Raw genomic sequence first — 121896 nt, 5'->3', positions numbered from 1 at the left:
TACAAATAAAACAAATACAAATAAATAAAAAGGACAATCTAGAATACACGTCTGCATTCCTTCCTAGTATCTTTATTTAATGTTTAAATTCATTTGACTAAAATGATTTTTGTTTTAATTGTTCTTGGCACTGGGGATTGAACCCAGGAGCACTTAACTACTGAAACACATCCCAGCCCTTTCTATTTTTTATTTTGGGACAGGGTCTCCCTAAGTGGCTCAGGGCCACTATAAGTTGCTGAGGCTGGTTTTGAACTTGTGATCCTCCTATCTCAGCCTCCCGAGTTGCTGGGATTACAGGCATGCATTACCCATGCCCAGCTTGAAATGATTTTTAGTAAGTACTTATTTAAATTTTTACTTATCTTATGTACCAACTACTTTTGAGTTCTGAAAGAGAAAAGAAAGGAAGAGGAAAGGTCTCTGAAAGCGGATACTATATATTTTCTCCCATCTTTCTGCTATGAAGTGGCATCCAAGTGGCCTCTCTCTGGCCCAGTTCCTCCCTCCAGCCACATGGAGCAGATCTCTAGTGAGAAGAGGATATAGGGAAGAGAGGCAGGAGAGGCTGACCTTTGTGTCTCACAAATTCAGTACACCGATGCAAGTTTGTGCACCAGAAGCCAGAAACACAGGCACAATCTTTTGGGCCTTAACTCTGCCTAACTATAGCAGGTGGCATATTTATTTTCCTGCTCAACAATTTCATTTTTAATGGCAACAACTTGCTCTTCTAATTGTTTCAGTTGATCAGCTTTTTCTTGTCTACTTAGATTCAAATCTTGGATCTTCTTCTCTAAATCTGAAAGAAGAAAATAAAATAAATGACATATGCCCATTTGGTAGATTCCTCCTAGATATCCATATTATACCAAACAGCGATTTGTGTGTGTCTCTCTTTTTTTAATTTTTTAAATTTGTTTTAATTAGTTACACATGACAGAACTATGACCTTGTTGTGTGTCTCTTCAAGATATTTTTAGTTTGTGCTTTGATCCAATGAATGAAACAATTCTTTCCATAGGTTTTCTCAAGGTTTTCATATATATCAGAAAAAATTGATCTTTTTATCTAAAAATTTTATACCTAAAAGCATTTTTTAAAAAAAAAAATGTAAGGCTGTAGCTGGTTAGAATTCATTAGAAACGAGGCCCTAAGCAACTTAGTGAGACCCTGTCTCAACAAATTTAAAAGGGCCAGGAATGTTACTCAGGGGTTAATTGAACTCCTGGGTTCAATCCCTGGTCAAAAAAAAAAAATCATTAGAAACAAAAAACATACATAACAACTTCCTTGATTAGATTTAGTGAAGTGCTGTATTTCCAAAGATTTGTTCTTATTACTTTAACTTTATTTAGAAACATATGTTCTTTGTTTTAGAGTTTTCTAATTTTCAGAAAACAAACTGACATTTTTATTTTTTCAGCCTTCTTCTCTGATGACACTGAAGTCCCTGAACTATAAAGCAAAGTGACTTGCTTGACCTCGCCCTTATTCTTCTACCAATTCATGGCTTTATGGGTTGATCCTTCTGTCCACCTGTCTATGGGTTGATCCTTCTGTCCACCTATCTATGCATTCATTTATTCATTCTTTATTCAATAAGTAATTCTAGTAAACTTTAATATGGAACCCACAGCAGTGAATAGAAGATCCGTAGAGAGAGACATTTAAAAGCCAGATGTGGCCTTTTGGAAAAGGTAGGTAGAAGAAGGAAAGAAAATGTCTCACGTTACTTCGTCAGACCACACCAGAATACTGGATTGGTTTGAGGTAATTTTCACATTGGCATGGGTGGAGAAGAAAGAGCCAGATTGCTGAAGATATTTGAAACTGTCCTCTCAACAAAAATTGAGTTAACTGGTGATGTTAACTCATATGGAGAAAAGGAGATTCAGGGCACGTTACTTAGCTCTTTGTAAGCACTTGAAAGCCCAGCTTAGGAAGCTAAGCAGGTATGTATTCTCTTGTCCCAAGGAAATAAAATGAAAACCAATGGGCGGAGCTCAATGAAGATGGACAGTCGAATTCTAACATTTTAGCAGTCACAACAATTCCAAGATTGAAGAGTTTCTTTGGAAGGTGATGAGAGACAGGAAACTTCCAAATAAAGGTCATTTGGAAAGAAAAGGGGATTCAATATTATATTTACACTAAAAGAAAAAAATAGACCCCTGTGTTTCTACCAGCTAAGTTAATAAGGTTGAGCTTATTATACCCCATCAGGTCTGTTCTCCATCCTGTTCTGTATCCTGGAAAGCTAACCTCCGTGGATGATGTCACCTGGCTCCCTTGAACTCTGGCTTTCATTCACACTTGGCCAGTGGAATGTGCTGGCAAGTGACCAAAGGGAGGGACAAGCCATTGGTATCCATCCCTGGCCAGTAGCCGGGTTCTGGCAGCTTTTCTGTCTCTCAGCTCCAGTGCTGGTAGGTATCTCTCCCTAACACCCAGTGTTTGCAGGGCTCTGGCAACACTCCTGCTTCCCCTGCCCCTTCAGGCCTAGGGATGCTAATGACTTCTCATTGCTGCTAGTCACTCACTCCTTCCACACCCTTGAAACTGAGCTGGCTTTACAAGTTGTTTGACCAGCAGAAATGAGATGATCTTGCAGGTTCTCAGGAACCTTGCATCTCCTGTTCTCACTCTCATGGGACCCTGAAACATCTGTGCAGTGAAGCAACCTGGGATTCAGACCAAGTGGAGAGAGCCCCTTACACATCTGCCATGCCTAGTCCCCAGCTGGCCCATCAGTGTACATCAAGTGTAGCTACTTGAGCAATCCAGTTGGGACCGGGAGAGGAACCTTCCTAGCAATCCGGCAAGGAGAGAGTTGTTGCTTTCAAGTCATCAAATTTTGGGGTGGTTTATTATACAGTGAATAGGTAACTGAGATGACGCTACTTGTAAATACATTATCCAGAACTGTGGCCAAATATGCTTTCTTTTTCTTGGGAAACCTTGACACAAAGTTTTGTGAGGGACCCTGGCTGTAGACTGGGGTCTATCACCACTCTTAAACCATTTCCTTCCTTCCTTCCTTCCTTCCTTCCTTCCTTCCTTCCTTCCTTCCTTCCTTCCTCCCTCCCTCCCTCCCTCCCTCCCTCCCTCCCTCCCTTTCTTCCTTCCTTCCTGGGATTTAACCCAGGGGCACTTAACTTCAGTCCTTTTTATTTTTTATTTTAAGTCCATCTCTCTAAGTTGCCAAGGCTGACCTCAAACTTGCGATCCTCCTGCCTCAGCCTCCCAAGCTGCTGAGATTACAGGTGTGAACCATGATGCCTAGCCACTCAACTTTGATGCTTCCAAAGGTTCTCTCTGGGATCCCATGGGTATATCTCCCTAATAGATGTTCTGCCCCTTCTCAAGCAGCAGAGTAGGGCAGATAGCCAAACCAATGTCTTATTTTTCTATCTTGTTGAGTGGTAAAAATAGCCTTAAATGAAAAGAGAAAATGAAGCACAATGTTTATTTTAGACTCTTGAGAAGTCTTCTAACCTAAGCTTCTCTTCCAATCCAATTGCATTAACTGTAAATTTCAGCTAATGTGGATAAGTGGAAACAATTTGGACTCTAACATAAAATACAGGACAGAAATAGTCATCCTATGTTTTTGTTCTAATAATAAGGACCAAGATCTGAGAATAATGGAAACTGGTTTTCATGGTACTGGGTATAGCATGTAAGGTAAAAAAAAATCTCTATGACTTTCTGAGTCTTTCCTAGGATTTCCTTTAAATATAATCTTTTTTTCTGGAAAGTGTTGGAAAAATGAAATAAAAATCACCCACAAGACCGCTTTTTAAGACAATTATATAAATTTAAAAACTAGTGGTTTCCTCCTTACCCCACTGTCTCCCCAGAGATAAGTAATGTTAAGAGTTTGGTGTGTCTTTTTCCTGACTTAGGCACAGACTCATGTTGCAGGTTTTTTTGTTTTGTTTTCTTTTTAATGTCATAGAGTGACGACACCAGTTGTTGTGAGGCCAAAGTCTCATTTTATAATAAAGAAGCCTATAAAACAAGGAGTCTTGTCTGGTTTAGTATTTTAAGAGTTATTCATATTATAAAAGAATCAGTTTTAAAGTTCTGGGAGACAATAAATATGACCACAAGTAAAACTATACAACTCATCACTTGGCAATTCTTGACTAGAGGTAGTTGAGGACATGACTGCCCAGAGAAGTCATGAACATCAGTCGAGGAAAAGAAGATTCTAATTTACTTTCTGATTGGCCTCTTTTATATTTACCATACTTTGTGTGCATCAGAGTTTTCATTTTAATCAAAATCCTTGTCCAAAAAAATGATTCCTTTTGGATTGCTGATCTATGCTGGATGACCTAGAGCACTAGAGTCATGAGAGGAAAAATCAGCCACTTGGGTTAGGGGGCTATCAACCTCGCCACTGTTAAAATTTGGGGCAGCTTAATTGTTTTGGAGAAGGTGTCTTATGCTTTGTTGAGCAACATCCCTGACCCCACAAGCAAAACTTTCTTCAGACATCTCACCGCTAGTTGAGAACACTGAGTTATAACCTTTCAAGGTGACCAAAGGGAATCTCAGTTTGTTCTGATTAGAGCAAGGCTGATGCCCAGCATCCACCCTTGTATGTAAATCCATGTGCAAAACTTGTTACTTTTCTATTCTAGAAACATAAGACCAATTCCTACTTCACCCTGCTTGGCAGATTTACATGTAGTTAAATTGGGTTAATGATAAATTGAAATTGGCATAAATTCTATGAGGAAGAATATTAGGATGTCATTGCTATACTGGTGGAGTGGGTACCAGATAGATACCTGTTATTCTTTTCATCTTGTCCTCTGTATCCCCAGCCAATTTCTCGGCGGCATCTTTTAGCTGTTTGACTCTTCCGATTGTTTCCTTTGTCAGTCCTGTAGCCCTCCTCTCATGTTGAAGAAGGGTGTACTGTTTTTTCAGCTCAAGAAACTCCTGTAACAGAGCCACACTCCCATCATAAAGCACCCATAAAGCATCTACATATGCAGGATTCTCCTAATGCCCTTCACACAAGGAATATCAAGGAAATCATAATCCAGTCAGTGTTCCAGAATCACCCTGATATTTCCATGGGGATTGTATTTGCATTTTTGCTTTTTTAGGTTGAAAAATATCCTTAGTGTCAATGAATTAAAAAGAAACTTCTTCGCTATGAAATATCATCAGTCATTATTGCATGTTAAGGCAACTGTGAGACACTATTTGTCCTATATTATTTTAAGGATGGAAAATACAGAAGTGATCTAATTGACAAGACTCCTCAACAAGACTCTTGTTCAGATGGTTGAACAGTTGAACATCTTCAAATGAAGAACAGAGTAATGAGGATTTAGAGGCAGTAAGGATACATTATTTGGTTCAATAAAGGTAACAGGAGGTAGCAAGGAGGTAGGAAAGGAAGAAATGTTAGTATGAAGAACTCTCCTGGAATTAGGATGAAAACCTTTGGGGTGAGAGTGTGGTTGACCATCTAGAAGGTTAAGCAGCTAAACAAAGACCAGAACCAGCCATGGAGTATTGACGTGGGATACAGGTGAGCAGGAAGCCCCTTTATCAACATCTGCTCTACAGAATATGTTCTCAGTTCCCAAGATGGTGGAAATTTTACTCAGCACATTAGGAATTAAAAGCAAAGGAAAAGCAATTTGTAAAAACACTAACATTTTTTCTTGGTTTAAGCAACTGTATTAATGCAACCAACCAAAGATTTCCTGCAAGAGAATGAGTTGATAGGTTCTTTCAGCAGCCTAAATTAATGGGCCACTCTCAGCAACCATCTAATTAACCCAAATCTAATGTTTGTAACTTGATCTGTTCTTTCTGGGGATGACTTTCATTTACTGTTTTCTTTCTCTTTCTTTTCGTTTTCTTTTTGTACTGGGAATTGAACTCAGGGGCCCTTAACCCCTGAATGACATAAACTGAGACTATGAAGGTTCAGGAACATTTTGATTTACAGACTATTTGATAAGACATCACCGAGAATACTCTTATGGGCAGGTAGGGAGAAAATACTCCAAGATTTGGTCAGGGGCTTCTGTCTTCTACAGGGAAAACCTTCCACTGCACAAGATCCTTTGTGCATCAGGATCCCTAAAAATGTGTACCACTGAGTATGGATGAGGACTAAAGGAAATGCTGAGAAATGGCACAAAAGTCTGGGATTAAAGGATTATCCTTCGAAAAGGCACTGTTTGTCTGCTTTTGGTGGTAGGGGTAGGACTAATGACCTTCTCAGCACCCCCAGCATGGCGACGGGCGGATTCAGCCTGAACTTTTGCCCTGCCCGCTTGTTCTTGGTTCCTTTGCCACTTGGTCCGCAGCAGGGAGAATCCATCCTCCTGCTCTGACAGCTGCTTTTCTAAGTCCAGCTGCTTATTCTTCATTTCCTTGGCTTGATTTTCAGCCTGTTGTTGATTTAAAGACCAGAAAGGACAAGTCTCTTTATTAAGCAAACAAGAAAACAAATTTTATTAACCCCTTAAAAAACATTAAATAGGCAGAAAGAAAAACAGAGCCTTCACCTCTTCTGTTGCATTTATTTTAGAAAAGTTACAATGAAACATTTTAGATGTACTAAGGAGTTGAAAAAAATATGAGAAATATCCATGGATCCACCAGTCGGTTTAGGAATAAATTCCTGACCTTGAGGCAGAGCCCACTGTCCTGCTCCTAGTCTACATCCTTTCTCCCCCAAAGGCACTCTCTAGCCTCAATCTAATCTTTGCCATTCTACCTATTCCCATAGACTTTATGTCACATCCTACGCAGTATTCCTAACAATATTTGTAATCTTTCTAAAATGTTTTAACCTTAGGCAAACATATCATATATTTCTGCAACTTGAGTATTTAAATTCAAAATTATGCTTTTGCAGGTTGTCTAAGTTCATTAATCTGTCTCTAGTTCATTCATCATTTTACCCATTTACTGCATCGTTTGAGGATATAAAAATATATCCAGCAAGTGCTGGTGGTCTACTTTTTTCCCCTTACAGACAACAGTGAACATTTTATACTTGTGTCCTATGTCAGTGACTGTATTTGTCACATCTAGAAGTCCTATTTATTTTTCAGAATCAATATTTGTTCACTGATCATACCCATGGCTTCTTTGGTTTTCTAAACACAACAAACCTTATTTTGTACTTTATATTCAGTAACAGTAACATTCACAGTAACTTGCATTCTGATTCTGTTATTTATTGTTTCAGATGACTCCTGTTTAAGGCAATTTGTTTCTTTATATGTTTGGGAAGAAATCCTGGAGGCTTGGCTTTAAGGTCATTCTTTCAAAGGGAATTTTTGTTTGCCACTGTCAGGCATGGGAAGGGGGGCATTATGAACTCAGGACCATTTATTTTTATTTGTTATTTTGATCTATACATGACAGTAGAGTGTATTTTGACATGTTATACATCATGGAATATAACTTCCTATTCTTGTGGTTGTACATGATGTGGAATTATATTGGTCATGTATTCATGTATGATCAGGACCATTTTTAATGACATTCCTAGCTTGGATAATGTGGATCTTAGTCCCAAACTCATATGAGAGCCAACCTGTGTGGTTACTCCTCTATTCAGAGGCAAGTTTCTTTATTGGCTGGTGTGTGTGTGTGTGTGTGTGTGTGTGTGTGTGTGTGTGGTAATTTAATATTTCACTAAGGGTTTTGTCTTTCTGTGTCTCTGCTCTATGCAGGGGTCTTGTTACCTCCTTGCATGAGCTTTGTTTTGTCTGTTATGCATGGCAATCATCAAACCCCAAAGCTATAACACACCAAGGATTGACAGATACTCTGAGCCTGCTGTCAGGTTAGTATTTGATTAGCTCTCTGCATTCATGCTTTCCTGTCATTTCTGGCCTCTGAGGATTCTCAGGGCTTTTTTATTTTTTTTCTTTCCTAATATAGCTGCTATACATTTAAAAATTTTAAGTATCCTATCTAACATTTTTAGTTCTTCTTCTTTTTTTTTTTTACTAGGAGGGCTCCTTAGGGTATTGGTCTACCATATTTTTAGTATGAAATCCCTTCCTGTGTCCTTGGGCATATGTGGGAGTTTTTTCTGGAGCTAGAATATACACACGTTTTCTGTAAAGGGTCAGATCGTAAATGTTTTACTCTTTGTGGTTCATAATATACTCTGTTGCAACTATTCAACTCTGAGCCCTTGTAGTGTAAAAGCAGCCATAGATAACATGGCCATGGCTGGATCGTACCAAAACCTATTCTAGAGCATGTGTCTAGAAGGGGAGAACCTAGGGACCTCCCTTTTTTGCTACCCTGTGTATGCAACTCCCTCCTATTTATTTTCTGGTGTGTTACTTCTGTTCTGTTGCTTTCTGATTCTCAAGATGCATGTAGTAGATCTACAAGATACAACTCAATATTGGAGACTGAGTCACTCTCAAGCCTGTGAGGAAGGGGATATGACAGAGGACGGAACCCTGCAGGCAGAGCCTTCTCACCATGGACTGGGTCCTGCTCTGTCTTCCACCTGCCAGGCTCACCATCACAGGGGGTAAACCATGGCCTACTCCCAACCAACTCTGGATGGAACACATTTATTTAGGTGAGATATCTGTTTGGTCTTGAACACTCTGATGGAAGATCATACTAGTTACAAAAATCTTGCAACACTTAACTCTTCCTTTCTTTGATTTGTGAGCTTTTACAAGTCTGTTCCTTTTCATGGGTTCTGGCCTCAAACCTACTGTTAATTATTCATGTGACCTGACACAATCACATAACCTCCCTGAGTCTTAGTTTCCTCAGTTACAAATTGGTGATAGCACTTGTCTCATTCCCCAGAATTGGTTACAACTAACTGAAATGATGTTGGAGGGCTCAGTAAAACATAAATTAAATGCATAATCATGTCAACATTAATGTAACAGTACTATATCAATGTAGAACTTTAGTTTAATGCTTAACCCCACTCAAATCTTCATCCATCTTTGTAATAATTCTATCAGATAGGTAAGGCAAGTGTGACGTTGCTTTACGTAAAAACTGTTTCCATCCTTATCATTTATTTCAAGTTAGTTTCAAAAAAGGTGGATAAATACCTGCAGTACATTCTTTTTTATTTTTGTTATCTTGGCAGCCAGCTGAGTAATAGTAGAGTTTGCCAGTCCTTGAGTGATTTGAGCTTGTTGCAACTTATTCAATGTTTTGTCAAGGTTTAACAAGACAGCTGCTGCTTTCCTAAGGTAAGATATTAGCATATCAGATTAGATAAATATGCAATTCTTGCTTTACTTCACCTTGAGAGTTCACTCAACTCAGTCAAAAACCTTTACTGAATTCTTTAGAAAGTGAATTTCAATTCCTCTTAAGCAAGGCAAAGTAATGAAGTCTTTATTTTGAGAAATAGGAATATTTAAATGCCAATAAAACACACACACACACACACACACACACACACACACACACACACACCCCTACACCTAGTAGAAACAGATTTCTTTGCACAAAGAAATACTATCAGTCAGTTCCAGCTCTCTGATTTCTCAATTGCAGGGACAGGACGCTGCCCTCTTAGGTCCTTGCTGGAGTGGGGCAGGCAAGTCAAGAGGCCCCACAGACAGCAAGAGAGGACCAAGGACCCTGCATTTCAGGCTGTGTTTATTCAGGGTTATTTAAGCTTTGCTGACATTCCAGCTACCCAGGGGCCCAGTCAGAGGTTAAAATCACAAGCATTCCAAGTGATACAGACTATTTTACAGAAAGGAGCTCACCTTTGTCAACATTCACCAGATACTGAGATCTACAGGCTCAAAACTACCTTGAACAGAATGTACTAAGTGACTGAAATATTTGAAAGAACTTTGGAGATGCATCCTTAGAAGTGTTTGTGCCCAAAGAACAATTATCCAAACTGCAAAATATCCCCTGCCCCATTCAACCATCCCTACTCCCAGTGGGAATTTCTTTTCCTTTCCAAACTTTGGGAATCCTCCCTCCTCCCAACATAAACTCCCCACCTGCATTATCTCACTTCTGTAACATACCCAGAGCACTGTCTACGTATATGTATATGTATATGTTTTTTTCCATATTCTTTTTTTATATTTTCAATGTACTACAACTTCAGACATTACTTAAGAAAGTAAAAAGGAGAAAAATTCCAGTAATTCTACCATCTTGAAAGATGCGGGCAGATTTGAGTATTTTGTCCTAGAATTTTTTTTTTTTTCTTTTCATGATTGAATTCCTCTTCCCTGTGCAATTCAGTTGCTTAATTTAAAAAGCATTACCATCACACTGACAAAATCTCTTCGTATTATTAAAAAAAATTTTAATCAACATCATTTTTAATAGCTATGTAATCATATCGTACTTACTTAAGCTTCCTGATTTTAAATATTAAAACCAGAAGGGGCCGGGCACTGTGGTGCATGCTTGTAATCCCAGCGGCTTAAGAAGCTGAAGCAGGAGGATCATGAGTTCAAATCTAGTCTCAGCAACTTAGTGAGGCCCTAAGCAACTTAGCAAAACCCTGTCTCTAAACAAAATATTAAAAGAGTTGGGAATGTGGCTCAGTGGTTAAACACCTCTGGGTTCAATCCCTGGTACCAAACAAACAAATTGGGAAGGAGTTGAACTTGCAGATGTGGAACCCTTCATTTGTTTAAGAGGGTGATGAGGCAGTGAAGGTAGTCCAGGTCTCAGCCCTGATGAGCATCCAAAATGGTGCTGGATGTTCACGTTACCATCCAACTGATGATGTGACCTGACCCACATCACTCCACGCTCATAAAAATATCTTTATGATGCCTTTTTGCTTGGCAAATTCAAAAGGAGGCGAGAGTTAGTTAATCCTGTAAACCATAGATTCCATTTTACTCCTGTATTATTCCTGGGGCATAATTTCCATTTCTTCCGTCCTCCACCATCATATATTTTTACTATAGTCTTTTTTTTTTTTAAATTGAGAATTCCAAAGTACTGCTTATTATAATAATCCTAAAATTACAAATGGACAAGAAGGGAAAAAGACACCATATTTCAATGACCTGTTAAAATATCAGCATTTAATTCATATATGGAATTTATTGGTATGCATGGGTATTAAGAGGCTTTGACCACTGGTAGGGTATTTAGAGTTTTAGCAAAACAGAAAGCAAGCATCCCTGCCCCCTGCCTCCCAAATGCCCAGCTTCCTGGGGCACCTCCAAAAAGAGCTTAGCCTTTTATCTGGACATGGATCTATCAGAGGGTAATTTCATTGCACTTTATAGCTCCCCGAGCAAACATTTTTTCAGATGACCTTTTAGCAGATGGTCTGTTAAAGCAAGATGAGAATATTAATACTGCACTTACTCAGCTGCTTTGGCCTTAACCAAAAGCTTTTGGGCTCCATGTGCTGCTTTTTTAAGTTTGTTCTTTTCTGTCCTGTAGTCCTCACCAAGTTGAATAAGTTTCTGTACTTTGTCAAATTCATGGGTTAGATTTTGTGATGTTATTGGTAGGTGGATGTCAAGCACACGATTTGCAACCTTCTCTATGTCTTCTGGAGGCACGTTTTCCTCTTAAATAAGAAGAAGGATTTTAGCTAATCATATTCCCTTAGCAAACTCTGTATCTACTACACAGAAACACAATGAACAAGTCAAATGCCCTGGCATTTGATAATGTGTCCCTAGAATACAGGGACTAGATTGCATATGTCCCATAGATGCTCTTCATCCTCAACCTTCTCTTGCCCCTGCAGAAATGCTGCTTCTGTATGCTGAATACTTGTTGAGTAAATGCGTGTCAGAAAAATGGAAAACTAAAGACTTGGAACACTGTGCATATGCTCCAAAATATCTTCCTAAGAATTCTTTATTGTAAGTGCAGATTTGAAAGCAGTACAAATGTTTAAATGCCTGCCATTAAAATTTAAACACAGTGAATAAGAGAGGGGTGAGGTATTGGGTATGAAGTCAACACAACTCAATTCTGGTCCTTCATAACCATAAGAAGGCTCAAATTTTTTGCCCATTTATACAATTGGACAGCTATTCCAGATGCTATTGTTCAAAATTCTGTTTTGGAAGGCAATGTGCCAATACAGAGTGAAGTACCATGTGAATAGCACATTGCAAAGAAACTTTTAAATACACCCATTCCTTGCTTGTCAGAAAAGTGAAACTGGTCTCCTTTAAGAACTGAAGTGGAAGATGGCAGGTAGGGTGTGATGTCACAAGCATTTGTCACTCTCCAGCTCCTGACTGAACATCCCATTACATACAAGGCACAATGCTGAGTCCTGCAGAGAAAACTAGAGATGGGTTAGACACAGGTCTTATCCTCAAGGCTTTATGGACAAGTGGGGATATAGATGTCCAGTGTATGCAAATATTGATCATAGAGCAGAAATGGTGACTATGAGTCGAAATGCTGTGGATTCAGAGGAAGGAGAAAATATTTCAGGAAAGACTTCTAACTGGGCCTTGGGGGATGCAGGTTAAACTAGTAGAGACTGTAGGGTGTGGGGAGAGTAGAGACATCCTACAAGTGACTTGCAGAAGCCAGAGCTCAGGGTGGTACAAGAAACAGTGATGTGTTGAAGGGCACCTAGGCTGGTTCCATAGCTTGGCTATTGTGAATTGAGTTGCTATAAACATTCATGTGGCTGCATCATTGTAGTATGCTGTTTTTAAGTCCTTTGGGTATAGATCAAGGAATGGGATAATTGGGTCAAATGGTGGTTCCATGCCAAGTTTTCTAAGGAATCTCCATGCTGTTTTCCAAAGTGGTTTCACCAATTTGCAGTCCCACCAGCAATGTATGAGTGAACTTTTCCCCCCACATCCTTGCCAACATTTCTCATTACTTGTATTCCTGATAATTGCCATTCTGATGAGACTAAGACGGAATCCCAGTACAGTTTTAATTTATATTTCTCTAATTGCTAGAGGTGTTGAGCCTTTTTTTCATGTACTTTTTGACCATTTATATTTCTTCTGTGAAGTGTATGTTCAGTTTCTTTGCTCATTTATTGATTGGGCAGCTCAATTCAACAATAGCCAAGCTACAGAACCAACCTTCAACAGATGAATGGATAAAGAAAATGTGGTACATATACACAATCAAAAGAAGAATGAAATTATGGCATTTGCTGGCAATCGGATAGAACTGGAGTCCATCATGCTAAGTGAAATAATCTAGTCCCCCCAAAAAACAAAGGCAGAATGTTCTCTCTGATATGTGGATGTTAACACACAACAAGAGAGGGTGAGGAGGGGAAGAATAAAGTCCATTGTAATAGACAAAGGAGAATGAAGGGAAGGAAGTGGGGAGGGGAATAGGAAGGATAGTAGAATTAGAGCTTTCCTATTCTTGTATTTGAATACATGACCAGGGTAACTCCACATCATGTACAACCACAAGAACAGGATCCTAATTAGGATAAGTTACACTCCATGTGTGTATAATATGTCAAAATACACTCTACTGTCATGTACATCTAAAAAGAGCAAATAAAATAAAATAAAATAAAATAAAAAGGAAACAGTATATGACAACCGGGCACAGAGATGAACACCTTATAATCCCACTGGCTTGGAGGCTGAGGCAGGAGGATTGCAAGTTCAAAGCCAGCCTCAGCAACTTAGTGAGGCCCTGAGCAACTCAGTGAGATCTTGTCTCAAAATAAAAACCAAAAGCTCAAAATGTGTCTCATGGTAAATTCTAGGATTTATTACTAAATTAATCTTATACAGAAAGCTATAATTTTTTGGCACAGAGTTGATATTTTGAGATTATTCTTATTAACAAATTTAGAACCAAGCAGTACATAATCTTTCTGATTTAGGAATGTCATTTCTGATTAATGTAATTTGAAGTTGGTTATAATGCTTGAGTATGAATATTTTTTAACAATTTTTTTTTTGGTTGTAGGTAGACACAATACCTTTATTTTGTTTATTTATTTGTGGTGTTGAGGGTTGAACCCAGGGCCTCACATGTGCTAGGTGAGTGCTCTACCACTGAGCCACAACCCCAGCCCCTGAGTGTGAATTTTTAAAAGAGGAAGAAACAAAAATTATTCTCATGTTGAAAACATATTACCTAACAAAAAGTTCTTCACTTTTTTGATTAAAAGATTCAGTTTTTCTTCCTCAAATTCACTTTGGTTTTTCATATTTGCCAGTTTCTCATTTAGCTGCAAGACATTGTTTTTGGAGACTTCTGCCAGTTTACTTATATTTTTGATCTGGAAAAAGAAAGTAAAACAATCATGAGGAATGTATGAAATACTAAGCATATTCTGTGATATTTAATTACTTAGCTGTCACTAAAAACTAAATAGAAGTCTAGATACTTAAACTATGAATTCATTTTAAAGGACTCTTTTAATTGGTGATTAGTATCTCTTTCATTATCATGTTTTCACAGTAGCATGAATTTGCCTTTTTATAACATTGTCAGTGATCAAAAATATTATTTGAAAACCTTATCAACCTAGCATTAATATATTTTCTTAATATCAATCTAAAATATGAGTTCTGTTTTAATGAGATGTTTTTGCATCTTCCAATACCGACAACTTGCACAGGACTCACCATCTCTCCCTGCCTGCAGTGGCCACCATGTTTAACAAGTTGAAAATGTTTTCTTTTATATAAGTTAAAATAGTTACTCTTCTAAACATTCCTCCACTTCAAGTAATGCACTTTCTCTGAAAGCTAACTAGAAAGCATTCCTTCTCCTAATAAATGAGCTTGACCTGAGAGTGGGCTACAAAGATAAATTCCAAACACTGTGTGCTTGGTGGAGGAATGATGGAGCCGATAGCAACCAGAAGTGCAAATTCTTAATTGTGATTTGAGAAAGGTCATGGGCTTTTTCTTAGGATTCCAACAAATTAGAGAGAGGGAGGAGAAAAGCAGAAAGCAATAGAACAATATTGCCAACAAGCTGAGCTTTAGTGAATAAATTAATTGTGACAGAAATAGGGCCAATTAGGATCAAACATAATTAGGGAGGAAATACCTTCCTTTATTTCTCTACAAAAGGAACCTCCCTAATTTGAGCCATATAGATTTTGTGAAAAAGCATTTATGTTTTGGTCATTAGCAAGTGATAAAACAAAAGAGAAGTATTTACATGATGAAATGTATGTATCTTAATTCTCTAGAATTTTCTTAACTTTAAAATAGGTTGCTATCTATTTGAATGGGTATGGATAGCAGTAAGATGAGGATTCCAGAAATAAATATTCTAGACAGGAAAGTACCAAGTGATACAGATGAAATCTCAGAGTAGATTAGTTGATACCACATTCAGAAAGAGATTGCTAAATTACTTCACTCTTAAAACATCTCTCTGTAATCCATCTTCTGTCACAATTGATTTCTGAGAATTCTCTCACAATAGAAAATAGTACCCCATTCTATCAATCTTTCTCACCCTTATCCAGCTTCCCATTTATTTGCTGATTAACCCAGACTCTGCCAATACAGACTTCAGTGTTTATCTTTTATCACTGATAGTCTAACACTATTATTAACTTAAGGATAAAATCAAGCCACAATCAAGGTTCAATTCAATGGTGTCTTTTTTTTTTTTTTTTTGAAGGAACAATATAATAGTTTAAAATTATATAAAACAATTCTATTTAACTACTGGGACTTAAGACCAGGATTTGCAGTTATGATTGCTGCTGTATTCCCAACTTCTAGATAAATGTCTGGCACATGTTATATTTGTATATAACAGTGAATATTTATGAAAACAATGGGGAACTATATAACAGTGAAAAACTAGGGCTGGGGATATGACTCAAGCGGTAGCGAGCTCGCCTGGCATGCGTTCGGCCTGGGTTCGATCCTCAGCACCACATACGAACAAAGATGTTGTGTCTGCTGAAAAACTAAGAAAATAAATATTAAAAAAATTCTCTCTCTCTCTCTTTCTCTCTCTCTCTCTTAAAAAAAAAGTGAAAAACTATGTAACAATACAAAACTGTGGCCATGTATATAGAATTGTTCATCATTTAGTACATGTAGGATATTCTCCAGCTTGGCTCATCAGATACTTGCTCCAGAACTTGGACTCTGTAGCAAGTGGACAAGGATGTCAGGGATGTGTATGTGTTTTTCTTGGCTGTTGTTCTCACCCAAATCCCAAGCTTGGCCCTTTATATTTCTCTTAATTCTGAGACCCAGAGGTCCTTACATGCATTTCTTTTTTTTTTTTTTTTTTTGTTTGGGAGTTGGCCTTTCTTGCTTGGGAATGAGAATGCTGATTAACCCAGTATTCAACCCATATTGATTTTAAAAATTCCAGTCCTTAAATTTTTTTTCTTCTTCATCAAAGATTCTATGTGCATAGTCAAAATACAAGTTGCATCATTGTTACTTTCAAAACCAAAGAATTCAGTGCATCCCGAAAAAAATCTAAAGGACTAGGGATGCAGCTCAATGGGGGACACTTGCATAGCATGTTTGAGAGCTTGGTTTTATCCCCAACATTAGAAAAGAAGAAAGAGGAAGAGGAGTTTATGACAATGACAATGGCAACAATGATAATGATGAGCGAGGTGCTTAAATATGATACTTATTATAAATACGAGCAGAAAAATAAACAGAGATGACCATAATAACTTTAAATTAACTTTATCATGTCTATCAACATAGGAAGGAGTTCAAAGCCTAAGGGTGTATTCCTATTAAAATATTTTCTAACATTAAACCAATATGGAAATTTGTGTACTTAGTAGAATTTTAAATAAACCTTTGAATTTTTGAAAAATTATTTTTTGCTTTGAGAGAGCTATAATTTTTAAAACTTTAAGGCTACATTTCTATGTAGTGTTTTCTATAAAAAAAAAAAAAAGTCCACACAAGTCTATGACCCACAGAAATACCCCTTGAGTTTTTTCTTTTCTCCTTTCTTTAACACACACACACACACACACACACACACACACACACACACACTCACACCTACTCTCAATATTCACACTTTAAAATCTACATTCATATCCATATCTATATTTTAATAATAGAATATCTATTGTTTCAGTCACTAGAACACCCAATATGTAGAATCTATCTTCTCTCACTTGGAAATTAGATGGCACTTCAAAAATTTTCGATTTTCTTTATTGCTACAACTTTAAAATCAAGCAAGAGAAGAGATTATTTACCTGATTCTTCAACCCTTGAGACTGGTTGCTCAAATTTTGAACCACAGATTCTGCATCCTGGGCTTTTTGGAGGGCACTGCTTGAGAGGGTCAGAGAGCCCTGACAGTTGGGACCACCACACCGCCTGTGTCCCTCAGAGTCCTTGCAGAGAGCTCCCCCACAGGGTGAGAGATCACATGACAAGTTCCCAGGTTCTCCACACACCTCACAGGAGAAATGATTTATGTTAAAAGACAACTTGTTAGCAGATTTTCTAACACAACTGAACTCTTTGAAGTAAGGCATTGCTTTATTCATGTGAATTTCTTCAACAGTTATTCAAGCTTGGTAAATGGGGGTGACCTATTGAATGTTTCCTAGGTAACTAGGTAACTGAATAACTACCTAAATTATTTCTCAGTATTGTGCCAATATGTCATTTTGTATTTATAGTTTAGGAAAAAATGGTTAGATTTTATGGTCTCCATGTTAATTTAATTGTTATTCTTTTAAAATGTGTATTATAGCCGGGCACAGTGGTGCATGTCTGTCATCCTAGCAGTTTGGGAGGGTGAGGTAAGAGGATTCCAAGTTTGAGGCCAGACTCAGAAAGTTAGCAAGATCCTGTCCTGAAAATAGAAATATAAAAAGGAGTGTGAATGTACCTCACTGGTAAATAGCCTCTCAGTTCAATCCCCAGTACCAAAAAATAAAATAAAATAGGTATTAACTTTTACTTACAAAAAGCAAGAGAGTAAATGCCCACAATCTGTATACCATTTCAGAAATAGTAAATAATATAAAACAATAAAGTCAAGCAATAATCTTTAATATGATTAAAAGTTAGTAAAAAATAAAAATTAAATATATTTATATATTTTGATAAAATATATATTACATATTATTTATATATTATATATTTGAATTACTCACACTTTTATTAACCTATATTTAAAAGTAAGTAAAAAATAAACTATAAATTAGGGAGGACTGGGGCTGTTGCTCAGTGATAAAGCACTTGCTTAACACATGTGAAGCACTGGGTTCGATCCTCAGCACCACATAAAAATAAACAAATAAAATAAAGGTATTGTATCCATCTACAACTAACAAATATTTTTTTTAAAATACAGGGAGATACAATTAAGAAGTTTGTATACCACACAGAATCCACCAACACTTTTACGTACCGTTATGAGTATTTACCTTCTCATTCAATATTTGGATATCTGGTATCTTATACTGCTTTAACTTTTCCATTGACAAGTTTTCTTTTGAGGTCAGTGTATCTAAAATGGTAAGCAAGCTGGTCCTGGTGTTTACAGAGTTATTTATGATGGAACTAGTTTCATTAGTTTTCTTTTCAGCAGATGATGATATGTGGTAATACTTCTTGATATTTTCTAAGGAATCTACATCAACACAAATTGAGGTAAGTTAAATTTTGTGAAAAATAAGTGCATCATCTCTCACTATGATCATTCTACAGTTTGGCTACTGTCTTGGTCGAAACTTTCACTACAAAATTTCAAGATCCTCTTGCTTGATTTTGCCTTTAATGGGGAAGAAGAGACATAGTATAATAGATCGGGACATGAGATACACAGCTTTGACATTAAAGTCCACTGGGATGGATTTGTCCTGGTTCCACTCTCTACTGTCTGCATACATCTTAGAGCAAATCAGTTAATCTCTTAGATTTTGTTTCTTTATTTGCAAATTCATAATACTTTGTGAGGACTGAGATAATACGAAAAATTCTGTAAAATATGTCACAAATATAAAGTGTTGACTACAAACACCTATATAAACTCTAATATGATAAAACAATGAAGTTTACTTGACTGTAAAGAGTAGGAGTTGACAAACTATTCAGCAAAAGCCAGAGAATTAATGTTTTAGCATTTGCTGGCCATGATGTTTTCGTCACAATTATTCAACTCTGACATTGTATGTGGAAAGCAACAACAGGTAAGGTTGTGTGTGCGGTTTTTTAAAAAATTTTTTTCAGTTGTAGTTGGACATATACCTTTATTTTATTTATTTTTATGTGGTGCTGAGGATCGAACCCAGGGCCTCCCACGTGCTAGGCGAGTGCTCTACCGCTGAGCCAGAACCCCAGCCCCTAAGGTTGTGTTTTAATGAAATTTTATTTGCAAAAAGAGCCCATCAGCAGGAATTGTCCTAGGGCTGCACTTCGCAGACCCCTGATGTTGAGGCTGGCGATGTTAGCTAAGGATAGCTAGTTGAGTGTTTTCTTCTCTTGTTCTTTCTTTCTTTACTGGGGATTGAATCCAGGGGTTCTTTACCGCTAATCTATATCCCCACCCCTTTTTAATTTTTTTAAAATATTTATTTTGTAGTTGTAATTGGACACAATACCTTTATTTCGTTTATTTATTTTTATGTGGTGCCAAGGATAGAACCCAGGGTCTCGCATGTGCGAGGCGAGCACTCTACTGTTGAGTCACAACCCCAGCCCCCTTTTTTGAATTTTTATTTTGAGAAAGGATCTTGCTAAGTTGCTTAGGGCCTCATTAAGTTGCTGAGGCTGACCTTGAACTTGCAATCCTCCTGCCTCAATCTCCCAAATTGCTGGGATTACAGGCACCTGGTTGCCAGTTGAGTGTTTTCTATATGCGTATGCTTTGATTTTTTTCCTCCTCAGTCTTCAGCAAACACAGTGAAGAACACATTAGTGTGATCATTATCATCTTACATGTGAGAAAATAGACGCTCTGGTGAGGTAAGTTATTTGCCAAGACCTCACTGGTAAGATAGCAAGCCAGGATTTGAACCCAGTGGTTTGACTGAGAGCCTGCATTCTTAACATTTTTATTTTCTGTATTTGTGATAAAACATGAATTCATGAATGTAATATGGTATATTTAATGGAAATTAACATACATTAGACTTTTAAACTATATCTCTACATTTTGGGAACTGGGGGCCAGGCTCCTGATCTTTACCTCCTACATAAGCATATCCAATCCTAAAACAACCACATCTTATCTTTTCAAGTTTTCTGGTTCTCACCATTGTCATGCTCTTAATATATCATGTTTCTCATTTATCATGAAAAAAAAATAAAAAACACGTTCCTATTTCTTGGAATGATTTTTAGCTTTTATTTATATGACAGATTTATCTCCGTCCTGTGACACTCTGTTCAATGGCCACCTACTCCCTGAAGCCTTTCCAAATAAGCCCAGGAAGAATTCTTTGCTACTCTGCTTCCAAAGCAGTTGCTAGTGTTAACATGATTGTTTCTATTCCTGTCTCCCTCAGCAGACAGGAATAACTCAAGGGCAGATACTTGGTGATTCATTGCCTTATTTCTACTGACCAGCATAGTGTGAAGAATACAGAAAAATCTGGGTAACTACTGTTGGATTGCAAATTTGAGAGGATTAGCAGAAACAGTCAAAGGCCATTTTCCTTCTTACCTTCAGTTCTTGCATTAAGAATGCTAGATTGCAAATTATTTCATATTAGGAATCAGTAAATTGTGTTGAGCATCATTAATAGATCTGTGGTAGAACTCTTTTCACTAAATCTAGGCATTCTTCAGGGAAATTAGGCATTTCTAATTGTATTTTTTGCCCCCTCTTTTGGGGTTGAAATTAGATAAAAAAACATGTATTTTCTCCCATTTCTTCTTAATTAGACAGGATAGGTAATTCAGTATTGCTTCCCTTGGTAGTAATAGGTTGTCCATCACCAAATACAATAGGGATGTCATCTTAAACAGGAGATGAACTAAACAAAGTTTTGTTTAGAGTTCCATTTATTCTGTAAGTTGATTTTGCTTTGGCACGGCTCACATTCAGTTTTAAGAACTATGCAATATGAATTCTAGTATGTTGCTTGACTAATTCCTACAAAGTTCTTTTGAGAAATGTTGTGTTTAGTTCTTTTTGCTGCATATTCCTTTGTATTTGTGGTTGCTGGAAATGCAGTAGTTTACACCCAGGAAGGCACAGAAACCTCTCTCTCATTTGCTTACAGCCATCTTAGAATTTTGAAGTTGCTAATTACTCAAGATACCTCATAGGGTTTAGCATTAGATTTCTTTGGGTTTTAGTATTTGTTTAGAATCAGATATTGTTACCTTTATTTGTTATTTTGAGCAAATGTTAACCAGGCTCTGTAATGTTTAAAAAGCTGACCTCTTCATATACAAACAAAACATTTAATGGGTGTGTTTGCATGTTCTAAAGTGTTCAGGCGCCATGGTTAAGTATGGGATGACTCACTAATGGAATGCACGATGGATTTCGTCAAACTTCATGCAGAAACAGTCAAAGACCATTTTCCTTCTTACCTTCAGTGCTTGCATTAAGAATGCTAGATTGCAAATCAATTTTCTCCTGAACGTTTTCAAGCAAGTGGTCTGTTTCATTCCTCATCCTTACTATGGTTTCTGTCAGATCTTGGAATTTGTACACCGTTTTCAATTGTTCATTTAGATGTGTGATTTGTTTTCTGTTGGAGAAATGAGGGTTAATGTGTTTACTGAGGGTAAGGTATTACGTGTGATATATTACTGAAAAAACATGCCACATAAATTGCTCTTATTATCTTGGGTGTACTCAATTAGAAGGGACCCCCTCCATAAACACAGTTTTTCCTTTGACTCTATAATTCTGTTTATGGTTCATTTGTTTTCTCTTAATTAAGCTTCCTGAAATATTTCATTTAAACTAATACCTCTATACCAATTCTGGCAGAATAAGGGTTTATAATCTTTCCATGTCAAGTATTTATGCTCTCTCTTTCTTTGCTTTGCATTTTAAAACATATATTTAGACATGGTTCATTTAAATCAATTTAAAAGAGCCCATCTACCTCTGGTTTACAACACATGATAACAAAGAACAAGTCACCCAGCCTAAAGTAAAAATCAGTTCTTAATTTAGAGTAAATCTATGTTCAACAAAGTTTGTTTCAGTGCTCCTTCTGTGCAGGGTCTTAACTTTAATTTTCATGAGTGACATGGTGAGCATGTTCTGGGTCTATTTTTTCGTATCATCTTCTCTTTGATCATGCATACCTTTGTAAAACCTCAATTTGCTGGGTCCAATATATACAGCTGGTTCAAGTAGATTATGAGTATATCCTTTGTGATGCAGAAACTGGATGAAAATCTTGGAGGGTACACTTAAGGGAACATGAATTATGGGACTAATTTATCTTGGCACAAGTACAGAACATTAGCTAATGCTTTCCTAGCTTTTTCTTCTCTTTCTTTTCTATAGACTTTTCCTTCAGGCTTCAGTTGTCATAACTATGATTCTTCAGGCTAATAGTGATAACAATAAAAATAATAATTACTGTTATTCCTTAAATACTATGTGCCAAACTCCATACTAAGTGTCCCATCTTGAGTAATTCTCTTAAGAATCCGATGAAACAAACACTTTCTCTTTTGTTCACGAAGAAGCTGTAGCTTGGAGAAGTTAAGTCACCTTCTGACGCTACACATATCTAGTGGATGCAAACCAGGGAGACTTGACTTCCCAGTACATGCTTTTGACACCCCAGGTTCTCTGTCTTCCTGCGCTCCTTTGATTTATAATTTATCCAGCAAATGTTCATTATGTAATTACACTTGGCTTAAAAAGACAACACAGGAGAAGGCAATCCCTGCCTGGGAGTCCCCTGGTGAGGCAATGGCAAAGGAGCACAATGAAGTGGGAGGATGGAATAGGAAACACAAGCCTTTCTCTAAGAAGACTGGTAGCCACCATCGTCTTCTTGTCACTGTAGGCATGGCCCGGGGACCCCCCTTCTGCTGTCTTCTCTCTGGCTCTACTTAGGGCTCTTGCAGTCTTTTTGTAGACTGGCTCATTCTGCTTTCTTGTTGGTACACTGACATTTTCCTGACATCTATAACCACAAACCACTGGTCTTGGCCTATGCTCATCATCAGGCATGTTTTCTTTGGGCCACTTAGTGCATTTTACAAGTGCTATTGGGTTAGCTTTAGAATGCTTTAAAATGCTTTAAAATGGGAACATGTCATGAAAATCTAAATGTCTGTGTCTCATAAAAAGCAGGGGGATTTGGTCATAGGGCCCAAATCTTGCAGGGCAAAAGTCATTAGAAGGTAGATATGTGTCTGTTCTCATTGGCCAGCTTGACTTGGCCATGTGATTTCCCTGGGCCCTATCACTATGTTTATGAGGTGGTGGCCCTTTCTCTGAACTATACAAGTAGGCTGTATCTCCTTCCTTGTGTAACTTTTAAGCAATTGTCTTATATATCTGAGATATTTGCATATCGATAATGAATGACCTTGGAGTTACATTTGAGTTACTTAGGACATAATACTCTATAGCTTCAACTATTTCTTAATTCAGGAACTTTTAATGGGGAGTAGAGACATTGTTTATATAACCTCACTTTTTGAGATTTCTTTGTAAACTATGAGCTTCTTTGAGGATAGTAACTATACCTAGTTCATCCAGGCTTTGCCCAGAGCAAGTTGGCCCACTCTGCCTCAAGAGTCGAGGTGCCCGTCCTAACTGTGCAACTCTGCCATTCCAGAGGGAGAGCAGCCACAGAGGGTACGTGAATACATGGGTTGGTTATGTTTCAGTGAACTTGATTCACAGAAGCAAGGGCTGGGTTGGATTTGACCTGTGGGCTGTAGTTTGCTGATTTCTGGCCCAGAGAAACCAATGTAATCTTGAGAAACGGTTGATAAATGGGGGAAAAAAAAGGAATCAACAATATGTAATAAAAAAACAATCTTGCATTTTGAAGGAATACCTTATTTGTTATAAGACTGCACACTAATGTATGGGCTTCTAAACAACTGAAAAATTTGGGGAAATTTAGCAAGTTTTCCATGAGTGCTTTGATAAAAAATAGTATTATTTGTATTAGAAACAACTATACTTCCAGTTAGTCTTTTCAGCTCTGCTGGGTTTGAACTTCCCAATTAATCTCCTTTCTCTGTGGGTGGAATCATGCCCCCAAGTGTGCTGGGCAAGCGCTCTACTACTGAACTACGTTCTCACCCCTCAATTAACCTCTTATTGACTGTCTTTTTGTTATAATCAATGGCATCTGGAAAAAATCACATACAATTCTAACAAGGCAAGAAAGACAGACCAGCAGGGTTACTGGCCTGGTTATTAACTGAACACTTATCTATTCCCTGATATCAATGAAGACAGAGGCAGGAGCTGAGGTAAGTCAGGAGCTGGGCTATCTTTCCCTCAAGCACAGAGCTTACCTAACAGAGTCATGATAATCCTTGACTTTTAAGAATTCCTCAGATGAGAGAACAGGATGTTTCAAAATCCTCTCTATTTCAGACATGTTCTCTCTGAGGCCTTTGAAGTCGACCTCACAGACCGGCAGGGTCTCTCTTTTATCTTCCATGTTAGCAGCCAGCCTAATTAACCCTTGCACTGCTTTGGAGAGGGAAGAAATGGCCTGGTCCCATTGATCAAAACACAAGTGACATCGAAGACAACTAGGGAATTCCTGACCATGACCCCGGGCACAGCGGTCACATCGCTGGCCGCTGACACCCTCCCGGCAGTGGCACATGCCTGTGTCTGGGTCACAGGTAGGCTTCTGGGTTCCTTCCATGTTGCAGTCACATGCTAAAAAGGAAGAGAAAAGAAGCAAAGAACGTCACTTGTTTTTTTGCTTATGACTAGCTCAAGAACACAGCTGTCTCTTCTTTCCTGAGAATCTTTCCAACGTATGTTTCTAAGGTGGCTATTTAAAAACTATACAATTTCAGAGATCTGTGCAATGGTCATGCCTCTGTATATACATGCCTCTGTATATTTCAATAGCAAATCAATTCATGGTTTCTATATGGAAAATTTGGGAAACTGTGTTATATATATTGTGTGTGTGCATATGTATGTTCTTTATCTGTTTGAGGGAGACGTGTGGATTTGATGGTGGGTAGCACTTTAGACCTGCTACTGAAGAAGTCCCAGGTGTGCTAGGTGTGCTGACCTACGATGTCTTCCATTACATAAGAGGAGCTATTTCATTCTCAAAAAGTGGGGGAATTAAATGCATATTATCTGAATTTTGAAAAATTATCTGATGCCCCATAGCATTTTGAGTAGGTTCCTGATCAAATCAGAGGATGGACATGTGGGAAGCTATTGCCATCATTGCAATCTCTCAAAGATTAGGGAATCACTGGTCCATGTCTTTCAACTAATTGCAAGAGACAAATGATTTAAAAGGCATTTGACAGTTTGAATATGAATAAGGCCAATTACAAATACAAACTGATTAACACCCTAACCTCCTCAACTAGATATTATCTAGCACATATTATCAGATTTGGTCCAGGGGCTTCAGCAGGAAGCCCTGGGGGTAGTGTTATATCACTTCCCCAGCTGGAAGGCAAGGTTCCCTGCTCATTACCTGGTCTCCTCAGGAGCTTTAGTGGAGTCTGTGGCCTGTGGGGAACTTTTGTAAAGTTTCTCTATTGCTTCACAATAAAAGGCGAAAGCATTTTTATGAAATAAGATTATTAGAATATTAGATGATTATGGAAAAAGAGGTCCTCTAAAACAAAATTTCCAAGAGTTAAGATTTCTCCCTGTTTTTTGTTTTTCTTTTCTTTTAGGGGTGATAGTGCTGGAGATTTTACCCAGGCCTCTGTATGCTCAGCAAGCACTCTACCACTGGGCTACACTGCCAGCTCCTCCTCCTGGTTTTGAAATAATCAATTCCGCTTAGAAAACTAAGTAAAGTGTAGCATGGAGAAAACTCACTGAGTACACATATTTGAAGGGGGCAAGGGAAGGATGGCAATATTTTTAGCCACAAAAGACCATTTATACAGAAATGGAGAGGAGGAAAGAGTCATCATGCTTGGCGATATAGGGGTGACCATGATGGTAAGACCATCACATTTGGCATTTCTTTGGATTGATCTCCTTTGGAAGCTGATTTTAACAGGAGATTAAAAAATCCTGTTGCCTAGAACCAACCCAGACTCTAAATGTGCACTACCGTGGCACCCACTAACTGAATGTGGCTATTTTAAATGAAATAAATAAAGAATTCTGATCCTCTGTTTCAGTACATGCTAGTTACCTGTAGCTGTAACTGGGCAGCATGGAGGTTGAACATTTCCCTCACTGCAGAAAGTTCTATTGGACACAGATGCTTGAAATGCTGCTATTTAGGACTCACATACATAATGAAGGCCACTGGAAGAAACTCCAAGAGGGTGGTGGTGTCACATTTTTTGTGACACCTAAAACACCCAGCAGGCGTTCTATGAATGTTTATTAACTAAGTAACTATGGGATAGACCCAGGGTCATGGGTCACTTTGAGGAAATATTTATCTCTCTGGCTTCCTATGCCTATCTCCCAGCCTCTCCCTCAGTCCACAGAGGTTAATTTCCCCCCAAACAATTGTAAACATCAGAAAATTGGCTATAAATCATGGTCCTAGAGGTCTGTTCCACTGTATTGAATTCAAGGAATTATTATTATTATTTAGTTGGGGTCTCACTATATTGCCCAGGATGGCTCCAAACTCCTGAATTCAGAGATCCTCCTGCTTCAGCTTCCCAAGTAGCTGGGACTAAAGGCATGCACTACCATGCCTGACACAATTTTGAGGGATTTGAATATAGGCTAGTTTTTAATACAGGCTAAAAGTTTTAGCACAGGAGAAAACTTTTTTGTAGGGCTACAAAGAGATTATTTTCTAAACTCAGATAAAACTTTGTGAATTTTCAAATGAAGTCCACATCTAAAATCAACAACCAAATGAAGGAACTTGAGACTCAGTGGGTTCATCATGTGCCCACGGCAGGGCCAGCTGAGTGTACTCACGTGCTTAAAGAGCTTCAGTACTTACGAAGGCATTGCCCGAATAGGTCACGATAATAATTTTCCTGGCACTCACTACAGCGTTTCCCACCATAGCCCAGTTTGCACAGACATTGGCCTGTAAGCTGTGAGAACAGTCACGGGTGAGGAAGGGACAAGCTTTGTGGTGTGAAATATAATGCATTTGCTCAGGGAACATTTTTCCCTCCAGTGACTTTGAACATACAGCTGTGCAAAAGCGGAGAAGGATGATTCCCACGGCCAGCAAGCACCCTGGATAATACTGAAACTCAGGAGCTAATGTGTTTTGGCCCTAGGCTTTTGGATATACCGCCTGTGTCCAGCTGTTCAGGGACAGGTGGCCCCAACTGGGGAAACATACACAGATGTAAATGAAAACAAAACACATATTGGGAAATGGGCCACATTCTTTCCCTCTACAGTTATGGGAGTTTCCCCCAGAAGAGAGAGACGGGGAGCCAAGCCAAAGACCTGGTCTAACATTCATCAATTAATTTGGCAAGTAATGTTTCCATTAAGGAATGTAGATTGTATTAACTGAGCTAGGGTTCTGTTAAAATAATAAAAAAAGAATTGTTTTGTACTTTATACTTAATCATTTAATGACTGTCGTTTAACTGTAGGGGAGAAGGCTAAACTTTCTTGAATCCTCCCAACTGGATTATTGACTAGTTGTTCTAAAAACTGAGGAGGTTAGAAGATAATAGGTGAAAAATACAAACATAAATCACTATTGTAGCAGTTCTACACTATGCTTGACCAAATCTGCTTAAACGTCAACTCTGTCAGAAGGCTTCCAGTAAATTAGCAGCTAGATTCATAAAGTGACTGGGTCTACCAAGCTTCTACTCATCTTTAGATTCCCATTAGCTTCTACTAAAAAAAAAAAAAAGGGAATGATGGGTAGCTTGCTGTCCTTGAGGCCTGTCGTACTGCTAGTTGGTCTGGATTGTTGGGCACTGATTTCTCTACTGATGCAAAATCTGCCTCCTTGTAACTGGTTCCTATTTTTATGAGTCCTGACTTGTGGAATTGTATAAAACAGGGAGCCTCCCTCTTTCTTAACAAAAGATGGCCATCTCAACTGGCCTTTGCATCTCTTCTCCAAGCTGACTGCCTCCAATTCCTTCAAACCTTCATCACAGACTATCATGGTTCTATCCCTTATTCTAGTTGCCTTTCTTTGGACATAACCTCTATGTTATGTTTAAAATATGATGCTGAGCAGAAAGACAAATCCTGACCACTCTCATTCATATGCATGTGGAAGCTTAAAAAGTTGATCTCATAGATGTAGAGAGTGAAATGGAGGAGGCTGGAAGGATAGAGAGAGGGGAGAATAGAGGAGGGCGGGTTGACAGGTGCAAAAATACAGTTAGGAGGATTAAGTTCTAGTCTCCTATGATATAACAGGGTGACTAGTTAATGATTTATTACATATTTCAAAATAGCTAAAAGAGAGGATTTTGTCCCAGTACAAAGAAGTGATAAGAATTGAGGTGATGGATGTGCCAAGCATCCTGATATGATCATTACACATTGTGAATATGTATCAAAATATCACACTCTACTCCATAAATGTGTATAGTTACTATGTGTTAATTAAAACTTTTTTTAAAAAATTACAAAAAAAATATGGTGCTCAGAAAAGACCACAATGCTCCTGGAGCTTCCTGACCAGCAGAGCAGATATGGAGCAATGATTGCCCTGAACTGGGCATGCTGTGACCCCGCTCTAGTTGGAACAGGCATCACCCCTTTGGCAGACCTGGCACGCTGCTGGCTCACTTGAAGCTTGAACTTGCAAGTGAAAATTTTCAGATATTTTTCACAGGAGCTGGTGCCAAGTTATTATCCTGTATTTGTGCAAGTGATTTTAAAAACCTAATTGCACAATTTTACTTCTACCCTGTTAACATTTCCTTTTGTTTCTAGCCTACACGACAGCCTGTTAGGTTGTGCTGTCTCCTGCACATTAGCTTACAGCTTTGCAGTATCTGCACATTTGAGAAACTTGTTACTCCAACTCTGCTAAACTGTTGATGAAAACATTGGACAACACGTTGGGATCTCTCTGTGGGAATGCACTAGGGGCCACCCCTGGCTGACACAGAGACATTTATCAGTAGTTGTTTGAACAGCTGGGAATCTAATTGTTCACATGTCTTCTCTATACTCCAATGAAAAGTGTTTCCTGATTGTAGAGAGTAACCTTCCACATGGGATCCATAGTGGACCAAACAACATAAAATACCCTTGCCATGAGGTGCTTTTTGGTTAAACCAATGTCATCTGACCTTCAGCTTCATAGGCTTCCTTTAGCCTCCATGGCTGTTGAGTAATGCTACAAAGATGCTTCCCAAAGGGTCTAAGAGGCATGTGGGACAGAGCAGTCATCCATGTTAGAAGTCCCTCATGAATCAGGAAGCCCAGCAGTCTGTGGCGTTCTACCAATTTATTCCATGGTTAGTGGCTACAGGTAAAAAGGGAACACAAAAAATGGGTGTGTTCACCTAGCATCCAGATCTTGAACTCTAACACTATCTCCAAAAAAGGAACCAGCACTCATTGGAGAAGGGACTGATTCTAGGACTGGGGCAAGAAATACATAAAGATGATCCTGAGACATTTTTTAGTGTAAAAAAATAAGGAAGTACTTTGAAAACCCCTACAATTTGGGCATATGTCAAGAGGACACAGGGGCCTAATGAATGAGCTTCCAATGGTTACAGTTGGAAAAATTTGAACAACAAAATAATGTTGGACCATAACCAATAGTGTAAGTATCCATGAATTCGTGGTGATATAAATAAATTGAATAAATGCATAAATGGGGGACAACAAAAATATCTCCAGTGCAGAAGAATTCCAACTATTCATGGAGATACTCTGCCCTCCAGGGGGTGGACATAATTCCTTGCTGCTTGAGTGTGGGTTGTGTGTGGCGACTTCCATCCAAGAGTACAATGTGCAAAGGAGGAAGAGAGTGACTTTAGAAGACAGAAACCTGACCAGTACTACCTCTGCCTGGTGCCCAAGATGCACATCAAGAGTGATAAATCATGTTGCTAACATGCACCCTTAATATGATGTGATGAGAAGGGGAACACTTTACCTCCCAGCTCTTCTCAAAACCCATAGCTCCAGTCTAACGAGGAAAACATTGGATTAAACTGAAGGACTTTCTAGAAAACACCCCTCAAAACTGTCAAGGTCATCAGCAATAAGGAAAGTCTGTGAAACTGTCACAGCCAGGACTAGCCTACAGAGACACAATGACTCACTATAGTGAGTTCTGGATGGGGTCTTGAAACAAAAAAAGATATTAGGTAAAAACTGAGGAAATCTGAATAAATAATGAAGTTCAGTTAATGATAATATATTGATCCTGGTTCATTAATTGTGGCAATTAGTGTTAACAGCAGGGAAAACTGGTGTGGGGTACATTGTCTCTGTACTACCATCAGAATCTCACAAATCTATTTTAAAATAAAAAAATTTACATTTTTTAAAAAGGAGAATGGTATGTCTGTGTGGGTTGGTGGGGGGAGGGTTGGAGAAAAGGAAGGAGAGAAGGGAAAACACATTCTATATGTAAGAACTACCTTCAAAAATGTACGTTAGACTTGACCTTTGAATAATAAATTGAACAGTGCAGCTGAAATTGGAGGTGAGCTATGCATACTAATTATGATTACTCTACCTTCTTAGATTAGTATTTTGATCCAATTAAACTCTGATCCCTATATTGTGAATTTATCTTTTTCTAAAATTTCTTACTATTGTTTTATCCTCTCCCATCTCTATTAATGTGAAAAATGGATTCATTAAGCCAACAAACAAGGCAAAACAAAAAACAAATTATGGTATTAACATTTTTTCATTAATAGATATTATAATAATTTTTAAAAATTCTGTGCCCCTTGTGTAATTGACTAAAAACCATAGTTAAGTAGTGTTAGCTGTATATTCTGTGGTGACGATTGGCTCCCAGTGGCCTATCTATCCTGGGCTCTTTAGAAGCACTCATGCTGGTCTGAACATAAAGAAGAAATCCTGCTTTACCAGACATAAAGAAACTGACAAGTCCTCAGAAATGACAGCTCCATTTTAAAAATGGAATTGTGTCTCTAGCACGGCAAACAAAACAAAACAAAACAACCCAACTAACCAACCAATCAACCAACAAACCAACATAACAACAGTGACAGCAACAACAACACTAACAAAAGGAACTGTGGATTCTGAAGCACCTGTTTATTTCCATCCTGATTAATAAGTAATTTCTGGTTAACAGCCTATTTCTTGGATCCTCCCTATGATTCCGAGAGGGAAGGTTGGTGTCTGGGCTTTGTTGTGCAAAAAGTCTGACTTCCCCAGTCACAGACAGGCCTAAGGAAAATGGAAGTGAGTAAGCTTAACTCCGAGATCCTCATACTCTTTTCCTGAGTCTTTTCATTCCTTAGTAAATAAATACCAACTCTGTGCCTATATAAGGTTATTATTCATGTCTAAAAACAGTAGCACACTTAGAAAATTTTCTTTACACATTTGGAAGGCACATTTCAGTCAATACAATTCTCACTTTTGAATGCACTAGGAAGTTTTAAAGTGTCTTGCCTGGTCACAGTGGCTGCTTTGAGAGGTCTGGTGGTCACAGTCACATGACTGACATCCCCTGCCAGGGACCAGATTCCAGTGTCCATCAGCACAATGGTCACAAGCCAGGCCTGTGACATTTGGTAGACAAGGACATGCACCAGTGATGGGGTCACAAAGGCAAACTTCCTCACCAGGGGGACACACAGTGGGACTGACTCCAGAAGGGTGGCAGAAGCATCCTGAGATAAGAAAGCTGTTGTTAGAAGTAAATTCAATAACACCGGCATTTAACAAACCATGGGAACAGCTTTTTAGACCTGGAAAAAACGACCTATATCGTTTTTTCCAAAGGAGTCAAAGAAAACCCTCATAATAGCATGGGATTTATTAGAGAATTTAAGCTGAACCCATTCAATTATTTTTGATCCCCCAAGTGCCAGTTTCACACATGTCAACCCACTGTGCTCTGGGAGGTCACAGTAAGGATGACTATAAGCCTCACTTTCCCCTTATGTCATTCGCCAAAGCCCTTTTTATTTAAATGATTTGGAAAAAAAAAAAGGATTACTAAATCAGTTTAGGTTAGTGGAAATCGTTAAAATATCCACTGTTATTTTAGTGAACGTTTTTCTTTCTTTTTTCACAGAATAAATCTTAGTCTTCCACAGAGATTCTCACATTTATACATTAAAGCCACTTGATGAGCTTCTTAAAATACAGATTCCTGGGCCTCACAGAGATTCTGATTCTGTGGGTCTGGCCTATAACCTAGGAATGTGCATTTGAGTCCCCCCACCTCACCCTAGCTCCAGGTGATTCTGGAACAGGTACCCTGTGGACTACACTTTAAGAAATGTGCTTTGAATCTACTAGGACAGGTGTTAAAGCAAGGGTCATAAAAGGCAAATGAACAACAGCAGTTTGAGACTGCATTTGAGAAAGCCTGTGGTGATGCTGCACTCATTTCTGTGGGTGTCAACTCAGTGAAACAGCCCTATCACCCAACTGGTGTTGGGTGCTGCTTTCACTTGCAGGGACTGGCCTAAATGAAGCAAGCACGGGAAAGCTGATGACACATTAATGAGCTGCCACTCAGCCACCGCATTCCTCCCAGACAGCTTTGCAGACTTACTTCTGCAGGTCTGATTGAGGGCTGATCCAAAGTGACCTGGTTTGCAGAGCTGGCAATTTGTACCGTGAGTGTTGTGCAGACATCGAAGGCACTCCCCTGTTACCCGGTTGCAGGACTCTGGATCAGTTACATCTATGTTGTTGTTGCAGGCACATGGCTGGCAAGGTGCTCCCGAAACACTTGGATTACCATAGAAACCAGGAGCGCATTCTCCACACTGAACACCTGAAGGCAGATGATAGGAAAAGGGAACGGGATGAGGCATAAGGGTTGGGTAATGGAGGGGGATTGATGTAAATAGAGAATTCTTGGACTCCTTTAGGTATAATGAGAAGTCACACCTTTGAGGGGTGTGAATAAGAAAAAGTATTGTAAATAAAATAAAATATTCATTTTAATGTATTATTCACTCAGAAAATTAAAAGATCATACAGAACTAAGAAATCTTTGGTGAAGAGTAGATTCTAGTCTTTATCAAGAACTAAGGAGTTGTGGGCACAGTACTTTTAATTCCTTATGTCACCAAAGTTACTCTTTGTGTGCCCCAGGACTGAAAATTCAGTGCAACAGTCCCTCTCCTCCTGGTGGCACCCCAACTTCCACCGAATATGAGAGGGGGGGTGTGGTTAAAATGAGGCAGCTCTGAAGGGAAAATGCAAAAAAAAAAAAAAAAAGTGACAGATTGGGAGGTGTGTTTAAGGTGAAGAAGGGCGAGGGCAGTTTTTGATATATGAGCGCTTTGGGGATTTCTCCCAAGCACCAAATACAGAGGCCATCTTTCTCTCCAACACTCTTTACCCTTCCAACCTCCAGGGAATTGCAGTTGTTTAGGTGCCCAAACGGTGGATCCACTCTCCACACTTTGGTTTATCCTTTTGGAAATGCTCTTAGCCTAAAGATGGCCTCAGTCCTTTAAAACAGATGCACCAAGCCAAACTGTGCTTGGAGAAGAAAGAAGAGGCAACAATTAACCAAGGCCATGTGTAACCTCAGATGTAACAAACAAGAGAAAAATCAGTCCTGTGATTTGTTATTTATAATGGTAATTATCCTTAAAGAAAATAATAATGCCATATTTTTTAAGTATAATTAAATCAAATAGACTTTTTAAGTTTTTTTTCTTGCTTGCATTATGTATTCACATTCATGATTAAACTCTTTAAAATAAGAATTTTGAAGGAGCAACAGATACAAATTTAGAATTAGGACTTATGCAGTATCTGCACAATGCCCAAATCAGTGCTCGAAGATATTGAAAAAAATTAGTTTTATCTGTTAAATAATAGTCAAATTGCTTGCTTGTAATTATACAAAGAAAACATTTGACTGATTAAATTTTATTATTTTATTATCTATTTGCTTATACAACATGTTTTATACATATATTGATGTTTTACATATATACAAAACATACATATGCTACTTAATCATATATATTTTACTAAGCATGTGATTATTATAATTTAAATAATTTGACTTGACCCCATTTAGTTAATTTTCTAAAACATTATTTTAAAGCAATTATAGCTTAGTGGAATGAGTTTTTACTTGTCATTGGTTTTTGAATCCTTCAAATTCATTGTTCAGCAAAGGAACAGCAACTCAATAAATTGTGCCTTCTTACCATTAACTGATCTTCTGCACCATTCATGTGTCCAAGGCGGACAAATTATGAACATTTAATCATTTTCAGATTGCAGCATGGGATGGAAGGAAAAATGATGAACTAGACTTCATACCTGTATAACCTTGAAGACAATTGCAGATTACATCTGTCATCCAAGGACTCTGATAACAGGAATGGGCAAAATACTGATTGCTTGAGGGAGCATCTGGACACAGGCAAGGACGACAAGACTGTCCTAAAGACGGATTTCCATAGTAACCATCGATGCACCTGTCAAAGCAATTTCCTTTTACCAAATGCTCCTGGGAAAAGGTCATGTGTTAGCAACTGTAGATTTGCTATGCTTTAGGACTATGCAACTCTCAAAACTCAATATTTTAAAAGATTTTTTTTTGTTTGGTTTATATTGAAAGTCCCACAGTATAGTCTTTAAACCCTTCATAACTTACATGTTGGAGTGGAGAAACATAAAAGCAGCATGCCAGGCAAGCGGGTTACAGATTTAGTCAGACATTTTCTGGGTTCATAAGATGACTCTGAAGGATGATGAAACCATTATCTCCACCCCTGGCATTTGTTCTACACTTAAATACTGTGGAGTATTTACTTGAAGGTCCTCCTTTATGAAATCAGAACAAAAATTTCAAAATCTAAAAATTAAAGTGCATGTGAATTCCATACCTTTCACAGTTTCTTCCGGTTGTGAAACCTCCACAATTGAAGCACGACCCTGTCTCTGAATCACAAAGTTCAGCAAACCCATTGCAATGGCAAGGACGGCAGTTGGGAAACCCAAAGTAGCCTGCCAGGCACTGATCACAACGGCGGCCAGTCACCTCTTTGTGGCAGGGGCACTGACCAGTTATTTGGTCACAGACCGTGTTCTTCGAACCCTGAGGATGGCAGTGACATGCTGGATAAAACAAAGAGAATCGTGTTGGGTGGTAGCAAGCATGATGTTGATGAAACAGTTAAAATTATGATTTTTTTTTTTTTTGCATTCGCTGTCCCAACCCAGGTGAATAGAATGAGTCTGTAAAGTGCTCAGAACAAAGCCTTGGCACATAATGAGCACCAGACAAATGTTTTTTAAATAACTGATTCATTCAATAAACAGTAGGTTTTGAACAGCTGGACCTTATGAACCCTTGTTTATATAGAAGAACCAAATAAGCAATATGTTTTCAATGACTTGTACTTCCAAATATTATCAGGGGTCAAAGTATAACTTTGATATTGTAAAAAATGTCAGAACCCTTCTTGGGATAGTCAGAGTTTTCTTTTTCTTAGACTAGGCCCAATGCTTTTCTGATAAATTACTGAATCTCTTGAGCCAGTCTTCCCTGTACAAAAATGTAAGGGCTGTTGGTTTGATAGTGTGTTACACAGAAGAAGTATTTGCTCCCTGTGTAAATCTCTTTGCATATCTTAAGCACTTCATAACATTTTTTTAAAAGAAAGAAAAAGTAATAATGGACCTGGGTAGGTACTGTTCACTAGGTAGGCAGCCACACCCAAGAAATGCCAAGGAAGAGGACCCCATCTTTGAATTATGTCTGAAAAGATATGTTCTCCTATTGGAAAGGAGAATGAACAGGTAGATAGCTATCTGTAGGTTTCATGGCGCCTAAGGTAGGTTTCAGTGGGGAACAATATTTTAATGGCTTAAATAGTGAACAGATGACTAAAAACCCTACATATGAAGCCAGAAAGCTGAATTATAACTGGCTGAAAGAACTGGGTGGCTCCTTCATGGTTTTTTTTTTTTTTTAATAGCTTTAACTTATTTATCTTTTATCTAGTGCTGAGTATCGAACCTAGTGCCTCACACGTGGTAGGCGAGCCACAACCCCAGCCCCATGGTGGCTCTTTCTTGACTTCCTGGTCTCATGGCTGTTCTAACTCTCCAACCACTGGGATTAAAGGGTATATCTTAACGCTGGGTTTGCCTAGCCAACTCCCTTCATGGTGTTCCCACTTTTACCGATTACTTCCCATTTAACACAGGATACAAAATTCCAGACACGCAAACCACATTTTATTCCTAACCGAACTCTACACTCAGTTGGTGCTGGTTGATCAGTGGATGAATGAAGTTTGGTAGGAAAAATTTCAGCCCATTTTATCTACATAAAGCCTCAATAACGCAGTCAAGTTCCCAATTTCCCTTCCTTTAAAATCCCCACATGCCTCTGCCTGCCTTTGAAATGCCAAGATTGTAACTAAGCATATTTCCCCTTGTATCTTTCTTCTACGTACAGTGACAGCCATGATGTCCCAAACCGTAGCTTCCAGTTGAGCACCTGTGGCAGCAGCGCCCAACCACATGAGGTTTACATTGGCACTGGCCTCCAAGTGGGCTGCAGCTGGATCCGACTGCACCCTGGGGGTGACACTTGCAGGCTGAAGAGAACAGAGGAACTTGGATAGAGCTGAAGGAGGTGGCAGATAAGGACCTTCCCCCTTGTGGGTCTAGTTCACTTTGTTTGGCACCTCTCTAGCCCTCAACTGCCTCAACTGTTAAATGGGGGCAATATAGAATCTACCTTATGGGACTGTGATACAGATCAAAGGCAATAATATCTGTGTAGTACTTAAAACTACATTTGGCATGTAGTAAATACTCAACAATAATATTATTATTATTATTATTTATTTTTGGTACCAGGGATTGAACCCAGGGGTGCTTAATCACTGAGCCACATCTCCAGCCCTTTTTAATTTTTATTTTGAGACAGGGTCTCGCCAAATTGCTTAGGGCCTTGCTAAGATGCTGAGGTTGGCTTTGAACTCGGAATCCTCCTACCTTGGCATCCTGAGCTGCTGGGATTACAGGCATGCACCATCATGCCCACTTTAAGTCTTTCATTAACTTGTTAAATAACATTTATTGAAGCCAGGGATGGTGGTGGCCTGTAATTCCAGCAGCTCCAGAGGCTGAGGCAGGAGAATTGCAAGAATTGCCTTAGCAGTTTAGCAAGACAAGACTATGAGCAACTCTGTCTCAAAATAAAAAATAAAAAAGGCTAGGGATATGGCTCCATGGTTAAGTGCTCCTGGGTTCAATCCCTGGTACAAAAAAAAAAGGGGCTTAAAAATTATTCTATCATAATTAGTGTTATTACTTCAATTTCCAATGCTCTATGTTGGTGCTGGAGTATATCTATGAATTTTCCCCCTATTTCACATATTTCACAAGATGGTGGGCACACTGAACCCATAGCCCTACACTATAAAAACAAACAACAAACAAACAAACAAACAAACAAAAACATTTGCTTAGAGCTCAGGAAGCCCGAGCTCTTACTCTATAGCACTATTTCTCAACCAGGGGATTATTTTGCCCCATAGGAGACATTTTTGGATTTCATGACTCAGGGAGGGTGATACTGGTATCAGGTGGGTAGGGATGTGGCTAAGCATCCTATTATGCACACACCCAATAAAGAATTATGCTGCTCAGAAGTTATATAGTGTGGAAGCTGAGAAACCCTCTACTATACCTAAGTGAATGGGCAAGCTGCATAAGATTTTTGAACCCTAATATCCTAATTTATTGAAGGTTTCAGGATGAAAGAACTTGGTTGGAGTTCCTTCCAGTCCTCAAATTGTGGGATTCCAAATGGGTGCTATAGGACCATTGCTCAAGCTGGCCAGCACTCCAAAGCTGCTACAGGGTTCCTGTTTTATATACTTACTATACTGGGAATTATGATTCTAACATATTGGCAGAATGCTCTGTACATCTGATGATTGAGTGACGGGTATTTTGGCTGTGGTTTGGAGTGGATACTAGAATACATGAATTCACTTATGTTCCAAAAGGCATTTGTACAGTTCTTAGTGCTTCAGTAGAGCCCATTAGACAGATACTCACCCACTGCCCCATTGTGTAGCTTGGCAGACATGCTGGCCACGAGCCTTTCACAAGCACCAGAGAGCACTTGAGGTCCCACTTCCGAGGCAATTTCAACACAGTTGTGCAGCTGATACTCATCCATGTCTTTCTTGCTGCAGAAATCCTCCCATGAATTGATTTGAGGAATGAGGCCAAGCTTTGGAAATAATGAGATTTTTTTTCAAACCCTCTGCTGTCCAAGATTCTCATGATATAAAATAATAGATCTCTGAGAATAATGGTTTAAAAGACTTAATAATCCAACTTGTCTAGGACTGAAGACTTTGTGATTTTTGATTATTTAAGAAATCTTTGACTAGGTATTTTCATTTATTGATTTATGGCAAAGAAATTAGATTGCCTTAATCTTTTTATTATCATCATCATGATGTTTTTTTTACTTGCTAATAAATTTGTCTTAGATATCAAAGACTTTTAACTAGGCTACTTGTGAATTAATTATGGCTGAGACAGTGCTTTTCATGTGGTAGAGTGTACTATAATTCCATAAAATTCTCCTCTTGGCTTTTTTTCAGTTACATGTTAACAGTGGTGTTCTACACACAACTTCTTGAAGATTCACAGTATAGAATAACAGAGTTACTAGAAGTCGTACAGGAAAGATACTTTTAAGATTCAGTGTTTACTATTATTTAATCAGTTGGTCCTATATCCAAATAAGACCTCTTATTAAAACCAGTGTTTCATAGATAAGATTTTGGGAATTGCTGGCATAGGCCATTTAGCTATCATGGGGACAAATGTATCAAAATAAGTTTATTTTCAAAGAGAACTCATCTGTAGTTTAATATCTATGTGAAGAAAGGCTATTATGTTACATGTTCTGAGAAAAGTTTGTTATGACCTAATACTATTTATCTTTTTAAATTCTTTGTTTTACCTAATACTATTTAAAATGTGTATTAATGGCTTTGGATGATAAAGTAGAGAGTATGTTGACCACATCAAGGTGGTCATTTTGAACACCTGGTGTTAAAAACAGTATTGAAAATAGGTTTTCATTCAGTGGGTCAAATTAGCCAGGACCGGGTGGCATAGATAGATCTCCCCTGGTTTCCTCTTTGCTTTGTTCTTACTGAAACCAGTTTCCACCGCCCTTTACTTCAACCTTCTCCAGCCTTTCCCCAGTTGCTGTTGGCCACACCTGTGGGTGGGCTCTCAACCCTGGACGTGTATCAGGGTGTCCTGCTCCTTGACTCGCTAGCCTGGTTCTTCTGCACTCTTGGAAGATGTGGTCCCCTCTTATTCTTCTTATTTTACAGAGAAAATAGACCCTGAATTCTCCTTCCTGCCTCCCAGACTCCAGCTTGGAATATCACCACCTTCCACGTCTCCAATTGCTGACAAAGGGAGAAGCGTTTTCTACGAGGAGATGTCCCATTGCCATCTCTGCCACCATTGGGAAACTCTGCCCATACTTTCTTGCTTCTGTCTCTTCCTTTCAGCTGACATTAAATGTGTCCACATCTCTCCCACCTGTACATCCACCTCCTTGATCTTAGTTATTCCTCCTACCACTGCCCCTGTCTCTGGCCCTTGATTCTTGGACAGACTTCATGAACAATGTTCTTGCCACCCCTCTGCTTTCTTTACCAGCTAATACAATGCCTCTCCTCACCCCTTAATACTGGGAATCCTCAGGGTTCTCTCATTAGCCCATTCTCACTCCATTCCGGCTTCCTTGGTGCCACCTCTAGGCTGTCGGCATTGGAATTTATGGCTCCTGCATCTGCCTCAATGAGACTCCACATGTGCAGATCTGCACTGATCCAATTGCCTATTGGTTGCCCCACAGCACCACAAACCAGACACCTGAAACCTGTTCTCCTTTCTGAGTCGGCTGTTGCTAAGTAATGCCACCCACCACATCTGCCAAGCTCTCAGTGGAGGGAACAAGGTCATTTTGACATCTGTTCCCTTTCTGTCAACAAACCCCACCACCACCTGTGTCCCACCCACATCACCTAAATCAAAAGCCTGCTCAGTTCCACCTCTTAAATGTATCTCGGATGCATTTGCTGTTCTCCATTCCCTTCCACTTCCCTAGCTGACGAGGGTGGCAGCCCAATAGATGTCCCAGTTTCCATTCCTGCCACCTCCCAACAACTTTCTGCATTCTAGTTGTTTTAGTAAGCTTCTCGTCACTGTGACCAAAAGACCTGACAAGAACAACTGAGAAGAGGAAAAGTTTTTCTTTTTTTGCTCACATTTTCAGAGGTCTAGTCCAAGGCCAGCAGACTCTAGCTCTGGGTGAGGCAGAACGTCATGGCAGAAGGGTGTGGCAGAGGAAAGCAGAACAGGATAGGGCAACCAGGGATCAGAGAGGGAGCTTCACTCACCAGGGATAAAATATAAACCCCAAAGGGACACCCGCAGTGACCTACTTCTTCCCCACACCCTGCTTGTCTATGGATACCTCCCAGTTAATCCAGTCAAATGAATTAATCCACCAAACAAGGCACAGCTCTCATGCAATCCAATCACTTCTCTTCTGAACATTCTTACATTGTCTTTACATGAACTTTTGGGAGAACTGCACATAAACTATAACCATAGTCACAGTGATCCTTTTAAATGTGCTTTGTTCAGATAATCCCCTCCTTATAAACTTTTCAGTGGCTTCCACTGCCTCTGGAAAAAAAATCTAAACTTACTTTCCTCATTCTGCTACCCCACTGCCCAGCCTGGCAGCCCAGTAATTCTCACTATGGGAGGCACCTCCCACTGGGGACATCTGGAAATTCAGAGTGGTTTTCATCATCACAGTGGTTGAGTAAGGTGTGTTAAGGGCATTTAGTGCATGGGGGTCATAAATACTAGACATTCTCATAAAATGGAAAATGATCTGATGTTATCTACAAGTTTTAAATGTTCCATTGAATACCCATGCATGCTCCCCACCAGGACCTGCTGCTCTGTCATAGGCCCCAAAGCAACAGAGCCAACCAACCAAAACTATGAGCCCTAATAAACCTTTTTTCTTTATAAGTTGCTTATCTCAGGTACTTGGTTATAATAATAGAAAGCTGTTCAAAACATCAGTAGGTTGGATTAAAGAATGTTGAGAACCATTTGATGAGTCATACTGAGCTTTTCAGGTCAGTAACCCACTATGACTCCAACGACCTCTCATATATTCTGTTGTTGTCTGCTTGTCTACATGTCCCTTTTATGGAGTGAGCCTCGGGTGGCAGGGATGGTATATGTCTTGTCCACACCTGTGTGTAACATCATGTCTAATTTATAGTAAGTGCTTCATAAAACTATGTTCCATAAACAAGTATATTTATATTTCTACTATTTTATATTTAAGTTGATAAAAAGGTAACTAAACATTTAAAAACAAAAACAGGTAGGAAGAGAGTCAGGAGACAGGTAGATGGTACAAGACTGGGGATAAGGGTAACTGTCCAGAGACTATTAATAGCTATCAGTCTGGAACAGTTTAGAGTTGGCTGTTCCTGAAACCAGGCTGATGGACCAGATGACAAGAGTCTCTGTCAGCTATAGGATTTTGTAATGCCATGACTCACTTCTTTTCCTAGAAACTTCAAAAGATTTTATGTTTACCAGTGTAGTCTGCTCCAGGATTTAAAAAGAAGAATGGCAGTTTTATATTCTAGAATGCCTAATATACTTCGGACTCCAAACACAGTTTTATGGAAGCACATATCATGTAATCCAAGCAACTGAAAACAAATCTCAACTGTCTTACTATGTCTGCCAGACAAAAGGCATTTGTGCTGAAGCGCACCCAGGGTAGAACAGAGGTTGCCTTTGGTCTTCTTGGTACGTACTCTGGTCTTAGATGCTGATGATAATCTAAGGGGAAGAATGAACTTTGAAATGACTCAGTCCCAACTGGTGTATTTTCCAGAGTAGCAAAATTGGTAATGTAGCATTAAGATGTTAATTTGTAATTATGAAATGTGTAATGTCTTTCTTCAGCTGGCCGTCCTGTCAGGGCCTATAGTGCACACTGAGGTGCCCAGTCTAGATCCTTTGGGGCTCGTGTATCTATCCTTCAGCTGCTATGGCATTGGCTCCTAAAGACCACAACAGTCTTCTTCAGAAAATAGGACTCAGCCATCTTGTCCTGGAATTTATGTACTCATTGGAAGGCAGGTGGTGGTGACACTGGTGAGCCTGTAGCCAATGACTTGGGCACATTTAGGAACACCACATTGCCTCTAGGGGGATTAAATTCTTTGGTGCAATTCAAATCTGAGGGACCAGATTGAAGCACCGTCAGTGGAGATCACATCCTTTCTTGGTTCCTTTCCCCAACCTCTCTTATTTCTCTTATTCCTCTTTTCCTGGGAACATGCCCTCAATAAATTACCTATATTCGAGACCCTGTCTCGGGGCATCTGAGACCCTGCTCTTAGGGAATAGTGTCTAAAACAGTAGTCCAGGGCCTTTTCTGAGATTTCTGATGGTTATCCAAGATGATGTTGCTGTCCTAATTTTTATTTATGTTTCAGGGTTTTTCATATATATAAGAGAATGATTGCTTGAAAATGATCAAATGGATATATTTTTAAATTAATTTCAAATTATCCATTTATATTCATCAAACATTACTGCAAAAATTTTATATACATGTTTGTCTTCTGTATCAAATTGAGATTTCTTTGAAGGCAAAACCTCATATTTTACACCCTAGGCCTAGCACAGTGCCTGGTGTGTATACGTTTATCGAAGAGATAATTTGGATGGATACATTTAATACAGCATCAAGTAATAACCTTTGGAATTTATAAAATTTAGAAATATTTAGAATATTGGTTTAAAATGAGGACTATCTTGGCTATTATAAACTCAAGTTTTATGATTATCACCATCATCATCATCATCATCTCCTTAGTAATCCCTGGATCCTTTATCTTTATTTGTTCTATCTGGGTTCCCAACTTTTAGCATTTTTTTGTCCCTGAATTAAACTTGTTAGATATGATTTTCTTCCTTTTGTAATTCATATGTTGGTTCATAAGCACAGTTCCATTAAAGCTCCTCAGCAGAGAAGATAAATTGTATGGGTAGGGAAAGCATGATAGTTTGAGTTTCCCATTCAAAACTTTGTTTCTACTTTCTATTTCATTTCTATTGAAATGTGGTAGAATCTCACCTCAACTATTACATAGCCCTCCAGATGTGGGTTTAGGCCACCTTGGTTAAGGTTGCCAGTATTACCCAGTTTAAATTGAATTTCAGAGAAATAACTGGTTTTGTCAGTTTTTTCCCCTGCCGTGACCAAAAGACCTGACAAGACAAGGAGGAAAAGTTTATTTGGGGCTCACATTTTTAGAGGTCTCTGTTTATACATGACCAACTCTATTCCTCAGGACCCAAGATAAGGCAGGATATCATGATGGAAGAGTATGATGGAGGAAAACAGCTCAGGACATGCCCACCAAGAAGAAGGGTGGGAGTGGGAGAGAGAGAGAGAGACAGAGATGGGTGGGGGACTCCCTTCACCACAGACAAAATATAAACCCAAGAACACCCCCCCAGGGGTCCACTCCTCCAACCACATCCTAACTACCTATCGTTGCCACCCAGTGAATCCTTATAAGGGGATTAATGAAACAATTAGTTTAAGACTCTCATAACTCAATTCTTTCACTTCTAAACTTTCTTGCATTGTCTCTCACATGAGTTTTTTGGGGACACCTCATATCTTAACCATAACAACAATGAATAATTTTTCATAAATGTCTTATGCAACATTTGAGGAGAATATTTATATGAAAACATATAAATATGAGGGACATATTTATATAAAAACGTAATTGTTCTTCTGAAATTCAAATTTAACTGAATATACTCTCCCTTCCATCCTTCCTTTCTTCCTTTCTTGGCTAAACCTTGCAGTCCTATATTTGGCTAAATAAGCCAAAAACTATGCCTGTTTGATGTTAATGATAGGTGAAACTTGTTTAATAAAATCCAAGATAAACATGCTCATACTGAATTCTATATAAGCAGATATGATAAAGTTCCAGGATTTAAACTTTAAATGTTTGATGGTTAAATATTTGAACTTTGAAGGCTTAATTTACATGACATAAATATATATTACACTAAATCAGGGGCCTAGAAACTACCTGTAAAGGGGTAACAGTGAACATATTTGGCTTTGTGAGCCAGAAGGTTTCTGTGCAACTCCTCAACTCTTTATTTGAAGTTTTAGTTTGAATCAACTACAGATAATACACAAACAAATGGGCATGAGTGTGTTCTAATAAAACTCAGTAGGGACATAGTTTCCAAGTAAAACGTGAAACTGAAAATTAATTGGAACATTCCTTCCAGAAAAGAATTTGGTAAATTATTTCAAGAACCATGAAAAGATAAAGTAGAAATCTATTTTAAAATTATAGATCATATATACATAGTCATGAAAAATCCACTTATGTGACCACAAGTAGGGTAATGGGTAAATTAAATAAATTTACTCAATGCCTGAACTCTGGCTAGTGGCCAGCCTGTGTGGGAAGGACGGAGCAGATAAGAGGTTTGGAAGGAACACCTATGGTTCAGCTCTATGGGAAAGATGCTGAGAGAGGTCACTCAGAGCATTATGCACGGTTCCTAAAACAGATAAGCTCCCGTTCCTAACTCCTTACATATCAGCTCTGTAGACACTGTGCCTCAGTTCTCCCATCTGTGAAATAATGACAGCACCCACCTCATAAGGGTGCTGTGAAGATTAAATAGCATAATTTGCAACACACTTCAAACCATTACTGGGACATACTGTTATAAATGGTTCACAATGGCTATTAGATGACTCTTGTAATTAAACAGAAACACTTATATTTTTTTCAAGAGACATATCATTGGTGAAAAGGTAGAATTATATTGGCCCTCAGCTGAGAAGAAAGCATCCATAAAGCTCTGAGATACTTACAGAATCAACCAGGATGTGAGAATGAGTGTGGGACTCCAAAGGTTGAAAAAAATAGACATCGATGGAATACTGTACATCTGGTTCTAAACAGATGGGTGTGGGAAGCAGCATGATTCTGGATTAAGAGAAACACAGCAAACTTCAGTGACAGAAATATCATTATATCACTTATGTGGCCACAGTATTTGGTAGCATCATTGCGCTTGAGCTGGAAGAGGGCTCCACCGTGGGCTAAAACAAGATCTAGGTCTATACCAGCACCGGTGGGCTGGCTGGACAGTACACGCACACTTAGATGCTCCATGGCCTCAAAATTAGTAGCTTTGCTAGGTACAGTGGTGCATGCCTGTAATCCCAGGCACTTGGGAGGCTAAGGCAAGAGGATAGCATGTTTGAAGCCAGGCTCAGCAACTTAGTGAGGCTTTAAGCAACTCAGTGAGACCCTGTCTCAAAATAAAAATTAGGAAAAAAGGGCTAGAGATGTGACTCAAGGATTAAATGCCCCTAGGTTTAATCCCTAGTACCAAAAAAAAAAAAAAAAAAAAAAAAAAATTAGTAGTTTTAACTTTGTAGATGCTCAGCTATGGAGAGTACTCAATTGAATATTCTATTCTTATTCTGACAGCATTTCACTTTCTCACATTTCAAAGCCATCTGGAGAGTGGAAAAGGAACATTCAAGTTTAGGGCCAGGATATCTATATGGGCTGGGATCCTGGTTTTGCTACACTAGAGATAAAAGTTGAAAAAGTCCTTTAAGTAATCTCAACTTCTCTCCATCAAATGAGGACATAATTTACCTCATACAGTTGTGGCTCAGAGGTAGAGCACTTGCCTAACATGGGTGAGGCCCTGGGTTTGATTCTCAACACCACATAAAAATAAATAAATGAATAAAATAAAGGTATTGTGTCTAACTACAGCTGAAAAATTAAATATTAAAATATTTATATTTTAATATAAGTACATAATAAGTGCTATGGTCTTTTCGATGCCCCTCTTCCCCCTTTTGGTATCTGGATATATATTATTGACATATGAATCAAATTCTAGGACAGGTCCCAAGCATACCTGGCAGTTGCTGATAAGATGAAAGACTGAGGCTCCTGCGGTAGAGTCTTGTGTGTGCAGTACTTGCTCTCCCCAGAAGGGTTAAACATGACCTGGATGGCCCAGTCATCTGCAGACTATACAGGCATGACATTAAGGAGTTAGGAAATTATTTTGGGCACACACTGGTATACCTAATGGATAGTTCATAGAATTGAATTTGCAATCCATAGCTCACTTGGAAAACAGAATTTTGGAGTCAAAAGGATTTGAGTACCTCACTTCCAGGCCCAGCTCTCTGGTGTCTATATTATGATCCAGACTGCAAGAACATGGTTTTTGGCCATAGTTACGCCTCTAAGCCTAGAAAAACCCTAACCTTCCTGACAGGTCTAATGTTCATGCCCTGTCTCAGAAGGATTTGGTTCATTTCTCATGTCCCTGGATCTCAGAACAAAGAATACCAATCTGGAGTCCTTCATAAAAGGACATATATCTATCCTATCTAACTATGTGTCAAGAGAGAATAATTAGTTTCATTTGGGAAGTCTTAAAATTTGGAGAAAATGAGTTGTATTATGAATAAATGAATATGTTCTATGAATAAAAACTTCTTTTTCTTTTTTAGTGGCTCATACTCATTGGGTCAAAGTTCATTCAAGTCCATGGCTTTCATTTATAAGTGGGAAGTAAAAAATTATGTTTTATCAACAGTTTTAAAGTGGGTCAGTGATGTGGTCATGTGATGCTCAGTGAGCAGCTCCACAGTGTGGTCCCCAGAGGGACAATTCCTCTTTCTAGTCACATAAAATATTTTTTTTGGAGAGATGGTTGGTAAGCTTCATATTACCAAAGAAAAGTTTAGGGACTATGGTTCCAGAGCAAGCATTTTTCTAATTTTGTTTTTATTGCATTTCAGATATTTATCAAGAGATGTGGAGAGCTGGCAGTATGGCAGCAGGCGGGGTGTGGGGCTATCTATCTGGTTTTAGTCTTTCTCTTGTAGCAGGGTAAGACCTAAATGCAAATAAATGCTTCTGCTTCATCCTTTCTCAGTCTAAATCTCAGCACACATATTGACTTTAAAAAATTTTAAAAGTCCCAGGAGGGCAGAATTTGTGTTTTTTTAGTTGTTTATTGTTCTTGTACAAACATTCAGCCACTACTTCCTTAAACCTGGTCCCCAAACATACAGCTCCGATGTTAGCTTCTCTCTATGGATGAAGCATGTGAGCACATGGTTTTATGCTTCAACATCCTTAGGAAACCCTTTTGTCTCTAATACTTTCCAGATGTTCTACTTGTGCCAAATTGTTTTAGGATGAACCTATCCTAGCAAGGCTGCAATGGAAACAGTTCAAGAATGTGTTGCTCTCTCTTTTTTTTTTTTTTGCCATCATAAAGTTGGAGTGCAAAGTTACCTGAGTTTCATAGCGAACAGCAATGGTATAGTCCATGGGAAAAGGAATGTTGTTGACAGCAAATCTCAAGCCAGCTCCAGGGAGAACTCTGGCAAATCCAGGTCCAGTCCATGTAACAGGGTTCCCAGGAACAAGCTCTCGGAAAACAACGTGAACTGCAGGCACCTGGCCAAAAGTTACCAAGAGGAATGTAACTATCCTTCCCTATAGTCACAGTCTGGAAGAATTCAGCAAAAAATAAAAAAGTATTTCCTTGGTGTGTATATGATCCATCTGAGTCATGAATAAATTATTCCTACCAGGATACAGTCCAGAATCCAGAGAGAATAATGTGCTGACACTGCAGCTTTGGAACATATATTACTACATAGAATGATTAATTTGAAGGCAATGTCAAGAGAAACCATTTAAATTTAAAGTACCTTATGTGCTAGTGACCTAAGCAAATTCCACATTGATAACTTTTACTTCTTAGATGTAATTGTGGAACTCTGGCCAAAATAAGGAAGGAAAAAGAATATTTTCATGTCTACTTTGGGGATTCTTCCTTAAACGTGCATGGCAATGAGAAAACCCACATAGGTTTTCTTTCTAGATATTTCTTCCACCCAAACATGAGAAATGCTCTTCTTCTGTCTGCCTGAGGCCATGTAAGTACAAAACTCCTAACACATTTGATTGCTTAAAATCCCTGATGGTCTCTATGAACCGGATGTCAGCGTAGAACATCTGGACCTTGAAGATAATATTCTTTCATTACTTTTGCATCTGCCTCTCCATGTTCACAGCCTCCACTCAAATTCTACCTCTGGTTGCTTTTGCCTGAATTGCAGCAATAGCTCTCGGCTCTTCTCTCTTCCTGGTCCAAAACTTGTTACACATTGCTGCCAACGAAGCATTTTGAACTCTTCTTAATTGCCAACAGAATAATGTTCAAAGCATTCAGCCTGGAGTTCAAGTTTCTCTGTGGTCTTCCCCAAACTTCTCTTGATTTGAGAAATGTTTGTTTAATAACATTCAGTGCCAGCCTCTGAATGAGGAATGCAAAGATGAATAGGACAGAGCCGCTGCCCCCGAGGTGTTCAGAGGCTTGCACTGAAGACAAAAACATAAATAAGAAACCTACAGTAGATTAGGTCCTAACAGACAGAGGCGTATGTAAAGTCACCTCTGTGCAATGTTTTTTCAAACATTTAAAAAGATACCCTAGCAATTGCAGTGCCCTCCACCCCCATCTCTTTACCTGGTTAGTAAACTCATCTCCCAGTTGCTGCTAAGAGCTCACAGCTGACCCTCACTAGAGAATTGCTTTTCTATACCCCCCTCTAACTCCAAACTCTCCTAGCAGAGCTCACTGCCAATGACTGACAGATTGAGGGTGTACAAGGTTGGCCCTTAGGCCTCAAGGGGCAGGACACTTTGGCCTGTAATTTATACACCTGAGCTCCTCTGAGGATCTACCCAAGGTCTGTTGTGTCTAAGACCACATATTACTCTGCACTTTCCTCTTTTTCTCTTTCACACTCTTCAAGAATTTTCCTGAAGAAAGCTTCCTGGCAGAATCTCTTCTTAGGCTCTGTTTCTAGGGCACTTGGCCTGAGACGCTGGTAGCAGACAGTTGACCTAAAGGTAGATCCTAAGATGTAATACTGGAGGTGGTTAATTTACTACTCAGCTGGCAGTGAGGACCCCAGTATGGAACTGTACTGATGGTCCCCAGCAAGAAGTAGTCATACAATTGCTAAAACTGTCACTAGTGAGGATTTAGGATGAGGGAAGGGGAAGCAGTGTCTTGAATGGTATTTTGGGCATTGGAAGATATGGGAGACACAGTAATTATAAGGACTGTAGACGGGGTGGATGCCTTTGATGAGAGAAAACGACAGGCCCAGGACAATCAATTGCCAATTTAAAGCAAAGCGTAAGAATCAGTCACAGGGTCTTTTGGGGGACATGTTAAAGAGACTATGATCTCCTCTAGCTAGAGGACGAAAGAGCTGAAGATCGGGCACAAAACATAATCACTGAACTTGAGGTAAGTTGCCTATGCCAAGGACAGGCTCACCGGGAAGCAGCAGAATCCCCGGACATGGGATGGTGCACACGAGAACCTTGAACCCTCAGGTTCTCCTCAGCACTCTGAGGCTATTGAAGGGCAGCCTAAGAAAAACTGAAAATGTTGTTCCAATCCTTCACCCCCACACGTTCAGACAATGCAGAATTCTCAAATACACGTGTCTTTCAAGAAAATGTATGCTTTTCCCAGGATCTGCTAGTGTTTCCTCTTCTGACCATTTTCAAATAATTAGGGTCAAGTCTCAGCAAGACTGAAGAGGGAAAGTGCTGGATCTTTGAGAGGGATTATAACCAAAGAAGCTGGAGGACCTGGCAGACATGGACCATGAACCCTGGGAGAGAATCGCTGAATGTGGATCCTGAAAAGTGGAATATGAAACTGGATAAGGGAGAGTTTGTTGATTTGAATCCACGTGGAATCTAGGATTTAGCAGCCTGGCAAGGGCCCTGGGAGACAAGATGGGATACTTGAGTAGCTACTGGAAACTTTGCATAGACCATGGCCCAGAATAAGTGAAGTTGAGATGCAAGAAGGGCTGTGGCAGGATATGGAGAGAGAGAGATAAAACTCAAAGAATTAGTCATGCTAGGATGGATTTAAGATGTAAGACTGGAAAACCCACCAACTAAGTTTGTGGTGGAAAAGCTGTTTTATCAAAACAGTGAGGAATGAGAAGGGGAAGGGAGGACCAGTATTGCTGAGAAGCCAGTATTGACTCTTCTGTAGACTGGAAAGACACACTACTACAAAATTGAGTTCCCTGTTAGCAGTGTGCCTGGCAGAATTCCAGACTATCAAAGGCTGGATGGCAGCACTTAATCTCAGAAACAAGATGGATAATCATTATTATAATGGGCAGCGAGGTTGGAATGGAAGACAAGGGGGCGGGACCACAGGAATCTTTCATGGAGATGATTACTAGAACATTGTTTTCCTAGAAGCAAGACAGATGAACAGTCAAAAGACAGATGGACACTATTTAATGTATATAATCAAAAGTGAGCAATCTGAATCAGCTAAAGGCTAAGGTTGGGGTGCTCTAGAGGAAAGATACTTTTTTTTTTTGCCAAGTTTCTAAATCTGACCCACTTCTCAGTACTAGAAATAAGCGCAGGTGCTCATGAGGAAGGAATCTTCAGTGCCATTGCAAGTGTGATTCTCTTACTTATTCCTCCAAGAGAAGCATGGCTATTTACTTTAGTAACTTTTTGTTGAGTAAGGGGATATACCCACATCTTTAAATGTTAGTGGATTTAGGATCTGAGTTGAGGCTGATAACCAGAAACTCAAAGTGCCATTATGTTCCCCTGGTTAGAACAGAAGGAGGTAAGTGTGCTAGGTCTACAACCAAGTAAGTGGTGCAGCTGTCAGCTCTAAGAAGCCCCACTTCCTGTCTGAACCAGAACTTGATTGAATGCAGAAAGAAGGCAAGGCATCCTGAGGAACATGACAACCAGAAAAGCCCATTATATCTTTTCCTATTTTTGTTATTTTCCTCTACTAACCAACGATTCCCAATGGAAATGGTGATCAGGGGAAAGAGAAATTGGGGAACCCATCGTTTCTTTTCCTTCGTCTTTCCTCCTTTGCTAGTGTGGAAAGACACCACCATGACATGCACCAAGAGGCCAGTTAAAGACAGCTGAGTTCCTTTTGCTGGCATTTCCACAGGCCAGAATGAAATACTCCTGTATACATGACTACAAATTGACAATGTAGATCTGAGTAAAAAGTTTGTCATTTCAGTGATTCCACATGCCTAGAATGCTCTGTTTGCAGCTGAAATTGCCGTTGCATCATGTACAAATATGTAACAATGAATTCCACTATTGTGTATGACTATAACATACTGATAAAAATATGGAAAAATGCTGTTGCCCAATACAAAGATGAATGGCAAAATTTATGCTAATAATTTAAATTTTTTGTATATCTTTACTTAGAATGACATTGAATAGAAAATTAAAAAAAAAACCACTCTTGACAAACTGAGAGAAAGACCATGAAAGAAAGTAAAAAACTTTATATTTTAGTACTTTCAATAGGTCTCTTCTCTGTTTTTTGGGCAAGGGACCTTACGCAGGGTCTGAGCATGCAGGAAGTGGGCTTTAGCAGATGCTAGGCCAGCACAGCCTTCGGCCAGCCCCTCATTGTTGGCTGCAGTGGCTCACACCTGCCCCCTTCTTTTGAGAATTGCTGTTGGTTGGTAAGAGGCAGCTCACCTGGAAGGTTTCCCACCTACAACCAATGCCTGATAACAGGGAGGTACAGCGGATCTGCCCTTATGTCTCAGTGGAGGACAACTCTGCTGTGTATTTATTTTTTGCTGCTTCTCTGGGGATTAGGTCATAGCTAGGCTTTACCTCAGCCCCTTCCTTGGCTCACTTTGTCCTCTTCTGTAGCTTCTTTCCCTAAGCCCCTTAAGTTTTTTTTTTTTTTTTTTAAATGAAGAGTCACTCAACAAAACATGTGAAACTAAATCCATACTGTGATCTTCACTTTCAGGTAATCCAGCCTAAGACACTGCTATGCACGTGAGCGTACACACACGTGGGTGTACACACACACACACACACACACACACACACACACTTATACAAAACTGGAACAAAATTGGAAAAATATGACATTGTTATGCATTCTTCAGCTTAACTAAACTAACAAAGTGGACTCCTTGGCCTATTTACTAATAGGCATGATCTGCAGTTTGAAATGACTGATCTATGGGACCCCAGAGAAGGAAACAACTAACTATGTCCAGATGTCAGGGTAGGGATTGCTAGGGAAAGATTAATCTGAATTGGATCTTAAGCCATGAAGGGAAGATTTTCAGGTCGATAACACAGAGGTGGCCATTTTCTCCCAATAAGTGGGAGAGTGTGTCCCGGATGCTTTGAGCTTAGTTTCTCAATGTGCTGTCTTGGACCAGCTGTCTCAGAATCACTGTGGGATGCCTATAAAACATGCAGCCTTTGAGTCAGTCTCAGAGTCCCCAAAGTAACATTTCTGAAGTCATTTTTTTTAATATTTATTTTTTAATTATAGGTGGACACAAAATCTTTATTGTTTTTTTTTAATTTTTATGTGGTGCTGAGGATTAAACCTGGTGCCTCACGCATGGTAGGCAAGTGCTCTACCTCTGAGCCACAACCCCAGCCCCTCTGGAGTCATTTTTAACAAACTCTCCAGGGAGTAAAATTTGAGGGTTATTGATCTGTACCCCAGAGTGGGGAGGAGAAAACTAACTCATTGCCCACTCTTCTCTTTCAAGTGGATTTCAGATTGAGGAGAGCTACTTCAAGCCTAGAATTAGGTTTCATGAGGACATAGGATAGGAACAGAAACAAGGAGAAGAAAGCATGATCATATTAATTGGTCACTTGAACATGGTAGAAGCAAGAACCTCCATGAAGCCTTCTCTGGCCCTATCAGGGGGGAGTACTTCTCCTTAATCTGAAACCCATATCACACTACACACAGCTTCTCTAGGGTCCTTAACCTACCCTGCCACATGTCAGTTGTGTACACGTCAGTTGGTGTATATGGTTCATTTCCCCCACAATAAGATTAAGGGTAGGTGCCATGTCCAAGCATTTCTGTTCCCTTTGTCCAACCACCTCATTCACATGACAAGGTCTCTTATGTATAAGGAACTGTTTTGGGTTGGGTTTGTGAATAAAGCAGCCAACATTTATTTCTATTTGCTTCTCCAACGTATCTATTTGTGCATATGTGCATGGGAATGCACAATAAACATCTCCATGTAACAAATGAATAGATGAATGGATAAAACAGGCCAACAGTGGCCCCATGTTTAGGTGAACAATAGTTGGATAGCTGCAAGGTATTTGGGTTTTTTGGGCCACTGGAGGGAGGACCCTGAGAGGGTGGCATCATTTTGGCACTTGGACCAGCACTGACCATCTACAGCCACCTTGAGTATATGGCATGGCCATGGCACCATTCCAGGGTAGGACAGCCACTCCTCAGCACTTTACCTCTTCTTACTAAAATGTCAAGGATTTTGTGAATTAATAGTGTCTAAAGTCTCCAACTCTCCAGAACCCAGCTGTCTAGAATTTTATGTTTGGAGGAGAAATGAAGCTCTTGAAGTTTCCCCAAGAGGTTCTAACTACTTAGAGCCTGGCTCTTCCTTCCCTCATTTCTGTTCATGAGGACAATAAGCACTTATCCTGCCAGGGCACTCATACAGGCCAGGAGTGGCTCTGAGGGCTTGACTGCACTTCCACCTGCAGCAAGCAACAGTGGCCCCTAAGAAATGGCTTACCTCATTCTGTTCCCCAGCATGCGTGCTTTGCTTCTGACTTTTCTTCAGTATTATGTTTCCTTTGTCAAATCTAAAATCATCTCCTTGTTGCTGGAAATACACATCACATTTTGGCAAAGCTGTTGCTAATATCTTAAAAAGAAAAGAGATGACAGTTTAGCTAATCCTCAAAGGCATCAATCATACCATCATTCAAGAGCTTCAGATTCTACCATAACTTAGAAGGTAATCATGATTCTCACTTAATAGCTCTAGGAAGAAGTAATGCTGGCAGTTTAAAGTTTGTTGTTATTGTTTTTCTGTGCAAATGGAAAATTTTGGGTGGTCTTAAGCCACATGTTGGGTTCACTTTTAAAAGATTCTATACTGGTGAAAGCTGAAACTGAGAAAAATTTAATTCTCATCTAGGGGCTTTGTGACATTTAAAAAGAATATCAATGCTATATTTTAAAGCAAAATCTCAAAGAGAAAATTGGAGAAAATCAACAATAGACATGGTATAGAGATTCACAGAACTATCATTATAACTTTTTTTCATTTTTAAATTTTAATTTGTTACATATGACAGCAGAATGCATTACAATTCATATTACACATTTAGAGCACATTTTTTCATATCTCTGGTTGTAAACAAAGTAGAGTCACATCATCTGTGTCTTCATATATGTACTTCATACATGTACTTAATGATGTCCATCTCATCCCACCATCCTTTCTACCCCTCATGCCCCCTCCCTACCTCTCCCTCCCTTTTCCCTTTTGCCTTATTTAGAGTTTATCTAATCCTTTCATGCTGCCCCCCCACCACCACATTATGAATCAGCAGCCTTAAATCAGATAAAATATTCGGCATTTGGTTTTTGGGGATTGGCTAACTTCACTTAGCATTATCTTCTCCAACTCCATCCATTTACCTGCAAATGCCATGATTTTATTCTCTTTTGTTGCTAAGTAATATTCCATTGTGTATTTATGCCACAGTTTCTTTATTCATTCATCTACTAAAGGGCATCTAGGTTGGTTCCATAGTTTAGCTATTGTGAATTGTGCTGCTATAAACATTGATGTGCCTGTGTCCCTGAAGTATGCTATTTTTAAGTCATTTGGGTATAAACCCAGGAGTGGGATAGCTGGGTCAAATGGTGGTTCCATTCCCAGTTTTCCAAGGATTCTCCATACTGCTTTCCATATTGACTGTACCAATTTGCAGTCCTACCAGCAATATATGAGTGTGCCTTTTTCCCCACATCCTCGCCAACATTTATTGTCTGGGTTCTTAATAGCTGCCCTTCTGACTGGAGTGAGATGAAATCTTGGAGTAGTTTTGACTTGCATTTCTCTAATTGCTAGAGATGTTGAACATTTTTTCAAATATTTGTTGATTGATTGTATATAACCTTCTGAGAAGTATCTGTTCAGTTCGTTGGTCCATTTATGGATTGGGTTATTTGTTATTTTGGTGTTTAGTTTTTTGAATTATTTTATATACCCTAGAGATTAGTGCTCTATTGGATGTGCAAGTGATAAAAATTTGCTCCCAAGCTGTAGGCTCTCTATTCACCTCATTGATTGTTTCTTTTGCTGAGAAGAAGTTTTTAAGTTTGAATCCATCCTATTTATTAATTCTTGATTTTAATTCTTGTGCTATGGGAGTATTATTAAGGAAATAAGGGCCTAATCTGATGCGAGGGAGATTTGGGCCTACTTTTTCTTCTATTAGATACAGGGTCTCTGGTTTAATTCCTAGGTCCTTGATCCACTTTGAGTTGAGTTTTGTGCATGGTGAGAGAAAGGAGTTTAATTTCATTTTATTGCATATTGATTTCCAGTTTTCCCAGCACCATTTGTTGAAAAGGTTACCTTTTCTCCAATGTGTGTTTTTGGCACCTTTGTCTAATATAACTGTAATTAAGTGGGTTTGTCTCTGTGTCCTCTATTTTGTACCATTAGTCTACCAGTCTATTTTGATGCGAATACCACACTGTTTTTGTTTCTATTGCTCTGTAGTATAGTTTAAGGTCTGGTATAGTGATGCCACCTGCTTGATTCTTCTTGCTAAAGATTGCTTTAGCTATTCTGAGTCTCTTATTTTTCCAGATAAATTTCATGACTGCTTTTTCTATATCTATGTGGAACATCATTGGGATTTTGATTGGAATTGCATTAAATCTGTATAATGCTTTTGGTAACATGGTCATTTTGACAATATTAATTCTGCCTATCCAAGAACAAGGGAAGTCTTTCCATCTTCTAAGGTCTTCTTTAATTCCTTTCTTTAGTGTTCTGTAGTTTTTGTTGTAGAGGTCTTTTACCTCTTTTGTTGTTTCCCAAGTATTTTTTTTTTTTTTGAGGCTATTGTAAATGAGGTAGTTTTCTTCATTTCCCTTTCAGAGGTTTTGTCACTGATATACAGAAATGCTTTTGACTTTTGGGTGTTGATTTTGTATCCTGTTACTTTGCTGAATTCACTTACTAGTTCTAGAAGTTTTCTGGTGGAATTTTTTGGGTCTTCTAGGTATAGATTAATATCATTGGCAAATAGTGCTAATCTGAGTTCTTCTTTACCTATCTGTATCCCTTTAATTTCTTCCATCTGTATAATTGCTCTGGCAAGTGTTTCAAGAATTATGTTAAATAGAAGTGGTGAAAGAGGGCATCCCTGTGTTGTTCCAGTTTTTAGAGGGAATGCTTTCAATTTTTCTCCATTTAGAATGATGTTGGTCTGGGACTTGGCATAGATAGCTTTTACAATGTTGAGATATGTTTCTGTTATCCCTAGTTTTTCTAGTGTTTTGAACATAAAGGGGCGCTTTATTTTGTCAAATGCTTTTTCTGCATCTATTGAGAGGATCATATGATTCTTTAAGTCAATTGATGTGATGAATTACATTTATTGATTTCCCTATGTTGAACCAACCTTGCATCCCTGGGATGAACCCCATTTGATCATGGTATACTATCTTTTTGATATGTTTTTGCATTTGATTTGCCAGAATTTTATTGAGAATTTTTTGCATCTATGTTCATTAGAGATATTGGTCTGAAGTTTTCTTTCTTTGATATGTCTTTGCCTGGTTTTGGAATCTGGGTGATATTAGCCTCATAGAATGAGTTTGGAAGTGCTCCCTCTTTTTCTATTTCCTGAAATAAATTGAAGAGTATTGGTATTAGTTTTTCTTTAAAGGTCTTGTAGTACTTGGTTGTGTATCTATCTGGTGCCGGGCTTTTTCTTGGTTGGGAGGCTTCTGATGGCATCTTCTATTTCATCACTTGAAATCAATCTGTTTATATTGTATATATCATCCTGATTCAATTTGGGCAAATCATATGATCCTAGAAATCTGTCAATGCCTTCAATATTTTCTATTTTACTGGAGTAAAAGTTTTCAAAATAATTTCTAATTATCTTCTGTATTTCTGAGGAGTCTGTTGGATAGTTCCCTTTTCATCACATACATTAGTAATTTGAGTTTTCTCTCTCCTTCTCTTCATTAGCATGGCTAAGGGTCTGTCAATTTTTTTTTTAATTTTTCAAAGAACCAACTTTTTGTTTTGTCAATTTTTCAATTGTTTCTATTTCATTGATTCCAGCTCTGATTTTAATTATTTCCTGTCTTCTAGTGCTTTTAGTGTTGATTTGTTCTTCTTTTTCTAGGGCTTTGAGATGTAGTGTTAAGTCATTTATTTGTTGACTTTTTCTTATTTTAAGGAATGAACTCCATCCAATGAACTTTCCTTTTAGTGTTCCAGAGATTTCATAGTGTTCCAGAGATTTCGATATGCTGTATCTGTATTCTCATTCACCTCTAAGAATCTTTTAATCTCTTCCTTGATGTCTTTTGCAACCCATTGTTCATTCAGTAGCATATTATTTAGTCTCCAGGTGTTGGAATAGATTTTATTTTTTATTTTATCATTGATTTCTAATTTCTAATTTCATTCCTTTAGTCTGATAGAATGCACAGTAGTAACTCTACTTACTTTTTTACATTTGTTAGGAGTTGTTTTGTGGCATAATATATGGTCTAATTTTAGAGAAGGATCCATGTTCTGCTTAGAAAAAGTGTATTCGCTCCTTGAAGGATGAAATATTCTATATATGTCAGTTAAGTCTAAGTTATTTATTATATTATTGAGTTTTATAGTTTCTTTGTTCAGCTTTTGTTTGGAAGATCTACCAGTGGTGAAAGAAGTGTGTTAAAGTCACCCAGAATTATTGTGTTGTGGTCTATTTGACTCTTGAACTTGAGAAGAGTTTGTTTGATGAACATAGATGTTCCATTGTTTGGGGCATATATATTTATTATTGTTATATTGTTATTATTTATTATTGATGAATGGTTCCATTAAGCAGTATGAAATATCCTTCTTTATCCCTTTTTATTAACTTTGGCTTGAAGTCTACTTTATTTGATAAGAGGATGGAAACCCCTGCTTGCTTCCACAGTCAATGGGAATGGTATGATTTTTCCCAACCTTTCACCTTCAATCTGTGGATGTCTTATGAGATGAGTCTCTTGGAGGCAGCATATTGTTAGGTCTTTTTTTAAAATCCAACCTGCCAATCTGTCTTTTGATTGGTGAGTTTAGGCCATTAATATTCCAGGTTATTATTGAAACATGATTTGTATTCCCAGCCACTTTTGTTTACTTTGGTATTGACTTGGTTTCTCCTTTTATTAGTTTTTCATTTACTGTAATACCTCCTTTTGCTGATTTTCATTGTTGTTTTTCAATTCCTCTTCATAGAATATTTTGCCAAGTATGTTCTGTAGTGCAGGCTTTCTAGTTGTAAATTCTTTTAACCTTTGTTAATCATGGAAGGATTTTTAAAAATTTTATCATCAAATCTAAAGCTTAATTTTGCTTGTTGGCATCCATTTTCTTTCGGAGCTTAGTATCTGCTGTTCCAGGATCTTCTGGCTTTGAGGGTCCGGGTTGAAAAATCTGCTGAGATACCAATTGGTTTCCCCCTATATGTCATTTGATTCTCTCTCTTGTGGCTTTTAAGATTCTATCCTTATTCTGTGTGCTAGACATTTTCATTATAATGTGCCTTGGTGTAGATCTGTTGTAATTTTGTATATTTGGTGTCCTGTAAGCCTCTTGTATTTGATTTTGCAATTTATTCTTCATGTTTGGCAAATTTTCTGATATTATCTCATTGAAGAGATTGTACATTCCTTTGGTTTAGAACACTGTGCCTTCTTATATCACAATAACTCTTAGATTTGGTCGTTTGATGCTATCCCATAATTCTTGGATGTTCTGCTCATGGTTCCTTACCATCTTCACTGTGTGGTCAACTGTATTTTCCAGATTGTATACTTTGTCTTCATTATCTGATGTTCTGTCTTCCAAGTGATCTAGTCTGTTGGTGATGCTTTCTATTGAGTTTTTTATTTGGTTTATTGTTTCCTTCATTTCAAGGATTTCTGATTTTTTTTCCCCAGAATCTCCCTTTCCTGAAGTAATCTTTTGCTACACGTATTTGCTCTCTTATCTCTTTGTTGGTGTGATCAATGGTTGCCTGTATTTGCTCTCTTATCTCTTTGTTGGAGTGATCAATTTTTGCCTGTATTTGCTCATTTATGCAATTCTTTAATTCACACATCATTTTAATTATGCATGTTCTGAACTCCTTCATTCATCACATGCACTGTCCATGGGTTCTATTATTGTAGTATCCGGGTTTGTTTGGGGCACTTTCCTCCCTTGTTTTTTCATGTTGTCTATGTGATTTCCTTTCTTGCAGTGTGGATCTGAGGTATTACAGTTCCTACCCTATAACCTTGTAGTATTTGTGCAGATTATCTGTACCTCACCTTGATGTTGGGCTTCCAGACCCTGCTGGTGTTCCAGGATGGATGCTACTGCAACTATAGGATGTAGTGGCAATAGCTTGAGATAGCAGGGGAGGTGCCCCAAGATGGATGCAACGTCTTTCAGAGATGGGGCTGAAAGGATGGGCCTTACACTGTCTTTGGGATGCCTGCTCCAAGATGCAGCTGCTTCTAGGCCCTGTCTGTTGTCCCAAGGTAGAGGCTATTGCATGGGGAAGGCAACGGGGATGGCTTCAGTGTCTCAAGATGGAAGTGGGTTAGTCCTGGGCTCCCAGGTGGTGTGTGTGTGGGGGCAGACCCAAGTTTACCCTGGGTCCTGGCTCCTGCGCAGGTTAGAGAGGCAGGTCTGGGCTAAGCCTGACTCCGGCTGGTGGAGGCAGTCCTCAGGTATTGTAACTTTTGACACTCTCCAGACCAACTGCTCTTAGCTTTTTACTATTTGTAAGCTTTGGTTTTGTAAGTTCCCATGAGAGGTTATACAAGGATAGGCAAATTCCATCAGGAAATCAAAGGAGAGGAATAATATTCATGCAACTCCAGTTTTCTCAAAATCCTGGATTTTATGGTCTTCTCTTTTATATCATCTCCACAGTTTTCCAGCTACTGACCTAGTCCAACTGTCCCCTTGTCCTGTGTTTCCTAATTCTCATTGCACCTTGCATACTGGTGTTTGCCTGGCTGATGTCTCAATGTTGTTTTTACAAACAAGATTTTTAATTTCATAAGTGCTCTGGTAGTTCATCATGAACTTGCAGTTCTGAGATAAAGCTATTGCTTGCTTCAGAGACCCCATTTATTCAAGAATCTGCTTTTTGTGCTCTCTGAGTCATGCCCTTCTGCTCACTCTGTGATGATGACCCTTTGGATAGGCCACTTGGCATTGGCATTATATCACTTAACAATTTTTTTTTCCTTAACCAATTGTGTTCATTTTCTAACACAACATTTTAAACTACTTTGAATCATACAAAAACATATATTATGGAATTAACATTAACCCTATATTAGACAGAATTAAATTCTATATTATATTAAGTTCAATCAATATTAACTTGTTGTGACTTTAAACCACGTTTTCTCTACATGGAGAGTAGTGACTCATTCCCCTCTCCTCTCTTTCACATTGTTTCTGAAAGAAAATTTAAAACAATGTTTTTCAAACTGCATAAGAATCACTCAGGGATCTTGTTAAAATGCATATCTGCCTCAGTACCAGGGATGCGCTGAGCTGCTAGTGATCTCCCAGGTGACGCTGATATTGTTGGTCCGCACATCTACATTTTGAATATCAAGGACACATACAACCTTTAAAAAGTCACCAAGAAAGTTAATTGTAATTCTTTTTAGTTCTTCAATGAGAATAGTAAAGAACTCATCTCTAAGATGTCATTATTTTAAGGTGTAGTCTTGGGGTTAAGTCCATTTATCTCTCCACCTTTCCTTTCTCTCTGCTGCCTCTTATCTTCGACCCTTGTTTATTCTGTCTCAATTATTGCACACTCCTCTCCAACCCAGGCTTCTCTTCTGCAAGAACACTGAGGGTGGTCTTTATCTTAGTATCTCCTTGCTAAGAAAGCTTTAATGAGATCTCAAAACTGCACAAAGAATAAAATGTAGCATCCTTGATAGGAGGTGGTACGTCCTCCTACCAAGTATTTTTGGTACTGCGTTAGTTTTTTGTTTTTTTTACAAGACAGCATCTTGCTATGTGCCCTGGCTAGCCTCTAACTCCTGGCTCAATTGATTGTCCTGCCTCAGTTCCTGAGTGCCTGGGACTATGGGTGCTGGGCACTGAACCTGGTCCCTTTCCATGTTAACTCCCTGCCTCACTTGTGAATATATCCACTTTGTTTCTATGCTGAGATGTTATTTATAACTTTCTCTGGCTGGACTGTCTTTTCATCTATTCCACACTCAAAATCCCTTTGTTTTTTTCAGTCTTATGTCAAATTATTCTACCTATGTATGAAGCCCATTCATAAGGGTCCCTCATGGCTCAGAAGTTCCAACACATTTATTGACTCTTCTGTTGTAGGCTCTGCCCTCACCCTGCCCCACCTTCAGCTAGCTATATAAAGGTAGGGGTTAGATTCAGACCTACTGAGGCCAGAGTCCCTAACTAATCCCTTTTATACTGCCCTCAGCCTGGAGTGCTCAGCATTACTGCACGTGGGGTGAGCAACGGCTTAATAAAGGGCGCGAGTTTGGAAACCACATGTAGCTGGGTTTCAATCCAGGCCCTGCTGTCCACCACCTGCATGACTTTGGGAACAGCACTTAACTTCTTAGGATGTTTTTCTTCATTTTAAAATTAGGGATGATAACACTTAAGTTGAGATAATGTGCAGCGTTAATTATGAAATAAAAGAAAAATAAATGGAAGTTGTATTCATACAAATAACAACAAGCTGTGGCAACAGCATTGTGAGCACACTATAAAATGTGTTAAATGAATTTGCAAATAATTAAAGGGTGCCCAATTTACATCTTTTCTACTACTATTGAAGGTCATGTCCTCAAGGGAGGAGGAAAATTATTCACACTGTTGTCCTTTAACACGAAATATCAATCCCATCTTGAATTTTCTTCCTTTGGTTATAGGCATTACTTTTAATCTTTTAAGAAAAAGTTACTTATCCTTTAAACCTATTCTATCCCCTCAGGTTTTGTTTGTTTGTTTGTTGTTGTTAAACCATGGAGGGAGTAATAAGGATTTGTGCATGGTAACAGGGCCCCCTAATGAAGGAAATAAACATTCTTCTGGACACTCTACTCCAACCCCTGGTTCTGAGCTGTGTTAGCATACTCGATATTATCCTATTTATTGGCAAGTCAGCACCTACATGGCACATACTTAATTACTGTTAAGTCACAGTCTATTTATTTTAGCTCATTATATATATATATATATATATATATATATATATATATATATATATATGATGGGAACTTTTGTATTTATACATATGGCCTAAATATAAATATCAATGTTCCTTTCCAAAAATGTTTTGCTTATTTTAGTCACCATTATGCAAATTCAAAGAGAGAGAGAGAGAGAGAGAGAGAGAGAGAGAGAGAGAAAGAGAGAGAGAGAGAAAGAGAGGGAGAGAGAGAGTGTGTATGAGAGAGAGAGAGACAGAGTGATGCTGGGGATCAAACCCAGGATCTCATGCATGCCAGGGAAAAGCCCTACCACTGAGTTACACCCCAGCCCTGGATGCAATACTAAAGTCCATGAAGAATATGGACATAGGATTATTTCATTTTGATTCTCCCATCACAAGCTCTATGTTTAAGCAGGGACAGTGGGAATCTTTGCTTGTTTCAATTCTAGTCACTAAAAAAGCAAATTCCAAAGCTCTCAACAGCATTGTTCTTTCTCCCCACCAACAAAATCCAGTTAAGGAAGAGATCCCAGGAGATGACTCAGACTCTGGAACCTGGAATGAGTTCCCCTGCTTTCTTCACCCAAATATCATCTTCAGAATTGACTTTTTCAGGCTTAGAGACTTTCACTTTGAATTGCCTTTCCTTCACCATATTCCTGTTTATGGCTGGAGCCACACTCTGAGAATCTTATGTCCTTTATTTTCTCATTATCAGATATCCAAAAAGTCCCTACACTGTGTCAGGCACTGTGCAAGGCACTAGTTCAACAAAGGTCAATGCAACACACTTCTCACTATAGGCATTACTTCTCACTGTTTATGTGCCATCATGGAGACTGAAGATGCTCAATAAACACATTTTATTTGATGAGTGCCCTGAAAGAGGGAGAGTAAAGTCTGTTTCATTACAATGTGATCCAGTTCACCTTTATGCTCCAGGCTCTGCTAGAATGGAGCTACAAAGATAAATAACACAGACTCTGCCCTTGAAATTCATATAATCTGCAATTGCATGATATAACACTACTTCAATCTACATCTGTGGGCAAAGGCATTCTCTCCTAGGTCTCTTAACTGTGATCTCAAGAGTGTGTTGTATGTATTTTCCGACATGCCATTGAGTGAAGTCTGTGGGGAGAGTCAAGGAGATACTCACCAAAGGTGCAAGTCCTTGGAGTGGTGTGGCTTCCTCTGCCTCGTAGAGATAGAAATTCAAAGGGGCAAAGAAGTAGCCTGGGGCAGGTTCATTGCAGCTGCGGCCAGTGACATGTGGACGGCATTCACACTGTCCATCCTTGGGTGAGCACCTGAAGGGAAAAGCCCATGTGGAGGACTGTGGAGGGGCTGAGGGTGAAGTGCAGATGTGGGGTGCTGAACCAAGGGCCCCCTGAGTCTGAGGGAGCCTGTTGAGAGGTTGTGGGCTCCACCTGCCTCATCTGGAAAAGAGAATTCAGATCCAGGGAACCCAGGCAGCTGCTTCTCTCCTTGGTGGCTCCTTGGTTCTGCTCCAAAAACTGGGCAAAGGCGAGCATTAGGACCCCTCTTTACAGGTGGCACAGAGTTGGTGTTTGCAGCAGGCGAGTCACAGATTTCCCTTGACCCACCCCATCCTCTGGGGCACAGCCAGGCAGAAGGATTATTTCTCTCACCCTTGTTTATCGATATACCTGGGCTTTGGGAATGTTTCGAGTTCCTTGCTTTTCAACACCCTTTGCTTGTCATGGAATAAAACCCTTTGCCTATGACCATGAGCTTATCAAAATAGAATGTGGTTTCACGTGGAGGCAGGGAATGTTGCTGCAAAACTTCATTACTCATTTTACTGACTTACATGTTGGAATAAGCACCTCCAATATCACAGTCACAGGGAGAACATCCAGGGCGTTGATCCCCCAGTCCCCAGTAGCCAACCTACACAGAGAAAGGGCTCAGTTGATTTCAGATGTGAAGATATTTGCTGCTCTGAAGCGCGACACTGAAATCACTACAATGCAACAGTCACAAGTCCAACAGCCACACAGACTGACCCACTGCACAGGAGCCTTCCTTGCCTGGACAAGGATCTCCACGGACACATCTCTCCCATCTGTAGCACTCAATTAAAGGGGACAGAAGAGTTATTGACGAATGGCTTCAAGTGGAAACACAACAGGAGCCAACAATTCCTCTAACAGCACCAAGTTTTGTTCAGGTAGGGTCATTTAAGGTCTAAGACAGTCTTCTGCCATCTTATTTGCAACTCTTTAACCAAAGCCAGTAGGTTCCCTTACCACGACAATCCATGGGGGTTTTACTTATACTGCACTGAAATATTTTGGGATAGAAAAATCAATCAAGCAGATTTTAAGATATTCTATGAAGATCTTAGTTCAGTAGAGACAACCAACCATTTATAAGTCAGTCATCTTGGCATACCGTGAACCCATGTGAGAGTCAACTCTGACGCAAGGCTTTCTCAACATTGCAACATCTTGCCCTTTATGCAATATAAACAGCTGGTGAGATATAAACAACTTTTATTTTTTCTTAAAGCCTGATAACATTTAGTACGAAATGCTCAGAAAAATACTTCTCCCTCCAATTTCAATTTAGCATGCTCAAATAAAATTTAGATTTTAGTAGCTATGAAACTCTTGTTTGGAATGGTCTTAAGCATTTCTATTATTTTTTTTTGTTATCTCAGTAAAAATCGTACACCCAGTTATACTTAAAATTTTGATTTCAAACACCAAACATGGACACAATGTGTATAAAACACCGCAAAAGACTTTTAATATTTCAGTTTGGTTTTGGAACCAAAGAAAGAAGAAGTGAAATGAGCTGTTCCATTCAGGATGTGGTTGTGAAAGACCTCTTCCAGCCAGGTGTGCTGTCACAGTGGCCACTCAGGTGGTCCAGCCTGAGCCTGAGCTAGCATGATTCATTGCCATGACATCAGTCTGAGTGCAAGTTTGGTCTGGGACAACCTGATTTGGCATCTTCAGCAATCCTGTTGCACACCTGTGCACATTTCTTGGTGTTGCTCATACCCAATAGAAATGGGCAAGGCTGACCTTTCTCTTCGTGTAAAACTTCTATATTACCTGCCCTGTTTTCTGTATGGTTTCTTCTTCATATTTTCTTCCTTTCTTCTTTCCCCACTTCCTCTGCCCCAGCCTACTCTATTTTCAATAAAATGACTTAAAATATTAGCACAAAACTCTTTCCTCATGGGCATCTGTTTCTTATTTATCAGTGACATTTCTTTAGACACATGAAGGTCACTGTTCTTTTATTAGGTTAAGTTTTTGTTTTACTCTTTCTAAAATGAGGGTGGGCTGCCAAGATTAGAGAACAAGGAAAAGAATGGGGTTGGAACTCCTGAGTTGCATGACACATTTCTTATGGAGTGAAACCAATTTTATCTTACTAACTTTAGAACATACATGTTCATATATTTAGTGCTGTCTGTGAAATACCCAAGGGTTTATTTCCCATAGCAATCTAAAATATATTTAAGCTCAAGATTGTTTTTTGTTGTTCTTTTAAAAGCTCATCTGAAATCTTTTTAGGCAGACAGTGGTAAGGGTGGTATGGGGATTATATGTATAAGCTAAAAGAAAGGCCATATGGTCTGGTTGGCCAAAGAGCCGTAGTGTTCTACTCTACTGCTGGGCACTCTCAGGAAAACAATGGATATATTATTGGCCTCTCCATCTGGATCCGTTCATTCCAATCCAGTGATATGCTGGTAAATGTTTAAAAGCTTTCTATAAGGTCTGGCGGTGAGGGAGGCTGATGTATAGTGTCTACCAATTTCTGTAGTGTAATACTCATCCCGGGAGTATTAAACTAGAGTAGAACAAAGAAAGCAATTAACAAGACCAAGTTTCTTCTAGGCAATGGCAGTAGAAATCTGCATAACTATGTAAACGAAAATTATAGGTAAATACATACAATGCACTGTTCGCAGTGTGGTCCGGTGACATAGGCCTGGCATAAGCATCGACCTGTATCTACATCACAAGTCTCAAATGGCAGACTCCCAAGGGGGTTGCAGTTGCAGGCTGAAAGCACAACATATATAATCATTCTCATTCTTAAATGTCTTTAATAGTCACAATGAGTAAGATGCATAGTCACAAGAACACAATGCAACCTGCCCTGTCAGATTCATTGTCGGCCTGGCTGCATGATTATTGTACTGCATACAACCCCACACAGGAAATCCTGTTCTAGACACTTCCAGAGTTTTTAAGTAGCCCTACCGGATGGTAATCAGGAGGAGACAAGGCAGTGGAGGAGGAGGTGTAAGCTGGAGTCCTGGCACAGTGTTCCTGAGTGATGCTGGCCAGGCTGGCAACTCAGGGCAGGAATTTCCAAGTGTCATGGTTCTGATTGATAGCTCCCTCTCTCCAGATGCACCTCTCATTTCCCTCTCTTTCTTTTTTACTGGTTTGTAATGTTTTTATACTCCTCCTTCTCTGCCTCTTTCATCCACAGAAATTTCTGAGTCCTGCTTATGTTGTTTTGTTGTTTTGTTTTTTGATAATGAGGATTGAACTTGGGGCACTCTCCCATTACCTACATTCCCCAGCTTTATTTATCTCTCTAAGTTGCTGAGGCTGGCCTTGAACTTGCAATCTTCTTGTCTCGGCCTCCTGAATCACTGGGATTACAAGTGTGTGCCATCACACCCAGCTTCATGCTTATGTTGTAAAGGCTAAGAAATTATGCTACCAATGAAAGGTATACTTTTCCTCTACAAGAAAAACCAATGTTTGAGGAAGCAACTCAGAAGTCCACCAACTGATGAATGGCTAAATCAAATGTGGTCCATCCATACAAAGGAATATTATTCAGCAACAAAAAGAAGACTGATACATACCACAACATGGATGAATCTTGAAAACATTATGCTAAGTGAAAAAAGCCAGTTACAAAAGACCTATATGACTCCTTTTGTATGAAATAACCACAACCAGCAAATCTATAGTGAGAGAATATAGATAAGTGCTTCCTTTGTGCTGGGGTCATGGACGGTAGAGTGAAGTGGGAATTTATGGCTTTTTTTTTTGGTAAAATTCATATAACAAAATATACCATCTTAACATTTTTCAGTTTTGTCAAGTCTATTCATATTGTTGTCCAACCAATCTCTCTTTTTTTTTTTAAAGTTCTTTTTTTTTTTTTTTTAAAGAGAGAGTGAGAGATGGGAGAGGGAGAGAATTTTTTTAGTATTTATTTTTTAGTTTTCGGCAGACACAACATCTTTGTTTGTACGTGGTGCTGAGGATCGAACCCGGGCCGCACGCATGCCAGGCGAGCACGCTACCCCTTGAGCCACATCCCCAGCCCCAACCAATCTCTTTTGATCTTATAAAGTGGAATTCTATACCCATTAAACAATAACTTCCCATTCCTCTTCCTCCAAACCTCTGGCAATCATCATTCTACTTCCTGTCTCTATGAATTCAAATTCTCCAGGTGCCTCATATAAGTGTTACTATACTGTTTTTGTCCTTTTGCAACTGGTGCCTTTCACTTAGCACAATATCCTTAAAATTCACAGTGTTGTAGCATGTGTCAGACTTTAGGCTGAATAATATTCCTTTGTATATACATATTACATTTTGCTTACCCACCCATCCATTGATGGACATTTAGGTTACTTTCATCTTCTGCCTATTGTGAATGGTGCTGCTAAGGACATGGGTGAACAAATATCTCTTTAAGTATCTGTTTTCAAGTGTTTTGGGTATACACCCAGAAAAGGAATGTCTTCTTGTGGTGATGAAAGTGCCCTAAAATCTATGTGCTGATGGCTACATATCTTTGAATGTACTAAAAACCAATGAATTGTGCTCTTTAAAGAAAAAATATTATAGTATGTGAATTATGTTTCCAAAGCTGTTTTACACACACGCACACACACACACACACACACAATCCCCAAACCAACATACCACAAGTTCTCAGAGGACATCTTATTAATCACTGAAGTAGGGAGAGGCCTGGGGTGCTGAAAGGTGTGATGCAAAATTGGCTTGACTGTAGAATTCATTATCATGACATTTAATTTTGCCATGAAGCCTGAGAAGAGCATTTTATAACAGAAAGATTCAGCCTGCTGTTCTCTAAACATGCAAATAATCCACAGTTCCTTACATGGGTGAAATACGGAGCAGGATGCTGTGACCAAATGGAAATTATTTACTCAGACTTCCCAGAGGAATCAACAGCTCTACGAGGCCCTAAGCAGCTCTTAACTTCTGTGCTCCTAGAGTCAAGAGCCTGAGCATTTGGCCCCAGACAACTGCTGAGGTTCTTAGTATTTCTCCTCAACCCCTTCCTTGCTTTAATTCCCCTGCTCTCTGTCAGAGAATTTATGAGTCAATATATGGAGGGGAGTGAGAAGAAAAGAAAAAAGTAATTTAAAAAACAAAAAGAAACCACCGCTTGAAAATTCCCTAAGAAGTCATGAATAAATTTATATAGATAGTCCTAGTAAAGGCCATTTTTCTTGGGGTTTTGCAGTTTGGCATTAAATTTCTTGGCCTTTCTCATTTGTTGCAGGAAAATATGAGCGCCCCCTGCTGGTACTTAATAAAAAAAACTCAGTAAACCACAGAGAAACATCCACTAACTTCCTAACGTATGTGGGAGGTATTGTATCATTTTTAAAGACTCAGAAGCCAGCAGGACTGTTAGGTATTTACAGTAAATGAATTTTAGGCTGACAGAGACAACATCAAGATTAAAATGCACCCAGGCTGATGGCCCAGCCCAGACTTACGCTGACAGCCCAGGGGGTCAGAGGCGCTTAGTCCATAGTGATTGGGTTTGCACCGGTCGCAGTTGACTCCTTCCACGTTCTCCTTACACAGGCACTGGCCGGCCACAGTCCCCATGGCAGCATCAAGGTGGCTCACACAAATGCCACCAGATATGGTTCCATCAGGATCACATTCACAAGCTGGGGACATAGAAATCCATTGTCTTTAATTAGTTAATTGCAAATTGTAGGAAACCTGAAATATAAGCAAGCATAGCATTTTACCCATGCTGGAACTATTTTACTTTGTTTAAATGACTATTTAAACAAATGGGCAGATTGGCTGTTCAGAAATATCTCCCAGATTTTTGTCCATAAAACATATCAAGTAATTTCATGCATATATTTTTAAAAGATTTTAAATGATTCTAAAGTTGGAGAACAAGAGGATGAGTGCTATTTTGAAAACTGGATGTTAAGAGTGGAGTAATTCTTCCTGGGTTGATGAAAATGTTTTGGAACTAGGTAGATGTGGTGGTTGTACATTATGCTAGTGAGTTTTTATTTTAAAATGGTTAATTTTATGTTATGTGAATTTCAACTCAATAAACAGATTAAAGAAAGACTAAAAATGAAAATAAGGTCAAGACAAAAGTTTAAAGTAGGATGCTGTGATGCTATATATCTCGTTCCAAGGACATGAGAAAAAAGAGGAGATCACATAAAATGTCTGCCAAATCTCTGAAACATGGTTAAGTTTGTTCTTCTCCATCATAAAAAAAAAAAAAAAAAAAAAACTATGTTGCAAGGAAAGTGCTGTCATTCTTCGTAGTTTTTCTTGAAACACCTACAGGAAAGAAAGGGAGGGAACAGGGGGAATAGTAAGCTGTAGTCATGTCCCTGATTTCATTTTGGAAATCTGTTGATGAAGCCAATCTTGGATGAGGAGATTCTGGAAAACGAGGCAAACAGACGCTATACAACACAAGCAGCATTTTTAAAATTTGATTTTTATTTTTGGCACTTGTTGATGGGTTCTGGGGACACTAAATTACATCCCCAGTCCCCTGCCCTGGCTGTTTTTGTTTGTTTGTTTGTTTGTTTTTAAGACAGAGTTTTGCTAAGTTGCTGAGGTTGGCCTGGAACTTGCCATCCTCGTGCTTTAGCCTCCCAAGTTGCTGGGATCACAGGCGTGCACCACTATGCCTGGCACCACCATTACTAACACTACTTCTTCTTCTTAATATTATTATTTTAAACAGAAATTTGAATAATTCAAGGAAGGAGTGTCATGAAAAGAGATGCTGATAGTATGAATAATTACAGGGGACAGAATAAGGACTAGAGGGGAGCGGTTACAAAATGTAGACTTGGAAGATAAGGAAGAGCTCTCTAATGTTAGGGCTACCCAATCTACCCCAGAGAGCAGTGATGTCTCATTATTGGAGGTGTCCAGATATATACTGAAGTTGCATCAGTGGCCTTGGTTTAGAGGATGAATGTACTGGTAGGTAATAGTTCATACTGCTGTCTCTTGTTGCTTTGTGTCTGTGTGTTTCCAAGGAATTCTACTTTTAAAGAATGTAATAAATGTAAAAAATGAACATCTTGTTTTAAAGGAAAACCTCACTCACTTTTATTTATGTTTGCTTTGGGCTGACAAAAAAAAAAAAAAAAAAAAGAAAGAAAGCCCTCAGGTGTAAAGATTCAGTTCAATGGGAAAAAATCCAGTCAAACTAGTTGTTTCCTGTCATGGAAGCAAACTCGGAGATTCTTTCAAGTTTTGATTGTTTGTTATAGGATTGTGACTGGTGATAAAATCTTACTGTGGAAAAACAAAATTGGGATCTGTTTAATTTGGAGACAAAAGTGTCACAATTTTCTTTTAATTAAAGCCAGTTGCTTCCAAAAAGGAAGGACTAGAAGGACCATTAGAAGTGGTCAAAAGGACAAAAACTCAACTTCATTTGGGAAATACTCGGAAGAGTCAGCACTGAGTTCTAGAGTGTAATTTAATTATGCAAGAAAGTACCTTTAGGGGCAGGGTGAGTGGGCAGTGACTTAGCTTTGAAATAATCCATGTCCCAGCCTTTAAAAGTCCAATAAAACCTAATCATGTCAGAATTTGATTCTCGCAAACTTTTATTACCTTACCTTTCATTACCAAGTCTCTGCTTTTTCTTTGTTTCCTCAGAGTAACAGATTTAAGTTTATTGAAGAGATAGATATGGAAAAGGAACACCCTCAAGGGAGATAATGGGTCCTCTCAGAGAGAGACAATGTGCCTTTCCTGCACTCTACTTATATTGGGGATCCCAGAGAAGTTTCCAGAGAGCCCCACCCACTTCTACCACTTGACTTTGAATTGACATCAGACTGGATGACATCAGACTGTCAGGTCCCCACTGCCATGGTAACTCTAGGCCACCTTGGCCCGGATGACTGGTTCTTAATGGATTCTTTTTAAAAAAATTATTAAATTATTTATTTATTCTAATTTGTTATACATGATGGCAGAATGCAATTCATTTCATATTACACCTATAGAGCACAATTCTATATTGCATTTAACTGTCTTCATACTAGAAGATTTAAAATTAATCAACTCTTATGTCTGGAATCTACTTATGTAAATATTTAGGTTCAAGCAAGGACAATTTAGAGAAAATCTGTAAGAGAGTGCTAATCAGTCTTCTCAGTCCACATCATCTGTGTACATACAATAAGCACATGTTTGGGTGAACTGGGAGGAACTGGGGACAAACATGAAGAAAGTTTGTTACAAGCTCCTCATCTGCCTTCTCTGGAAAAACTCCTTGTTTACAAAGAGTGACTTAATTCATATTGGGGTACTAGTTTTTGTTACTTGCCCCCTCCCTACACAAAGGAACCACCAAGTTAATACTAAGCAGTTCTTAAGGAAATAAGACTTTTATTAATGTCTTTAAAATATTTGGTTTATTATTTCCAAATATCTTTCTAGATTACTATAATATCTGTTTTGAAACACTATTATTTTCCTGATTCTACCCAGAAGAGCAATTCCATCGTTTTTTTTCTTTGTACAAAGGACTGAACCCAGAGGTGCTTTGTCACTGATCTACATCCCCCAGTTCTTTTTATTTTTTTATTTTGAAGCAGAGTCTGGCTAAGTTGCTGAAGCTGGCTTTGAATTTGTGATTTTTCTGCCTCAGCCTTCTGAGCTGCTGGGATTACAAGTGTGCACCATCAGATCCAGCTTCTTCTTTTCTAAATATATAATTTCTAAAACCTTAATAAAAGTTGTGAATGGTGTGTGGGGGTATGTGCATGTGTGTGTGTGTGTGTGTGTGTGTGTGTGTATGGCGGGGAGAGAGATATATCAACGATTCTGGACATTTAAGAACATGCTCTAAAAACATTTTCTTGGAATTTTGAACATATCATGTAAGTTTTGAACAGGTCATGTAAGTTAAATTTTATATTAGTGCCTACTGAGTAATCTGAACAAAACCCCTTTATTGATACTTTTTTATATTGTGATATATTTGGTCATTTCTAGTTTGAAATCTAGGACATTGAATGTAGTTAGGTTGCTACCGAATTACTTTTGTTTAAGAATTCATTTTATTATGATTATTTTAAGTTTGAAGCAACCTTCCTTCCTTTTACTTTACATTGATGATACAGTCTAAGAAGTAGGTTTTCTGGGTTCAAGGAAAGGCAGTTCTCCATGGGTCTTGGACATCCTGAAGGTTTCTGCTGATACGCTAACAATGCAAGGCCCTGCTTCCTCTTTACCCAGGAATTTCTTAGGGTTGTGTTTGCAGCAAGGAATTTGAAAGATAAGGTAACATCTGCCTCTGGTCAAAGAGCAAGCTTGCTTTCACTTGTTATAAAAGCAACAAATCCTCCAAGTTCAATATTCCTTGTCTGTGGCATAAGCTCACTAAGTGTGCAGTATCCATCTGGTATCCTTGGGACTTGGGACTTGGGTCTTGGGTACATGGGAACCCAAGCCAACACAATGATTTTTTTTTTTTTTTGGTAGTGGTAGTTGGACAGAATGCCTTTATTTTATTTGTTACATTTTTATGTGGTGCTAAAGATCAAACCCAGTGCCTCACACATGTGAGGCAAGCGCTCTGCCACTGAGCTTATTGTTTGCTTGACATGAGTAATAAAGTTTTTTTTTTCTTTGGCCCAAGACTGTCATGTCTTCCACCAGCATCGGGGGTTGTGGGGGAGCAGACTAACTTCTTAGTTTATAAATAAGATCTCAGACCCAATTACTCACATAGGGTACGTTAAGTCAGTTTGGAGTATTTATCTGGGCTATAACATACAGTAATGATGGGATTACAGTGAGGCAAGCAAAGTGCCTAGTGTATAAAACTTAAGGAGGCAAGTATACACTTACATGACCCTGACAGTGAATTTGGGGAAATAGTGCTTTGCTTACCTCATTTTAATTTCAGTCCCGCAGAGAAATACAAATTAAAACCATGTTGAGTTAACATTTCATTTATTAAATAAAAGTGTGACCAAAACCAAGATTAATAAAATTTGAGTGCTGGCAAGGATATAGAGCCACAGGAAGTTTTTACACTATTGGTGTGAGTGGCAATTGCATAGGATTCTGTATTATCTGATCAATTTGAAGAGGTGCATACCCCACGGGCCAGAAATCCCACTCTCAGTTGTGTTGCTTAGGGATAGTCCTTGCATGTGTATACTAAGTCACAAATACAGAAATGCTTATTGTAGAATCAGAAGGAAAATGGGACAAATACACTTTGTCATAGGATGTAATTCAATACAGAAAATAAAATGAAAGAAGGGCTACTTGATATGGACATATCTTAAAAGTATAATGTTGAATGAAATATTCAAGTTTCTTAAGGCTATATATGGCATAATGTTATTAACTAAAATCATTGTTATCAAAAATTTGAAAATGTGCCAACCTACATTGTTTGTGAATAAAAACACACATGAAAGCATAAAACAATAGTGATAATGATAAATACCTAGTATATGAGACAGCTTACTCCTAGGAAGGAGGGTGAAGGAATGGGGTGCACCTGGGACCTGGATGGTGCCTGTTATGTTTTATTAAAGAAAGTCCTGGTGGCAATAAGATGAGTTTAGGTTTTTAATAAAGTTGGTGGTGGGTATATTATTGTCTATTAGTTTGTATGTGCTTGAATTATTTCTCATAAAATAATTGAGATGAAAGAGAAGAGATTTTAAAAGTTTCTCCCTGTTCTTTCTTTTTTATTTTATGAAGCAAGACAATACCTTACCTTATTCATCTAAACAGCAAAACTGAATTGTCTCAAGCCAGTCAAATGTTTTAGGCAAGTCACCTATTTAGTTACTTTCATGAGTGAAGCTACTTCCATGATTCTCAAGACACCTGAAGGGATCCTGGGAAGCCATCCACCCCTCCTGGTTGAATTCAGAATTGTTTCCTGATTCCCTGAAAGAATCAGGTCCTGCTTCAAGACCTTCAAGACCCACCTGGATTAGTTGGCTCAACTTGTTTGGGGAAAGAAAAGCTCTTAAAGCTGAGGTGCTTATGCACCCCTCGCCCCTGCCTTCCCAAATAGGTTGTTTGGAGACCCGATTAAGCAGAAGGGGTGGGGGGACTGACAGCCCCAGTGAAGCCAAATCAGAACTTCCTTGGATGAGTGGCAAGGGTGGGGCAGGGTTGGGGGTGAGGACTCACGCAGGCATGCGTCAGGATCTGAGATGGCCTTGAGGGGGTCCTTGTAGAAAAGGGGTCTGCAGTGGTCGCAGTGCTGGCCCTCGGTGTGGTGCTGGCAGTCCTCGCACACGCCCCCGCTGAGGCCGCCGCTCGCCAGGTACGTGGCCAGATCGAAATGACAGCGGTCGGAGTGGCCATTACAGCTACATGCTGAGAACGGAGGAGATTGCCTTAGTGCCTGAGAGATTCGCCAACATCTCAGGAGGAACGGAGCCCTGTTCCACACTCCTGTCCTGCACCTGTCTTCCTGGCCACAGCCACTTGCACCTCTTTCTAGACGCAGCAAATGTACAAAGGGCCCAAACCGCTGCTTTCCAAGAATCCTTCAGCCCTCTATTTCTGCTCCGGTTCTTTCTATAAAATGTGTTCCTTCAATGTTTAGTACGTAAATTTTTAAGAATCATGCCAACAAAATAAATCATTTAAGTGACCTAAAAACCACAGAGTGCAATATGTGTAGTTTCATAGAGAGTGCTTTTACCTACTTATGCTCTGTAAATATGAATTTTTCACCTGAAGCATTCTATTATATACTCGGATTCTCAAATAAGATGGAGCTGAGCCTGTTCAGATTATGCCCCTCTGTAAGGACAGAAATGCTGCAGGAGAGGTTGCAGGTCATTTGAAATCTATCTGGGGCTCAGCCAGAGGATTAGAGGGCCAGCCAGTCTGTTTAGAGGAATTTGTCTGTCTTCATGGTACTATCTGTGTCTCTCTTGGGTTTTTCTCTGTAAACAGCCTAAGTTTGGCCCATGTTTGGTTGTGTACTGTGACTGTCACGGAAAGGACTTCTTTACTAGAGGTCTTCTAAGGCACTTCCTTTCTCTTCCTCAAGTCCTATTTTTCTAAATCTGGGAAAAGAAAATAAATAACAAGATTGTTTAGAAGTTCATCAAAATTCAGAAGCAGCAAACATGTTGCCAGCAACAAAAACAACATCTTATCAACCTGAATATTTTATTGGCGGGTTTCTGTTCATGACTAAAAGGCTCAGGGGTCACTCCAGTTGAACTGGGCTAACTGGGGTGCGGCAAAAGAACCACACAAGAGACACAAATACCTTTTCCTTTGGGGTTGCTGGGACAGCTCCTCTGACCTTAAGGGTCCGCAGGAAGGGGGGGGGGTCGAGCACACATAGGCTGACCCCTTTTATTGAGGAGAAGCTATTCAAAGAGGCAAGGGGTCAGGTTTCAGGGGGCTGAGTCTATCTTCATGATGTCCACTGTCAGCAGGTTGACTGACATCTGGGTAGGCCACACCCAAGAGCACAGTAAGAGAAGGACACACAGACACACAAGGCACTTCCATGGAACATTCTATCTTAAACAGGGCAAGGGGTTATATTACAAAGGAACAGATGAGCACAGCTCCACCCATGGGGCTGTAGGAAGACATGCCCGGCACGAAAACAATCACTCCAACTGTAGAAGAGCGGGCCGTCTAGCAGCATGGGTGCCTGACGCCACATCGCCCAGCAGGAGAGTTAACTCAGTCATGTGCGAGGTTGGTCTCCCACATTTTATTAATAATAATTTATATTATATTTTATATAGTAGCCTGTCAAACTCAATTCTGGATCTCCTTTCTCCCATCATCCTATATGTGGTTTAAGGTCCTGTTTAGGGACCGCATGATCATTCAGGAAGATGGTCGAGATCTCTGTGCATTGCCTTTGGTTATTTTAACATCACAAGACTCTGCCCAGCCTCTGAAAGTATGCCACACAAAACACATATTATTTCATCAAAAAAATTATTATAGTAACAGTTGTAGAATTTGGTGGTTCTTCTATGTGACATAACTGGTGAGATTAAGATGTCACACAATTAGAGCTGGGAGCCATAGCCTCATCACCTCTGCAACCTGCAGCCCCCATGAATGAACTATGTATTCTCCAAAATTGGGAATACAGAATGCACTCAGTCCATATGAGGACTTTTTTCACCTACATCTGCATGCATTGTCCTGAGAGCCTATGGCTGGTCTCCATGGAGTGTCCTGGAAGAAGTCCTTGCATCTCTCACAGTTTGGGCCATCTGTGTTGTGCTGACAGACGCACCGACCATGAACCTGCATGTGCAATAAACAGTGTTAAAATAGGGCTTTAAAAAGCCCTGGGATTCTTTAAGTGAAAAATGAAAGATCAGGCCATGGGCCCTCTCTGACTCTTCTTTTCCCATGTGTTAGTGACAATACTAACCTCAACTATCTTCAGTTGCCTGTTTAACTAGCTTTTAAACTTACAAAATTTTCAAAAGTTCAGTGAACATTTAAATACATTTTTCCCCTGAATTCTATTTCAGCACCAAACATTACAACCTCAGTAAAATGAGAGACAGAATGGGCATGGGAGTGTTGAGGGAGGGGTGTTTATTGGGTGTTTAGAACCATAAGGGGAAATAGGGAGTTAAAAAGGGAAACTGTAGGACATGTGATTCTCTTGGTTTTACTCTAAATGACCAACGTTCAGAGAGTTGCTCTATTTTGGTGAAACATAGAAGTTGTTGGGTGGGAAGATACAATGGCCTGGACAGTAAGCCTGAGATTTGTGCCTAGTAAATAGTCTAAATTTATTTAGTAGGCACACCCCTGGGACTTTGCACAGAAACACAGTTCGTGGGCTGGGGATATGGCTCAGTGGTAGCATGCTTGCCTGGCACATGCAAGATACTGGGTTCATTCTTCAGCATCACAACAAAATGAAACAAAAACAGTTCTATTGGGGCTGGGGTTGTGGCTCAGTGGTAGAGTGCTCACCTAGCATGAGTGAGGCACTGGGTTTGATCCTCAGCACCACATATAAATAAATAAAATAAAGGTATATTAAAAAAAAACAGTTCTATTACACCAACTTTTAAGACTAGTCCCAAGAATGAGGACAATCTTCAGTATTAAGATATTGTTATTCAGAGTAAAAGAATGATACTTGGATTGAACATTTTTATAACATCAGATATTTACTGAAACAGTTTAGTTTTGAGTACAGTATCTCACATCAACAGACCTTCAATAAATTTTTGCAAGAGAATGAATGTGAAATTCTGGTTTAGCCCTATTAAATCTCCATTTCCTGAAAAATAACAAAAGGAGGTCAAGATTGGCCATCTTGAAATCATAAATTATAAAATCTGCTCATTAGTAAAATGAAATTCATAGGTGGCATAATTCACAAGAAACTCTGGCTAGAAGAAAGGCCCCCAGATGGCCTGTTGGACAAGGCCGGATGACAGTTTCCTGCTCCAACAGAAAACTGGCAGTAGGATTTGTTGATCTCCGTGTAGAGGTCTGGAGTGCATTCAGCATCAGGACAGCAAGAGACAGGAAGAAGAGCCAACTTTTCTTTGGATTAATGACTCACCATTCCTGGGGAGCTGAATGTATCTCCCCGCTCTTTCTGTGAAGGACCACATTCATTGGCATGGCCATTGCAAAAACAGCTTCCTCGAAGAACCATCTCATACAGGGCATAGTAGTATTTATCAAGGGAATCATTTTGCTTCCTTCCCAGAAAAGTATCCCCAAGTGTATGGAGTTTGGTAAAGTTTATCCTCAGGTTTGTTAATGTTACAAGGTCTAAAGAGTGAAAATGAAAGAATATATAAATATGTATTTAAAGTTGCATTGGTTCAAGGTGCCCTCCTTGACTAACACTGATGTTGAGAGCCACAGCCCAAGGGGCCCCAGCAAACTTTCAGACTGCCAGCTGATGATTGGCTCACAGCGGCCCCAGCAACATCTAGCTGATTGGCTCCTCTGTGGTGATGCTCATTGGAGATGCTCATTGAGCTGTTTCCCCGCCCTTTCAGACTACCAGCTGATGATTGGCTCACAGCGGCCCCAGCAACATCTAGCTGATTGGCTCCTCTGCGGTGATGCTCATTGGACTGTTTCCCTGCCCTTTCAGGCCACGGAGCTGCTCATTGGGGGACTTTTTTGGCTCCGCCCACACGACCCAGCCAATCAGCCTCAAGAGCAGGAGGATTGTGGGAGGTGAAGAGGCTGGTGGTTGAGGGAGTGGCTTGTGGGAAGCCGGTGGTGGCAGTTGGGCTCTGAGGGTTTTTCCTGAGGAGCTGTTTTGTTTGGCGTGTGTGGTTCTAAAAATAAAGGTAGTTTCTTTTGACAAGTGGCTGCTGAATTGTGCCCAGCCAGACTGCGGCAACTTCCTTAGCATGCTATGGAGATACAGTTACAAGGAATAGTCCTGGCACAAAATTTAAAGAGAAGTGGGAAACACACAAAACAATTCATACCCTGGATGTAGGGGCTGTAAGGGTTTTCTATTTCAAAGCTGGGATCCAAAACTTTTAAAACAACCTGTAAAAAAAAAATGTAGATACATTTATAGCATGTAACCCCAAAACATAATTGTCTAATTTTCTTTGAAAGAGTTTTTGATCTTGCAAGTAGACTAAGCTGATCTGGGATATAAATTATCACTTGGGTTAGAATATTAATAAAAGTACCAAGAACAAATATGAATGCCAGGGGTGAACCAGTCCTTCCTGGCTCTTCATCACAGGTATCCCTACAGACAGAAGAAATGATGCTATTGGTGAAGAGGGGTCCAAGCTGGGTTGGGGTGGAGTGGTAGACAATTCAGCAAGCCATCATCAATTTGGGCCTGACAAAGAGTTCTGAAACTATCACCTGCCACCAATTCTTTCTTACCTCCCTGATGAAATAATACCTCCAACCCCACTCCCACCCTGACCCCCTGCCAGTCACCAGCTTTGCTTAGAGGGATGTTCCTGGAGATTCCACTGGGTGGTGGTTTGAAGAGCATGGGAATGGGATGGTGAACCCAGAGATGCTGCTGGCCTGTGACTCCTTTGCAAGGGTTAGAAACAGGTGACCAGGGCCATAGGGCCCAGTTTAGATTTTAGCCCTGTTTACCCTTTAGCTGGGCATTCTTATGAAGGATTATTTCTAATGTATTTATTATTTCTTATTCAGGAATCATTTCAATCTAGACACTTTCATATTTCAGTATGTAATATAAATTTCAGTATATAATATAAATTTCTTCTAAAATTTGAGTCAATCACATTTTTGAAAAGTTTTGAAAAGGAAGGAAATTTTACCTCGCCACCAGTTGAGGGTTCAATATCTGAATATTTGGAGTCACAAACAAGGTCTCCCACTCCCTGGGCCTGGCCAGATGTGACATCAGGAAAGGAGGCAGCACAGTCTTTTGCAAAATATCTGAGCACTTTCCAGGAGTGTCCGTAGTCTGTGGATCGTTCCACTAACATTGCAGCAGGCCGAAAAGTCTATGAAAATAAGTAAAAGTTGTAATTGTCACAGAGGTAGATTTTATTACCTACTTCACATTGAACATTCTTTTATTGGGGGGGTGGGAGGGTTACCAGGGATTGAACTCAGGAGCACATCCCCAGCCCTTTTTTTTTTTTTTTGTATTTTATTTAGAGACAGGGTCTCACTGAGTTGCTTAGTGCCTCCCTGTTGCTGGAGGCTGGCAATCCTCCTGCCTCTCCCTCCCAAGCCACTGGGATTGCAGGTGTGTGCCACTGCTCCCAGCCATTCTTATTTTGTAATTCCATTTTTTCCAACTTTATATGTATCTTTTAAATTTACTATACAGTAAACCCACTTAGATCTCATTTGTGAATAAATACTTTGTCCTCAAAATCTAATTTCATTTTGAAAATATTTATGACTATGTGAACTAGTAATTGAAGGAAGATGGCATATAAGTTGAAAAGCTAATGCCATTAATATTTAACAGCAATTCACTTTGATTCCCTTAACCTAGAATGTTTTTCCTCAGGCAAACTCTTTTACATCCTTCAAAACTTATCTGTGAAGTTGATTCTGATTCCCCAGAGCAGATTTAGCCTCTTCAGCTAAGTCTCCTTGCATTCTAATCATGCCTCTATTTCTGTACTTTATATTACAACTTCCTATTTATATGCTTGTATTCATCAATAGATGGTAAGTTCTCTGGGGGCAAAGACCAATAATCATTTTTGTTTGTTTTTTATTTTACACTCATTCTTTATTATCAAAACTAGTACCAGGCCTGAAATCAAAGTTAAAATTTTGATGAATGATTATGAAAGACTCTAGCACAATGATTTGCTCCGGCATCTGACCAACCTTAGTAAAGAGTCTAATTTTTCTTCTTCTGTTGATCACAATCTTTCCATCTTTCCCCAAATAATCCTCAGTTCCTGTCCTTTTCTCCTATGAATTATCTTTCTAATTCATATGGTTCTTATCACCTATTACCTGAAGTTTGCCTCTTTCTTGTCTTCTAAGATTTTAGAAAAAAATTAATCATTTACTCATTAATTAATAAACAATTTAAAAAAATTTACTGAAGAACAAAACCCAAGTGACAAAAGTTGAGGCTAGACTTATTCTGCTTTTTGTTCTCTGTAAGAAAGTGAAAGTTCAGATTAACACTGAGCATTATGAGACAGGTAAAAGGGACAGCCAGCCTATCCCTCTGTACCTTAAAGGTCAGTATAAGGTGGCTGAACTGAAATAGCGCCTCTAGGTCCAATCTGATGCTGACGTGATCAAGGCCTAAAGAAAAATCCAGAAAGAAAAAAAAAATCAATGCTTTTGAGAAATCCTGGCTTATCATGTTAACCCCTTACTTTGGCTTGCTTATAGTAAGATACCTTTGACATCACAGGCAGGTAGTCAACACTCTTTGCCAGTCTGGACATGCTGCTGGGCCACTCCAGGCCCAGGAAATCTATGTGAGAATAGCATAAATATATCCTGGTCTCTGCAGGCATGCAGGCATGTTTTGGTGGCAACACAAGCAGCCACTGTGTGGCAGCATCACATGCCCCGGAGGGAGTTTCAGGCCCTTTCCCATAGGGTGAGAAGAGAGAGTTCATTTCCTTAGGCTTAGATCTAGACTACACATAAACAGGAGCTAGCAAGCTGGAGCATGATAAAAATCAACACACCCGTTTCTTCCAACAGTTGCTAACTCATTTGAACTAGAATTTACTCATTTATCATAAAACACGGCTTGGAACATTCCCCTTGAAGTGGGGGACCTGTGGGCTCCTCTGTGACTGAGGAGATGACAAAAGTCCTAGCTAGGACTTTGCATGGATCTAGTTAGCTGTGATCCATCTCTAACATGCAAATGGAGCATCCACCTTGACCTGGACCTGATGGAAGCCCAGAGCTCTTGAGAGCAGCACTGTCCAACAGAAGCAGAACATGAGTCTTATTCAAAATGACTCATGAGGAGGACATGAATAATTTTTTTTCTAGTAACTACTTTGAAAACAGAAAGTGAACCAGTTAAATTTATTTTTAATAACATACTTAAACCAATATAGCCACAATATTATCATTTCAGCCTATAATCAATATTTTAAAATTGAAATGCTTTGTTAGACATTTTCTAAATGATGTTTTAGAAATCTGAGGTGTTTTTTCATTTGTAGCACAACTCAGCTTGGATTGGCCATGTTTTAAGTGCTCAGCAGCCTCCTGTAGCTAGGGGCTACCAGACTGCATGGTGCAGCTCTAGACAACAGTGGTCTGACACAGTGAGCAGGTGTCCAGCTTAGACCCTAGGCTGAACAGGGGGGAAACTTTTGCTGCTGAGAGTTCAGCCGTATTCTGGGTTTTGTGTCAAAGGCTCCAATGCTTTCTAGGAAGAGATCTACTTTCCTCTCTTTGAAAGCGCTTGGTTGAGAACCCTCATTGTGTAATCGGCTCTGACAGAGTGACATTCTCTTTGTGAGGACAAGTGGAACAAATGCTGGACGTGTGGGTCAGAACAGCTGTTAAGCAAAAATGGCAACCATTCATCAATGAAGACGGGACTGCAGTAAAAACAACCGCCTATTCATTCAGGAGAGTCCAATGCTCAACGATAACTGGGATCCAAAATGAAATGGCATTTAGTAGACACCAGTCATGCCTTTGTCAAGCAGATGGCATAGAAAAACTGCTTCATGTTATGCTTGCCCCAAACTATCTTATATAGTATGATGATTCCCATGCTGTTCTCTAATGGACTAGGATCCTCTAAAATAAATATATTTAGAAATATGAAGAGAATAGAAATATTAGAACCCAAAGTGCAACCTAGAGATGTGGTGAGTGGAATGATTTTGTTGCTAAGGGAAACTGAGAGGGCTCCACACCCATGTTGAAGAGGGGCTGCTGCGAGTGAGGAGGCTTCCCCTTGGAGAGGTCTTCATGCATGGAATGGAGTTAGGGCATGAAGATAAGGCCCAGGGGTGAGGTGGGACAAGAGGGATCCCTCATCAGGTTCATACTTAGAGTGGGCCTGTCAGACCTTCAGACCTACAGATGGTCATGGCCAGTGTGGGCTCCATAGCACCACTGTCACAAGCAGAGGAGGACGTCACTCCAGGGAGGAAAGAACTTAAAGTTAGTAGCCAATTATCTTTTCAATTTTAAATTTTCAATTAAAAGCTTTAGCTCATAGTAAGAAGCAAAATGTTCTTTATCTCTCTCTTCATGGATTAAAGAAGTGAAAAAGTACCTGGTGTTAATTCCCAAACATCCCCTGGCATTATTCATTCAGTTCACATCAGTGTGTTTTAGATTAGGGTTAATTCACCAACACTTCATAAACTTTTAAATTTTTTTTTTATAAAGAACAAAAGGATACAAAGATGGTTTCCTCCCCCATATGGGAAGAGTGAAATATTCTGAGGTAGGTGCTGAAAATACATTTCGGTTTCTCTAAAGGAAAATATTCTTTCTTAAAAGGAAAACAAGTTTGGCTTTTGTATGAAGCTCACATTGTTGGTGGATCACGTCTTGTGGTGCTATTGTTAAAAAGCAGGCAAAGAGGAAGGTGCCTTATTAAAATATGAATAAATGAAAAATTGAAAAGGAATTTGATCATACCATTCTCAGATTGCCACCATTTCTTTCCTCTGTCTGGTTCAAAACTTGTAATTACATTCTCAATGGTGTGACTGTTAGGCTGGGAATATGGGTCATAGGGAAATCGGGAGTCACACACGAAACATTTTTGTTCCCCCTGGAAAACACCAGTATTAAATTTAAAAATAAGGAATTTTAACTACTTATTGTTGATCTGAATCTAAAAACAAGCTGTACACACTATATTTATCTTTCAATCGGGCTAAAAATAAAAAAGCAGAGGAAATAACAAGACATCACTTTTTCCATCAATAGGTGCTTAAATACAATAACAAATTGAACTCAAATATGACCTAGAAATTATATAAGTTTATGCATTTGGGGGCAAAAATACAAATGTATTACTAATTTTTCTCCTGTAAGAGGCAGATGTTCTGCAAGTTATTTTAAATGTAGAGAAATACCCAGGGTGTATTTTTTGAATTTTCAGGAGAGTCCAACTCAAAATAATTTTTTGAATTATTTCCTTTAGCCAAAAAAGGAGATAATATTTGGAAAGAAGAAATTCATGAAACACTGGGGTACTAGGTTATCTGCAACTGTCATTTGATTCCTTTTCTATCAGCTTTTATAGTTTGGGGTAGGGAAGCTTCCATGACAAAACCTTTATGTCACATTTTTGGACACAGGAAAAGGATTTCCATTAAATTCCCAACAAAGAGGCCCATCCTCCTGTCTTGCAGACTAGAAGGTCTCATTTACTGTTCTATATATATATCCCTTCCCTGGAATAGTGTCTAGCACAAAGTTGATGCTCAATAAAATTGGAACTAGTTCTGCTTAGGAAGGATTGGAACTAGTTCTGCTTAGGAAGGATTTTCAAAGTGACAAGAGAAAAGCCTGGCTTTTGAGCTTCCTTAATTCAAGGTGTAGCTTAAATTGTAGCTCTGCTTAAAACTCCTCGAGGGCTCTGTGCACATTTTCAAAGGACTGTCAGTGGCCTGCACAGTTATTCCTGGCTCACACTTGAGGGACTCTGAGGGAGAGTTTTTGTAAAACTTCCAAGAAGTAGGGACTGCTCATTATAATTTTCTGTGCCAGCAATTACCTATGACATCCTATGTCCTCAGCAGGCAGGTCCCTGGTGACTGTTGATTGTCTGACCAGGGCCATGCCTTTAACTTTATTTCTACCTGTCTTCCTTTATCACCTGACTCTAGCTACTCGTGCTTCTTGCTATTCCTCAAGCTCCACCAAAACCCCTTCTGCCTTGGGGTCTTGGCAGAAGTCATTCTCCCACCCAAAGAATCTTCTCTCTTGATCCTTCCCTTCTTTCAGGTCCCTGTGTAAATGCCAATCTCTCAAAGAGCTTTTCTTCAACTACCTTATCTAAAATGCCACCACCTCCCCTCACCATGGCTTGCTATCACTGTTGACCTTTTCTCTAACTTATGTGTTTTATAAATCCTTACACGACTTGAGACTATATTATGTATCTCCATCTAGAATTTAAGCTGAATGAAGGCAAGGACTTGGTTTACTGTTCTATATATATCCCTTCCCTGGAATAGTGTCTAGCACAAAGTTGATGCTCAATAAAATTTGTTGACTGAATGCACAATGATTTTAATGATTATTTCAGCTGGAATCTGTCCAAGTAAACCAGCCCTCCAAAAGATCCACATATCAGTGTGCTTCAGAATCACTGGATGCCTTAAGCTTGGTGTTGAAGAAAATCAAGATGGTCTTGAAGATTAAGACACAACAGACAGGCCTGGGGATGTGGCACAGTAAGAGAGTGCTTGCCTAGCATGCATGAGAACCTGGGTTTGATCCCCAGCACCACAAATAAACAAACACACAACAGATGCTAGATCAATTCTGCCTATGAGTTGGTTTGTCCCTGACCTGTCCTAGAAGATCAGCAGAAGACTTGTGATGCCACCAAAAGATGCCAAGTCTTCGAAGTATTTCAAATAATACTATGAAAATAATTAGGGAAAATGTTTAACTTTGGGTCTTTTAGGCTATTTTTTTTCTGTAAACATTTTAGAAGCAATGTCTTTCACTGGGTTGGCTATAGAGGATTCTTAGCTGTGGCCACCAGATGTGGGTATTTCAACTTGGGAAATGCAGTGCATCAGCATTGACTTGAAGCTTCTGAAGGAAATGTTTTGCTTGTCACTTCTCTTAGACAATGGGTGCAGGACAACATTCTCTTTGCTGCACAAATGTTGACATAGACTCAGAGCTGTAGCCTGAAATATTTCGAATCACCCCCCAGATCTAAGCTTTCTGTCATTCTCCAAACAAAAGAAAGCCTTTACTTTGATTTTCTGAATAACTTTTATTTCTGGTGGTATAACTTTGAGATATAGAATCACCAATTTCTGGTGATTGTCAGAGTACACTGGCTCCTGACCACCGTAAGCAAATGCCAGAGGTTGAAGAACAAGATGGATGGTGCTAATGCTAGAGAGTTTCTAACATTAGAGTTGAGGACCACTTTTGTCTAGAGGAGCTGGACATAGTAAAGGATCTTGAAGGGCTATCTATCCCAGCTGGCCTAGGGTTGAGCAAAACTTCCTCCACGTAATTTCCTTACAACATGTAGGGGATTTGCTTTCTTACATAAGTACTTCCCAAACAGAACAGTGCTAAGCACCCAAGTATTGTCTCCACCTATTTATAATCATCTTCTTTTACTCAGAATCAATTAGAATACAAAGCATTTTCCAGAGACCTAAACAAGATGCCTTAAATAAACAATACATGGAAAAGCCTGGGCCACCAACATTAGGCTTATGTCCAACTTCCTTCCTGTACATCCTCTCATTTAAGGGTGAACGTGATTGTCTCAGGGTTCTCAGCAGGTACGATACTCAGATGACCTTGGATGCTTGTTCTGACGCCAGGATACAGGGAGGAAGAACCCTGAAAAGCCACTGGTCTTCTTATAAAAACTGGTTATTAAGGGGAAAAGGCATAAAAAATATGTTCACATTGGAATCTAAGGTTTTGAAACAATGCAACTTGCAAGTGGTATCATGAGGTTGCTGTGCAGTCCATTCAAAGTCCTCTGTCTGTCTACCTGAGGCTGAGCAATGGGGACTCATTTTCAGAGCAATGGTTTTGAGGCCCTGAGGCACCTTTGATGTTCACTGAATGAGTCAATTATGTTTGCTCTAGGGGAGTGATAAGTAAAACAGTAGATTTTATTGTAATTCCCGTCAAAGATTGAACCAAAAAGACTTTCCTGTCTAATTCTGAATGTACAGGAAATAGAAATTTGGCAGACTTTCTGTATTCTGATTAGTCAAGGTTTCCTAGACTTTTAATTATATTGCCTGGGTCACTTCAGGAAGGAGTATTGTCCCATCCTTCAGTGTTGTCTGAGTGAGCCCAGGTGTACAGGAAAAATCTACATCATTGATTAAATAATGACCCAGTAAATAAACAAGGGACTGACCCACCTCCAGGTAGCTGAGGATGCAGTATTTCTGGGCTCCATTCAGCCCACAGGTAGAAGATGCAGTAAGCTGCGTGCTGCGGCCCAACAGGAGATTGCCAGGGGTAGGACGGCAGGCACCCTGATCACATTTGTCTTGAGCTTTCGAGCAAATGAGCCACCCTTGAACACAACAAAAACAGCTACACAGAAAGTGGCCCAAAGGAGCCCAAGGCCTAAAGAAGCAATTGGTTAAGCTGGAAAGTTAATGGTTCATCTATTTTTAATACCAGTTTCATGGATATTCAAGTTTGTGGATGCTATTGGTGCCCTCAGCCTGATGGGAATCTCCTAGCATGGGAGAGTTCACCATCTGCATCCCTAGGCCCTACCTGGGACAGCCAATGCCTGATGAACACAGGGTTCAAAAGGGTGATACCTTGGATCCACTCCACCCTGGGGTTCATGCTCAGCATCTTCTCTTGGCACATGGCTGGCCTGTGTTCACTGCCTTCAGTCCTTTACTCCTGATGGCACTCTCTCAATGAATCCCTTCACACCAATTCTTGTGTCAGCTCTGCTTTGAGGAAACCTCTTCAGAGACAGTTTCTGTTTACTGGGAATTCTTTATGTGTCATTTTAGGGCAAATAGTGAAGTTTAATGAATTAGACACTAGGAAGGAGAGTCCTAATCCTGACTGTTAAATCTGTTGTTTCAATGGTAAAAATGAAATTGGAGACTTTAAGACATACATGGGAAATATCCTTCCCTTAAAATAAGCAGATTCAGTAGAACCCCTTTATAACCTGATTGTTGGGTTCAGATAGCCCATGGAACAAATCATCCCCCTTTAGGATAAAGTAAGATTTTCAGTCTGTATGACAAACAATTCATTTTGATGCCTACTGTCCTATAGATGTGCAGTGAGGGGATTTGGTCATGAGTGAGATAAGATCACTGCAGGGGTAATGCTATCTTAATCGATACCTCAGTTCTCTATTATTCATGTGTAGCTTCTGAGAGAATATTCCTAAGTCTAAGTGTGTGTGTGTGTGTGTGTGTGTGTGTGTGTGTGTGTATACATTTTTCTTTATCCATTAATCTATTGACAGGCACCTTGGCTGATTCCATAGCTTGGCTATTGTGAATTGCACTGCTATAAACATTGATGTGGCTGCATCCCTATAGGATGATGATTTTAGATCTTTTGGATATATACTGAGGAATGGGATAGCTGGGTCACATGGTGGTCTCATTTATAGGTTTTTGAGGAATCTATACTGCCTTCTGCAGTGGTTGTGCTAGTTTTTAGGTCCACCAATGATGTGCAAGTGTATCGTTTTCCTCACATTCTTGCCAATACTTATAGTTATTCATGTTCTTGATAATTGCTCTTCTGACTGGAGTGAGATGAAATCTCAATTTGGTCTTGATTCGCATTTAACTAATTGCTAAAGATATTGAGCATTTTTTCATGTATTTCTTGTCCATTTGTATTTCTTTTCTTTCTTTCTTTCTTTCTTTTTTTGAGAATTGCCTGTTTAGTTCTTTTGCCCATTTATTAACTGGGTTATTATTTTTCTTTTGGTGTTAAGTTTTTTGAGTTCTTTGTATATTTTGTATATTAATGCCCTATCTGAGAAGCAAGTGGTAAAGATCTTCTCTCATTCTGTAGGCTCTCTTTTTTCATGTTCTTGTTTCCTTTGCTGTGCAGAAGATTCTTAATTTGATGGCATCCCACCTATTGATTTTTTAGTTTTATTTCTTGCACGTTAGGGGTCTTGTTAAGGAAATTGGTTCCTGTGCCCATATGCTGGAATGTTGGACCTACATTTTCTTCTAGTAGTTGCAGAGTTTAGGACTTTGATCCACTTTGAGTTGGGTTTGTGTAGGGTGAAAGATAGGAACCTAGTTTCATTCTTCTACATATGGATTTCCAGTTTTCCCAGAACCATTTGTAAAGATTATCTTTTCTCCAAGGAGTGTTTTTGGCATCTTTCTCCAGTAACAAACAACTGTATTTATATGGGGCTGTCTCTGTGTATTCTATTCTATTCCATTGTCTTCATGTCTATTTTGGTGCCAATACCATGAAAAGCATTTTTTTTTTAATCCACCTTAGATTAACACTCCATGCAACACTAGGAGAACACTTTGGGAAATGCTAAATTCCATCTTATTTAAGTGTCTTCTGTTCTAAAAATGCTTTAATTCTGCAAGTGGGGTATTATAACATCTAACTTGAAGACTGACTTAAATTTCAGGAATTGATTTAAGATTTTAGTCATATATAATTAAATTTTCTCTGGAACATTTCATAAATTGCTTATATTTATGAAATATAATTATGACTTTGTATACTCAATTCTAAATATAATATTTGAGAGCCACTGAGTTATATAAAGAAAGGAAACTAGGAGCAAATGAATGGGTAATTTGAATCATTGTAAGTTAATTGTTAAATCCCTATATGTATAAATGAATTTTATTTCTTGCCTGCAGAGTATGCTTCATTATCTTATGTTTTTCACTCTTGTAATAATAACATGACTGTATTTTCTAATTTTTGTGACGTTTGAATAAAATGAAATAGAATCTTATTGGAGTTAAGGTCTACAGCTAGCATGCAGATAAAGTCGAATACATAGAATGAGTGCATTCATGTACTGTTTTGTGAGGCAAGCACTCTATCAACTGAGCTATCTCCATAGCCCTTCTGTATTATTTTGTGGGTTGCTATTTGTAGAAATAGTTGTTTCCTCTTTTAAAAAGTATATTTGAAATGGCATGAGAAACCTTGTTATCCTTACATAGAAGAATGAAAGTAGATCCTTATCTCTCTCCCTTCACAAAAGTCAACTCAAAATGGACCAAAGACCTAGAAATTAGATCAGAAACTATTTCTTTGAAGAAAATATAGAGTCAACACTCCAGCATATAGGCAATGACCTTCTCAATAAAACTCCTAAAGCTCAGGAAATAATGCCAAGAATTAATAAATGAGATGACATCAAATTAGAAAGCTTTCATACAGTAAAGAAAATAATTAGAATGTAAAAAGAGAAACTATAGAATGGGAGAAAATCTTTGCTAGCTACCCTTCTAAAAGAGAATTAATGTCCAGAATACATAAAGAACTCAAAAACTTAACATCACAAGAACAAATAACTCAATTAAATGGGCAAATGAATTAAATACACTTTCAAAAGAAGAAATGCAAATGACCAACAAATATATTAAAAAGCGTTAAATATCTTTAGCAATAAGGGAAATACAAATCAAAACTATATTGAGAGTTTATCTCATTCCTGTTAGAATGGCAGCCACCAAGAAAACAAATAATAAATGCTGGAGAGGATGTGGAAGAAAAGGAACAGTTTTGCACTGTTAGTGGGACTGTAAATTAGCACAACCACTATGTAAATCAGCAGGAGGTTTCTCAAAAAACTAGAAATGGAACCACCATATGATCCAGTTATACCACTCCTTGGTATTTATCCTAAAGAATTAAAGTCAACATACTCTGGCGATACATGCATACCTCTGTTTGTAGTGGCACAATTCACAATACCTGAACTATGCAGCCAGCTTAGGTATCTGTCATTAGATGGATGGATAAAGAAAATGTAGAATATATGCACATCTGAGTTTTATTCATCCATAATTATGTCATTTGCAGGAAAATGGATAGAACTTGGGACCATTATGTCAAGCAAAATAACCCAAACTCAGAGTAATATATTTTCTCTCATGTGTGGGAGCTAGAGAGGAAAAAGGATAGAAAGTGTGTGTGTGTGTGTGTGTGTGTGTGTGTGTGTGTGTGTTATGTCTCATGAAAATTAAAGGAAGATCTGAAGAGTAGAAGAAAGGAACATTGAGGGGGGATCGGGAGGGAAAGGTGAAATACTGGAAATTATATTGTTATATTATGTGCATTATGAATATGTAACAATTAATATCACCATTATGTAAAATTATAATGCATCAGTAAAATATGGAAAAAAGGAAGAAAGTATATTTGAATAGGACAGTACAGTACCACAGGTTTTCATGTGAGCCTAAGTTGTTATTTCTCTTTGATAGATGCTCAAGAGTGCAATTGGTTATATGGTAAACATAGTTTTGTAAAAAGCTATCATATTTTTCCCCAGAGTGTTTGTAACACTGTACATTCCCACCAGCAATGTAGGAGGGATACACTTTTTCCACATCCTCTATAATGTCTGAGGTTTCCACTATTTTTTATCTTAACCATTATGATAGGTGTATAATATCTTTTGTGGTTTTGAATGGTGTTTCTCTAATGAGTAGTAATGTTTAACCTCTTTTCATGAACTTATTTGCCATCCTTATATCTTCTTTACTGAAATGTCTGCTTCTGTTGCTTACCTTTTTCCTATTGGACTGATTTGGTCCATGACCTAACTGAGTGAATATTTATATAAGGCATGAGGTCATGTTTGCATAAGATAAAATTGCACAGAATTAAATACATATACACATAGGTATACACATAAAACTGAATGAGGTCAGTGATTTGTATCATTGTCAATTTCTTGGTTGTGATATTGCAGTATCATTATACAAAATATCATCATTGAGTAAAATTGAATGGAAGATACACAAGATCTGTCTGTATTATTTCTTACAGCTGCATGTGATCTCAAAAGATAAAGTATCCACAGCTCCCTTGCAAAAAACAAAACAAAACAAAAAAAACTCCCCATCAGTCTCTGGAGAGTGAACCAAGGAAAGCTCACACTCTACAATACCACACACATGACATATTTCAGCTGCTCTTATATACTTTTTTCCTGTGAAACATGAAAATTTATGCCAAACCTTTTCAGTAGATAGGAGTGAGAAGAAGGGGTCTATAATGAAAAATAATAACCTCACTGTGAAATATATTTTGCTTCTCCTCAGATTTCCCCCATTATAAAATATAAAGAAATAATTTCTTCTCATAGACTTGTTTGACAGTTAGTGGATTTCTTTCATCTTGACCTCCACAAATGTAGGCTTTTGAAAAAATCATTTCTTATATGGACACATTCTCCACATAAACTATTCTACTATTCTGGTCATGTTGTGAGTATCATCAGCCATGAAACATACACAGATCATGAATTCTACATTTGAGGATATTATCCCTGATGTCTCCATTACTAAATGGCGGTTGGAATAGGGACTTTCCTCTCCTCAACCTCCCTGTAAAGAATGCTATTTTAAATCAAAGGCACAACATTTCTTTCTCTTCCTTTGAGGTAATTATGTAAAGAAAGTCAGCTCCATCTTACACCCTTTTGGTGGTATAATACATGATCCTAGATTGGTAAATGTGGATTTTTCCTTTTATTTATTCAACAACTCAAATCCACATCTCCTCTTATTTCCTAGTATTAAGATTTAGGATAAAAACCTTTTTAGGAGTTTGGACTCTAATAATTAAAGATTTTTTTTTAAAGTTCAGGTATAAATTTCTGTTGATGCTACATGTGGATTAACTAAGATTTCCCTTCCAGGGATTTGTTCTTTTAGACAAGTTGCATCCTGAATTATTTTATTGGCATTGATGCCTTAGAACTTTAACATGTTTTAATAACCTGACTTGGCCAAACTTGTTTTGATTAGATGTGTACTTTTCAGAAAAAAAAAAAATCCCAGGACTTGGGGGGAATCGAACTATTATTCTTATAATAGTATAAGTGTAAATAGGAACTTTTAGTCTAAAACACTTGATTAAAAATGGCTGGAAACACAGAAATTAAAACTTCATGCTGAAGATTATTTTAAAAAATTAAGTGAATTGCATCTGAATTTTCAACTGCCAAAGTATCACAGAGCAATAGGTAGAGTTGATTCAGAGAACAAAAACGTTTATATTTTTGGAAATTCGGTTCATTCCACACAAAATGTCATGAAATATGAAGAGAGAATGTTATTAAAAATGAATTTAGGAATATGCTCATTCAAAGAAAATGTGCGTCTGTTATCCGTAAAGGATCATTTTGTAGAAATCACTATCATTGTATAATATTTCTGGTTAATAATTTTACATATTGCTACAATGTTCTTAATCATGTGAGATGTTTTCACGTTTTAGAGTTCATTGCAGAGTTTTAGAGGATGCAAGCACATACCTTTATATTCCCACACACATTTAGTTATCATGGGTGATAAGGAATGTGTGTTACGTAAGGTTTGTACTTTGCATCCAATTTCCAACATCTGGAGGCCAATGCAATTTTTATGATTCTTCTTCTCTTCCTCAGTCAGAATGAAATGTGAAATGTTTAAATAGGGTCCAGTAATTGCATAAATACTTATAGTCAAACTCCCAACTAGAAAATGCCCACATTGATGATGTGTGGGCAACCTGGTTGGGAGTTTGACCTTAGGCAATCCTAGAGATTTGGTTTTGAGTAGGGCAAGCTTAGGTTCAGGCATCCAGAATCCATTGCAGTGGGTCCTTTTCTGGCAAAGCTAATTTAGTATTGAAGATATTCCCTCCAACCCTCAAGAAAGGGGAGGGGATCCCTCAGTTACCTCGGAGTGGCTTAGATCCTTTGTAATGTGTGGTTAAGGGATCCCACACAGAGGTCTGGGGAAGACAGGGAGATCCTCAGTGATCTACTCTGATACTGAATACTAGTTTAGTTCCAAAGAGGACATCTAAGGCAGCCATAGAAGACACAGCCAGCGGAGGCCAACTCTAAGCCCCATAGTCCTGGGCTGTGGATATCAACCAAAGGCCCCAGGTGGCCCAGGAGTCCCTGCTTCCACTGTCTTGTGGCTCCCCTTTCCAAGGCAGGGAATTCTCAGCAGGCGAATTGAAGGCTCATCATTCTGCAGCTGCTCCTCCAGCACCAGCAAATCTGAGAAATTACCTCAGGATTTGATTCTGAAAGTTGAAGATTCTAAGCGACTTAGTATTCAACAACTAAAGGCAGGGCTGTTACAGATATAGAAACGTCAGGGCAGAAGGGAGTAATTAATTTTTGGAAGCATCTTCTCTATGATTAATGCAAATTATTCTTTGTTTATTAAAGACAGCAAAAGCATGGAGAATTTGGCCTTTTTAGTTTGGACATGCTGCTCATTTAGAAGAGGGAATTTTGCCTGTGAGTTCTTCACAATACCTTATCACTGGGAAGAGTGCTATGTTCAAAGCAGACTATTTAAAAAAAAATTTAAGTGAATTGCATCTGCAAATTAAGAATCTTAAACTATTCAACATTCTTTAGTATCTATCCTACCTGCTGATGATAGCTTTCTGTTAAGGAGCAACAGGAACAGCTATGTGTGAATACTAAACATGTATGGGTGGAATTTTTCAGTTGTTCGAAACAATTGTATAATAGAATGGCCATGCAAAAATAGCAGTATGGAAAAAATAAGAGAATATGTTTAAAACTGATTTCTACTAAATATTTTAGGATAACTCAGTACAGGCAGAAAATGGATTTTGACAACTGCTACTCACCAAGGTGTAAAAACAGGGTCAGTCGAATTTGCATTCTTTTGCCAAGAAACGACTGGATTCAACTATGCTAGGTTAAAAAAATGGTTAAAGTCAATCACTGATAGACTCAATCATTGTTGTCATCACATATTATTTAAAAGTCCTCAAATTTGACTACTGGTTCTTACTGTTTAGAAACACGAAATATCTACAACACCCAGTTCCTTAAAAAATAGGAGTATAAAATTATAATGGATATTTATTTGCTATTAATTGGTGGGGATGGTTACTGGGGATTGAACTCAGGGTCAGTTAACCACTGAGCCACATCCCCATCCTTTTTTTAACTTTTATTTTGAGACAGGTTCTCCTTAAGTTGCTTAAGACCTCCTTAAGTTGCTGAAGATGGATGGAACTTCCAATCTTCCTGCCTCAGCCTCTCAAATCACTGGAATCACAGGTATGTGCCATCATGCCCAGCTGCTATTAATGTTTACTATTTTTGGAAACCACAGAATTCAATAGTTTATGAGCAATAATATGAAATATAATTTCTTTCACATATTTAATTTTAGCCCATTTTTCCCATTCTTATTTAGAATTTTTTTTTCTAAAAAATTGCAAAATTTTATAGACTTATTATAGAAAAAGTAGAACAGGCAAAATGAAGAAAATATTACCTATAGTACCAACACCTAGAGAAAACAATTGATATCTTGTTCTTCAGAATTTTTCTTGGTATGTAAATAATTTTCAAAAATGGTATCATAGTGGTCACTTGCTTCAATCAATATATTGTGGACATTTTTCTGTTCCACCAACTACATTTTAAAATTAGTGGTTTTAGTTTAGTGTGGGGCATCAGGATGTCATCCTGGCATCACGATGACAAAGCAAACTAGCAACTCTTCTTTGAAGCTCTTTGTATGCCCTGGGAGAGAGGCCTCTCTCCACCCTAAGACACTGTTGTGTGAGCCCTGATTCAGAAGGGTATGTACAGACACCTCAGAAGATTGTGAAGAAAGAAGGTAAAACCTGTTCTCTTACACTAGAATTTTAATTACTGCATAATAGCTCTCTGAATGCAGGAATCAGAAGTTATTTAATGATTCTCCCATTGGTTGATGTGTACTTTGTTTCTAATATTTTCCTATTATGAATATTTCTGCTAAACCTTTATTTCATGTCTTTATCCCCTAAGATGGAATGGAAATAATTGGTCAAGACGTGTATGTGTTTTAAATAGACATACTTGTGTAATAGGTAATAGGTATGTGTGTGTGTGTGTGTGTGTGTGTGTGTGTGTGTGTTATATAAATGTAGACATACATACACAGATATATAAGTACACAAACTATATGTATATGTGCATGTATGTTTAGTGTGTGCACCTGTGTGTGCATATGTGTATAAAGATTTTGATGTTGCTGTCAAACTGCCATATAGGAAGTTTGTCCCAATTTAACCTCTCATAACAGCCTATGGGAACAACTGTTGGCTTAAACCCTTGTCAATACTAAATATTATGAATTTTAGACTTTGTCAGCTTAAAAAGCAAAAACATTATACCTCATCAATATTATTTTGATTTTTTTATTTGAATGACAGTGAGTTGAAAACATTTTCATGCATTTATAGATGAGACTGTCTTTGACATTCTGTCCTTGAGGTGTTTCCTAATGAGGCCTGTGTTCATCCTCAGCAGTTCCACACTCTTTCTTTTTCTATTTGTTCTTTTTAGTTATACATGACAGTAGAATGTATTTTGACATATCATATATACATGGAGTATAACTTCCCATTTTTATGGTTGTACATGTTGTGGAGTTACAATAGTCGTCTAATCACATATGAACATAGGAAAGTTATGTCCGATTCATTCTACTCTCTTTCCCACACTCTGAATTCCACTCATCCACATTCTCTGGGCTCTAGCTGGATACCACCTCCTGCTTTCTGAACCCTCTTCTGGTGCTATTTCCATTGCCTTGAAGGCACCTTCCTAAACCCAAATGCCAGACTCCAGTGAAGTCTTTTGGGGATGTTTTGAAATGCTTGATTTTAGGTAAATTTCCCATTCTGTGGTTCAAGCCCCTTACACAGCCTGGGGATCATTTCTGAAGTCCAATGGCATAAGAAAATGACCTAGTGACACAATCCTCTAGCAGCATCTCCCTCTGCAAATGAGCTCTCTGTTAGAGAAGGCTGCAAGGCTAAACTGATGACCTTATTTAGAACTGTCGGAGAATCCAGGGCCATCATGAGGCAGGACCACCACCTCAGATGAAAAGTCTAGGCCGAAACTTGATTTTTGTTTGTTTTTGGCTGCTTAACCGTTTTTTAAATATATAGTTCAATAGCGTTAAGCGCATTTACATTATGCAACCAACCTTCTGAACTCTCTTTCATCTTTCAAAACTGAACAAGTTCTCATGAACCCCTCCCACTGGCAATTATCATTCCAGTTTCTCTATGGCTTTCTCTGCTCTCAATACCTCACATAAGCAGATTTATGCAGAATTTGTCCTTCTGTGACTGGCTTATTTCACTTGGCCTGGTGCCTTCATGGTTCATCCATGTTGTAGCATGTTTCAGAATTTCCTTCCTTTTTAAGGCTAAAAATATTCCAACGTATGTACCCAGGTGTGGGAGACCAACATTGCAACTGACTGAGTCACACTCCCCAGCTGGGTGCTGAGATGCTCAGTCACAAAAATGTGGCAGAACTTTCCCCACCCTTCTTGGGTTCGAGGGTCGGTGTCTCGTGCATGGGTGGGTCTTGCTACAGCCCCATGGGTAAAGCTATGCTCAACGGTTCCTGTGTAATATAACTCCTTGCCCTGTTTAGGATAGAATCTTCCATGGAGGTGCCTTGTGTGTGTCCCCTTCTCTTACTGTGCCCTTGGGTGTGCCCTACCCAGGTGTCAGTCAACCTGTTGACAGTGGACATCATGAAGATAGACTCAGTCCCCTGGAACCTGACCCCTTGCCTCATTTGAATAGCTTCTCCTCAATAAAAGGGGTCAGTGCATGCTCTCAGCTCTCTCTCTTCTTGCGGACCCTTAAGGTCAGAGGAGCTATCACAGCGACCCCAAACAAAAAAGTATTTGTGTCTCTTGTGTGGTTATTTTGAGCAGCCCAGTCTGGGCTGACCAGTTCGACTGGAGTAAACCCTGAGCTTTTTAATCTCGAGAACAGAAACCCGGCACCCAGGAAGATTTTTAAGCCACCAATGTTCAGGCCCAGTCCAAACTAAAGAAATTAGAATCTCTTTGGGTTGAACCCACATATTAAAGTGTTTAATGTGTTCCCCAGAGGATTCTCATATATAGCCAGGGTTGATGAGTGCCATTCAGTGGCTTGCAAACACCTAAAACTCATTAATTTGTCCAATATGCCTTACTTCTCCTGGATTCCACTCTAAGATCAGGGCATATCCCCCTGGTTTCCAAGCTTTGCTATGCATTTGGACCACCTGGGGAGCTTTTAAAACTCCTGCTACCTGGGGTCACATTCCATACCAAGCACATCAGAATACCTGGGGATAAGGTGCAGGTGTCAGTATTTTTTAAAGATCCCAGATGATTCCAATGGGTAGCAAAGTTTGAGAACCACTGCACCACCACCAACTAACTTGCTCAGGCCAAAAACTTGAGAGTCATCCTTGATTCCTCTGTCTCTAATCCTTAAATCAAATTCTCATCAAATCCCTGTGATCTTATCTCCTGAAACAATGGCTCTCAAAGGGTGGACTGAATAAGGCAACAGATTCATCTGGGTTTGCTGGGACTTTCCTGGTTTTAGCACTGAAAGTCCCTAGGTTTCTGGAATATTCATCAGTCAGTCTGGGGCAAACCACTGGATCAGCAGCACCACCATCACCTGGGAAAAGCAAGCAAAGGATCAGACCCCAGCCCAGGACCCTCTGCTTCACAAACTCTTGGGAAGGGGCCCAGCTTTCTGAGCTTTCACAGATTTCCTGGTGAGTCTGATGAATGCTTCAGTTTGAAAATCACTTCCCTGAGGACCTCCAAGTCCACAGTGCAGTGATCAGAGATGTTGTTGCTTTTAGGGCCAGCAGCTAAAACCCAATGAGAATCCACTCTGCAGCAGAATCATTCTTCTTGTTTGTTTTTGTTTTTGCTACTAGAGATTGAACCCAGGAGTATTCTACCACTGAGCTACATGCCAGTCCTTTATTTTTTATTTTGAAACAGGGTATCACTAAGTTGCCTAGGTTGGCTTTGAGCTTGAGATCTTCCTACCTCAGTCTCCCAAGCCTCTGGGATTACAGGTGTGCATCACTGTGCCTAGCTAGCAGGTACATTCTTATGATCTGGACAGCCTGAGTCCATCATAGATGCTGCAGGTCCACCCTCTGGTGTTGGAGTATGCAGAGACTGGCTGGCGATGTCTGCAGACATATTTGGCTATATAGGAAAGGGGGATGCTCTTGGCATGTACTGGCTAGAGGCCAGAGATTCTGCTCAATAAATACTCCACAATGCATAGGACAGTCCTTGTCCTCACAGCAAAGAATCATTCAACGCAAAATATCAAGAGTACTGAGCTTGAGAAACACTGCAAGTGGCTTCACTGCCCGCAATCATGATGTTTATCATTTCATCCTTAAAATTGGTCACTTTTAGTATTTATCCAGTTTTCTATTTTCCATTTTAGATGAGTTAAGCCCCCAAATAGATAAAGTTACAGTAAGTCAACTTCTACAAGTTCTTTTATCTGAAATCACCCACCCAAATTTCATAAAACCCACAGCTGCGTGTGTAGCACAATTTCAGAAGTTGTGATGTCTGTCCCCTCCATACCTTTCTTTATCAAGTTTACATTTAATTGGTGCTGCTTTTCTTGTTGTTTTACCAAAGCTGACATTTGTGAAGCCTCACAGGGGTTATATGACTTTTTTTTTCCCCTGGCTCAATTTTTTGGTGAGTTTGAATAATACATGTAAAGTGATTGGCATTAAGAAACAAAGTTATGCTTTCTTTGGATGAAAAGTGTGTAAATCTATTTCCAAAGGCACTGGATGCATTTGGGTAATTGTTTAATGAATGCTGCTAGGTGACACGGATCTGAAAACTTATTAAGTACTGCAAAAAACAAACAAAAAACCAAACCCCCCCAAAAAACCAAACCAACAGCAAAATATATTAAACTGACAATAATGAACTTTTTAACATTGCTAATTAGTTAACTTACTATCCACTAACATTGCCTTAATAGCCCTTGCTTGAAGACCATCCTGTCCACACCTTATCAAAGAGTTTCCTCTGCTTTTTGGAGATAGTTTGTATGAAACAGATGAAGCCAATGCCCAACTGCAGAGCCATAGGCCCACAGGTGGAAGCAATGTTTGATAAAGCCTTCTCCATGGGAAAAACACATCCCACCTTGCTTCTACTACTGCTCAGTTCTTCTGCAAATGATGCAGTAATATGCATCAGAGGGCCTGATTATAGTAAATTGATTAGTCCTTAAAACATTTTCTAACACAAATAAGCTAGAGTTGTCATAGAAATCTTATGTTTAACTCTTTCCATTATTTGTGTGACATTTTTTTCATATTACTTATGGAATCATTAGCTATTTCAACATTTTCCCCCTAAATTGCATCACAGGGAGGAATGCAGAATGCAGAGCTATGAATTTTACTTTTGTTTCAATCAGAGCAGATACTAAGTTTTCCTTAAAATTTAATATTTATTCATATCTAGGATATTAACAAAATATCCAGAAAGTATGGGTAGTTCTAAAGAATTTACACTTTTTCTAAATTTTGCAAATTGTTTCTCCATGTTGACAATAAATAGTCACCAAATGCACAAGTAAAAATTGTGATTTCAACACTACGAATATCACTTGGAGCTTCCTTAAGATGTAGAAAGACTCCATCATTGGGGGCTCTTCACTATACACTAAGCATCAGTTTTCCCATGGACACTGTTTTATACGGCAATAATCTTGTGTATCATCTGATTAGTCTGTAAATGTAATAATTATAATTAATGCTCTGCTATATTATATACTAGTTTTTACTCAATGCTGCTTTACCATATAACTAAAAATTCAAAACTTGCTGATAACTTCACTTATCCATAAAATGCCAATTTATCAGGGAAACCAGGTAAGACTTACCAGGATTTGAGTCTCTGTCGGTCCAAAGGTGTGCAGGCAGCAAACAGGGCGTGTAAAGACACACCTGAAAGTGAGAGTCAATTTAAGTAGAAATGTTCTCCCTGAGGCACCTAAGGGTAGGAAAGAACATGAGAGGTATTCCAAAACCTGCCAAAAAGGTGATTTGTGAAGTTACTCACCTTAGGTTTTGACTGCACACCCTGTATGCAGAGGGAAATAGAACTGAATTTTTATGGCAAATGTTCTTGTTTTCTCTAAAACCACTTTTAATGCCAGGGGAAAACGCAGAGATATTTCATTCTGTTTTATTTATTTATTTATTTATTTGGCTCATGTTTCAGCAGTAATTTTTAAACAGCTTGGTACTTTCTAGCTATGAATGTGCTGAATTAGAGGGGCTTGTTTCTTAGGTATGAGGGACCTCAATCCCACCCCAATCCACTTCAATGGGGCCAGATGAGGGACTCTTATTAGGGTCCTCAAGGCTTGGTTCAGTTCTTACTGGCTTGGGATCACCTTAAAAGTCTCACACATTTTGTTTACCTTGTGATTCTCCAAATACAACCATTGTTGGAATTGCGGGTCTAGCTGGTTTGGAAACCCATGTAGTTTGGAATTCCATTCTCCTATAAACAAGATTTATAGAATAAAAGTGAAGTTAAGAGTTTTAAATTATAATAGCATATCAGGATACTAAAGTATCAATGTAAAGAAAACCTGTGCAGTTTCAGTGGGTCATTTTATTGGTTCCTTGAAAAAGATGTATTTGAGATTCCTAGAAATTCATGGAGAACACCTCTTGGAAGAATAATGGTTGTGAGCTGAGCCAAAATGAGATACTAATTTTTATACAATTTTTACACATCAGGGAATACATTTGACAAACTTTCCCCAAACACTAATGTTTTATACCTTGAATGTTTTTCAGAGGTGTTGTCAATGGCTCTCCCTTGATAATTTGTGTTGTTTTATTTATTGCTATATTTTAAATTGATGTCACTGTATTGCTTTCCCTGCAGGTCAAGCCAATCTGCTTATGTCTGACATCCAAGAAAGCAAACTCCTGAGCCATGGCTTCTGCATTTCAAGACTAAGTAAGTACAAGGAAACTTTATAGTCGGTATTTGACAAACTAAAAATTCCACAAAGCACCAGGCATTAGGAGGTGAAAGGTCAATATTTGATTTTTAGGTAGAAACTTCAGCAGGATCTGAGTGAAATTGAGAAACTTTTCAGTTTGTTCAGTTGATGGGTTTGCATCTGTTGAGTAGTCCAATACCATGAGTTTTCCTTCAGACTTTTAGAGTACAAAGCATAAAAATGTAGGCACTGAATATTTATATGTTTTAATCTTATTTCAAACATTTGAGTTCCACAAACTGTTTTTATTCATTTTTAAAATATATGATGTTGCTGAATTCTTGAGTGATTTTTTTTTTCTTATCTTGAGGTTCCCTCTCCTACAAGTGTATCTCCAGTTTTATAATGAAAATCCGGTGACAACATGGTTTAAATTTCAATAGTTGCATTCAAGTAATGATGAATCAGTGGTCCTGCAGGCTGTTTTCCTGTAGACTGATGCCATGTCTTGGGATATTTACTTCCATTTCAGAAAGGCTTAACTATTCGCCTATTGGGATTAGGGTTAGGGATGGAGTGCTGCCAGACAGGAGATAGTTCCAAGAAAAAGAATTTGGCCATCGAACAGAAAGGTCATTCTATCAGTGAAGGAAGAAGTGGTCTCTCAGCATAGCTCTTCTTAAAGTCTTGGAATCTTTCACTTGTCTTTGTCAAAATGAAAATGGCTTTACTGCATTTCCTGAACAATCGTATGTGCTCATTTACCAAAACCAGACAGTGCAAAGACATACGAAGAAACCAAAAAAACAACTGAACGCCTACAATCTTTTAGTATCTTTCGAGATCTCTCCTCTCTCCCTCTCTTGTTTTTGCTTACTCTCTCTCCTCTGAGAAGTAGAGGACAGGCTGAAGAGCAGGAGCAAGACTCAAACTCGGTGAAATCCCGGCTCCTAGAACCTTCAAGACTGGGAACTTCTGTCAGGTACAATTTACCTATCAAATGTCATTGACTGTAAACAGGCAGTTCAGTGCCTTCACCTGAACTACAGTGACGTGTGAGAGAACCGTTCATCTCTTCCTTAGGACAAGGTATTTCCTCGGAAGGCAGCCTGGGAAGAAGGTCCTTGGTCCTGCCTCATCTCCTCCACCAGAGCTGCCGATGACCCTGCTCCGGCTGTGGCCTTGCCTGTCTTTCCTTCTTGGGGGCCACCTATCTGGGGTGGGGAAGCCGCCCCTAACAAGACTTGCCCAGACTCCAGAAGTCTGCACTGGGCACGGTGCGCCTGGCAAGTCCTTACAGGATGTGTGGAGGATTACTCATTCTCCCAGAAGCCTCAAAACAGCTCGTCAGGCTTTAATAGGATTTGAGAGCCCAGTGAAGATCCCGGTGCTTAATGAGGCTGACACCAGCTGCCAACACTGAGAGGACAGATGGGTGTGGTTTGCCTGAGAAGTCCTCAGGCAGTGAGGAAGTGTCAACCCTTTTTGATGGGCCTGGTATCACCGGTTTTCTACTATCTCAGAGTGACCACATGAAACTGGAGAGAACCCCAGGTGGATTTGCCCTGTGTTTTCTCTTATAACCTTCCCAGTTTCTCCTCTAAGGGAGGAAGATAGGAAGAACTGTGCAGCCTGAGGTGGCTTGGCCCAAGGTTACCCTTGATGGCTCACCTCAGAATCTCCCTTGGGGCACCCTAGTTAGAGAGACTGAGGCAGATGAAACTGGCAGGGCATTTAAGAGCTAGCAGGATAGCAGGGGACTCAAGTCCACCAGATTTTTTGGTGGCGGGGGGGGGGGGAGACTGGGGATTAAACTCAGGGTCGCTCAACCACTGAGCCACATCCCAGCCCTATTTTGTATTTTATTTAGAGATAGGGTCTCACTGAGTTGCTTAGTGCCTCACTTTTGCTGAGGCTGGCTATGAACTTGCGACCCTCCTGCCTCAGCCTCCACTGTGTGCCACTGTGCCTGGCTCACCAATTGGTTTTTATAATTTCTGTAAGAATTTAAAAATACATCTCAACATGTATTGAAAAATACTAAAATGTACTAAACTTTCAGATTATCGATATATGGGTAAAACCTGTTTCATTTCTATGCAAAAATTGGTAGTACAGTCATATAGAGTGTGACACCCAGTGAGAACTTGAGAGATAAAGTAACCTTTTGTCCCCAAGATAAGCAAACCAAAATCTAGAGAGTTAAGTAACTCGGTTAAAGATACATACCAGTCCATAGCCACTCTTCATCTTCCCTGCTTTAACAGCCCATGTGGATAGCTGTGTTTCTTTTATTTTGTTCTTTGGTGTGGTGGCTTTGTGGTATGGGATCATTCTGGAACACTTGAAGTTTTCAGTGAATCCAAGAAAATGTTTTGTAGGAGGCTTACTGAATAATTTACTCCCCACCTCAATCTTGTGAGTTAGGTGCTGAATTATTCTCATTTATAGATGAGAAACCTGAAGCACAAAGAAGTCAAGTAACTCACCCTTTCCCAATATCCACATGGATATCAATGTTTGCTTTTTTTGTTTGGGTTTTTTTTTGGGGGGGTGGTGGGGGTGGGGGTAGTACTGGGGATTGAATTTAGGAGCACTTGGCCACTAAGCCACATCCCCAGCCCTATTTTGTATTTTATTTAGAGACAGGGTCTCACTGAGTTGCTCAGCGCCTCGCCCTTGCTAAGGCTGGCTTTGAACTCGTGCTCCTCCTGCCTCAGCCTCCTGAGCTGCTAAGATTAGAGGTGCACACCACCATGCCTGGTTTCAATGTTTCTTTTTCAATGTTTCCCCTGAGATGATCTAACACAGCAAGGAAGCAGGGGCGGAATAGGTAGAAAAAACCAAGTTGTTGGGGCCCATCATAGGTAGTGAACTGACTCCTTTTGATCACAAGGAACTGTGGCAGAAAAATGTTAAAAATCTTTGAAATGGGCAGAAAGGTGCCTGGGTATCCTATGTGGTGTATCCATCCTGTTTACGTATGTTTTTCATTGACTTTGAGCTATTTTACAACTCTAAAAGTCTTAAAATATTGATAGTAATGAAAATGATTCTTCATGGAAATGTAAATTAGATCCTGTAGGGATACTATTGATTATTGCCATGTTGCTATCAGCCAACTGATTTCAGCCTTTCTGATAGCCTGTATATATATGTTTTGAAAATATTCTCCTTTGAACTGGTTATAATATTTTTCTAGTTCTCTCCTTCATTAGTGAATTAAAGTCATTGACATGTGTTTGTTTATAGTTACATGGAAATCATGATTTTATTTTTTAAATGACCAGTCTTCTTATATGCTTGTCATTCTTGCATGTGCCTGTGTGACTCTCCCAGGTGCTGTTTCTTCTGTGGGATGTACTTTGCCTACTTCTTCATCTAGATCAGGGGTCAGCAAATCACAGGCCCTGTATGGCCAACTCTCTGCTTTGGAATGGCCTACAAGCTAAGAATGATTTTCACATTTCAAATGGTTAATAAAAATCAAAATAAAAATAATAATACTTTGTGGCAGCATTAAAATGAAATACAAGTTTTAGTGTCCATATATAACATCTAATTGAAACAGTCATTTTGATGTGTTTAGGTGTTGTCGGCAGCTGCACTGTGTATGCTACAAGGCACAGTTGAGTAGTTGCAAAACAGACAACACACCTGCCAAGTCAAAAATATTTATGACCTTGACCTTGAGAGAAAAAGTCACGATCTACTTAATGCCTCTGGAGTCTCAGTATCACCTCCGGGACCCTCCACTTTCTCTAACCTTCTGGTCCATACTGAGTTCCCCTTCTGGATTCCCTGTACCTATGTCTCTGGTAGCAGCTGCCTCTTTATCCCTTCATTCCTGGTTTTTATGTCCCTCAGACCTGGGCTCCATCTTGCTCACCCTGCATTCCCAGTGCCTAAGATAATAGGCTCAATATTTGTTGAGTGAATGCTTCTTTTATCCTTTGCTGGATGAAACGAGTATTTGTACATCACAGTATCCTGAATAAATATTTAACAATTGGCTACCTATCAATCCATTTTAAAAATAAAATGATAGAAGTCAATATTTCTTCTGATTTTCCCAGCAATGAAATGATATAGCAAGGAAGCGGAGGGCTTAACACTGTGAAGACCAACTGGTTGGGACTTACTGAGAGTGGCAGCTCTGAGAGGATAGAATGTGCCCAACAGGAGCACAGACTTAAAAAGTTGGAGGAAGCCTGGGTTTCGAGAGTTCATGAAGCTCCAGCTTGGGAAGGGAGAGGAGGGCCACGCTGTTTCTGGGAGTACCTTTGACATTGTTTTCTACATAGCTACTTCATGGTAGCTCCTCTTGCTTGTCCTGTTTATCACTCTATTACCACTAATTCTTGGGTTTTTCTGCTTTATCCTTGTTGCGACGCCAAGGAAACATCCCCTTGCTCTATCAATCATTGTATGTGAGCCCAGTTCTCCCCAGATTGCAATTCTGTTTTGTTGTTTCCTGGCAGCTCTGAATGTTCACTCCCACAAGGCGCTACTGGGGAGAAATACCAATGCGTCACGCTCAGTAATCAATTCAGGACTTAGGTCATCAAAACAACTTAGAGAATGAAAATATAGTTGAAAAGCAGATTTTCAGAAAAACTCTAAGCACTTTTAAGAATCTAAGCATTGTACTATTTTAGTGTACCCCAAACTGTGTGGACTCCTTCCTTAATCTGTTCATTTTCCTCCTGGGTTTTTAGGTGAGACTCTAGCTTTGTGCTGGCATAGGATTTGCCATTACTTGGATGACCTAGAGAGTCTGTGGTCCCAGGCTTGAGACCGTGTGGAACTTGATACCACCTTCAGCTACTATGGGCCTAGGCACAATTTTTAGTTCCTCAAAGACAGCGACCTTATCTTCCTATTCCCTTGGCAACTCTCATTCAGATGTCATATGCCGAAGCTACAGGAGGGATTGGCACAGACAGGATTAAACTCCCATTTACCCAAATGCTTTGGCTTGAACTGTGTCCTCTATCCTTCACTCCAAGTTCATATTGTTGAAGTCCTAACCCCTCATATTTCAGAATGCCACCTTATTTGGGGTGGGACTTCAGCCCATCATCACACCTATCTTTGTGATCATAGTCTATGGACTATCACAGTGCTGGGTCCCACCCAGATCCTTAATGATTGGGCATGAAGGCACCCAAGTCTCCACTTTCAGAGATTATTGTTTCTATTCTTCCAGTCCTCCTGGAACACTATTTAGCGACGGGCTCAGAAATGTATTGCTTGACGGAAGGATTGATTCTTTCATGGAGCACTAGATGCAGAGGAGCAAATCCAGGTATGCAAATGAGCCTTCTCTTTTTTTCTGTATAAAATAGAGGTGAGACTCTGCTTGCATGAGAAGAGTAGAAAGCTGAGATCTCAAAGTCCCTGTCTGTCCATAAGCATCTTCCCTGAGTGGAGCTGGTATTCCACAAGACATGACTTTCATATTTTCATTATGTCCTTCTCATCTTGATGGAAAGTAATGACACACCCCTGACAACACCTAACATGTCTCATCAAGGGTAAGAGACTTTATGAGCCAACTTGCAGGTTTGGGGAAAACTGAGATAGTTTTGGCTTGGCCTGCTAGAGCATATGGTAGCCTCACAACCATAGGAACTGAGGTGATTTTCCAAAATCGACTGTCCTAGTATTGGCTCTATATGCTAAAATGTAAGAATAGAAAGATGTGGGTCTCTGTTCTTATATTAGTGTGGGTCCATGTCTAGGTAGTGCCAAATTAGAGATGCTCCAAACCCAGGTAACCAAAACAATGATGTCTTTCTTTTTTATAGCCTTTGGACTGAGGGTCTAGGGGCCTTTAAAAACAATAGGCTTTCTTTTCACTTTTAAATATTGATTTTTTACAATTGGACAGACTCACAATCCTACTATCCTCCTAATTTTGGTATCAAACTTTCAACTTTTGTAGTTTAGATTTTTTTTTTAGTTTTTTTAGTTGTCATATTAATTTATGTGTGGTGCCGAGAATCGAACCCAGTGCCTCACACATGCTAGGCAAGCTCTCAACCACTGACCCCAGCCCTGTAGTTTAGATTTGAGGATAAATAATTTAAAGAAGAAAACACTTATATTTTGGAGTCAGACACATTTGAATTCATATGCTAGAACTCTCCCACAGCTGTGTGATCTTTGGAAAGAAAAGTGGCATTTCCTCACAGGATTGGTAAGAATATTGAATGGGAATATTCAACATTGGATAGTTGAGAATATTTAATATTATGGGTAAGAATATTGATGGACACATTGCCTTGTATGGTATGTGGCATTCAACAAGCACTACAGGTAGCTTAGGTGTTTTCTTCTTCTTCTTTCCATTTTATTACAGCAATTCCTAGCGAAAAAGAAGATTAAATACTGAAAACACATGTAAAGTAGGCAAACATTTCAAAGGTTGCTTATATTTGAAGGACAGAATGTGAAAGAACATAAAGTGATTTGCAAAGGATTATGCTTTAGTTGGCTTCAGCTGCCAGAATAAAATGCCACAGACTGGGTGGCTTAAATAGCAGAGATTTATTTTCTCACAGTTTTGGAGGTTAGAAGTCCCAGATGAAGGTGCCAGCCCATCTACTTCCTGGTAAGGGCTCTCCTTACCAGGAAGGTAAGGCACACGGCAGAAAGAGAGAGTGAGAGAGCAAGAGAGCACTCCTGCATCAATTTCTTTTTATAAGAACACTAATCCAATTATCAGGGCTCCACCATTATGACCTCATTTGACTTTAGTCATCCCCATAAAGGACCTAAATGCACATTGGGGCTTGGGGTTTCAACATATGAATTGAGGCGTACAGGACACAAACATCCAGTCCATAGGTCATATTTACACTTGGCATTTCATTTCAGCTTTTACTTTGGGAATTTAAAATTGCATGAAGATTTGTAAAAAATGCTTCTTTCCTTATCCTGCCTTTCTGGATTCAGGCAGGGAAGGAGGCCAGAAGGCTGTGGCAGCATCCTCAATGCGTTGACATTTTCCCACAGCACTGGAGGTGTGCAGAGTCTTCTCTGGGCAGGTCAAAGTTTCCAGGGTTCACTGCAATTGGAATGGGGCTTCAAAACTGCCCTCTTGGGCGATGGGGGAGAAATTAAGAGAAGGAAGTGTAGTAAGCCATTGTTGTAAATTGTGGCCGCCATTAGAAGATGGCGCCGGCTTCCACTGTGGCCTGTGATAAATCAAATTCCTTTGTGGAGAGTTGGCACGCTATCTCTTGCCACCCTATAAGAAAGACCCACGCGGCGGTTTAAGATTGGTACGTGGGAGGCTTTATTAGGCTGTGCTTGGGCCCTCGAGAGAAAGAAGAAGGAGGAAGAAAGGGAGTCACTAAAAGATACTTAAATCAAGGCCTGAATAAACTGCTGAAAGAAGATTCCTGAGTTGCGTCTTCCTTGCGGGCAAGGGGTCGCGACAAGGAAGGAGTGAGAAAGACAACAGACCTCAAAATCCATGTCCCCTTCCCACCAGAGATTGTGAGGTCTCTCTGTTCTCTGCCCCCACAGCCCCCGCCACGACTAATCAGTTGTCAATTGACTCCATCAAGCTGCCCTTGCTGCGGCTTTTATTTTCACTGTTTATTCTGATATCCTTGTTTTTCCTCTCAATGCAGCAGCACATTATTGGGAACATGCATTTAATTATAGTGTTTTTGTGAAAAGCTGCTGCATGCCTATTTTCTTGTACACTATCCAGGAATATTTTATAAAATCATCTTTTCTTTTTAGAGGACTAGATTTATTATTTGATTTTTTTTGTCTTTTTTTTTTTGCCAGAGAAGACAAAGAAAAATAAAAAACAAAACCAAAAACAGGTCTTAAGGGGAAATCACACATGAGAACAACCAAATGAGAGATGGTGCTAAGGGAAAGACATGCCATTTGCCCTGATGGTCTGAGGAGGTTGGTTTGCCACTGAACTCAAAGTATATCCTTAGGCTCTGAGCCTTACAGTCTGGTGAAAGGAACAAAGGAGAATATTAAAATTACTATTTGCAAGGTAAAATGTTCCTGAGTTAACTGAGAACCAGTCCCCAAATACTCAGAGACTTTCTAGTCCTCATGTGGCTTCTAGGGGCTTCATGAACCAAGAAGAAAACTTGAAACTCCCACCCTACAAAAGTGGTCATGCAACTTCAAAAAGAGTCTCCAGTAGTTAGATGGAGTATTATGTACAAATATTAACATAGAAGCCCTCTGCACATTACAAGGGAATGTGTGATGTAAGAAATTGCTTTAAAAATGCTAAAGTATATGGAAAAAACGATCAAACAGTGAAAATTACAGAAAGAATCTGGGAATGGTAGCAATCATTCATTTGCCTTTATTCACTCAACCAATATTTATTGAGCATAAACCATGAGTCTAGCATCGAGTCTGTCACATGTCAGGCACATGATAACTATGCCTGAATGAAGAAAAGAATACATAATTTTTCTACATTTCATTCTAGGCCTGAGGGATGTGTAATGAAAACAGGACCTGGGCTCTACCTTCCCAGAGCTCTGGTTGGGATGCAGACATTCAGCAAATAAATAAATTCACAGGTGGACTTCAGACTGCAATATCCGCTGTAAAGAAACAAATAGTGTGGCTTGAGATATAACTCAGTTGTTAGAGTGTTTGGCTTGCATGCACAGGGCCCTGGGTTCAATCCCCAGCAACACACACACACACACACACACACACACACACACACCAAAAAAAAAAAAGAAAAAAAAGAAAGAAAGAAACAAATAAACAAATAGTGTGATGTGTTTGGTGGGAGAGAGTAACAGAGGAAAGGGCCTACTTAAAGACAGGGTGAAGGGAGGCACCTAGAGGATGAGAACAGAACCATGCAGAGACCTGGAGAAGGAATCTCTAGGCAGAGGAAATAGCAAGTGCAAAGCTTCTGGAGTGGAAAGGGACTTAGCATGTGTAAAGAAAGGACAGTGTGGCAGAGTGGAAAAGAGGAAGGGAGGGAGAGTATGTGGACTGAAATTTGGATTTTCTCATAAGTGGAGTGGGAATTAATGAAGTATTTTAGGCAGGGATCTCTCTATTATAGAGAACATAGCAAACTATGGCCCCAAGGCTAAATCTGGCCAGCCACTTGTGATTGCCAATAAAGTTTTATTGGAGCATAGCTACACCCCTTCCTTTAGGTATTGTCTATGGCTGTCTATGGCTGTTTTCACTCCAAAACAACAGAGTTGAGTGGGTGCAACAGAGACTGGATGGCTTGCAGAGCCTAAGTTATTTACTGCCTGAATTTTTTAAAAAAAAATCGCCAACCTGGCTCTATTGTGTGAAATATCACAGAGGGCATGGGGAAGCAGGCAGAGTTGCTGGGAGACTGCAGATAGAGTTATATATGTCTGTTCAACATATATTTTGGAGCCAGTCACAGTGGCCCACGCCTGTAATCGCAGCAGCTCAGGAGGCTGCTGCAGGAGGATAACAAGTTCAAAGCCAGCCTCAGCAAAAGCGAGGTGCTAAGCAACTCAGTGAGACCCTGTCTCTAAATGAAATACAAAATAGGGCTGGGGATGTGGCTCAGTGTTCGAATGTCCAAGTTCAATCCCTGGTACTCCCACCACCCAAGGAAAAACCCCTATATTTTGGAAATAGACCTACAGAATGAATCATGAATTTGTTGGGTTTGGGGATTTTAAAACAATGTCTCCTAGGGTTTTGCCTTGAGCCAACATGGTGCCATGTACTGAGATCTGGCATTACTATAGACTAGATGTTTTATGTCTACCCCTACTAATTCATATATTAAATCCTCAGTGCCCTGTGATGGTGTGGTTTTTAGAGGAATCAATGTCCTTATAAAGGATCCTACAGATTTTTATTTCCCCCTTCCAAGGTTTGAGGACAAAGTAAAAAGATGCCATCTGTGAACGAGGCAGTAGGCTCTCATCAGACACTAAATCTGCTGTGCCTTGATCTTGAATTCAAAGCTTCCAGATTGTGACAGATTTCTGTTGTTTATTAGTCATCCAGTCTAAGATGCTCTATTATAACCCCCGCCTCAAATGGATTAGAAAATAATACAGAAGAGAAGAGCTATAGAGTTAAAATAAAACCCTCAAGACTTAAAATTTGAACAGATTAATTTTGAGATGTCAAGTAGATAACATTTGGACAGAAGATTGAGAGCTGGGAGATAGGATGCTGTTTAGGCCCAGGAGAACAAAACTCAGAGAAGTTCCAGCACACAGTAAAGACAGCAAAAAGCTTAAGAAAAACAGGAGAGAGAAGAAAGGGCTGAGGATATAGTTCAGGGGTAGAGTGCTTGCCTAGCATGCATGAGGCCCTGGGATTGATCCCACAAAGAGAGAGAGAGAGAGAGGAATAGAGACAGGAGTGAGGGAGAGTGGCTTGGAGTACTACCACATAGACACCATCAAGCTAAAGCCCCAGAAGTGGTTTTGTCACAGGTCTGGAGAGAGAGAGGCAGATATTGGAAAGGCACTGTCTCCTTGTGCCAGGATCAGCTTTTGCTGCCCCCCGCCTCCTGGAGGTGAAGGATGGAACAGACATAGCTCTGGCTATCTGGGTGAAGAGGTCTGAGTTTAGAGTCAACTTGAGAGTACAGATTTGGGAATCAGAGGTGGAAATCAAATATTGTTTTACTTCTAACATGGGTTTTTAGACTGTGGTTTGATGATCAGCCTACTCCCCACCCCATTCTGCACTTCTGAACCTGGGGCCCCCCAACCAGGGAGGTCTTCATGTGTACTACAGCCCAGGCCTGACAGAGAGCGTTAGCTACACTGCTGAGATGGGACAGAGGTGGCCACCCAGAGACCTTTCCCCAGATGGTGGGTCTAGACCACTAACATGAAGACCAGCAGAGCCCAGTGATCCCCAGTTTTGCTTTGGGCAGGCAAACCAAAGAGTAAGAGAGAACTAAGAAGTAGAGGAGTTGCTTATGCTATTTTTTTCCCTGTCAAAATCAATTTTATTGAGATATACTTACGTACAATAAACCACACTCATTTTAGGTATATAGTTTTGTGAGTTCTGACAAATGAACACCCCTATAACCACCACCATAATCAAGAAATGGACTGTTTCCATCATCCCTAAAAGGTCCTTCTGCCCCTTTGTAGTAAATATCTACCCATCTCCTGCAATCACTAATTTGCTTTCTTTCATTGTAGGCTAGTTTTGCCCATTTCAATGTTTTATATAAATAAGATTTCCATGTTTGGTTTACTTCACTCAGTGGAATGAGATCCTATATAAGTAATTTTTATAGCTGATTAATATTTCATTGGTATGAGTATTGATATATATATATATGTGTGTGTGTGTGTGTGTGTGTGTGTGTGTATGTATATATACATATATATAGGTAAATATATATATATATATATTTATATATATATATCTATATATAGGTAAATGGATAAATATATATCCATTTACCTATTGATGGACATTTGAATCTACAGGTGGGAGAGGAGAAAGGCTGGGCAGTAGATTGAGTGCCATGTTTCTCGTGTGCTAATGTGCATCAGAATCACTCAAAGAACTTCTGAAAGCACAGATGCTTATTCCCATGCTCAGAGCTCCTGAGTCAGTACATCTGGAGTGGACTGAGGATCCGTGTTTCTAACAACTGATGCTGGTGTTACTGTTCCAGGGACCACACTTTGAGAACCCTATGTCTTGCATCATTTCCTTATGGAAACTGGAGGACCTGGAGGTGATGTGCATCTTTACAAGGGACTGTATGCATCACAGTCTTCATTAATACACAGCCCTATTCACTTTGACAAATATAAGCCTAGGAATGGTTTCATTGACCAACTTTACTGAGGTGTCACTTATCACCATAAATTCCCTTGTTTTAAGTACAAAATTCAATGATTTTTAGTAATTTACCAAATTGTGCCATCATCAATACAAGGCAGTTTTTAAAAATTTTTATCACTGTAGCAAGTTCCGTCACCCAGTCTATGGTCTATTCTTGTTCCCAGACTCTGGCCCAGACAGGCACTAATCTATTATCTGTCTTCATAGATTTGACTTCTGGACATTTCAAGAAAATGGAGTCATGCAATATGTGTTTTTGTGTGTGTGTCTGGCTTCTTTAATTTTTAGCACAATATTTTGAGGGTCTTTCACATTGTGGTGTACATTAAAATTTTTTAAAACATTACTGAATAATGTTCAATTTAATTGTATAAACCTACCATTTAATTGTATTTCATTTTGTTTATCCATTTATTGTTCATGAACATTGGGGTTGTTTTTGGCTCTTATGACTAATGCTTCTCTGGACAGTCATGTCTGAGGCTTTGTGTAGACACAGGTTTTCATTTCTTTGGGGCACATGCCTAGCCATGGAATAACTAGGTCATATGATAAATTTACATTTAACAGTTAAGGAAACAGCCAGACTGTTTTTCAAAGTAGCTGTGCCATTTTATATTCCCACCAGCTGTATCTGAGGGGTCTATTTTCTCTAGATATTTTTTGATGAGAGGAATAGAATTTGAGAGACACCAGTGGGCTGTGTAAAGAAATGTATTAAAAATTCTGTTCATTGACTACTTTAAGTGCACACACGATAGTGTGGGAACAAGTTGTTCCTTTACACTGGCTTCCATCTTGACTGCACATTAAAATCATTTGGAGAACTTGAAAAATTGTGATGCCTAAGCCGCAGCTCAGAACATAATGAGACTCTGTGGGGCTGAGTGGGCAGGCAGCAGGCCTGTAAGACTCCCCAGGTGGCTTGCTGAGAACCTTTGATTAAAAAGAAAATTTCTTTTGTTGAGTCATCTACTGAGATAATGAGCATCAGAGTTACAGCTGAAGAAAGACATTGTCTATAGGATAAACCGAGCTGGTCTGGAGAAATTTTATGGCTATAGAAGGAACAAAGGATGTACTGTCTGGCAAATAGCAGCTTCTGTAATTACCCTCATATACTTTTTGTGGTGTTATTTCAAAGTTTTTGACCATAAAGTGGAGGACAGAAGATGATAACTGAAGGAGGTGCATGGGACAGGGAATAAGAGGTGTCAAAGGTCTGATTCAAGAGAGACTTGAGTTGTTTAAATGTCAAAAGACATCCAGTGGAGCAGGGAGCAGGGATAACTAATGGGTGAGAATCCACCAAGGAGGAAGAGGCTTCCAAACCCAGGCAGAAAGTCTGGCCTTACACAGGAGGAAGGACAGCTCATCTGCTTTAACAGAAGAAAGAGGTGGCACTAGGGTACTGTGGTGCAGGGAAGCCAAGGGGAGCAGGGAAACAGCCCAAGCCAGGGGCCCCCAGTCAAAGCCCAGGGACTTGCAGGAGAGAAGGGACACCGGAGGCTAAGCGAGGAGCCAGGCCAGGGAATGGAGACCCAAGGGCAGAGGCTGGGGCAGGGGGCTCAGGACAGTGGACAGGGCTGGGGAGGGAAGGCAGGGGATCCAGCAGGAAGGAGGCAGGCTCAAGGGCAAGGGCCACTGCCAGGTGTCTGGGTTCCTGGAGCAGGACCAAGGGCCCAGGGAGAGCACGAGGGGCAGGGCTCTGTTTCCCATAAAGCTCCATGGCCTAGATGAGACTTGAACGCCAGGGACCGGGCCAAGGAGGCCTGGCAAAGGATGGGGGCCAGGAGGAGGGCAGGAGGGCACATTTGGGTGCAAAGAGGGGAGAGAAGCAGGACCCAAACAAAAAGCACAGGCAAGAGATCTACCTGATGGATCCAGGTTGAGGTACCCAAGGAGTAGGAAGCTTACCGCCTGTGCTAGGGGGATGGGAGATGGGGAAGGGGAGGAAGAGGCTGTGTGAGGATGAGGAGAAACCTGTCAGAGCAAGGGGCACTGAGGGGAGCAGCTAGAAGACCGAAGAAGTGACCCCCAGGTTAAGAACCTACAGGAAGCGACATCACATTACGCAAGGCGACTCTAGGAATGCCGTCAGAGATTAGGGCAAGCGGCCAAGCCAGAGGACTGGAGCACCAGGAAGGGTCAGGGTTAGGGAGGGCTGGGTTGGGGTAGGGGGCAGCATGCAAGGTGAGAGGGCAGGAAGGAAGGGAGGGGATTTCGCAGGCCAAGATCGGGCAATGCCCACGTCTACTGCCAGGTGTCAGGCTTCTGGCAGCCAAGGGGGCCCAGGTGAGGGGCAGGGCTGTGTTTCCCATAGGGAGCCTTCAGGGCGCAGAGGCCAGCCAATTTCAGTCCTCAGCCTCAGGTGACTAGATCCTCAGAGAGGGACCGGGACCAAAGGAGGGCCAAAGCTGGGCACTGTGTGGGGATACCTTGCGTGCAGAAGCGGGAGATGGGGTGGCTGGGTGAGTGGGGAGCCAGGACCCATTGGAGGAGCCCAGGCTAGGGAGAAGCAGGGGCAGCGGAGGGTCCGGGCAGTGCCAGGATACCACAGCACAAGGGGAACAGAGGGCAGGCCCAGGAGGGGGTGTGAGCCAGGTGCCTGAAATCAAGGGACAGGGAAAGGAACAGGGTTCTCCAGAAGGGTGGCAGGGGGCTCAAGCAAGGAGCCAGGCCCAGGAATGGAGAGCCATGTGCCAGGGCCCTGGCAGGCCTGGGGAGGGGAGGGAGGGCAGAGAGGGGAGCGGGTGGCGCAGGGGCAGGAAGGCTCAAGGCCCAGGTCCACTGCTGGGTATCAGGGTTGGGGAGCAGGGCCCGGGCTGAGGGAGGCTAAAGGGCCCAGGCAAGGGGCAGGGCTAGGGCCAAGAGGCCAGGTCCGCTCTCCTGGCCCAGGTGAGCATCCTGGGAAAGGGATCCGGAAAGGAGGCCTGGCAGGGACAGGGACAAAAGGAGGGCCAAAGGAGGGCACAGTGGCAAGGGCCGGAGGTCAGGTGCTGGTGGGGTGGGGGCCAGGACCCCAGCAAGGAGCCCAGGCTAGGGACCTAGGAGGGCCCATGCCAAGGGCGGGGGGCACTAGTGGATTGTAGTGCAGGAAAACCAAGAGGAGCAGGGCAGTGGCCCAAGCAAGGAGCCCGCAGTCAAGGCCCAGGGAGGCGCAGGGCAATAAGGGCCACCGGAGGCTTGAAGGAGGAGCCAGGCCAGGGAATGCAGAGCCAAGGGCTGGAGAGTGAAGGCAAGGGATCTGATCCGGCAGGAGGCAGGCAGCTCCAGGCCCAGCGCTATGGCCAGGGATCAGGGTTCCGGATGCGGGACCAAGGGCCCAGGGAGAGCAAGGGGCCAGTTGTGGAGCAGGGCTTGGTTTCCCATAAGGTGCGCTGGCCCAGAGGAGGATCCTGGGCCAGGAACCTGGCAAAGGGGGCCTGGCAAGGGATGGGGGCCAGAGGAGGGGACAGGAGGGCTCCGCACGGGGTCTCGCGGTGGGTGCAGAGAGGCGCAAGGAGCCCAGGCTAGGGACCCAAAGAGCAGGGAGGCCACTGGAGGGGAAAGCGGGCAAGGGGAGGAAGGGGCGGCTCGGGGACGAGGAGACAGCGGGTGGGCAGCGCAAGGGGCCCCAGGGGAGCGCAGTAGGGGGCCTAAGCAAGCAGCCCCCGAGAAACGCTGCGCCACACGACGACTGCGGTCAGGGGCCCAGGTCAGGGGCCCAGGCGGAGCCAGGCCCGGGGACTAGAGTGCAAAGGGTCAGGGTTAATATTTTTTAGTATTGATGGGCCTTTATTTTATTCAAGTGCTGAGAATTGAACCCAGTGCTTCAGACTTGTGAGGCATGCCCTCTACCACTGAGCCACAACCCCAGCCCCAGGCTTTAAGATTTTTTTTTTTTCCAAGGATGTGTATGCCTCTATGTGTCCATTTACAATGGATACAAATGAAGACTGCTCTGCTTCTGTTGGGGTATAAATGGCAGATAATTGTAGCTTATATTTCTACAGTTTTTGTTATTTTAGAATGGCCTATAAAGTGCTTTGTATTTGGTCATTCTATTAACTTGAGAGCAAGTAGAAATTCTTCTGTTCTTTTTTCTTTTCTTCTCTCTCTCTCTCTCTCTCTTTTTTGGTACTGGGGATTAAACCCAGAGGCACTTAACCAGGGAGCCACATCCCCAGCCTCCCCTCCTTTTTTAATTTTTATTTTTTAGTTGTATATGAACACAATATCTTTATTTATTTTTATGTGGTGCTGAGGGTCGAACCCAGGGCCTTGCATGTATGAGGCAAGCCCTCTACTGCTGAGCTGTAGCCCAACATGCCCAACCCTTTTTTATTTTAAATTTTGTGACAGTGTCTTGATTGCTCAGGTCCTGGCTAATTGCTGGGGGTGGTCTCAAACTTGTGATTCTCCTTTCTCAGCCTCCTGAGTCATTGGGAATACAGGCATGTGCCACTGGGCCTGGCATGAATAATAATTATTAATAGTAATTAATTATTAATGTAGCAAATTTATAAGAAGAGAAAGTAGGTAGGCCCAGTGGCACATGCTTATAATACCAGTGACTTGTGAAGCTGAGACAGGAGGATTACAAAAAGACCAGCCTCAGCAACTTAGCAAAGCCTTAAGCAACTTAATATTGCTGTCTCAGAATAAAAAATCAAAAAGGCAGGGGATATAGTTCAGTGGTAAAGACCCCTGGGTTAAGTCCTCAGTACAAACAAATAAACAAGAAAAGATAAGGAATGAGCCCTAAGTTTTCTTAGTTTTTAAAAAATTATTATTTATTTATTTTTGCATTACAATTCTTAATACACCTTTATACCACAATTTATCATATCTCTGATTGTATATAAGGTATGTTGACACCAAATTCACATCTTCATACATTATTTTGTATAATGATGAGGGTCTCCTTTCACCACTTATTTTTTTAAAAAGTGTTTTGAGTTATAGTTGGACACAGTACCTTTATTTCATTTATTCATTTATTTATTTGATGCTGAGGATTGAACACAGTTCCTCACACATGCTAGGCAAGCACTCTACCATTGAGCTACAACCCCATCTCTTTTTATAGTTTTTGACCTAACAATTTTTTAACCTTTTAGAATGATTCCATATATACTTTTTCATTTGCAAATCAAAATTTTTACTTAAAATATAATTTAGGTTACCCGAGTGATGTACACATTTTATGAAAACATTTGTTGTGTAAACAAAACTTTAATAATCAATTAATATGTACATATTAAACCCTCAGTTTATGGTTCAAGACAATAGTGGTGATGATGACGACGATGACAATGAGGATGACGATGATGACTACGACAACAAAGGCAAGGAAGAGGATGAAGTCTGATTTTAGTTGAGAGCATGCTCTGTGGCCAGGAATAGAGGTTGGTGCTTTCCTATGGTCCCAACTATTATGGAGGCTGAGTTGAGACCAGAGTGGGCAATTTAGAGAGCCCTGTTTCAAAATTTAAAAAGCCTGGGGGTGTAGCTTAAGGATACTGTGTTCCTTTGTTCAATCCCCAGTCCCAGTCAGGGTGTGGGGAAAGAACAGCTGATGGAAGTAGATTGTTTGAATTTGAATTCCTGGCTCTTACTCTTATTGACTGTGTTGTCCCAAGGAAGTTACTTAACCTCTGGACTTTAATTTCCTTATCTATGAGAGGTGATTATCATCATCATCATCATCTCATAGGCCAGTTATGAGGATCAAATGAATTAATATCTGCACCCTTTTAAAATAGTATCTAGCATGCAAATTCTTGGTGAATTAGAATAGTGCCTAGCATACAGAATGCACAAAGTTACTATTTATTAAACAAAGCAATGATAATGAATATTCACTACAAACTTACTCTGTGCCTGTTTCCAAATTTAGTACTTTGAACACATTATTGCTTTTCATTCTCCCAGAATCCTTTATGAAGGATAGAGATTCAGGTTACAGATGAGGAAAGCTGAAACCCAGAATGTTTAAATAATTTGTCCAAAGTGACACAGCTTGTGTGTAGCAGAATTGAGGCTGAGTTAGCTTATCTCTATCTAGAAGTTATATTAATACCCACTGCATGTCTTTGTTGCATTTAAACCATTTTACTATTGATTTTTAATATCCACTGCATGTCCTTGTTGCATTTAAACCATTTTACTATTGATCCAGTTGATTCTGTACAATTTGGGATCCTCTGTAACCTCAACGAGCTTCATAAATATTCAACTTTGTCAATCTCTTCTAACTTTTTTGTAACAATTCAGATAAATCTTAATTTATTCATGTCTTTTTTATATCAAGGTATACACATTTTTTTGAAGCACTTTCTCTCTATGCTGTCCAGGAAGTCCTCAAATTTATAATCTTCCTACCTCAGCTCTCTGTGTAGATGGTATTTCAGACATGTCCCACCATGCCTGGCTAGAAATATATTTAATGCCAAACAAAATAACATAGCTGTTTTTAATAAGCATATAAGGATAACAAAGATGTTTTTAGGCTCACAAATATTCTGACTCTGCTAATAAGGAGATTACTTGAATTATTTAATCTATTACTTTGGTGACTAAATATTTTATTTATTTGACCTCAGATTGAATCTTTCTGAAGTAGAGCAAGGCGAGAGGTACCAAGAATTGAACCCAAGGGTGCTTAACCACTAACCCATATCCACAGCCACTCCCCAGCATTTATTTTTACTTTTATTTATTTATTTATTTTGGTATCAGGGATTGAATTCAGGGGCACTCAACCACTGAGCCACATCCCCAGCCCTATTTTGTATTTTATTTGGAGACAGGGTTTCACTGAGTTGCTTAGTGACTCACCATTGCTGAGTCTTTGAACTGGTGATCCTCCCGAGCTGCTGGAATTAGAGGCATGAGCCACCTTGCTGGCCCCCACACCCCTTTTTATGTTATTATATTTTTAATATTTTTTAGATGTTGATGAACCTTTATTTTACTCATTTATTTATATGTGATGCTGAGAATCGAACCCAGTGTGTCAAATATGCTAGGCAAGTGCTCTGCCACTGAGCCAGAACCCATCCCTCTTTTTTATGTTATTTTGAGTCAAGGTCTCCCTAATTGCTGTGGGCCTTGCTAAGTTCCTAAGGCTGACTTCAAACTTGCAATCCTCCTATTTTAGCCTCTTGAGTAACTGGGATGGTATACCCATGTGATCACACCTAGGAAAGTCCATATTTTTCAACAAACAATAGGATCATTATGAGGCTCTTGAAACATCAAAAGGTAAACATACAGCCATGTATTTCAGTACTTTGAATTTTTTTTCTTTGCTAAGAATTAAACCCAACATTTTGTGCATGCTAGGCTAGAGTGGCACCCCCTTCCTCCACAGAAAAGTCTTAACTAGGCTTCTCCAGAAATCTTCACCATGGCTGATTTTAGGACTGTCAGCAAAAGAGTCTCTGCAAAAGAGTCCAATGTAGATAAACTTCCTATTTTTTACTTGGCCACTGGCCAAGAAGATACCAGCACTCCAGTTGCTGGGAATCCCCTTATTAGTTTTTCACAAACATATCCAGTATAGTATTTTGTAGAAATGTACAATCAAGGCTCTGGCCTTGAGCTGGGGATTCACAGAGATGTTTACATTTTTAAGATGAGTTCCCAACTGGGCTCCATGGTAACAACTAGCAGGAGGGGGAAAGAAAGGGGAGAAGAAGCTCTCCCTTTCTCAGGTGTTGTCCTTGAAGGGTTTACTTGCCCAAAACAGGAAAAGAAAAAGCTGCTTTTATGTGAACTTCTGCAGACTGTGAACT

The 121896-nt window shown here is 39.6% G+C and overlaps 1 protein-coding gene across 1 annotated transcript; it reads right to left on the bottom strand.

The window, feature by feature from the left end:
* Positions 1-662: 662 nt before the first annotated feature.
* On the bottom strand, positions 663-95096 carry Lamb4 (laminin subunit beta 4). The gene is made up of 33 exons (XM_076862325.2): positions 95063-95096; positions 87601-87758; positions 84149-84284; positions 81744-81817; positions 80350-80538; positions 79519-79582; positions 78627-78841; positions 77218-77338; positions 75230-75418; positions 69541-69720; positions 66702-66811; positions 64597-64676; positions 63922-64072; positions 47670-47873; positions 46270-46385; positions 45200-45314; positions 38245-38422; positions 36627-36770; positions 35049-35280; positions 34480-34637; positions 32741-32965; positions 31627-31847; positions 27014-27110; positions 24393-24768; positions 21474-21634; positions 18356-18561; positions 17171-17374; positions 14089-14233; positions 11353-11560; positions 9096-9234; positions 6255-6431; positions 4803-4956; positions 663-802 (listed from the first exon to the last, which is right to left on the bottom strand). The coding sequence occupies exons 1-33, from the start codon at positions 95094-95096 to the stop codon at positions 663-665; spliced, it is 5301 nt and encodes a 1766-aa protein (XP_076718440.2).
* Positions 95097-121896: the final 26800 nt, after the last annotated feature.

The sequence above is a fragment of the Callospermophilus lateralis genome, chromosome 1 (assembly GCF_048772815.1).
Source record: "Callospermophilus lateralis isolate mCalLat2 chromosome 1, mCalLat2.hap1, whole genome shotgun sequence".
NCBI classification, from domain to species: Eukaryota; Metazoa; Chordata; class Mammalia; order Rodentia; family Sciuridae; genus Callospermophilus; species Callospermophilus lateralis.
The sequence above is the reverse complement of the archived record's forward strand: the minus strand, read 5'-3'. Positions and strand labels throughout refer to the sequence as shown.

Coding starts and splice junctions, on each gene's coding strand:
- Lamb4 (XM_076862325.2), bottom strand. CDS start 95,096: ATGCAAATTCGACTGACCCTGTTTTTACACCTTG. Junction 45,315..46,269: donor ATCTTATCAGCAACTGCCAG/GTATGCTTGGGA, acceptor CTCTTAATCCAG/AATCATGCTGCTTCCCACAC. Junction 27,111..31,626: donor AAAGCAGCCACTGTGACCAG/GCAAGACACTTT, acceptor CTGTTCTCACAG/CTTACAGGCCAATGTCTGTG.